Source organism: Oryzias latipes, chromosome 8 (genome assembly GCF_002234675.1).
Source record: "Oryzias latipes chromosome 8, ASM223467v1".
NCBI classification, from domain to species: domain Eukaryota; kingdom Metazoa; phylum Chordata; class Actinopteri; order Beloniformes; family Adrianichthyidae; genus Oryzias; species Oryzias latipes.
In genome coordinates, this window is record NC_019866.2 from 20,478,284 (window position 1) to 20,618,234 (window position 139,951).

The 139,951-nt window shown below is 42.4% G+C and overlaps 8 protein-coding genes across 16 annotated transcripts in view; 5 read left to right on the plus strand and 3 right to left on the minus strand.

Annotated features, from left to right (window-relative positions):
• The first annotated feature begins 1,234 nt into the window (after positions 1 to 1,234).
• Positions 1,235 to 5,507, plus strand: wbp11 (WW domain binding protein 11). The gene is made up of 12 exons (XM_004071957.4): positions 1,235 to 1,401; positions 1,788 to 1,874; positions 1,955 to 1,986; positions 2,095 to 2,188; positions 2,421 to 2,617; positions 2,840 to 2,970; positions 3,051 to 3,217; positions 3,303 to 3,488; positions 3,588 to 3,707; positions 3,810 to 4,091; positions 4,161 to 4,346; positions 4,490 to 5,507. The coding sequence occupies exons 2-12, from the start codon at positions 1,811 to 1,813 to the stop codon at positions 5,119 to 5,121; spliced, it is 2,091 nt and encodes a 696-aa protein (XP_004072005.1). The 5' UTR covers positions 1,235 to 1,401; positions 1,788 to 1,810; the 3' UTR covers positions 5,122 to 5,507.
• A 2,099-nt stretch (positions 5,508 to 7,606) lies between these two features.
• Positions 7,607 to 15,215, plus strand: ddx47 (DEAD-box helicase 47). The gene is made up of 12 exons (XM_004071816.4): positions 7,607 to 7,777; positions 7,951 to 8,044; positions 8,995 to 9,183; positions 9,268 to 9,339; positions 9,894 to 10,012; positions 10,251 to 10,322; positions 10,432 to 10,548; positions 10,639 to 10,785; positions 12,203 to 12,340; positions 12,430 to 12,500; positions 12,579 to 12,708; positions 14,859 to 15,215. The coding sequence occupies exons 1-12, from the start codon at positions 7,646 to 7,648 to the stop codon at positions 15,042 to 15,044; spliced, it is 1,467 nt and encodes a 488-aa protein (XP_004071864.1). The 5' UTR covers positions 7,607 to 7,645; the 3' UTR covers positions 15,045 to 15,215.
• Positions 15,216 to 15,425: 210 nt separating this feature from the next.
• On the plus strand, positions 15,426 to 86,902 carry LOC101154782 (myosin-10). Of its 5 annotated transcripts, XM_020705467.2 has the most exons (43): positions 15,426 to 15,766; positions 18,464 to 18,841; positions 35,320 to 35,476; positions 57,452 to 57,479; positions 59,133 to 59,235; positions 60,555 to 60,584; positions 65,863 to 65,955; positions 66,882 to 66,945; positions 67,272 to 67,370; positions 68,191 to 68,334; positions 68,450 to 68,545; positions 68,617 to 68,735; positions 69,351 to 69,503; positions 69,601 to 69,774; positions 69,848 to 70,021; positions 71,636 to 71,750; positions 72,024 to 72,086; positions 74,741 to 74,934; positions 75,040 to 75,161; positions 77,921 to 77,990; positions 78,073 to 78,233; positions 78,316 to 78,424; positions 78,511 to 78,642; positions 78,736 to 78,942; positions 79,027 to 79,164; positions 79,247 to 79,370; positions 79,445 to 79,616; positions 81,129 to 81,341; positions 81,411 to 81,555; positions 81,632 to 81,838; positions 81,912 to 82,016; positions 82,098 to 82,250; positions 82,318 to 82,566; positions 82,635 to 82,847; positions 82,919 to 83,131; positions 83,212 to 83,373; positions 83,453 to 83,581; positions 83,660 to 83,748; positions 84,922 to 85,045; positions 85,120 to 85,328; positions 85,405 to 85,513; positions 85,586 to 85,758; positions 85,874 to 86,027. In XM_020705467.2, the coding sequence occupies exons 2-43, from the start codon at positions 18,497 to 18,499 to the stop codon at positions 86,025 to 86,027; spliced, it is 6,033 nt and encodes a 2,010-aa protein (XP_020561126.1). In that variant the 5' UTR covers positions 15,426 to 15,766; positions 18,464 to 18,496. The 5 variants fall into 5 exon arrangements, with proteins under 5 accessions (XP_020561126.1, XP_020561127.1, XP_020561125.1 ...); XM_020705468.2 differs by lacking the exon at positions 60,555 to 60,584; XM_020705466.2 differs by lacking the exon at positions 15,426 to 15,766 and having other exon boundaries at positions 18,497 to 18,841; positions 85,874 to 86,902.
• A 2,423-nt stretch (positions 86,903 to 89,325) lies between these two features.
• aanat1b (arylalkylamine N-acetyltransferase 1b) lies at positions 89,326 to 91,224 on the plus strand. 2 transcript variants are annotated; one of them, XM_011478418.3, is made up of 4 exons: positions 89,326 to 89,434; positions 89,739 to 89,968; positions 90,252 to 90,406; positions 90,483 to 91,224. In XM_011478418.3, the coding sequence occupies exons 2-4, from the start codon at positions 89,812 to 89,814 to the stop codon at positions 90,849 to 90,851; spliced, it is 681 nt and encodes a 226-aa protein (XP_011476720.1). In that variant the 5' UTR covers positions 89,326 to 89,434; positions 89,739 to 89,811; the 3' UTR covers positions 90,852 to 91,224.
• A 4,070-nt stretch (positions 91,225 to 95,294) lies between these two features.
• Positions 95,295 to 97,338, plus strand: LOC111947804 (interaptin-like). The gene has a single exon (XM_023957948.1). It carries the CDS (start codon positions 95,295 to 95,297, stop codon positions 97,299 to 97,301), a length of 2,007 nt encoding a protein of 668 aa, XP_023813716.1. The 3' UTR covers positions 97,302 to 97,338.
• A 5,029-nt stretch (positions 97,339 to 102,367) lies between these two features.
• Positions 102,368 to 113,114, minus strand: LOC101155032 (envoplakin). The gene is made up of 22 exons (XM_011478542.3): positions 112,931 to 113,114; positions 110,555 to 110,654; positions 110,262 to 110,416; positions 110,068 to 110,191; positions 109,867 to 109,995; positions 109,748 to 109,789; positions 109,502 to 109,663; positions 109,304 to 109,411; positions 108,846 to 108,941; positions 108,659 to 108,769; positions 108,276 to 108,422; positions 108,051 to 108,205; positions 107,878 to 107,975; positions 107,637 to 107,809; positions 107,388 to 107,566; positions 107,172 to 107,310; positions 106,899 to 107,092; positions 106,672 to 106,822; positions 106,513 to 106,596; positions 106,316 to 106,441; positions 106,136 to 106,228; positions 102,368 to 106,059 (listed from the first exon to the last, which is right to left on the minus strand). The coding sequence occupies exons 1-22, from the start codon at positions 112,969 to 112,971 to the stop codon at positions 102,565 to 102,567; spliced, it is 6,102 nt and encodes a 2,033-aa protein (XP_011476844.1). The 5' UTR covers positions 112,972 to 113,114; the 3' UTR covers positions 102,368 to 102,564.
• Positions 113,115 to 115,661: 2,547 nt separating this feature from the next.
• Positions 115,662 to 120,985, minus strand: LOC101160075 (probable ATP-dependent RNA helicase DDX5). Of its 3 annotated transcripts, none has more exons than XM_004071818.3 (13): positions 120,813 to 120,985; positions 120,071 to 120,251; positions 119,886 to 119,982; positions 119,671 to 119,804; positions 119,531 to 119,596; positions 119,312 to 119,453; positions 118,566 to 118,726; positions 118,308 to 118,480; positions 118,115 to 118,225; positions 117,980 to 118,041; positions 117,850 to 117,909; positions 116,496 to 116,717; positions 115,662 to 116,369 (listed from the first exon to the last, which is right to left on the minus strand). In XM_004071818.3, exons 1-13 carry the CDS (start codon positions 120,863 to 120,865, stop codon positions 115,957 to 115,959), a joined length of 1,875 nt encoding a protein of 624 aa, XP_004071866.1. In that variant the 5' UTR covers positions 120,866 to 120,985; the 3' UTR covers positions 115,662 to 115,956. The 3 variants fall into 3 exon arrangements, with proteins under 3 accessions (XP_004071866.1, XP_011476846.1, XP_011476845.1); XM_011478544.3 differs by having other exon boundaries at positions 116,483 to 116,717; XM_011478543.3 differs by having other exon boundaries at positions 120,071 to 120,248; positions 120,813 to 120,983.
• A 1,520-nt stretch (positions 120,986 to 122,505) lies between these two features.
• LOC101160323 (E3 ubiquitin-protein ligase SMURF2) overlaps positions 122,506 to 139,951 on the minus strand; it is a 64,675-nt gene continuing 47,229 nt past the window's right edge. For both annotated transcript variants that reach the window (XM_004071819.4, XM_023957969.1), the window contains 11 exons: positions 138,021 to 138,105; positions 136,689 to 136,847; positions 136,544 to 136,591; positions 133,864 to 134,065; positions 130,616 to 130,719; positions 130,377 to 130,491; positions 129,601 to 129,779; positions 126,763 to 127,021; positions 126,472 to 126,673; positions 124,760 to 124,835; positions 122,506 to 124,688 (listed from right to left, as the gene is read on the minus strand). In XM_004071819.4, the coding sequence (XP_004071867.1) occupies positions 124,589 to 124,688; positions 124,760 to 124,835; positions 126,472 to 126,673; positions 126,763 to 127,021; positions 129,601 to 129,779; positions 130,377 to 130,491; positions 130,616 to 130,719; positions 133,864 to 134,065; positions 136,544 to 136,591; positions 136,689 to 136,847; positions 138,021 to 138,105 (1,529 nt within the window). In that variant the 3' untranslated portion in view covers positions 122,506 to 124,588. The remainder of the gene's footprint in view (positions 124,689 to 124,759; positions 124,836 to 126,471; positions 126,674 to 126,762; positions 127,022 to 129,600; positions 129,780 to 130,376; positions 130,492 to 130,615; positions 130,720 to 133,863; positions 134,066 to 136,543; positions 136,592 to 136,688; positions 136,848 to 138,020; positions 138,106 to 139,951) is intronic.

The following is a 139,951-nucleotide window of genomic DNA, read 5'->3' on the forward strand; positions in this document are numbered from 1 at the left end:
GGTGTGGGTCATTTGGCCTTCCAATCCTAATTACTGACATGTTTTAAAACTAAATACACATTTTTTAATTTAAATTTTAAACTAATTACACTTACATTACAATGAAGACACCATAACACTGAGACTTCACTTGCTCTCGTGTTCACATAGTTGTCAACTGTATCATTATTCTGTGGCCAATATTCTGTGGTCTCCAGCTCAGAGGCCTTGTGGTGGAGGGGTTGTGGTGGAGGTTGTGAGTTCAAATCCACCGCTGAGTCAGATCAAAGACTTTGAAAATGGGACCCAATAACTTCCTGCTCAACACCCAGCATGAAGCGGTTGAATTGGAGGGTTAAACTACCAAATTGTCCTTGATAACATTGTTCCGGAGAACGAATTTCCCCCACCTTGGTGCATGGCAGCTAATGGGACTTTAAAGAAACAGCTGATTTACCACAACCCTTACACTCCTCTTACACCTCCCCACCACAAACACACAACAAAACGATGAAGACGTGGGAGCTCAAAGCCTTCTTCTTCAATGATGTTCTGGTGTATGGCAGCATCATTGGGAAGGTTATCCGTTTAGATGAGCAGCTTCCCCATCTGCATCAGTCAGAAAGAGAAAATGAGCTGTCACAGTTAACCTGAATCTTAACTAAACCTAAGAGCAACAGTTCAATTCCATGTAAACAATACTACTAGCTCTCAGCCAGAAAGGCCAAGTGGGCCCCATATGGTTTAAAAGTGAGCAGAAAATGTGGGCAATTGTCTGCAGTTTCTGTGGTGGCCTCACATTGGCTTAAGTGGGCATTCGGTGAACTGGTCCACTTTTTCTGCCCACTTTTAAACATATTTTGCCCACTTGGCCTTTCTGGCTGGAATCGGTGCTTGTTATTGTCATTGCTTGAAAAATATGTCATTCTATTTTTTAAAAATGTTTTAAACATCACATCATCATGCATTTTTTCATATTGTTAATATTAGTACTCGGTAGTTAGCAATGGCAGTATATTGTGTTTCCATTCTCTTAAAATGGCAAAAAACAATCAAACAAACACACATTTTAATAAATAAAATACTTTATAAATATTTTATTTTGTCAGGCAAATACTAAAGGTCGGCATTTGATTACAAAAAAGAAGATGTTTGGCCATAAAATTAGCAAATAACAAAAACTTTCAAACAAACTAAAAATACTCAACAAAAAGTATCTTATTTTGAAATTTTATGACGTCAAAATCGTGTTTCCGCTTTTGCCCGCGCCAGTAAACATGGCGGACGGCTAACGTTGCATTCATACACATTTAGCCCTAAAGTGTTGGGTTTTCTTTCGGTTGTGGCTTTATTTTTTTGCTTTAGGTGTCACGGAGAGCGTGACAAACCCATCGTGGTCCACCAGGTTTTCCTGAAGTAAAGGTAGAGGCGGCGTTGACTAATTTGTTGCAGTTGATGCTAAAACGGGCGTAGCCACAAGTGCAAGCTAACGCGCTAAGCTAGCGAATCTCTGCTGGAGTCCAAGCTTTTTGCTTCGATATGCTTTGCCAGCAGCCTGAATTCCTTCTTTGTTTTACCAAATTATGTAAAAATAAGAGCCAAGAGTTCCGTGTTTACCTGCTAGCTCAACTATTATAAAGAGAAACAGTTAAACTTCCTTCAAATATTAATTTAGCTTTGTGGGATCATAAAACTTACCATCAGTTTGGTATAAAACAGTAACATCAAGGCACTCTAACCACATTTTAGAATATGATTGTAGTTTTTGTTTGTTTACCTCATTACATCGTTTATTCTGCACTGGTTAGGTTAAACGAGACTGACCGCAACAATGGGGCGACGTTCAACCTCCTCCACCAAGAGTGGGAAGTTCATGAATCCCACCGACCAGGCCAGTAAGTACCGACCCGTGCGAGCAGTGATGATCAGATCCAGTCAACATGACTCATTTGTGTTTGTGTTACCTACCTTACAGGGAAAGAGGCGAGGAAAAGGGAGTTAAAAAAGGTACTTGGACTGTTAAGCTGAATATTTGTTGGCTTTTTTTATTCATTCATTTTTTTTTTCTAAACAATTTTATTCTGGATTGCATTTCTTTGCTTTTTCTTTGCACAGAACAAGAAGCAGAGGATGATGGTAAGAGCAGCAGTGTTGAAAATGAAGGATCCCAGACAGATCATCAGAGATATGGAGAAGCTAGATGAGATGGGTAAGCAGCTCCTATTTGCTTTTTTCACTTTATTTTACATCTTTAACCTCCTAGAACCCAAGTTAATCTTTGAGCTGACTCTCTACACACATAGTCATGTAGCCTCAGTTAAGCAGAATTAACTACTGCGGTATTATAACCCATAAATTGATGTCCATGCATGTGGATAAGCTTTTGAGTCACTCTCCATCCTAATTTAAAATAACATTTTGATTCTTTTTCTTGTCTGCAGAGTTTAACCCAGTTCAACAGCCTCTGCTGAATGAGAAAGTACTGAGGGACAAGAGGAAGAAGCTGCGTGAGACATTTGAGCGCATCATCCATTTGTACGAGAGGGAGAACCCGGAAACTTACAAGGAGCTGCGCAAACTGGAACTGGACTACGAGACCAAGCGAGGCCAGCTGGCTCTTTATTTTGATTCAGTGAAGGTAGCTTTAGTTCTTCCTGATCCTTTTTCCTTCCTTTGTTCACTTAAAGATCCTTTATTCTTTTCTTAAAGTATTAATTACCTTTTGAAAAATTTTAAATTAGGTTTTACCTCCAAGTCACACACACAGTTTGGTTTATTTCAAGTCTTTTTGGCTTTTTTTTTTTTTTTTTTTTTTTTTTTTTCTAGTTGCAGGTGTTAATATTTGCATTTTTTCCTCCAGAATGCCGAGTCAGTGGAGGTCGACAGTATTCCTTTACCTGACATGCCCCACGCTCCTTCAAATATTCACATCCAAGACATCCCATTGCCAGGGGCGCAGCCTCCCTCCATTCTGAAGAAGACCCCTTTTGGGTTGGTTTTGTTCAAGTTTCTCTTCCTGCATTCTGTGGGATGTAATATGTTATTTATTGTTCTCATTTTGTTTTTCATAGCAAGCCACTTCTTTCTTCATCCACTGGACCGGTGATGGCATCAGTACCTGGTGTCCCGCGTTTACCTCCAGGAAAGAAGCCACCAGGGCCCCCACCTGGACCCCCACCTCCTCAGGTCCTGGCTCTCTATGGAATTCCTTCTCGGAGAGCTTACAGCACAAAAGCCGGTAACATTCAGACACATCTATGTCAGTGTGTGTGTGTTTTTTTTAAATCTCCTGCTCCTCTTACCTTTTCTTTTTCTCTGCAAAGAATCCTCCATTCCTGGTTTAGATAGAGACGTGGAAATGGAAAGGGATCAGGACAGTGGCAGTGAGAGCGACAGAGATGACCGGGACGATGACAGCGACTCTGAGGAAGACAGCGAGGAAGAGCGAGAAGGAGGGGACAACGAGCGGCAAGATGACGACAAAAAGAGGGAGGAGAACAAAGACAGAGGTAAAAAAAAAGGAAACAAAGATGCTGATCAGCATCCCTGAGTGCATTTTTTTTAATATAATGTCTTGTGTTTTTTTCTCCGGCTCGTATTCCCGGCAGGTCGGAGTGTGCGTTTTGCAGACATGCCAGCGGAAGGAGATGGGAAGAAAAAGAAGAAAAGAGTTGTGAAAAAGAGCAAAGCCATCACTCCTCTGCAGGCCATGATGTTGAGGATGGCAGGTGAGGACGAGGGCCACATCCACATCTCTACAGCATTACAGCTGCCTTTTATTCTCAATATATTTAAATATTTATATCTATTCGCTGCTTTTCTCTTCTCAGGTCAGTCGATTCCTGAGGAGGATGAAGACGAAGAAGAAGAGGAAGAATATACGGATGGATCTGACAGCTCTGACACAGAGGAGAGGGGATCAAAGGGAGAAAAGCAGCCTCATTCTTTGGCTGGTCAGAATCTGCCTCCTACTGCCGGAAATGTGGCACAGCAAGGTCCTCCACCCATGCAAGGTCCTCCAATGACTGGACCTCCACCTCTCGGCCCACCTCCAGCTCCTCCAATGAGGCCCCCTGGTCCTCCTTCTGGTCCCCCACCAGGCCCTCCGCCAGGTTTGTTCAGCTCTGAACCCACGTTTGCATCATTTTTGCCCGATATTAAAACGGAAACTGTTCTTTCAGGCGCTCCTCCCTTCCTGAGGCCTCCTGGGATGCCAGGGGGGATGAGAGGTCCGATGCCTCGTCTTTTGCCTCCCGGTCCTCCACCAGGTCGGCCTCCTGGTCCTCCACCGGGCCCCCCTCCTGGTCTTCCTCCAGGCCCTCCTCCTCGTGGACCTCCTCCAAGACTCCCCCCTCCTGCACCTCCAGGTTTGTACATGTGGAGAAGAGAGAGGAAAATGTCTCCAAAACAAAAAAGAAAAACTGAAAAATTGTTTTCACAATCTACACTTTTCATTAATTCTATTTTTTTTAAATAAATGTATTATTAAAGTGTGTCTTGTTCCCCACAGGCCTCCCACCCCCTCCCCCAAGGGCAGGAGGCCCCCCACGCTCTCTTGCGCCACCTCTCTCCTTATTTCCTCCACCCCTCAACTCCAATGTTCTCAGTGCTCCTCCCAATATTGTCCAGAGGCAGAAAGGAACCAGCCAGGACGCCTCACAGAGCAACATGCCCCCACCGCCCATGCGGATTCCCCCTCCCCCCGGAACAGCAGCCGCCACAAGCGCAAGCCGTCACCACGCAGCCACCATCGAAAAGCGCGCCAACATCACTTCTGTTGCTGCGGCTGGAGGCGGCCTGGCTGCAGGCGCCGGCGGAGCGACCATCTCTGCCAAACCACAAATCATCAACCCCAAAGCAGAGGTCACCCGCTTCGTGCCCACGGCTCTGAGGGTGCGCAGGGACAAGAGCGGAGCTGTGCCGGGGGCCGCGGCCGCTCATCATGAGAAAGCCGGGGCGGGAGCTCTGGGGAGGAGGGTAGATGAGGGGCTGGGAGGGGGCCAGTGGCAGAAACAGCAGGGTGCCACAGTGGTTATGGGAATGGCTCACCCAGCCCAGATGGGCGCCGTATCCCAGCCAAGCATGAAGACTAAAGATCAGGTTTATGAAGCCTTCATGAGAGAGATGGAAGGACTTCTCTGAGACTCGCCAGGATTCGACTCCATGATATTCCACAGGATCTGTGAACAAGTGTGTTTTTTAATATTTTCTGTGCAAAGTTTCAACTGTAAGTACAGCGTTGGTCAAGAACAGTTTAGTTCAGCAGAGAGCCCTGCTTTCAGCAAACTCATGTTTAGATTGGTTTTCTTTTTTTTTAAGTGTAACTGAGCACCAAACTCTGCTCAGAAGCGCATCTCCTTCAAGTTTATTTGAAATGATTAGAAAAACTTTGATCATTAAAGCAGCTGTTTGGTCACATCACTTTTTATTATTATCTTGTGTTTTGTTGAAAGAATCTACATGTAAAACTATTGTTTGACCAGCACTGATAAACCTTCGCCATCTGCTGAATAAACATTTAGAAAACAGCCGTCCTTTCATTATTTTTTTTCTCCATTATGTAAGTAGTGCTTACCATCATATTCTTCTTTTAAAGACATGTATTTTTATTTGGAATTAGGAAAGACTTGGAAACAGTTTGACTCATTCATGTTGTACTTTAGAAGTCTCCAGCTTGTTCAGAATGCAGCAGCTAGGTTGTTGGCAGGAACAGGAACACATCACTCCTGTGTTAGCTTCACTTCACGAAGTTCAACATCCTCCTACTAATCTATAAACATGGTATGACCCCATCCTTTATTAAAGATTTCATTACCACCCTAACAGAACAGTTCGCTCACAAAATGCAGGACTGCTTGTGGTTCCTAGAATTAGTAAAAGCACAGGCAGAGGAGGCAGAGCAGGGGTGTCAAACTCATTTTCACTGAGGGCCACATCAGCATAGTGGCTGTCCTCAAAGGGCCTGATATAATGTAAACATGTAACTAAATGTAATGAAAAGTGAATAACTACTCCTTAATGTTAAATTACTCATTATTTATCTATTCTAACTTTTTAAAGTGCCATAGAAAACATATGTTTGCTTGTTACTCTACCATAAATCCTTTTAAATTTTGACCGCTTATGAAAACCCATATAGCTCCATTAATGAAGGATCAAACTGTCCAAGTGAATAAAGAAAAATAACTTAAAAATGAGCAAGAAAGAACATGTATCACACATGTTAAATTTTACAAAAAAAAGCTGCGCACTGCCTTGGATCCAACTGATGGTTTGATGACAACAGTTTGTCTGCATCCACACATAAGACCTGCAAACATTGAATAATTACAGCAGCTACACATAAATCATATGTAATCAACTAAAAAAAAATGTTATTTTAAGAAATTAAAAACTTTTATGTTCTTGCAGGCCACATAAAATGACATGGCGGGCCACATTTAGCCCCTGGCCTTGATTTTGACACATGTGAGGTAGAAGCTTTATCCACCAAGCCTGTTTCATGGAATGAGCTACCAGCTCATGGAAGAGAGGCTGACACAGTTTCTGGCTTAAAACATTCCTCTTTGGACAGGCTTATTGCCAGACTAGCTAGTAATCAGAGAATATTTAACTTACTGTTAAGATGTTTGAATTAAACTAAATAACAATAAAAAAAAATAGTTGTTAGTAGGCTGTGAGAAGTTTGAAAGTGAGGAAAGTATGGGGCACTGGGGTTATATCCTCTACTCTCATCTACTTCTCCTTTCCTCCATTTTCGATTATTTATATATCATTTAGTTCTCCATGCCTCTGTTTGGTGCAGAGCGATTCATGTATTGTCTCTCCTTCCTGCTTCCCTACAGGGGAGCAGGAATGACTCCAGATTCCAGGTCTGTGCTCCTGCTCCTACTTGGATGTAGACCCTACCTCAGCCTAGTCTGTTTAGTTTAACCATTATCTATTGAATTCTACCACTTCATGTTTATTATGACTTCATGTTTAGTATATAATTACCAGTATGAAGCCCATTGACATGACTATTGTTGTAATATTGGGCTGAATAAATAAAATTGAATTGAATTAAATTGAACATCATACAAAAATAGCATTTTTGTGGCTTTATTGTAAGGAATATATATTACCGTATGATAATTAAAAGATCTTCTTCTTCTTTCTCTTTCGGCTTTTCCCATCAGGGGTCGCCACAGCGAATCATCCTTTTCCACCTCACTCTGTCATGGACATCTTCTACCCTAACATTAGCCAACTTCATGTCCTCTGTTAAGACATCCATATATCTCCTCTTTGGCCGTCCTCTTGCCCTCCTGCCAGGCAGCTCCATCTCCATCATCCTTAATAATATAATTAATAATAATAATTAATAATATAATTAATTAATTAATTAATAATTAAAAGATCAATAATGAAAAAATCTTTAACTAAATTATAAACCTTTGAATGCAAATAAAATGTTTTATTTCATTTTTAAATTGTTTTAAATTTAGCTTCATTTTAGAGACCCAAGAAGGTTGTACACAGCAAAATAGAAAGGCATTGACTGATTTTTCTGGCCCAAAAACCCAAATTCCCATCATCCATTGCGCGCGAGCGTCTCCAGCACGGCTCCCTCCGCACGTTTCGCGGCTGCGCATTGCAGATCTGACGACACGTTGGGACGACAAGCATGGCGGACGCCGACCAGGATGAAGCGAAGCAAAACACAGAAGAAACTCCAGGTGTTTCCAGCTGTGACGAAGATGAAAAGCAGATTATTGATGAAGATGCTGAGGCAGCAGTGAAGACTTTCAAGGATCTGGTAGGTTTTGTGTCAGAGAGAGATTTTAAAACGTTTTAATTCACATTCTGTTTTAGTTAGCTTACCGAACGAAGCTATTGTATTATAACATCTGATGATCAGTAAAAAAAAGGGTATACATTAAAAGCTACCATTTCCCAATGAAAGAAGTATAACCCCCCCGTTTGTGACAGGGGGTAACCGATGTGCTGTGTGAGGCTTGTGATCAGCTGGGATGGAAGAGTCCAACTAAAATCCAGGTGGAGGCGATTCCAGTCGCACTGCAAGGTAAGAAGGACGTCTATGATGCCTGCCAGCTGATGTATTTGTTATTTCGAGTAAAACAGACATTTTTTTAAATGTAACTTATGGATGAAAATGCACGCAGGTTACTTTTCTGTTTTCAGGTTTGCCAGCTGATCAATTATTTCTCATGATTCATAGTCAGGATTATTCAACACTAAAAGAGCCATTCGGGTCAATTTCTTACAGACTACAACCCAGTAGGAGCCACAAAGTCTTATTTCAGCCTTTAGAACAATAAGACGCTGACTGTAATAATGTTACTGTTACTATGATGATAAATGTAATTGAAATGTTGTTTTTGGCATGAATAAAATATTAATATAAGTTAACTTATCTCCATGCAGGAAATGTAGTTGTAGTGAGGTAGTGTGATGTCATTAATAATTAAATTAATACTTAAAAAACAGTTTATTTTACCATCTGGGGTGCATCTCAACCAGAAATTCACAAATCTAATTAAATTGAATCAGAGCTAATTTAGGGACTCTTTCTGTATTTTTAAACCATAGTTTGTTTCAAAATAGTAAATCAGCCTTATAATCCGTTGCGCTTTAATAATATGTTGTAGTTGTCCTTTTTGACTTAAAAAGGATTATCTGTGGTACACAGTGCTCAAAAATCTGTCCCTGTTTTAGTTGGACTTTGGTCAACTAGACAGGATTGAAGGATTGTGGGAGAAATATGGCTGCTATAGTCAGGAACCCCGTGGAGTGATGCGAACTGTTGTTCAACTGTTTGGGACTCGATTACTTTTTACTTTGCAGTTACTCTTAAAAATGAAAACTTTCTCCTTTTCTTGAGCCAGAGAGCCACAGTGGAGGAGTGTGTTTCTGGAGCCTCAGGTTGCAGCCTGCTGTGTTGCTTCATGTTTGTTTGTGTCTAAATGCAGCTCTTAAGTTTCCACTCGTGAGGCTTCGTTGTTTCTCTCACAGGGAAGGACGTGATCGGCCTGGCAGAGACCGGTTCAGGAAAGACGGGGGCCTTCGCTCTGCCGATCCTCCAGTCGCTGCTGGCTTCCCCTCAGAGGCTTCACACCCTGGTCCTCACCCCCACCAGAGAGCTGGCCTTCCAGATCTCTGAGCAGTTCGAAGCTCTGGGCTCCAGCATCGGCGTTAAGTGCGGTAAGGCTGGATATGGGGGCTTGGGGTTGGGGGGCTTCCTTCATCTTTCATTCAGTTTTCTGATTGATCTCATTTCTGCTGCAGCTGTAATCGTTGGTGGGATTGATATGATGTCACAGTCCTTGGTATTAGCCAAAAAGCCTCACATCGTCATTGGTAAGATCATCCAGTACTGGCATGCTTTTGTTCTTTATTCATCAGGAAAGTGTAAGGATCTCATTTTTAATACATTGTTTATTTTTATAGAAAAAAGAGGCACTTTTGTATGCTTTTAATGTTGGAAAAAAGGATGTTTTCTTGGCAATTAAGGCTTAAAAATATTTTTATTTTTAATAACCTTTAAAAAAGGAAACAATAGCAGAAAAAAAGTTGCAAAGATAAACTTAATAAATTTCTATTAAGGTTAGGAGAATTAAATAAAAAAAAACAATAGAAGTAGGATTTTCTTAAAATATGTGTAATTGGTAACACTAATGTTGCCATCGAGGATTATGTTTTAATAAAAAAATTAATAAACTCTTTTTAAAATATTAATAAAAAAATCCTTAAATCAGTTTACATAGATTATTTTTGAAGGTTTAGAGCAAGAACTGCATACAAACTGGCTCTAATTATGTTCCTAAACCTGAAAGTTGTGCAGAAAATAACTGAAGTCCGACGTCATTCTCTGTCAGTTTAACGTCCCTGAATGAAAACTCGTGTGTCTGCAGCCACGCCGGGTCGGCTGATAGATCATATGGAGAACACAAAGGGCTTCTCTCTGCGTGCTCTCAAGTTCCTGGTCATGGATGAAGCAGACAGAATCCTCAACATGGACTTTGAGACCGAGGTAGGGGTTTACTCTGACAGGTGGATGCTTTTTAACTTTTATTTTCTTGTATTTTATTTTGGTAATCAAATGAAAACTGTGATGTGTTGTCAGTCATAATTCATTAGACCTGTTCTGCATAAGCCATCCTGTGATCGTCATAAACCAAAGCCTGCAGTAAGACCAGATGTTGTGAAGATATCTGCATCTTTTTAAACCTGTTTGATTATCTGGGCTCTTTTGTTTTCTTTTTTCACAGGTGGATAAAATCCTGAAGGTGATTCCCAGAGAGAGACGTACCTTCCTCTTTTCTGCCACCATGACCAAAAAGGTACAAAACGCTGTTTTTTACGTTTTCACTGCAGTTTTGATTTTATTTTTTGTTAGGCCGACTTGTGTCAATCTTCTGATTCCACTCTGCTCTTTCGTTTGCATCACAGGTGCAGAAACTTCAGCGAGCTGCTCTGAAAGATCCAGTGAAATGTGCCGTGTCTACAAAGTACTCGACAGTAGACAAGCTGCAGCAGTACTACGTCTTCATACCCGCCAAGTACAAGGTTACTTCACTTAGTATAATCTCGGACCATCTTTAGCTTGTTCTCCAGAGATTGAGTTTATTTGAATCTGAATCTCCTACTTTGGCGCAGGATTGCTACCTGGTGTCCATCCTCAATGAGCTGGCTGGAAACTCCTTCATGATTTTCTGCAGCACGTGTAACAACGCCCAGCGGGTGGCGCTGATGCTGAGGAACTTGGGCATCACAGCTATTCCCCTTCATGGACAGATGAGTCAGGTAGAAGGGGGGCGTCACTCACACACAATAATCCGAAAGTAGTCCAGTGTTCCAATCGGGATTCTACTTGACCTTTAAGGAGCGGAAATGTGTTTGAAAGTCATCTAGAAGCTTCTACCTGCAGCATTTCTCCTGCCAGAAGAGTCAGAGCTGACTCACATTGGTGGGCGTTCTTGATTGCATAAGAAAGATTCCCCTAAGCGGTACAACTGGTGTGAAAAGGATGAACTACCTCTAAGATTTTCTCTAAAGTCCCACTCCAACTAGCTTTTTATCTATTATGAAAGTGTTCCCAGTGGTATTTTAATTATGATTATGCCGTTTAAGCCAAAATCAAAAAACTTGTGTCCTTTCTTAAGACCTAGTTTCTGAAGAGCGGCTGGAATTCATCAAAAATTTCAGTGATTTGAATGGGACTGTTTGCACGGAAGTAACCCTCCACCGATATATCCCATCAACCCTTTGCTCACACTCTCTCCCGCTAGCTTACAGCCCCTCACAACCCCAACCTAACATTAGCGGTGCAGCAAAAATTACTAGCAACATTATTATATCCAGCTGTACAGTTTAGATCCAGGTGCCAGCTCAGATGAGGTAAACAAAGAACTTTTCACGCATCTACCATGGTTGTATAACTTTTTTATTGCGTATACGGCGCACATATCACGTTAAAATTAAGTAATTGACACACAAATCACTAATGAATTGCATATAAGCAGTGCAATAATCATTAATAATAATCTACATGTTCTTTGTGTGGTTTATTTGTACTTCTGTGGTTTTAAGGTTTTATTTGTGATACATTAGTGAAAATTCCACATAAAGAACAGCAACTTTTCTAAATTTTTCCACATAGATTCACGGATGACCAATTTTCACCTGTGCAATATGTGCAAAATGTACATAGTGGTCTGTGGATACAGATCCCAGATTGTGTTTGTCCTGCTGTTCTTTAACTTAAACATTCTATATGTTGAATAAGTTATGATTTCTTTAGTTCATAAATATATGATTTTTATATTAGAAAACATTGTGTTTAAAAATAATAATAATAAACATTTTGTATTTGTATGAAGGATATTTCATATATTGAACAGAAGTGAAATGGTTAAGGGTCTTCTGAGGATCAGTACCGTGTTTCTTTCTGTCCGTGGGTGTGGGCTGATGGTTATGTAAGGACAGTCAGTGTTTGGTGCCAAGAAATGTTCTTTTTAACTTCAAGAAAATGTCTCCGTTCAGCCTGAACACCAACAGCGGGTCAGACGTGTTCTTAGTTTGGCAGAAGTTTCCACATTTCTAACGAGAATAATGAGATTTACGTTTAGTGACAGCTCAGATTCAGACTGCTTCAGACTTTCTTGAGTTTCTCTGAATTTTTCAAGTCAACAGCATGTCTCTGCATATCTTTCATTCTAAGAATAAACGTCTTGGAGCTCTGAACAAGTTCAAGTCCAAGTCTCGGTCGGTGCTGCTGGCGACGGATGTGGCGTCCCGGGGGCTGGACATTCCTCACGTGGACTGCGTCATCAATTACGACATCCCCACTCACTCCAAGGTACGTCAGAGCGGGTTTCTGACTTTCAGGCCATCTCACGCCGGTCTTCACAGGCGTGCTTGAAGAAATCCGCCTCTCTGCCTTTTTAGGACTACATCCACAGGGTGGGGCGAACAGCCAGAGCAGGGCGTTCTGGGAAGTCCATCACGTTTGTCACACAGTAAGATCGACTGGAACTTTTGATCTAATTCGAGTTTATTGATGGGAAGGAATAACGGGTTGCATTCTGTCACCAAAGGTACGATGTGGAGCTTTTCCAGCGAATCGAAAGTTTAATTGGGAAGAAACTTCCTGCTTTTCCCACCCAGGAGGAGGAAGTGATGATGCTGGTGGAGAGAGTGAGCGAAGCGCAGAGATTTGCCAGAGTGGTGAGTCCATCTTCCTACTCCGTTGACAGGATGAAACAATAAAGCTTTTACTTTTTGAGGAATGGTGTCCGTGCCACTCCAAGTCGGTGGATTCTTTTTATAGATCTGGGCTGGACAATCAAAATGAAGCTAAACTTTTTTCGAAATTCTGCAAAGATTCATTGAATTCATGAATCCGATTCAGAGTCAAATTTACTTTATTGTTCCTGGCGGGACGTTAACGGGAACATCAGGAACGGATTTGAATCGATCCTCCTAGAAAAGGTCATTCTTTAAAATAGTTTTTTTAGGCAAAACAATTGCTGTCAGCAACTCCTAAGATTCCATAATTTTTTTAAATTTTAATTATTAACTAATTATTAACTAAAACTGTCGGGTGCAACGGACTACAAATGATCCATATGGATCATGAAGGATCCATACGGATCATGAAGGATCCATACAGATCCTTCATGATCCGCATGGATCATTCCATACGGACTGACAGTTTTTAGTGTCAGAACTTCTCCTAAGATTCCATAATTTTTTTAAATTTTAATTATTAACTAATTATTAACTAAAACTGTCGGGTGCAACGGATTACGAATGATCCATATGGATCATGAAGGATCCATACGGATCATGAAGGATCCATACAGATCCTTCATGATCCGCATGGATCATTCCATACGGACTGACAGTTTTTAGTGTCAGAACTTCTCCTAAGATTCCATAATTTTTTTAAATTTTAATTATTAACTAATTATTAACTAAAACTGTCGGGTGCAACGGATTACGAATGATCCATATGGATCATGAAGGATCCATACGGATCATGAAGGATCCATACAGATCCTTCATGATCCGCATGGATCATTCCATACGGACTGACAGTTTTTAGTGTCAGAACTTCTCCTAAAATTCCATATTTTTTTAAATTTGTAATTATTAGGGGTGCAACAGATCACAAATGATCTGTATGGATCATTCGTTTGTCCAAAAGTGTGTTAGCCTGCAGCTAGAGAACACAGTGAAGGAATGAAAAGTAGTCAGTTTGAATATTCCCTGATTCTCTCTTTTATTTTAGTTTTTTTATTTTAAATGAGCATCTTTCATATAAAAGGATATCTTAAGTTCAAAGATCTCATTAAAGTTTTGTTTTTATAAATAGGCTTCAATGAGAAATATTGAAATGTTATAATACATTTGTGTCTGTGTGTGTAAATGTTTTGAAGCTTTAAAAAATAATAATTGTAGACTTTTATTTTGTTTTTTCCATTTTTACTGATTTGAAAAATCTTAACCGTGAGTTTCATGATCCGTTGCACCCCTAATAATTATTATTTACATAAAAAATGTTGTTTTGGATGTAAAATTGGTAGAAAATAGTGTCAATACATTCATGAAAGTAGAATTTTTTTGGAGTATTTTGGCACTGATACCTTGGACTCTTGTTTCTGTATTTTTCAAAGTGAAGGTAAAAAACCCGACAACATTGACGTTTATTCTTATGTAGAGTGAACCCCAGAAAACAAATAATAATTTGCAACATTTTTATTAAAATGTAAAGAAGGGTTTAGGTTTAACGCAGTCAAATACAATAATAGATTAAAATACAAAATTCGTTTTTATGTTTATGTTGCTAGAAGAAAGCTTCAAACTTGAGAAAAATACATTTTGGGTTTTGTGCAGTTAGCTTTGTGTTTCTTTAAGGCAAAAGAACTTTTCCTCAGTCATTTTTGCAAAAGTCTCACTGCGATTATGTTGTTTTTAAGCCAAATTTTAAAAAAAGTATCATTTTCTGGGACATAGTTTTTGCTGAGCGGCAGTAGTTTATTAGAAATTCATCTATGAGTTGTGAGTGATAGTTTGAAGCAACCCCGCCCCCCTTCCCCTCCCTCTTGTTGAGAGCTAGGAGCCCAGCATGTTTTCTAAATAACAAAAAAAACTGCAATTATTTTTGTCTGCTCCTGATTCACCTTGATTTGATTAAAGAAGTTCTCAGAAATACTGTTTTGGGTTTAATAAATGTCCTCCATCATCTGAAAAATGCTATAAGAACACCAAAAACACAATTTTCATGTAAGTGGGTCTTTATGCGATTCACTGAAAAGGGGCATTAGAAATGCATGTTTGTTTGTTTTTAGTAAACTGTCTACCCTTTTGTTCAGGAAATGAAGGAACAAGGAGAAAAGCGGAAAAGACCAAGAGGAAGAGACGGAGACGAGGATGACACCGAACAAGCCAGTGGAGTGAGGAAGAAAGTTAGAGGTGGCAAAGGAGCTGCAGGAGGAGGAGGAGGTGGAGGAAGAGGAGGAAAGAACAGGGGTGGAGGAGCCTGGAGGGGAGGGCGCTGACGCATTCCCCCTTTACAAGATGTATATTACCACAACACACAGTGTCTTCATGTCAACCTTTAGTACTGTGACTGCTTGTTTCCAGCATTTCTCCCAGAATCAAATAACTATTTAATTACACAATGATTTTTTTCCCCTCATTTGTAATAAAACAGAACTGTAAAACCTAAAGCTGGGCAGTTGAATGTATTTTTTTTAGACATCAGATGGAAAGTTTATAGCAAAAACTATATTCTTTTGAAAGGATCATTTCTAATTTTAAAGTGAGGAGGGGATTGTTTTGTTGAAGGTTATTTTTAAACCGTAGTTTCTGGATGGTCGCTTTGGCTCCCCCTTGTGGCCGTCCTTATATTCGTGCGATCGGTTCAAAGGAGAGTCATCAAAGTTTTCAGACTGATACTCCTTATCTGCGGTTATTCATTCTCAGTCAGGGGGGTATCCGTCAGAGGGGTATCCGTCGGCTGTTAGTGTTGTGTCCCCTCCGGTGGCGCGTGGCGGTGACGCACTTCGCTCAATCGATCCGCGCGATCATTACCCCGTCCATCGTAGGCGGGAGCAGCAGTGGTCAAGTCCGCTCCGGTGAGGAGGGGCCCCGCTTTGGAGGCTGCACACATACATGCCCGCATCTGTCTCCGCGGCGCGCAGCACACGGTTTCATACCGAGAGGACGCCACGGGGCTCGGCGGACAGGATCCGACGGCTGATTCGCTGACGACAACCAGGTACGGGTTCCGTTATCGGACGGGCTCACCGGGGTTTGAGCAAGTTGTTTCGGTCGAGTCTATGGTGTTAACCCCCCCTGACCAGAGAAGAGCGCGTGCGTTTGCGTAAATCATTCCGCAATTGACATGTTTAATCATTGTAACGGGCACTTTTGAGTTAGCTTATTAAGAGCGCCGTCCACTCAGGTGAACGGAAGGTTTCGGGAAGGATTAAATGTCCTAACGGTCCCTCTGCGACTTTAATAACCCTCTACTCACGGCGTGATGCCACATTCCTGCTTCCAATTATTAGCAAATTATGTCATCTGCGCATATTCGTTTTATTCAGTGTCGGCGCTTTTGATGCTGACTTAACCTTAGAAACAAGTTAGCAAGTTGTTTTTTTCAACTAAAATATAATGGAGTAGTTTAGCAGCTGAGGAGCGGGGGTCTCGACATACGGAATGTGCCATTTGCGACGTCACCCGTACCGTTTGATCTGCAGCGAGCGCGCGGAGCCTGCGCAATATGCGCGCGGAGGCTGCGCAGTGTGCGTATCATCACTTGAAACAGAGCAGGACTTTATGCAGTCGCTTTCAAAACCAGCCCCCCTAGGACCGCTCCCCACTGTGATTTAAGCAAACATTATGTTTATTAATTTTTTATCTTTTTAAAAAATAATGATAAAAAAAGTCAATGAAAATTAATTTACTTTTACCTTTTTAAAAACAAGTTTTAACGAAGACAGCAACTAGGTAATTAGCAAAATAGTTTCCTCCTATAGGGGGCAGTAGCGACAAAAATGTTCCGTCCAAACAAAAGAAGAACAAATGCTGTTGTAAACAAGCATCAAAATCACTCAAACTAAATTATAAAGAACTTATATTTAGTAATTATTTTTTGGCTGAATAATTTTTCTGTGGTCTCTCTATTTTTACACTCGGATCATTCACCTTCAAAACTAAAATGACAAGTTTACGTCAACATTTTTTAACAGTATTTTTGTTTATTTGATCAAATCCTTATGATTTTTTTTTCTAATTTAAGAAAAATGTGCAGGGAAAATATGTATTTATACTTATAAGTAAGGTGAACATTTTAATCTGGTTTAGTGCGACAGAGTATAAGGGCCAATAAGAAAAAAATGTCAATAAATAAAAATACGAGAATGAAGTCGTAAGATTATGAGAAAAATTACAACAGAGTTTTAGGGCGACCATGAAAGAAAATAAATATATTATTTATACGAATAAAACTCAACATTTTACCAGAATAAAATTTAAATAACTTTTTGCATAACAGGAGAAAAGTGATCCCTTTTTTTTTTAAATCGAGTTGTCATTTTATAAAATAGTGTTTATTTTTACATAAAGAGTGAAGCTTGTTTAGAGGTATTATTGGGTGATGGATCTAATTTTTTTAGTTGTTTGCAATATAAATTTAACGGATAATGTTAGATTGACGTAGTTGAAACATTTTAAAAGCTTAATTTAACATTTATTCAAAAAAGAGGCCTTTTCATTGTAAAATAATGACTTCTTTTCTCACGATTTCACAACATTAATCTCATATATTTGTTTCAATTATGGTGTTCCCAAATACTCTATCATAATCTAGTGATGACACCGCGGACATATAGGAACTGGATCTTAAAAATCAAGCCATAAGTGTCAAAATTGGGTTTCAAAACAGTAAAGTCAGACGTTGTTGTATCAACCCATGGGGTCAGCTACCTGCCAATCCAAATGCACCCCTGATGATAAAATCCAAACATTAACAACTTGTGAATGTGGAAGTCAGGGGGGCATTGTTCTCCAGCTTCTGGTGGTTTGGTTGGCTTCAAATTCAGAAACAGTTGCTTGAATAAATCAAATTGTGTTTTAAAAAAAAGTGAAATGTGACAATTGCTTTACTCTGATTTTTAGTAAATTTGTTTGATTTCTGAGTTTAGCTAAACTTACAACAAGAAGGACCATTTGGTTTGCTGGTCTAACATTTCCTGAGAATTTCGTCCGCTTTTTGGTTTTGAAACAAGAAATCTTCACCAAATTGTGTCGTTTTGAAGGTTTGATTTATTATTCAACATTATTTCTATAGTCTTTTTGTATTGTTTCTTTTGTGTATTTACCATTTTTCATATTGCATGCATGTAAATTTAGGATTGTTTTCTTTACAGTAGTTAAAATAATTACAGGCTTAAGGCAATAAACTGGAAAAAATGGACAGAAAACAATAACAGATGGGAAATTACAATAATAAGCCCAAAATGTCTAAAAAAATGTCAAACCAAAAAGCAAAAATAATATAGAATTACATAATTATTTTTTTTACAATAACTATGTTATTGTGCACATTTACTAAAATCGTAGTTGACAAGCGCAGGCAGGTTAAAATGAGAGGCAGAACAAACAATAAACATGGTAAGCAACAGCAAGAAAATGTCATTTTTGTCTTAAAAACGTTCTTAAAGTCCAAAAAAAACCCTACTGTGAAATGAATTCCAGGTTAAAATGTGTTTAGGACTCTTTACATTTCTTGGCTCAGATAGACGTGGTTTCAGAATTCCAATCTACAAGCATTTGCCAAAGATGCATTCTTTTAGATGGAGATAAATATTCAACTTTGAGCAAAACTCAAAAGAGCCGCCAACCACAACAAAGTGAAGAAAGGCACCAAGTCTGCTTTACTGAGTGTGTTGAACATTTCTGTGTCTCGCAGGTGGCCACTTTGCTCTGGTAAATCCCAGATACCATGTCTCACCGCAGCGGGCAAGAGGACCCCGAGCGGTACCTGTTTGTGGACCGGGCCGTTGTGTACAACCCAGCCACACAGGCTGACTGGACGGCCAAGAAGCTGGTGTGGGTCCCGTCGGAGCGCCATGGCTTTGAGGCGGCCAGCATCCGGGAAGAGCGCGGCGAGGAGGTGATGGTGGAGCTGGCGGAGAACGGGAAGAAGGTGCTGATCAACAAAGACGACATCCAGAAGATGAACCCGCCCAAGTTTAGCAAAGTGGAGGACATGGCGGAACTGACGTGCCTGAACGAGGCGTCGGTCCTGTACAACCTGAAGGACCGCTACTACTCTGGACTCATATATGTGAGTGGAGCCTTTCTAAAGATGTTTATTTTATAAGGGTTTAGACTTTCCACACAGAAAAGTGATAGGACTTTAACTCTCAGACTTTTTTTCTTTTTCCATCCTTCTGCATGGACAGGGTTTCTCCCTCTCTCATTTGTAGCCGTCTGTGTTTTGCACTCTTCTGTGAAAGTGAGATCTGATATCTCTAAGTGTGTTTGTAGACTCTGGAGAGGACGTTGAACTCAGCTGAATGCCTCCTGACCGCACAGACAAACACACGTTTTGCACATGCAATGACTGACAGATCTCTGCAGTCTTTTAATCATTGCCGGATGTGGCGTTCTGAGCGCCCCGTGGTTCTGTCCTGTTCCCCACCTCCCCTCCGTCGTGGCCTCTGCACCTCCTCCATACATTCTGGGGTTGTCTCAGTCTGTGCTCCTGCGGGTGGGCTTGTTTAACCTCAGAGATGACCTGACCCCCGTGTTCTGTTTCGGCTCCCGCTCTGCAAAAACAGAAGAGTTTGACAGAAAAAGGTGGCAGAAGGAGAATCTTATCTTTTAGCCTAAATACCCTGAAAATAACTGGACATCCGTTTCCAGTGTAGAAGTCTTTTTAGATATAAAGTCCCGCTCCGGTCCTCATTTGATCTGTTTTCAAAGCGTTCTCAGTGGTTTTTTCATCATCATTATGCTGTTTTTTTAGCTAAAATCAAACAATATGTGTCGTTTTCTGGGTCAGTTTCTACAGAGCGGCAGGAGTTCATCAGAAAATCACCTCTGAATTGTGGGCTGTTGGCGTGGATCAACCCTGGCCCCCTTTCCTTCCCCGTTACTAAAAGCTCCCACTAGCTTACAGCCCCTCAGACCCCCAACCCAACATTAATGGTGCAACAAAAATGGTGAGCCATATCAGATCCATCCTGTCGTACGGTTCCGATCCAGATTCCAGCTCAGAGGAGGAAAACAGACGCACAAGGATCTATTTGTCAGCAAGTGGATGCATCAGAATGGAGCAGAGCAGGGAGAATTTGGCCCTAACAGCCTATTTTCTACAATAGCAAGACTGAGAAATTAAGTTTTAATCCTAATTTTCTTTGTGATGTCCTCCATCACCAGAAAAGATGCCACTAGAAGATGTTAAAAACACCAAAACCACGATGATTGGGTCTTTAAGTGTTTAGCAATCTGACACCGAATGCTAAAATCAAATGGAAAACATTTCTATACTCACTTTCATTAGTGTGTTTGTTGGTCCTGGAGGGTGCAACAGCATGGCTTCTGGCCCCATAATCTAATTTGAGGTGACATGAAGCTCCTCTGAAGTTCTTTCTGTGTTCCCGACCCATTTACTGACATGTTTTCCCGGAATAGAATCTGGGTTATCACCTGAGAGACTGCGAATTGTTGAATTTACCAATCTGCTTTCAGCAAGAAATGCTAGAACGTTGGTTGTAGAAGGCAGAAACAGATCTGAAATATTTGACTGGACGCTTGTGCCGTTTTCCATACGGCTCACGTTTAAATAGAATTCGATCAGCTGGAACGCCACCGGATCACAGACTTGGCTTCTTGGGTTCAGACTTGGCTGTGGAGCTTGTTGAAGGTAAATGGGAAACATCTGGCTGAAGTTTCGGTTTTTCTAACAGGAAGACATTTTCCCCCTGCCTCTCAGATGCACTCTGAACTCCCCCACAGAGCTCTGCTGCAGACATAACATCGTGCCCCCCCGGCTGCCCTCTGAGCCCCTGTTGTTGGGAATATTTATCTAAATTGTGCTGTAATGAGCGTGGAAATGCGGTTCTGCCTTAAGGTTTTACCGGAACCTGTCAAATCTTTTTTTATTGTGTTCACATGAGTGCAGTGTGCCGGACTCGATGCATTTAAAAGCAGCACTTAAAACAGTAAAACATAGATGATGGTTTGGTGGATTTGAGCTGAAATATGTTTATCACAGCCAAAAAAGATGACATCTGTTTCCCTCCTATCTTTTTTTGCAGGATTGTTGAGTTTGTCCTTCTTTTTTTCACATCTTTACTTTCCTCATCCATTTGGCGCGTTCACACATTCAGAGCATAAACGGAAGTGCATCCGTTTAAAAACTATACGCAGAGAAGCAAAAACAAGTTAATTCCTTCTTTTTAAATTTCTATTTTTAGTTGGGCTGCAGGTGGGTACAGTGGCTAACACTCTTTTCTCTTAGCGAGAAGGTCCCAGTTCAAATCCCAGGAGGGTCCTCTTCTGTGTGGAGTTTGCATGTTCTCCCCGTGCACATGTGGCTGTTCTCAGCTTTCTTCCCACAGTAAAACCTGCTTCATAGATTCACAGACTCATAGTGGAGGTGGGACTGATGACGTTTTCCGAGTGTACCCTGCCTTCAGGCTCCAGAAACTCCGTGACCCTGAAAGGGATTTAGCGGATTCTGAAAAGACATAGACTTTTATTTTCAAACTTTTTCCCATTCTTACATTTTTTTAACCCTTTAGGAATTGGAAGATACACACAGTAGGAGCACCTCTTGAAGGCAGAACTTCACCTCCTTCCCCTAAAAAAGGAGTTCTGAAATCCTGGATCATTTATGTCTTGTTTTCAGATAAATTATCTCCATTTTTTTATTGTTTAACCAAAAAGAAAATCATTAAAGAAGAGAAATTCTGAGAATGTGCGGGGATTGACCTTTTCATAAATAACGTCTTACCAGCTGGTTAAATGGTGTTAATGATTGGAAATTAGAAAAAAAAAAGAGCAAACTAAGTGAACAAAAGCTTCAAAATATTTATGGTGGCAAACTGGAAAACTTTAGCACTTTCTTGTAATACACTTTTACTACCAAGCATTCAGAACAGCAATGAGAGTTCTTTTTTTAATATTTTTTTTTATCATTTTGCAGTTTTATCCTATTGAGCGTATGTACGTTTGTGCATATATATGAGGGTTCGTTTCCCAGGGCGTGCAAAGAATGGGGCAATAAACATTACAATGGCAAGCTATTGACATAATCCAGTGAGCGTCCTTTGGCAAGACCCTAGATACTACTGCCTACCTCATAACCCATGAGAGACAATAAAACACGTCACGCCAGCTCAGACGTGATCATGTGTGCAGAATATGAACGGGAAACCCTGAAGTCAAAATGGGAAACACAGGAAAGTGGTAGAGAATGAGAGGGCAGAGGTCATGTGGGACTTCCAGATACAGAATGATAGAGTGGTAATGGAGAACCAACCAGACATTGTAGTGGTGGATAAAGAACAGAGGAAAGCCGTTGTGGTGGATGTGGCAGTGCCAAGTGATGGGAGCATCAGGAAAAAGGAACATGAGAAACTGGAGAAATACCAGGGACTCAGAGAAGAACTGGAGAAAGCCTGGAAGGTGAAGGTGACAGTGGTGCCTGTGGTAATTGGAGCACTTGGGGCAGTAACCCCCAAGCTGGAGGAGTGGCTATGACAGATACCTGGAAAGACCTCAGACCTCTCAGTCCAGAAAAGCTGAGTGCTAAGAACAGCTAAGATACTGCAGGTCCTAAAGTCCTAAATCTGACTTCCTTAAATCCATAGACCCCTGGCCTTAATTGGGATGTGCAGTTTAGAGAGCCTCTGCTGGGATGGCTGAGTGTGGGCAAGTTTGAAGCCTCAGTGTGCAAATGACTTAAATCTATTCCTCTCGCGTGTTAGTTAAAGGTGGTTTACCCAAAAACGTGTTCTCTTCCTCCTCATATGTGTGCGGGTTCTAAAGGAGGAGTTCATTAGTTGGAGCAGCTTTCTCTATAGTAGGTAATGAGTCTCAGGCCGGCTGCAGTGCTGCACAGCCGGCAGCAGCAGGGCTACAAGCAAGCCTTTGTGCCGTCAGATAAGCCTCAGCTGTTCCAAAAGCCTCAGCATTCTTCCGTGGCAAAAGACCGTCCGACTGTCCGTCTGTCTGTCCCCCACCGCCCACTTCAACTCTGAGGCGGCTCATCATCGTTCATCACCTCCAGGACTGATCGGACTGAGCCAGCAGAACTCTCTGAGTTTTTTTTCCGCTCTGGTTTCGCGCATCGCCTGCTGTTGCTGTCTTGAATTCTGTGCTGAATGTAGTCAGGGTTCCTTCAGTTCTTGCTCTCTGATGAAAAAACAAACCAGTACTTTCAGTTTTTGAGGTGGGGGTTATGCCTCACAATTCTGACAGGAGAGATCTGCAGCTGATAATATGGCCTTAAGCCACATGTTTCACAATACATTTTAGATGTCTTTTATTTTGAAAAACCCTCTACTATAGTAAAAATTTTCATTTAAAATCCATTTCCTGTTCTTTCTTTAGAAGGTACGCTGCTTGTGGAACTTCCTGTTGTAATAATAGCTTTAAAGACATGATATGGATGAGTAACCATGACATTTTGGATCATTTTGGAGCAGATGTCCAAACCTTGAGTTCCTCCTGAAATAAGATAAGTAAATAAGATTAAAAAAAAACCCAGAAAATTTCCTATTTTCCTTTTGTTGTACTGAAGTTTTCTTTTTTCTCACAGATTCCTGTAGCTTTTCATGTGTTTAAGGTAAATGGAAGAAAAGTTCAGGGTTGAAAGACATAAACCCGCTCAGAATATGAGTTCTGAAATGTGACATGTTGGGTTGGATTCTGCTGACAAGAGGATGTGAGAGCTGGGATGCTCAGCTCTCACCTGTGACTTTACACCTGGGTTACCTGTCAGCATGGAGCGTGTTATTATCAGCTCAGTCGTTTCCAAGCTACTATATGAACAGTGTTTGTTGAAATCCTCTGAGGATTTCTAACTTATTTCCTTGATTCCATAAAGGATTCACATAAATCTAAAAACTGAAAGCCCCGGTCTGCAGCGTTTGTGAGCTCTGCTGTATCACTTCAGCTCTCAGGGACGGTCCGGTCCGCCTTCTTTACTTGGCACAGATGAGCAGCAGCTGCCCCTCAGAGCTCTCTGCTGCCTGGCTGGCTGATCAGAGGCGGCAGATGGGCTTGGCGGCTGCGTCTTCCTGGGTGCCGCTCAGCTGTTGCCGGGTTCCCTGCTATCTTGTTTCACAGTGGACATATCACCTTCTCTTTCCTGGAGAGGCCCAGGCGTTGCAGTTTGACATCCAGTGTTGATTTAGGGGTGTGCTCTCTCTTTGGAACAGGCCTGGTAAATGTGGGCTGCAGTCACTCACAAACGGACAGCTCTGAAGTGAATCTTCTATTTAAAGCATCTGCTGTGTTCAGTGCAGAGAGAGTAAATTTTTCATTAAGGTTAAAAAAAAAGGGGAGTTTTAAGTTTCAGCGTGTCGTCTTTGAGCTGTTTCCAGGTGAAGGGCCATTTAGAAATCAGCTGAAAACCCTCAGGAGTGTTTGTTTCAGCTCCATTTTTCTGAATAATCAGATCAGCACAAACTCTGCCTGTCAGCTCACTTCTCACCTGCTTCATTTCCCCCTCACCTGTAGCAGCAGCTCAGCATCAGTCAGCATGTCTGTTGACTGAGGGCCCTAATGGAGCCGTTACGTAACAGCTACGCTATGCTTGTCTGCTCTCTGGGGCCCCTTTGTGAACAGGCGGCTGCTGACTCACTCTTGTTCCACTGCCTCACTCAGCCTTAAATAAAGCTTTAATTAAGAAGACTGATGTCATGATGTCTGATACTTTAGTGTGAAGAATCGATGATGTGCTTTTAGTTTTCCCTTTTATGATCTTAGTTCTGTTATCTGTGCTATTGTTAGCAGTGTAGGTTAAATAGCTGATCAAACTTAAAGCTTTTTTAAACCAAAGATTGTGTTATTGATAGCTTGAAGAGAATGTGCTTTTACGATGAACTGCTAAATCACCAACTTCAAAATTCATTTAAATGGTCTAAAGCAGTGCTGTCAAACAAACGGCCCCCCAGATGGTTTAATCCGGCCCATTCATGAAGAGAAAAAATTAAAAGGACGTTTTTAAAAAAAGCGCGTTTATAGTCCATTGTTTTGGCGAGCTATGATTTTTTTTTAAAGAAATAACCGAAATGTGCAATTCTGCCACTAGGGGGAGCAAAGGAAAAGCAAAACAGGTAAAACAGCAAATCTCTGCATGTGCCAAAAGCGAATCCTAACAGCTCTGCGTCTGGGTAAGATGCAATTAACTTCCCTGCGAGCCTCACCGCTGTAATGTTGCTATAAGACTGAGTGGAGTGCCAAGCTTTCCAGGAAAAATGTTCAAAAATGTTGTTCACGGAGCTGAATACAAAACCCGCGTGCTTGGTATGTCATCAACAGGATGCAGTGCTCAAAGAATATAACATTCAGCACCACTGTGAGACTCACCGTAAGGAAAAGGTTCACCATTTGCAGGGGCAGTTAAGAAAAGAGAAGATTTAGCAACTATTAGCTGGACTGACAAAACAACCGTCTGCATTTCCTGCAGCCGTGACGTCAGTGATGGAGCAGTGAAAGCTGCCTTGTTGCTAAAAGGTCAGTGCAAACATCTAAACCATTTTCAGATGGTGAACTTATGGAAAATTGCTGAAGGTTGCAGATGAAGACATATGCCCCAAAAAGCAGTCGACCTTTGACAACATAAGTCTGTCAAGGAGTATGATTGCAGATACAACATCTCTGAGGAGACTTGGGTGCCAAATGAAGGAATCCAGTCATTTATTGCATTTTCAGACACTATTGATGAAAGCATCGACATCACAGATATATATATAGCTGTGCATATTTATTAGAGGTGTTGACCATCACAGCGGACTTTCTTGAGTTGATGGACACAACATCAGACATGACATAGTCAGCTCTCTAGTTGCTGTGCTGGACAATGTTGGAGTGAACTGGTCACATGAAGTAATTTTGGTCACTGATGGCGCCCCATCAAAGGTCAGGAAGAAGGCAGGTGTTGCCACAAAATTCAGGCAGCAACCAGGAAAAGATTCTTGGACATTTCATTGTGGTTTGCACACTTGAATGACAGTAAATGTGTTGCTGCACAGGATCTGAATCCTAATAGTGATGGCCGGGTGAAGTTTCAGGAGAGAAAGGGAGTTTAACCCAAAACTCTTGTTATGTTCACAAATATTTCAAGTTTCATTTAGTTCCATTTTTCATTGATTTGGACATTTACATTTTTGACAGGGTGTTTCATTTTTGTTCGTAGCCCCCTCTTGAGTTTACTATCGGGAATGCTTCAGTGTCAGATGTAAAATCTTCAGTCTGTATAAAATTGAACAAACCCATTTTTTGGCAGCCGGCTCCCTGCATGTCTGCATTTACAACTGGAAGAGAACAATTCTCATTAAAAGCCAGAAAAAAACAATAATTTTTCTTTTGAAATGCATTAGTAGTTCCCTCTCTGTGTTAATACAAAATGATTGAGATACTTGCTGTCACATTTGAACATTTATTAGAAGAATTATTCAGGCCAGAAGACCAAATCTGTAAATATCTTTCAAACTTTACCAAACTGATATTTCTCTTATTTTCATAGCAACAATAATAAAAATTAAATTTTATTTTTGTTTTTTATTTCTCCCTCTCGGATTATTGCGGGACAGTGAGGCTTCAAAGTGGGTCACAAAGACTTTACTTCTTCTTCTGCACATTTAGGAAAGAGGATTTTTACTTTGGGTTCTGTTTGCAGTTCCAGGCCGGGACTGATTTGACAGATTTGCCCATTTTTACCTGCAGACTTAAGCCGCATTTACACTGCATGGTTCAAGTGACCCAATTCCGATTTTTTCTTCTCGTGTGGGACAGATCGGATATGACAAGTGAACGTGTAAGCAGGACAAAAGCGTATGGATTCTGATTTTCTCAGATCGGATACAGGCCTCATTCATATGTGGAAATAAATCTGATGCGAATCGGATACGTGCATTTGCGTGTGCCATGTAAGCAGACAAATCGGATATTCCCCAGTAGAGTCGTCCGTCAGTGACGTCAACTCAGGACACAACCAACTGAGATCACATGACATTCTAGGTGCTTTTGTGCGCTGATTTTGCTGTTCGAGGACAGCTGGAGCCCCATCAGCGTGTTACCCTTCAGCCTCAGGCTTCAGACCGTAGTCGGAAACCACTGTTATTTCCTGTCCGGTCCCGGTCGGGACACAAACGATAACTTATGAAGCGCTGAAACCGTGCTCTGGAACAGGCTAGAAGCTGTTTATTTCTTTGCTCGGATCAAACTGTTAGGACAGCACAGCGTCTGCAAACACTTCTCCGTTCAAAACTCAGCGAGAGCACATAAGCCGGTCGAGCAGCCCTCCTTTTCCTCTCCCGCGCATCCCCTCATCCCATCCTGCCGTTGCTGCGTTGCCTCCATGACAACTGCAGTCACACAAAAGTCCTAAGGAGGTCCGCGGAAGGCGGAAATGCTGCTATGTAGTCCTCAGAACGTCTACGTTTGATAGTTTTAGCATTGTATAGTGTAAATGCAAAAATCGGATACGGGTCACTTTTAAAAGATGACGTAAGAGGGTCGTCAAAAAAATCGGATATAGTCAGAAAATCGGATTTGGGCATCAAGACCTGCAGTGTAAATGCAGCCAAAATGTTTCCAACTGTAAGGACAGCTGTGACTGAGGCTCATTGGGGCTTTGTTTTAGAGCAGGGGGGGCAATTCCAGTCCTCCAGGGCCAGTGTCCCTGCAGGTTTTTGGTGTTTCCTTGCTTTAACACAACCATGACAAACACAACTGTGTCATCAACAGAGGTGTGCAGACCTAGTTGATGTGGGGATGATGATTATTTATTAGAATCAGGTGTGTTGAAACAGGGACATTTCTAAAACCTGCGGGACAGCGGCCCTTGAGGACCAAAACTGCCCCCCCTGTTTTAGAGTAAGGCTTTGGTAACTCTTTAGACAGAGTAAACTTCAACCTTGATAATGTCTCACTTCATTTTTCTTTCTTTGAGTGAATTGCTCTTAGTCTGGCCCATCCCTTAGCATCAATAGGCCCAGGCAGGGGCTATCAAATGGGGATTTTCTTGGGCACGCAAACCCCTCCACCGCGATAAGGTGGCAATTCAAGGAGGGGGAATTTTTTTTTTTGTTTGTTTAATTGCTTTCTAATTTTACATTTAAGATAGATAAAACTTATGCTATTTTTTGAATTCATTTTATTATTATTTTTATTCTAAGTATGAGGGGACTAGAGTTTGTGGGGTTTTTTTGGACAGAGGGAGAAACCAGAGCACCTGGAGAAAACCCTGTAGTTAAAACGCTTTTGTGTGCTATTTATTTTATTTCATTTTATTTATTTATTCATTCTAAGTCTGAGGGGACTAGAGTTTGGGGGTTTTTTTGGACTGAGGGAGAAACCAGAGCACCTGGAGAAAACCCTGTTTAGATTGGGGGGGGGGGGGGGGGGGCAGCACAATTGCCTGACGTACGAGAAAAATGTAACTGTGCTTTCACTAAAAAAAATTTTTTTTTCTAATCAAACAAATTAAAAACTCGGATAAGAAGTCAAACAAAACCGAAGTAGTTAAAGAAAACCTAGCTAAGTCGTAAAAGGGGTGACGTGGAAATTTTTATCGTTTAAACAATAAAATAAAAAAAAAGACTAGAAGATACACATTTAGAATAGAAAAAGAGAAAAAGCCGCAGTAGTTTTTACCCACACAATAATAATTAAATGTTTAACTCTTTAACACAGGAGCTTTTCCTACAGTTTGGCCGTTCTTGGACGGTCATAACTCCATCTAAGGTGTTAAAGAGTTAAAGCCTGAACATGTGTGGGTGGTGGTGGGGCTTGGTGTGTGTTAGCGCTGTTGGGGGGGCTTGATGTAAGTGAGCGCTGTGGGGGGGCTTGGTGTGTGTGAGTGCTGTGGGGGGGCTTGGTGTGTGTGAGGTAAATGGCGTACACTTATAAAGCACTTTTCTACCTTTTTGAAGGTCCAAAGCGCTTTACAGTTACAGACCCATTCACACATTCACACACACATTCACACACATTCACACACACACCCACACACATTCACACACACATTCACACACTGGTGGCGGCTCCGCTATGCCAACCTTCCACCAGAGGCAGGGTGTCTTGCCCAAGGACACTTTGACTCTAGGGCATGCAGGGTGGGAATTGAACCTGCAATCTTAGGATAAGGGCTTGACCGCCCTACCGCTAAACCACGTCCGCCCCAGGGTTCTTGTGTTGGGGAGGGGGGGGGGGGGTCGGGGTCCACTTAGTCTTTTTTTCTGGACCTTCTAAACAGGTTCAGGAACCTCCGACCAACACTTTTCTTTGTGGTCTTCTCTTTCAGCTCATCCACCTGTTGCTGTAGTTGATGCATTTGCAGCTGGAAATCCTCTTGAGTTTTTCTGATGATGGTCTTTTTCTTCTTGACAACTTTCTTTAGGTGAGCGATTTGTTGTGAAAGGGTGGACTTTTCTTCTTCCAGCTGTTGTCTTTCTTGTTCCAGCTGCTGGCCTTCCAGTTCTTTCTGGACCAAAGCAGCTCTTAATTTGGTGGACTCCTTTACCTCCAGGTCAAAGCTGAGTTTGGCTTGATTTGTTTTGATCCTCTCTTGTTCAATCCTTTCTTGCAACAGCTGTATTTCCCTGCTGAGGTCCATTTTATTCTTGAGAGCGGCCTGTGTTATCGTCTGAAGCCGTTGGTCTCTTTGCTCCAGCTTTTTGTTCCAAATGACTTCAGACTGGCTTATGATCGCATCCTTATTGGACAGCAATTCTGAACATTTCTTTTCAGTTTGGTAACATGCTGCCTTATGCTTCTCACAATTTCTTTCTAATTCATCTATTTTTTCCAGCAGGGAGTCTTTTTCCTCCTGACGTCTTTTTATTTCGCCTTCCATCTGATCCATTTGTGAATTTAACTTCCTATTGTAGTTTTCTTCAAGATCCTTTCTCTCCTTTTCAAAACTGTTGATCAGGCCCTTAAATTCTTTCTCGTGCTCCTGTTTTAGGTCCTCAATCTGACATTGAAGCTTGAAGATCTCACCACTTGAGGCCGCATTAGAATTTTTCATTGCGGCCTTTTCCTCCTCATGAGCTTTTCTTAATTCAGCCATTTCTTGCTTGAGGGAGGTGTTTTCTTCTCTTTCTTTAGCCAGCTGATTATATGCTTCTGTTAATGTCAGCTCATGGTAAGTTAGAAGACACTCTTTCTGCATTTCCAATTTGCTGGTGAGGTCCAAATGTTCCTGCTCATGCTGCACTTTGAGGTTGTGAATCTGACGGAGTAGTTGGACATTCTTTTTCTTGGAGACTCTTTTAGATTTGGTCACCTCAGTCTCCTTGTCATTCAGAGCTGTCTTCAGCTGAGCCATTTCTTGTAAGACAGAGGACTTTTCTTCCTGACATTGCTGTCTTTCCTGGCTCATCTGTTCTTCTAGGTGTTCAGCTTTCCCAGCAGCTTCCCGCAGCATGTAATCTTTTTTCTGTTGCTCCATTTTTAGGTCGTCAATCTGACCGAGTAGTTTTACGATCCTTGTCCTGGAGACCTTTTCAAATTTGCTCATGATGGTCTCTTTTTGTGTGATGGTTTCTCTTAACTGTTCCATGGCCTTCTCATTATTGGAGAGCGGTTCCAAAAAGTGCTTTTCACCTGCAGCCTTTTCCTCCTCATGAGCTTTTCTTAGTTCCGCCATTTCTTGCTTGAGGGAGGTGTTTTCTTCTCTTTCTTTAGCCAGCTGATTTTGTGCTTCTGTCAGGTGGCTCAAAGAGGTTTCAGACTCCGCCAGCTTCTGATCTTTCTGCTGGAGAAGCTCCTTCAGACGCTCTACTTCACGTTTCAGAGCATTGATCTCTCCTGGAAGTGCTTCAGCGTTCTCCACTGAGGTCGACTCAGAGGTTGAAGTCGGCTCATCCAAAGCAGTTGCACTTTGTTTTCCCTTTCCCAAAGGTTTGATTTCCTCAGGCTGAGTGGATTCAGGGACAGACACCGGCTTCACAGGAAAGAATGCAGGTGGGCGAAAGGAGACGATTGGAGCCAAACTTAAGGGTTTTAACCCTAAGGTTTGGTTTTGCAGGCAGGTTTTAGGCTTGGGGTTTTCCCAATCCTGCTGTCTTTTTGGTTCAGGAGTTTCTAGCATCTCGGGAAACTCTTCATCCTCATCTTTAGAAAAGGGAGAATAATCATAGTGAGGAGTTTCTGGAGTCTCAAAAAATTCCTCATCATCATCAGAAGGGTTAGAGTAATCATTGTCTTCGTCAATCTCATCCCAGTCCATGAAAGTAGAATGAAACCCAAATTCAAAAGTGGACTCGTTCTCCACAGCAGAGTCCAAATTGCTGAATTGTAAATTCTTTAGGTTTTTTCGTCTTGATTGTTCCATGGTACGATTTATTCAGGTCTCTAATCACAGTTTGACAACAAATGTTCTTTGTAACCGAAGGCACTTCTTAAACTTGATACTTTGTTCTTTGCGAAATACAAAACCAGCGTGCAACAATTGATCAGAATCTAAAGGTTTTTGCTCCTATTAGTAAACTTTTAACACTAAATCATGACAGATTATGTTACATCAAATGACATCATTTGACATCAAATGTTTTCATTTGAAGTCATATGACATCATATGACATCACAAGTTTTAATCTGATGCATCGATTACATCATTGGTGGTGTGATGCTTAGTGATGCAATCAGCTCTGAAATCGGGGAGGGTTTTTGTTTTTTTGGAGGGGGGGGGGGTCATTATTGTTTTTACCAAAAATTTATTTTTAGGGTAAAGAAGCACATGCAGACACACAGAAACACACCTTTGCAAAATACACAATCAATCAACCTAAAATGGATCTGAATCTTGATAGTGATGGCCGGGTGAAGTTTCTGGAGAGAACGGGAGGTTAACCCAAAATTCTTGTTATGTTCACAAATATTTCAAGTCATTTTTTCCCGTAGCCTTCTCTTGAGCTTACTGTTAGGATTGCTTCAGTGTCATATATAAAATATTAAGTCTGCATAAAATTGAACAAATTTTTTTTTTTTTAAAAAGGGAAATGAATTTAATTTGAGATCCATTTGCCTCTGTGAATGAATAAATGTGTAATAATAAGTGATTAGGCTACCATGTTGGTTGAGGCATTTTTTTCAAATGAGTAAAAAAAAGAAAACAAAGCTGCTTTATGTGTGTGTTCATGCACCTGCCTCTCATCATCATCATCATCATCAGGTCTGTGCAGAGATGATGAGCTGAATTAGCTGTGTTTAAGACGGGTAACAGAAAACATGCATGTTGAAGGGTTAAAAAGTTTGATCTTTAGAGTCCATTTAAAACTGTTTTATTTAAATACATCAAATCTGTATATCTAAAAAAATAACTATTTGAATTATATATATCTTGTGTTTGGACCCCCCCCCCCCCGTGTATTGCAAGAGCACTTTGGGTGATGCCCCGCCCCTGCTGCAGCCTCGTTTCTTATTGCCTAAGCGTTGTTCCAGCTTGCTGCATTTTGATTGGCTAAGTTATGAGGGGTGGGATCTACTGCAGGATGCACTGAAATTATTGGCTAAAGGTTATAGATATCCAATATTATACCATAAATACTTCTTGACCTGCTTCTGTAAAACATTGCTATGAAATCTTTAGCATTTATCTTTGTTCTAAGGTCATTGAAATGAAGCACATTGAACCCTAAACCATATGGCTTTATTTCAAACTAATTATGACATGGTTGTTTGAAAACAAACATGACATTTATAGTCAGTATAAGTTTGTATTTCAGCAGGCTCCTGGCCAAGTAAAACTCTATTTAAAAAAAAAAAAAAGTTTTCCTGGGGATTCAAATTTACCTCTAAAGTAGTCCTCCCAGTTGTGCAGAAAAAAGGGTACAGTTTAAATATGCTTTGAAAAGGATTCTGTTTTTTTCTATGCAGCCATAAAGCATTCATCTTGAAGTCGTGATGTAACTAATCAAAACAACGGTGACACAAATTTCATAAAATTAATGGTGAGACATCAAACACTGCAGTGTGCTGCTCTGTCAGCCCATCTGTCTGTCGCACAGCACAAAAGTTTCTGACCTCAAGGGTTCAGAGGAACTCTGCCAAATGGAAATGTTATCTCACGGATGGCTGGAAAGACAAAGTGCTGCAAAATCATACTGAAACTAAATGACTTTGATATTTAGTCTAAAACAGACCAGACATTTATTAACAAATACAAAATCCATGAAAGGTCTCAGACTCACAGCTTCCTGAATATTAATCCCTGAATATTTTTGTTTTCAAAAATACATTTAGTCTATTCTTGATCCTATGAGGTAAAGCAAAAGGCCAAAAGGATATGCAGTAAAAGAACACACAGCATAGCCTCACTGTGTTCTCTGACTGTCTTCTTGCTTCAGCTTACAGCATGACTGAGAAGTACTCTAGGCTCATTTCATTGCCATATGCAACACCATAAATTTTCTTTTTCTAGTGCAGTCTATAGTCTTTAGAGTCTCCTTTTTCCTTTGCATGTAGTCATGATTCCCCTTAATCTATGTGACAGTCTGTTCTGCGTCTGCCTGCTGTGATGACATATGCTCCTCAGAAAGAAATGGTTAGTAATGGTTAATCTTGCAGCACTGATACAGAATAAATACGGATGACTTAAAATGACTGGAATTAGTACTTGTAAATCTGTTTTTCACAGAAATTTCCTTTTTATTACTATGCGTACTTTTGTAAAAAACATTATGAAAAACAGGTTAAATCACATAGTACACATAACTTCATGTAAATATTCATAAATGGTGCTACCTTCTCAGTAGTGGAGTGTGACCGTTACCATCAGTTTCTGTTTTGTCTTGCTTCTCTTGTAAAATGAGCAGATTTTGTGATGCTCCACCCCTGCTGAGGGCAGGTTATCTCTGATTGGTTACACTGACTAATACCTCTACAAGGTCATTATTCCATAAATTAGTATATTTAAGTAAAAACATGAATATTTAGAGGTTTTTGAAGGACTCCTGTTCTGTAGACCACAGACAGGCTGATGAAAGCTTTAAAGTAAAAAAAAAAAACTGTAACCAAAAACCAAAGATGTTAACTTGACATATGTAAAAATAAAGCATAGAAAACCAAAAGCGTAAAGACAAGTAAGAGAATTGATTTAGGGAAACCAAGATACTGAATGACAGAGGGGAAGTAATTAGAAACAGGAAGCAGTTGTGGTGATAAACAACACACACCTGCTGTGAATGTGATGATTGAGCTGCAGGACTAAAAGCTATACACCTCATCCGTGTGCTTTTATTTTGTAAGGATACCTGCCTCCACTGTTTGGATGCTTTTACGTGATTCACCTTTTATAGTCTCGCTGTTTCATGGATTTTTGTTTTTGTTATGCGTCCTGATAGGGTGTAGACCCTTGTCATTCAGTCTCTTTTTGCCATTTCTCCTGTACAGAAAAAATTCAGGCTGCAAAATGTACATAAATCTTTGATCGCGAGCAGATCTTTGTTTGCTTTGTTTTCAAGAAAACTGAAAAGGTTTACGTTGGTCTGAGAAAAGGGTATTACGTGTGAAATTAGTGGTTTTACAGCCGTAAAACATCTATAATTGTTAAGTTTAAAGATGAATACTTTCTGGATTTCACCTATTGCAGGTTATTTTTAGAATGTAACTCTGTGATAAATGAGGGACAACAATGACAGACACTTCAGATTCACCACAAATCCTGACTGTGTTGGTGTTTTTATTCAGAAAATCAATATCATTTGAGAATATGAGAAGGTCCTGCTGTTCATACGGAAATGCAAAGACTTTCTGGGAATTTGTCAGTATCGTCAGAACTCTCAAAGTCCTGCTCCGATCATCTTTTGATCTATTTTCAAAGCGTGCCTAGTTATCTTTTTTTAAGGTTAAGCTGTTTTTAGAAATGCATTTTCAATCCTAATTTTTCTTGATATTTGTTCTCCATCAGAAGAATGCCACCAAACATGTTAAAAACACCCCAAAACACAATTTTCAGGACGACAATCACTCACATATGACCATGTCGATACAGAGACACAAATGGTGTGTACTACTGTAATGTTCTGCTCTCCTGTGCTCTGCTGCTTTCTTACAGTCCAACATTTTTCCAGACATTAGGATTCGGAACATCTTCTGGGAGAAACTTTTTATATTCAAGCAAAGGTTCTTTTCGCCCTTGTCTTTGTTTGTCACTGTGTTTTATACCATATGTTCACTTAAACTTGAAAATAAAATATAATAAAAAGAGCACTGTTACGGTCTAGATATATAATAGCAAGAATTTAAATTAGAAATTAAACAAAAAATGCATGAAATCCTTTAGGAGAGCTGTGGATATTTTGAAAAGAAAGTTCTATAAAGAAGATTTCTGAACCTCATTAGAGACTAAATCCTTCTGAAATAGGACCTTTGTCGAAAAAGTTGTAAAATGCAGTCTTAATTAAATGTTTCACTGCATTTACATACATGTAACTTCTTATGTAATGAGTGTAACTTCTATTTAAAGCTGTCCTGAATAATTGCTCATAAAATACTTTTATCAGAAGCACTGCAGTTCTGATTTGAAGCGTTATCCTCCGTTTTTGCACTAACTCTTGCTGGTTGTTGTCATCACAGACATACTCCGGCCTCTTCTGTGTGGTCATCAACCCCTACAAGAACCTGCCCATCTACTCGGAGAACATCATTGAAATGTACCGAGGGAAGAAGAGGCACGAGATGCCCCCACACATTTATGCCATCTCTGAGTCGGCGTACCGCTGCATGCTTCAAGGTAAGGAATGGAGGACTTTGAAAGCTCTTTGAAAGGTGCCTGGGTACAAACACAGGGTTCAGCGTTGGGGTTTTACGAGGCCCCCATATTTTGTTCATACTTGAAGTCAACCTGGAAACATCAGATGTTGCTACCTTTTTTTTTTTTTTTTAGTTAAAAATAGATTTTTGGATTTTAAAGTTGAAATTCATGCAGATTGTGGGCATGTTCTTTTGATGGGCAGATGAGTTGACTCAACACAGATGTCACTTTTTTCCTGCCACTTTTGAGTTGTGGATGATGTGGGCGGAGTAAATTCAGAGATTTTTCAGTCTATATGGGTGTTTTCATCAAAAATACAAGCATTGAAAAGTAATTTGACAATGTGGACACAAGTACTCTAGTTTATTCTCCAATCAGGAAGATTGTGATGTTTGCTCTTCTATTCAGGTGTGTCCATGTTAGGTCTCCCCTGTCATTGATTGTAGTTATCTTGGTATGCAGCCTGACGTTTGGCTGCATGGCCAGGAGATTAGTATGTGAAAAGGCCCTGAGGTCAGAGAGGATGTGACATCACTGTCACCGTCTAAGAAGCCGGCTGTCATCAAGGAGGTCAAGTAGCAGATTGACTGTCTGCTGGCTGGCTTTCCAGCTGCATCGCCGCTGCTGTTAGGGGAACTGCCTGGCATCCTGAGGGAGGTCATTACCAGGGTTAGTGCTGCAAACTCTGTTTGTCCTCAATAGAAGCAATGTTTTTGACGCTTGCGTGATGCCACAGCATCCAGAGTAGACCATCAAAAGACAAAACAACAGTCGAATTAAGAACCACGTGGTGTTTAAGCAGCTAGAAAATAGAAGAGGCAATCCAATGAATGTGATTTTTTTTTTCCTTCAAACAAAGTGGCCTTTTTTTGATGAAATTCTCCACACAAAAAAAAGCAGAAAAGAAAGGAATAAGATTGATTAAAAAAAAAACGATCCATGTAAGATTTACATGTATGTTAATATCTTCAATAATATTTTTGGGCAGTATTGTTTTGTTTTCAGTTGAATGCATGTGAACATGACCCTCCAGCGCCTGTCATCCGAGCACAATGGCCCGTAAAACTCTCTTTCTTTTCAACGTCTCTCATTCATCTTGCAGTGTTTGAACTGTTAAATGACTCCACAAGCTCCACAAGTTCACAGTTCTGATTCAAATCTTTAAAAAAAAAAAAGGATTTGGACGACGTTTTCTGTGCTGGAGCTAGGGATTCTGGGAGCTGCGGTCACAAATTAAATAGCTGAAATGCCTTCGTGCTTTGTTTGTGGGTTTTCTGGGGCATGTCGAAGTGGAACACTGACGTAGGTGCATCCTCTTTTCATTCGGAAGAGCAACTGTTGCTTCGATGCTTTGTTTCCCAGTTTCTCCTACCACAGAGGTATGCTGGCGTGACTGGAGCAGCATGGGGGGGGCTGCTCTGGCAGACTCACTAACAGTCTAAATATTCAGAGGAGGAGGAAGGGGAAAATCAGGGACTCAGAAATCGCCCAATCTTATACTTATGTAACATTTTGGCCGTGCTGTGTGTGAATGCTGATTTGTTTAAACTTTCAAAATAGACCAGTCGGAACAGTTAATTTACTTTTGACACAGATTCAGCTTTTATAGAAATATTCAAACACGTGGATGCGGTTTCATCTTTTCTTTCTGTTGGAGTTGTTTATCCATGTTTACATCCAGACACATGCATTGCTTTGTCATTCCTTCTCTGAGGATTGTGCAGAAAGTCCACATCTGTGCAAAAAAAAAAGAGGGAAGACAACCTCCTAAAATAGGGTGGAGGGTGAAGCTCGATGAGACAGCAAAGCCCTTCGGAGCTGGGCTCAACAGAAAATTAGTCTGAACAGCAGAGAGAGGACACACGCTGAACCAACGTCTGTCCTCGGGATTGATTTCTCCAGTTCAGATGCTGCACATCAGCTTCATAAACAGAGCTGCAGCTGCTGCAGACATAAACTTTCAGCAGTTTATGGAGGAGCTGTTCTGCATCACTCACAATGATGAAATTAAGACTGCTCATAATATTTTACACTGAGTTTAATGGGGAAGGAGCTGTGCAGCCTGTGCTAGTAGACGTGGAGAAGCCACACACCCCTCCGCATGAGAATTCAAATAAATGTCAAGGTGGAAAATGAAAAGGCCTCAATGCTGTTTTAGTATCTGTAATAGAGAAGGTCACTGTATAAATGTTTGTATACCTGACCTGCAGCATTAGGATTTCTAAATGGGATTCTTTAGGTACTAGATCCGTCAGGGTTCATTTTAGTTTTTTTGACTTTTCACTTAAGATTTTGTTGCAGTACTAAACAGAAGTTTATGGCTCATAGTTATTATCAACTCTGCTCTGATTTGTTCTGTGAGCTCTTCCTACAATCAGAAGCTGCAGCTCTGAGCTGAACCGGCTCATAGGACAGACTTCTGATCTGTTGAAGTCTATATTCCTGTGGTTTTAGGTCACACTTGGTTCTAAAGAACGGGAACATTTTACACCTTTACTGACTCCAGTTTGTTTCATACTGAGTTTTTTAATGGAATCAATTTATCTTCTGAACCTTATGAATCCCTTTCGGGGAGGTCTCATGGTTGCTGGAGCCTATCACAGCTACTGTTGGTTGAACACCGTAAACATGGGTTCAGGGTGTACCTGCAGGGTCACACAATCACGCATACACACCCAGGAGCAATTTAAAATCTTCAACAAACCTATGAAGATTACATTTGGACTGTTGGAGGAAACCAAGCGGAGATCCCTGAAAAAACCCACACATGCAGATGGAGAACATGCAAACTCCACACTGAAAGAACTGAGCTGGGATTCAAACCTGTGTCGTCTTGAATACATCAGCGCATAGGTATTGGCACTCAGAAAATACATAACATGGGTTTTATAACTTTATAAAAAGTCAATGCAAAAAATACAATTCATTACTTACATGTAAATGTAAAATCTGTGCTTCAGAGCACACCCATGTGAAGAAATGTGTCGCTATGGCTAACCCTTAAAAAACAAGTCTGGACACCAGAAAATCTTCAAATGGCCCTACAATTGGAGCAATAGTGGCGAGCCAGAGGGGTAGGGAATGAATTAGCATTTGGCCTTACAGTCCCCTTGAAGAAAACCATGAAAAAGACAAGAGCCATGATTTCTGGATCTGTGCTTACAGGGAATCATAAGCAACCAACGTGAAATGAACCAATTGTAAACATGTTTGTTAGCCTGTTTACGATAAGCTTCGATGTTAAGTGGAGCAAAGGACACACTCTGCTGCCATTCCATTATCACTGTGCACAGTGTTTCTCCCAGGCATGTAGGTCATTTCTCTGGTGCCACCATTCTTCTGTCTGACCCCCTTTTTCCCTCCTCACTGTTTCCCCAACCAACCAACCAACAGGCAGGCGTCCAGAGGAATGAGGTCAATGCTGGTCCAGCTGTCCATATTGTGCTAATTTCTAAAAGTTGACTCATTCGGGTTGTCTTAGTGGTCTAAGATGGCCTTTGACCCCCACACGTTCTCTAAGAGAGGTGTCACCCTTCAGTTAGCAACATCTCAGCTGGCTGCAGTGAGGAGCTTACTGTTAGTGTTTTTGAAAGCTTCCACAGCTGCTGCAGACTGTTTAGCGTTCCCCTTTGGTTTTAATGGGTTTCTTTTTTCATTGAGTGAATAAAGTCGGCAGCACGGTGCATTTCAAGATCAAGCCCTTTTTTTTCTTCTTTTTTTTCCATCTTTCAGCCATAATTTTCGTCCCCAAAAGACAGCGAGACAGCACCTGCAAGACTTCTTTTGTCTTTCACTCAACATGAAAAGTGTAAGCCAGAGCTCTGCTGGAAGTTCCACAGCAGTTCAGTGTGCTTTCAGGCTTTTGTCAGAAGACACACGCGGACAAGTGTGAACGACGCCCACCTTCATCACATCTCCAAGTCAGTTTAGGGCCATGAGTTAGAGGAAAAGACAAACTGCTAAAGTTTTTCACTTTACATTTTTGAAGCAGGGTATAGTGTGGGGAAAGAAAGGTTGAGGGGCAAAGAAGCATTTGTGAAAAAAATAAAATAAAAGTGTAAACCCCCTTAGACATTAAATAGACTGGTAGATGCTGAGAGTTATTAATAAAATCTGTTTATATAAAAAGAAAAATGTCATTTACTTCTGACCACCTAAAGGGAAAAAAATGTGTCCAGTCGAAAATCTTTTTAAATCCACAAAAACTACATTTCCCAGAAGCCCACCCCTTGGTATCATTGAAAACTCCCAAATGTCCTCTGTAGATACCAAAATAAGTTAATTTAGTAGTGTGCAGTGGTTGGGAGATATTTAGGTCTAGACATGTTCTCTACAGAGGACATATTTACATATTGGTAGTCAGGAGGATAAAGAAAAAAGCACAGAGTGAACGAGACATGTACAGGCAGGAGGTACAGACGGGAAAGGCTTTATGGGGGAAAGAGAGTAGAGGGTACAGAGGAAAGGCAGAGGGGGCGGCCAGCATTGTGCCTCACAATGGGGGCTTTGTGCATTCTGGAGGGGGCTGGGTCCGCGGGTCTGTGTGCGCAGGCATGGAGGCCCAGAGCTGCACAGTTCTTCCCAGGGAAATGAGGCCGCTGGTTGGGGCATTGAGGGCTGCGGAGTAGGGCCTGTGAGGGGCAAACTCAGGGTTTGAGGGATGGGACGGTGGGGGGGTGGGACGTTCACCTCTTCAGAATCGATCTGTCAGACAAACAGAAGTGTGTTCGTGCCTTTGGGAACGCCCTGCAGAGACTCTCGTGTAGATGCCCGGGAGCAGATACACCTTTATGGACAGGCAGCAGTAGAGATCTGACAAAAAACGGTCATATTTCTTTGGTGTTTTCCTCAGAGGTCATGCTAAAGTTGTCCCTTCTACTTGATGCTTTTGGAAAGTTCACAGAAATCCACCCAATTTATTTTATAACTTTATTCTAAATGCAGAAATTGACAGATATGCCCTGCAACGGAAAGGCGACCTGTTCAAGGTGTACTCCGCCTTGGCCCAACAGTAACTGGGTTGGCTCCAGCAGCCACACGGTCCCCAAAAGGATTCAGCAGGTTCAGAAGATGGATGGATGGATGGATGGATGGATGGATGGATGGATGGATGGATGGATGGATGGATGGATGGATGGACAGATGGATGGATGGATGGACAGATGGATGGATGGATGGATGGATGGATGGATGGATGGATGGATGGATGGATGGATGGATGGATGGATGGATGGATGGATAGATGGATGGATGGACAGATGGATGGATGGATGGACAGATGGATAGATGGATGGATGGATGGATGGATAGATGGATGGATGGATGGATGGATGGATGGATGGATGGATGGATGGATGGATGGATGGATGGATGGATGGATGGACAGATGGATGGATGGATGGATGGATGGATGGACAGATGGATGGACAGATGGATGGATGGATGGATGGATGGATGGATGGATGGACAGATGGATGGATGGATGGATGGATGGATGGATGGATGGATGGATGGATGGATGGATGGATGGATGGATAGATGGATGGATGGATAGATGGATGGATGGATGGATGGATGGACAGATGGATGGATGGATGGATGGATGGATGGACAGATGGATGGATGGATGGATGGATGGACAGATGGATGGATGGATGGATGGATGGATGGATGGATGGACAGATGGATGGATGGATGGATGGATGGATGGATGGATGGATGGATGGATGGATGGATGGACAGATGGATGGATGGATGGACAGATGGATAGATGGAACACAGACACGTGTTGAAGAATTGAAGAATTCTGACCTTTGGGGTGGGGTCAGGGTTTAACAGAGATCAGAGAAGCATTGTCGGAACAGGATTACTTGTGGTTTCCCTGTTGTTCCTGGATAGGGTTTTCATGGGAAAGACAGACGGGGTCACCTGGCTAATACCATCACTGACCTCCGTCTGACACTCATAATCTTATAACCCACTGAAGGCCGGAAGATAAACAGCAAACTGACTGAGTCACTGCTTCCAATGAGAATCTATTACATTACTGGCTGACCAGTTAAAAATAACTGTATGAACAACTGGCTAACAGTTGTTGCCTTTTCACAGAACTAGAGCCTTAAATAGAACAAGAGTGGAACTTCTACAGATATAAATTTGAATTCTTATATTAGAAACTAACTGAAAAACATTTTTCGCCCAAAAAATGTCTTTAAAAGAAAAAATTGTGCAACTGATTTGATGAAGTGAATATTGGTCAAATCAGTTTATTTCATAAACTTCATTTAAAAACTTTGTTTAAATATTGAGGAAAAAAGCCAAACTTGCACCAAAAAACCTGAAAACGAAGCAATAAAGAATGGTTATAGTCTTGTTTAGGATCTGCATCATCATGAAGCTACAAAGTGAATATGTGAGCAACAATAAGAACCACAAATCTCTTCTTTTTTGGAGTTTTTCCTTTGATTTTATTAGTTTCTGGGACTGATTTCACCTCCACATGTTCCTGCTTCTGCAACCTAGTTTGCTTTTTCTGTGCGTAACGCCTTATGGCTACAAGCTTCTCTTCATTTTAAATCACTTTCATGGGATTCTGTCATTTCCTGCCACGTTGTATCAGTTAGACGTCGTTTATGCCCTGTGACCGAGCCCCCGCTGCCCCTCTGTGTCTGGAATTCCTGCAGGCCTTCAGAGCTTAGCACTGCCATGCTGGAGGTGCAGGAATAGACACACATGCGCACAGAGGAAAATCGCCCAGCACTGCTGGACTGCAGCAGGCCTCTACAAAGACCGGCCATGGATCTGCGGCTGCTGCCATCTGCAATCAATTACATTCTTTCCTGCCGTATCTCCAGCAGCAGCTTTCCCTCCTTCCATTGGGGCAAAGGCAACACCCAGCAGCTCTAGGCTAATTATACTCTCTCTGCAGGCACGCCGTTACGCAGCGTTGCATTTGGTTAGGATAAACAAAGCCAAGCACAAATAAAGCTGGTGGCTCAATCTGCAGCACAGCAAGCATCAAGGGGATCGAGCAAGTGGCATCTGAAGGATGCACAGGATGAGGCCGGCCAGCAGGAAGCAGGGAGGGGACGGCCCGTGCTGCCCACAGGAGTTGCTTGCAGTTAAAAGAACCAGGACGATACTGACCCAAGAACAAAAAGAATCACAACAAAGAAAGTTCTGTAAGGACTATCGTTTCACAGAGCACTTGTGTCTGCTTAGCTGTGGAAAGACAGCTTCTGTTATGGCCTTCATTGTTTTTGACAAAGTCCCTGATTAACATATTGATCAGAGAGCTTAGCTGGGTTACTAAAGCCATGGGTGGATAGTGACAGAGGATCAGCAGCAGAAAAAACCTCCACCTTCCTTCCTTACTCTATGACACTGCTGGGACTTTGCAATGCATTAACCACTGTGGTCAGTGAAGCAAAAAAGTGGATTAAGTTTCTGTTTTCATGTCTCTAGTTTCTACATGTTTGTTGTAATCTGTGGAAAATGACCTGTAATTTAAAGTCCCACTCCGATCCTCTTTTGATCTATTGTAGAAGCGTTCCCAATAGTGTTTTGATAATGATAATACTGTTTTTTGCCCAAATCAAAATTGTTTTCTTGGACACAGTTTCTGCAGAGCAGCAGCTGTTCAGTAGAAATTCACCTCTGGGTTGTGGGCGGGACTGTTGGTGTGGAGCAACCCCGTCCCCCCTTCCCCTCTCCATTGCTGAGAGCTCGAAGCACGGAGCTTGTGGCGCACTCAGCAGATTTTTCTTCGTTTTGCGGAGCCGGTTAGGTTGGAATTTCCGACAAACTGTGCATTTTGTTCGAAAAATATCATATTTGTTACTAGTGGAGCCGATTAAAGTAATCATGCATTTTGTAGGACAAGCGCCAAATTTGGCATAGATTAGGATCCCTTCTTTCAGAAAAGCACGTTAACCATAAGTAAAATCCAACATGGCCTTTTGTAAAGATGGCAGCCATACACTCAATTGTTTCAAAAATATTTAATGGAAATTTTACCCAGTCTCAAAAGTATGGGCTGTTCATGCACAAATGCAGTCTTTAAACTTGATTCAGATACTGAATACGATTATTTGTAAAATATCAAAATATCTATTTTATATATTTTAAATTGTGTTTTTTTCTCGTGGCTAATGTGCTTTTCTGAAAAGGGGATCCTAAGTTTCATCTATGCCAAATTTGGTGCGTGTTCTACTAAATGCACCATTTTTTTAACAACCAGCTACAATTTAAATAAGGAAATAGTCAGAAATGAAATTTTAACCTTAATTTTCTTCATATAAAAGATGTTATAAAGCCCATTTTCGTCGTAGTGGGTCTTTATTGGAGTTAAAGCACTCTACAGCTACGCTTTAATAAAACATCACACACCTCGCTGAGGCTGCAGATATGAAGTAGTTATTGCTTAAATTAAGTTGAGAGATTTTGCTCATTCCAAAACCCAGCAGCTTTCTCCTATAAACATGACTCCATGCACCCTGTGCTTTTGTCTGGCCTCTTGTTTTTTTTTTTCTCTTCTTCCAGACTTTTCCCATTTCACCCCTGCATGAGAAGCATCGGAAAAATGTGCTTTGTGGGACTTGAAAAGGGAGAGACTCCAACAGTTTATCTGAGTGTCCTCTATGGAGCGCTGCTCTGTTTTAACACAAGACTTACAAATCAAACACAGCCGGATTGGACTCGGACCCGAGCAAACGATTTACACACACAGAACTCGGTTTTCCAGATGAAGGATGTGTCATTTCCCCTCTTTTATCTTGAGCCTTTTTTATTCTGCTTTTTTTTGAGCCTCTTGAGTTCCTTTATTCTTGTCTCCTGCTATGGAATATACGGTAACTGTTTTTACCCGCCAGTATAATCCAAACCTCTTGGTGTGGATGCCAAGTGAAAAAGATGTGCTCTGCCATTTTCCTGAAAACATACAGTAAATAATCTGACATATTTTTTAACCTAATATAGACTTAAAAGGAACATTGTTTCCAAACAGCTTAAAAGATGTCCCAGACATTTTAAACTATTTATATCAACAAATATTATTTTCTCCGGTTTGAGTTTTTTTACACCAAAATAATAAAACTTAGTAGAAACTGTCCAATAGTATTAGTCCCAACGAGGAGATGCACTGCTTAGCCTATGTCAGTCACTATAATGTCGTCTTTTTTATGAATCTAGTTCAACCCCACTTTAAAACCAACTGATTTAGACTGAAAACGGGGCTAAAAAGCATATTTTTCCTGGCAACCAGTTCCGATTTTCAATTCAAGTACATTCTAAATTTTAGCATATTTTTCTTCTGTGTTTTGTTTGGACTAAAAAGAATACAGTTCCTTCATGGATCCTCAAAAATTGACATTTCTTATTCTGAGGAAACTGTCCAATGAACAGAAAATGTAAATATTGCATTTATATATTTTATGTAATCTCTAAAGTATATTTTACTGTTGTAAAAACAATTATAAAAATAACAATAAAAGGGCAATAACAAGCAATATATAACATTGGCTCATTTTTGCAGAAATCCTGAAGTTAAGAAAAAATATCACAGTTAGCATTTAGCACGGTATTTAAAGCTGAAATAAGAAACTGTTTAAAAAAACAAGGAAGAACCCTAAAAATTGGAATGTGTCATCAAAAGCCCCCAACCCAATACTTCTCTTTTATCAAGGAGAATTTTCAGGGGGTACCAGCTCCAGTCGTGTAGAAAAGAAATTAATTCTTGTGAAGGAGAGAAATAAACCAGAGAGTCGTCTGCATAATAATGTATAAAACTATATTCCTAAAAATGGGCCCTAAATTGAGCCATGAGGAACTCCAACCAAAAAGGAGAATTTTAAATCATCAAAGCTGAAGGAGAAAATTTGGTTCATCATTTCATGTGGTCGAAAAATAAAAAAGGAGAGGGGAGCTGTTGGGTTACGGACAGCAGAAACCTGAAAAACTGATGGTGTAATACATGATAAAACTTGGTGTGTGAAGTGGATTTAATGCCCTCACACAGTCTCCCAGGTGGTCCCTGAAAATGACTGCCGTCATTTCCGAAGGGTTGGGAATTTCAATGCCCCACTATTCCAGTCTATTTGTGTCTGTGATCTCAGCTGTCGACTGTCGTCACCGTCCTAAAGCAGAAGCACAGAAGCATCCATGAGGGCCTCGTCCTCTGCGTCTGTGGCAGAATCTAAAGATGGACATTTTTTATTCCACTCCTGCTTTGGTTCACAACCCCCACCTCTGTCCCGCCTCTGCTTCATTCTGCTATCAGATCACTTCCCACCACACCCTCCTATCGCTGACTGCTCTATTTTCTCTGGAGAAGTATTTACTTGCACATGGGAGCCTCCTGTAATTGTCACTGGGATTTACTGTTGGTTCCCTCCATTTGTTTGTGCTCTTATGTGTAAAAGCGGTACATTGCCCCCTCACTGTTTCCCCCCACATTTTGCTGCAAAAAAGCACTGAGGTCACAGCTGATGATGGAGCACTTAACATAATAACTACAACAACAAGCAGAACCCCTCATTTCCTTTTAATGTCACCATCTCAGCACCACCAGCCTGCCGAAAACAACTCCAGCTCCACACCCAAGAGGCCCCTGTACTGGGAATAAGGGAAGCAATGGCCACCCAAATTCCAGCACAAACTCATACAAAGGCTGGTGCATGGACACATTTGTCCTTCTGTTTGCCTTTGAACATCCAGTAAACAGGTGTTCCCACCACATCACTGCAGTCAAGATATGGAAAATAGGACAGAATATATTTTAATGTTGCTTTTCCTTTCTGCTGCAGTTAAGTCATTATTCTTTAAGGAAAAAAATGTGCAAACCTTAACATTTTTTGTAGTAATATTGTCATTTAAAGCAACTGAAAAGGGCTGTTTTTTTTCTCGTTTTACCGTTTAACCTCTTCAGACCTGGCATCCATGTGTATGGACATCTCATTCTGGATTATATGACCACAGTAGTTAATCCTGCTTAACTGGGGCCCTGCCAAAGAGAAATAAAAAAAACTCAGATCTTAAGATGTTAAAAATATCCCTTATTCTGTTCTTGGACAATCAAGCAAACAGCAATTTGTTACATAGTCATTTTCAAATGCTTAAAATGTGAAGATCTATGAAAAAAAGGGCATTTGCACTCAGGTTGAGGTGTTTGAAATAGCTCCTGGGAATTGCAGTAAGCATATCATAACTGTTGATGAAAAGTGAGGGTTTAATTTGAAGTCCTTTAAGACTGCATGAAGTATTGTTTTTTTTAAAAACAACCAGCTGTAAGGGTTTGAATCCTTTCTTAAGGAATTATTACAAAAGAATTTATTTACAATGCACCTTTCATTCAATGAAACCTCAAAGTGCAACAACAAGATGTGAAAAATAAAAAACTCAATAAGAAATTGTATCCCTGGGACACATTATAATACAGAGCTAACTTAAAACTATAAAACTATAAAAGCAGGACTTAACAAGCACAAAATAAAAATATTACGGTGTGGCACTGTCAGATGGCAAGGGGGCCCACACTGTGTTTTATTTTATGTGCATTTATGTTTTTTGTGTTTAAATATCTTACCTGTGATGGTTCCCTGTCAGCTAATGAAGAGCCACGCCCAATAGGAGGGGCTCACTATTTAAAAGAGAGCATCACAGGTAGTGAAAGATGAGTGATGGAGGTGTCGTGTGTTGATGTGGCCCTGCGTGGAGCTAGTGAAGAGCTCATCTGTTCTTGAATTAAAGAAAGAACCCACTCACCTTGGCTCCTCTGCATCCTTTTCCGGCGGGACCCCGCGACAAAAAACCATCAGCAATCATAGGCTTTTTTTAAAAGAAATGTCTGTAAAAGAGCTTGAAAGAGTCCAGGGTCTGTGATGTTCTAAGATGGACAGGAAGTGCAGCAGAATAAAATGCTCTGCCTCCCAATCGTGCGGAGCCTTATTTTTCTCATTAAGCTTTAAAATCAAACAAAGATTTGCTTCATAAACAGACAAATAAAAGCAGAAACTAGGGTAGCCTGAGCTGTTCAGGTTCAAACTTCAGGTTCCCCCCCCCCATTGACTGTATAGAAAAACCGGACTGAAGGACCCCCCGCCCCCACCCATGTTGTTTTAAACCGAGAGTAGCCGCTGGTTCCAAGAAGCCAAAATCCTCAACTGAGAAATAAACAGTTAATACTCAGTCAATTACATTTGTCAAACTAGTTCCACTACCTTTTTTTTAAAAAACATTTTCTTGATAATTATTCAAGTTATAGGGGTGTGGCCTTCCATCAAGCTCCCCATTGGCAAGAATGGTTGCCATAGAATTGTTGACTCAGACCGCCTCTGACCATGGTTCCATCATGGCGGCATCATTGTGAAAAAATGGCGACTGACTTCATTTGGTTGGGGCTGGAGTTAAACCATTTCCTGTGGGTGATGTGATACTCACTCAGTTCAGTTTCTTATAACGTTCTTTTCTTTTTTCTGTTCACTTGATACGCTGGGTCATCAGTAGCTTGAAAAAGAATGTGGGGTACTGTGCTCAAATAACATAAACTACACTGTCAAGGAGGTTTTTCAACATTTCAACATTTGCTTTAAAATCATCCATCGCTTCGTTTCAGAAAATTATGATCCTCAGTTATTTGTAAATTGAAGTTCACTCACTCCCCGAAATAAACGTGAGGTCAGAGTGTCTGATGGTTTAACTCAACACAACTCCTGTGGGAAGACGCGGTGTGGAACTCCGCCCTGCATCTCTGCTCAACTTAAGCCTTATCACTGTTGTTCAGAAGCTTCCAAATGTGACATTTATAAACTGCAGGTATCCGTGGCCCATAACACATCCCAGAACCCCACTTCCACTGTCTGGGAATGTGAATGAGCTCCATCCCACTCATGCCTGTGTGCAAACACACTCAGAGCTTTGTTTCTTTGCTTTAAGTAGCTCTGGACTCTGTTCGCCCCTTCTGAGCGAGCAGGGTGTCATTTTTAAGTTGGGTCTGCACTCATACGACACTGTCAGCATGTTCTGCAGCCATCAGGGGCTTGAATGAACCTTGGTGTTTGTGTATTCATGTGGGTAATCCTCACAGAGTTTAACAATTAACAAGGGAGCAGCTCACTGGCTTTCCATCCGCGTTTCTATGGTGTAAAGCGGTTGCCATGATGTTAAAGTTTTCACAGTGCTCTGCTGCTTTTTACAACTTAGTTTATAAAGCAAATTATGAGAGTTTGGTGTGGAAATCCTGCATCCAGTCAGACAAACTGAAAATTCATTAAAATCTTAAAAGTATTTTTTTTTCCTTATCAGAATTATTGTTTTTTTTTACCTTTTCTTCGACAGTCCAAGATGTTCCCTGCTTTTACCTGCAAGTGGCTGGGATAGGCTCCAGCAACCCCGTGACCCCAAAAGGGATAAAACAGATTAGAAAATGAATGAATTTATCTTTTTGGTTAATAACAAGAAAGTGACATTTTGTTTTTCATTTCTTCTCAGAGAGCATACATTTTCACGTTAACAGCTGACTTTATATCCAAGAAGCTAAAAAACAACAATGCTTGGGTTCAAATTAGTGTTGCTAAGGATTATTGACAATAAATAGATGTAATTATGATCCATTCACTAAGAATGTTCTGCTCTCTTAAGGTTTAGGGATGTGGGCTTTTTTTTTGGGGCTGTGGTGAGAAACCCGCAGAACTTTCTTGAATCTTGATTGCTCCATTCTGAATCCACGGCTTTTAGCTGCCTGGAATTTCAAGATAGTGTTATTCTATCCACAACATTTAACACCAAACTTATCTGATTTAGATCACCTACAGCCAGATGTTTTAGGTTGTTACAGCTGTTCATGAGCTCTTGTCACATGAGAAGGAAAATCTGGTTTTAAGGCAAACAGAAAATGTTTTATTTGTGTCTAAAAGGGGGCTTTAATATATTTTTTCATAAAGATTTGCTACCCTGACACAAGGTCGAACTAGACTGATAAAACGAAAGGTAGTTGTGGTCATGATTAGGGCTTCTGTGGATAGATGGGAGGAGGGAGGCTGCTCTGGAATTTGAAGAATGAAGGTTTATTTAATCTTGACGGGGGATAAATTATTGGCAGGAAAGAGAATCCTGCTAAGTAAATCTGGCTCATCTTTTACCACGAAAGCCAGAAAAGTTGAATCTGTGCGATTTGCTGCTGTCACAGGTTTTTGAGGTTTGATTAAAGATGAATGACTTCTAAATTCTGAGAGGATTCAAGTTAAAAGTAATCCAGAGAGACTTAAGAAGTTGTCGAGTTTAGATATGAACAATCAATTGTCAAATCAAATCTATTTTTACTTCGAAATATTACTTTTTGGATCGATTTCCCTTGAGTGACGGTCAGCCTTAAATAGCAGATTCTGGCAGACCATTTGGTGCCTCGTGGTGGGAAGCAATTCTTTGTCTACAGTCCAGGTGGCGAGCTGTGAACTTCGACTGATGTTTTCAAGAGATGTAAGGAATACTTTCCTGAATCCTGCTGAAATACTTTTCCCTGATGGACAGTCCCTCACCGAAATTGTAGTCAAGAGGTGGTCATAAAGTTCCTCAGTGGAAAATCACCAAGGGTGGAAAAGGTTCAGCCCAAGCACTTCAGGTCTCTGGATGTGGTAAGGCTGTCTTTGGTTACTCGCCTAGATGAAACAGTGCCTCTAGACTGTCACACTGGGGTGGTGATCCCTCTTTTCAGGAAAGAAACTGGAGGGTTCATAGGAATCACTCTACTCTCCCACCCTGAGAAAGTCTGCTCCAGAATACAGTGACCGGAAGTCAAACATCTGATTCTGGAGCAACGGTGCGGCTTTAGTCACAGTTGTGTAACAGTGAATCAGCCCCACACCTTACTCAGAGTGCCCTGAGGGTTCATCAGCGTTTGCCCATCCAGTTTGCATGTTTTGAGAAAAGTGTTTGATTTTGTTGCACATGTTGTTCTGTTGGAGGTGCTATGGAAAAATGGGGTCCATTGTTAAGTTTCTTTTAAACATGTTAACAGTAAGTTAAATATTCTCTGATTACTAGCTAGTCTGGCAATAAGTCTGTCCAAAGAGGAATGTTTTAAGTCTAACTTTGAATGTAGAAACTGTGTCGGCCTCTCTTCCATGAGTTGGGAGTTTATTCCATAAAACATGCTTGGTGGCTAAAGGCGCTACCTCCAACTGTGCTTTTACAAATTCCAGGAACCACAAGCAGTCCTGCATTTTGTGAGCGAAGTGTTCTGTTTGGGTGGTAATGAAATCTTTAATCTAGGATGGGGTCATACCATCTGTAAGGCCTTATTGGTCAGCAGGAGGGTTTTGGACTTAATTCTAGAATCAACTGAGAGCTGGTGAAGTGAAGCTAACACAGATGTGATGTGATCTCTTCTGCTAGTTCCTGCTAACAATCTAGCTGCTGCGTTCTTCTTCTTTTTCTTTTTCCTGCTGTATTACTAGCAGATGTCTGTCACCTACAGTTGGAAGGGGCTTGGAGCCAAATCTTGTGAATCTTTCTCCAGGCTTTTTCTTTCACAGCTCTATTCTGATATATGAAAGACAGCTGTCATAGACAGTTGCTGGTGTCATATCATTCTGATTTAAAAACCTGCGTAGCAACCACTGAATGCAAGAATTTTGAACGTTGAAGCCCGAAATGCTTAAATATGTGCTTTTACATAGACTGTTCATTGGAAGTGGCCGCTTGAATATGTGTTGAGAGCCGTCTGTGGTTTCTCAAACCAGAGCAGGAGCTTGGTTTGTCGGCATCGTCTCTGCTTTTTGCAGATGATGTTATTGTGTTATAGTGTCATTCAACCAGAGCCTTCAGTGTAGACTGGAGCAGTTCACTGTCAAGTGTGAAACGGCTAAAATGAGAATTACGGTAGTTCCTCCAATTCTGACGACATGATTCTCGATCAGGAAAAGATGGTTTGCTTTCTCGGGGTAGGTGGAGTGGTCCTTATCTAAGTTTAGGAGTTTAAGTATCTCAGATTCTTGATCAACAGCAAAGGAGGGATGGAGTATGATACTGACAAGCTAACTGGTGCAGCGGCTCCATTGATGGAGTTGATGTATCGGTTCATTTTAGAGATAGAGGGGAGTCAAAAATGCAAAGTTCTCAGTTTATTAGTATCAAAATGTTCCTACCCCCACCTGGTCATGAGCAGGTTATAAACTTGAAGATAATCTCAGCAACAAACGATCGGAAGAAGTTTCCTCTGCAGGGTTCCTGGGATAAGATGAGGAGTTCAGTCCTCCAGTCTGGTAGCCATTGCTTTTCTTCATTAAGAGAAGCCAGTTCAGATAGCTCGGGCATCTGTTTCAGATTCTTCTTGGACCCCTCCTTGGAGGGATATTTTGAGCATTACCCGTCAGGAGAAGGCTCTGGGAAAAACCCAGGATGCACCAGAAAGACTGTCTCTTGGCTGGCATGGGAGCGCTTTGGGGTTCTACAGCAGAACTGGAGTCAGCACTTTGGAGTGCGCACAATTCGGTCGCACATGGAATCTAATTTCTCAATGATCTCAGGTCCCACCAGTGCACCCAGCCATTCTAGGTATTAAAAAAACAAAATACCACCATGATTCTGAAAGTGTCCCTGTGATCCAACTCCAGACTCACATTAAGCCCAGATCACAGCCTTAAGAATATGAGATAGTATGTCAGAGATAGTGAAAGCTTCACGCTCACCACTATTTGGTCAGGGTCCAGATTTACCTGTCTGTGTGGATCTGGCCTCTGATGATGAGATGAAAGCAGGTTTAAAGAAAGACTGAACCTGTTTTATTAAGAGTAAAGGCCTGATCTGTACAAATATTATAAAGCCTTGGTCTCACTGAAAACAAGAGGCTGAGATGGAGGTAGCGGAGATGAAGATGTTGAGGTTCTCCTTAGGAGTGACCAGGTTAGACAGGATAAGGAACGAGTACATCAGAGGGACGGCTCATGTTGCCTGTGTTAGCGACAAAGTCAGAGAAGCCAGACTGAGATGGTTTGGACATGTTCAGAGGAGGGATAGTGGATATATTGGTAGAAGGATGTTGGAGATGGAGCTGCCTGGCAGGAGGGCAAGAGGACGGCCAAAGAGGAGATACATGGATGTCTTAACAGAGGACATGAAGTTGGCTAACGTTAGGGTAGAAGATGTTCATGATAGAGTGAGGTGGAAAAGGATGATTCGCTGTGGCGACCCCTGATGGGAAAAGCCGAAAGAGAAAGAAGAGGAGGTCTCACTGAAAACTCGCATACTGCGTTTGCTTAGCAACATGGACTAATAGTGGTGGCGCTTTGATTAGAGACCATCATAATCAGTCAGAGCAGGTCTTATGAAGAGTCTTTACTGCTGAGGTGCAGTGTAGCCCATAATAGAAAAAATGTACTGTGATTATTGGAGTGTGTGTGAAGATGATGGCTGCAGCCGTGTATTTGTAACAGATTCTAATTTAGAGTTCAAACACTGAAAAAGCTCAATTTATCAATAAAAAAAACATTTCATGCTGAGATAAGATAAATGATGAGATAAATGCACTCCAGAGTGTCCCCTCTCCCTTTCAGCAGCAAATGAACAGCAGGACAAAAGGTGACCCTGGAACTCTGTGGTGTTAAAAGCAATCCAGTTGACATTTTGGGTTCACTTAACACTGTGCTGGTGCACCTAAGAACCAGTTCAATGTGTTAGTTTGGAGCTCTGTGTAGGATGTTTCTGTAGAGAGGGACTTTATTCCCACTGCTGCCCTGAGAACCTGGCTCTGGATAGGCAGAAGAAAGATGGATGGACTTTCTGTTAGATCAACTTCTTGCCTTTTTTAGGCAAAAACAGATTTTCTGTTTATTTTTTGGGGGAAAATACATAATTGTAATAATGAAAGTTCCACCTTTGTTTACTTTAAATCAATAGTTAAAATACTGGGTTTGAAATTGAGATTTTAACATTAATTTAGGATTAAATTAGTTTGCATAAAATTATAAATTGAATTAAACCATAAACTAAATCAAATCGATTCCACATTTTGACAGTGATACTGAGAAAACAAAGAACTCTTCAAATGGAAACATTTCATTGCCTCAAAACAGACTCGTAGATATGGAAGCAATCAGGCGTTGCACAATCCATGGAGGGAAGGTGAAAGGAAAATTCAGAATCATAGAAGGAAAGAGGGAAACCCAAAAGGAGGGGAAACCAAGGAGAGGTGATTTAGTGAAGCCATAAGGAGCCACAGCAAAGACAGCCCTTTTACAGTTCCTCCTTTGCTTTCCCAGCCAGCATGGCATGCTGGGTAAATTGACCCAGCAGTTAGTTGCTGTGGTGATAGAAGGAACCAGCTGCTGCCAAAAGGCCTGGACAGATACACCTTTCTCCATATCCACGTCCTGTTAAAATGTTTTCTAAAACAGATCCGAGTAAAGCACATAGAATAATTAGATAGAATCAAATTTTTAATTTTTCACACTAAAACCATAACTTAAGTTCCAAAAGGTTAATTTAAACCCAATTTCCATCATCACTAGCTGAATTTGAGGCAATGCTGAAGTGAACATGACTGTTTTGATGCAGATGCAGGAACAACATTGATAGAATGGTTTCTGATTGGACGTCCTGATGGACTCTGAACATGACACTTTTGCTCAATCAGCTACTGTTATTAAATGAAAACATAAAAAAAAGATCATTTATCTTCTACAGAAGTGAAAGTACTCATTGCACCGTCTAAAGTAGGGGTTCCCAAATCCAGGCCTCAAGGGCTGGTGTCCTGCTAGTTTTTCCAGAAATCCTCTTTGACCTGCTGTTGATTACCTGGATCAGGTGTGTTTAGCTAATAAGGAGCTTTAATGGCAGGATGGTGGGAAAACATGTAGCATACCCACCTTGAGGCCTGGATTTGGGCACCCCTGAAATGACTCAGTAAGTTGATTTTTTTTCTAGTTTATGATTGGTGTTAATTAAAGCTGATGCTTGGTGATTTCTATCAGTGTTTGTTGAGTTATTTCAACTTGAATCCTGAAGTCATTAAAGAGAATTGAATTTTCTGGAGGTTCCCTAGGAATATTCATGTTAAACCCTCTTTCGATGTTGTTCAGCTCCTCGTTTGTCAAACACTCTGATTTCAAAGAAGAAGAACATGAACATGAAGTTGTGGCCCAAAAATTGACTTCTATTTTTCTCCTTTGCTCTGGTTTTACTTTATTTATCCAGACAGACTGTTTCCTGCTTTACAAATCACCTTTTTCAGGCCAACATTGTAAATAAGAAATTGTTCTTAATGTTTTGCCTGGTGAAATAAAGTATATATTTTCTTTACCCACTAGACCACTAAATTGTGTTTTTAGTAAGACAGTGTAGTTGTGTTCCATTTTTTGGGCACTGCGATTTCTTTTTGTTAAGGAATTCAGCATTTCTTTGTCACACAGACCTTTTTCCTGACTTTTAAGTAGCTAATACCAGAGAGCTGAGGTCACTAACTCTGCAATACAGCATAACTGCTTGTGCTTCTAGGCAGTATAGTGTGTCTTTAATATTTATGGTGGGTTCCAGAACATTGTTTGCATTTGTCCAGAGGGACTTTTGGTGTTCTGCAAATGCTCTAAGGTTACATCTGACAGGCATCAGGTCTGCGCGGAACCGACTTAAAGCACGAACAGGAAGAATAATCAATCCACCACAGCTGAAGTTTGAACATGTGTCTCAGTATCTGGGCAGAACACATAGTTGGAACTGAGGAACTCATTTATCATCCACACTGTTTTTTAATGGTTTCACTTTGACCAAACCTCACTGTCTTTTGTTCACATTTTTTTAATCTAGTGAAATGAGATTTCCACTTGAAAGAAAAGGCAGATCAGCAGCTAAAGGCAGCAACGTTTCCTGATCTGGATAATTGTATGTGTTAGCACACAAAAACAAGGTAATTCCTGAGGTGAAAGATAACACCCAAAAGCGGGTCTGAGTCATTTGGTGAAAACTGAGCCCCTTTTATTGGGGAGGAGTGAACCTGTTTTCTGTTCTCTACTGAAAAGGAGTTTACCTTTCAAACTGATCCTTTCTGGTCAAGTGTTGGAGACAAACTCCACGTTTTTAGCTTCTGGCCTGTGTTCATGCCATTTCCATTATCTACAAAAGAAAAGACAATGACATCAGCTTTATCAGCTGTGTTTTCCTACTTTAACTCATGATGTCAGGCTTCAGTCATGTTTTATATCAGATTGTACTTGTTGTTTTAACTGATGACATGTAAATTAAACCAACTGAAACCAAAGGCAGAAGCAATTCAGAGGCTGACTGAGATTCTTTAACAAGACCTACTTTTGAGATATATGCAACCAGCTTCATTGTTACATATTCTGCATTAGATTTATGTCTCAAAAAGTCTGAACCATTCCTATGATTATCATGTTTCAGCACTAGTATAAAGTCCATACAGTTGGCTCTTCTAAGGTTGTATTGGTGCGGGAGGTCAGTCAAAACGCAGCTTTGGTTACTAGTCCTGATCTGGGCTGATGGGCCTAAAAAATCTTAAGTTACCTGTTTGAATGTTGAAGAATGGGTAAAATATGTCCTGTTGTGCACATGTACAGTCTGATAATACCATTAGAAATGGAGAACATTGAATATTTGTAGAGAGTTTTATTGACTTACAATCCTTCAGATGGACAACCTTTGGCTCTTTCTCATTGCAGGTGTGTAACAGCAGTTGACTGTATACCAGACACTGACAGTAAATGAGAAGTGGACTGAAAAACCCCTCCCGTTCCAAACAGGAAGTTACTGCTGGTCCCACGAAGCCAAAATCCCATAGTCTTCTTCTGAGAAATAAACAGCTATCATTCAGTCACTGTGTTCATCAGAATAACTATTCTTTCTCTAATACCTTTTATGTTCTTGCTAATCCAATTTTTGTTTTCATGATGTTTTTGCTGTAGCACAAGTTATTCAAATAATAAACTGACAAATCAGATGCTTCAATTACAGTAGGTGGCTCTGACTCCAACATTTGAAGCGTTGGATTGACAGATTCTCCCAAGCCCACTCTCGGTGGAAGGGGTGTGGCCTTCTAACATGCTCACTTCTGATTGGAAAGAGAGGTTGCCATTGAAATGTAGACAGACCAAACACGGCTTACTGAGGACAACTGGTACCAAAATGGCGAAGTCCATATCACGGAAAAATGGCGACTGAATTGACTTCATTTGGTTGAAACCGAAAGCAAGGCAATTTTTGTGGGTGACGTCACATGCAATCCGTCCAGTTTTATATTATAGAGTCAATTATACCAACACTGAACTGAGTGAACCCCTCCCATTTTGTGTTCCAAACAGGAAGTGCCCACTTGCTCAAATAAGCCAAAATCCTATGGACTTCTGAAGAGAAATAAACAATCATTCTGTTCATCGTTTTTTTTTTCTATGCACAAATTATATAATTTATAAACTGACCAATTAGACGTGTAAAAGTATGTGGTCTCGTGTTGAACATTTGGCAGATTCTCCCACGCCTCGATTTGACAAAAGAGGTCACCATAGAAATGTTTACCCAGAACAATCCCTACTTGCTTCAAGACATCGTCTGGTTCCAACATGGCGGTGTCCGTATCAAGAAAAAATAGCAATGAATTGACTTCATTTCATCAGAGCCAAAAATAACTATGGGTGATATCACACTCACTCAGTCCAGTTCTCTTATACAGCCAATGGTGACAGCACATCTGTTTCCTGATTTCCTGCAGACACAGGGATGGATCTAATTTGAGAAGAAAGTAATGTGTTTTTTTACAACATTGTCCCAAGTCTTTATGTCTTAAAATAAACATAAATAAAAAATCATGCTAGCACTTCAGATGTATGTAAAAAAATGGTTATTTCTTTTTCCAGCTACAAACAACAGGTGCACCAATAATACAACATCATCAGTGGCTGTACATCCTCAAAAGTTTAAAGGAAACACTAATTTTATTTTTCTTCTGAACAGATCGGGAGGACCAATCCATCCTTTGCACGTGAGTGATGCAACCTTTTTCTCCCTTCTTCACTCTTTGCTTCTGTGTTGAATCTGTGAGTCTAAGCTTGAACAGGTTTACCAAAGGGTCCCATTTGTCATTAACAAATGAGTCACACATAGACCTACAACAGCAAACAAGAGCACAAAACAAAAGCCGCTGGATTTCTTGGTGTTCCAGTTTCTTTTATTTCTACAAAGTGAGTCGTTTTCCAAATCCTTCAGGGTTTCTCTCTCTTGCTGAGTCGACCAGCCTGCTTCTGTGTTTTATTTTAAGTGCAGTTTCAAATAACTTTTTGCGGTTCTTGGCCTGTCTAGTGGCTCTGCCCAAAGCTGAGGGAGTTATGAGTGTGGTTTTCAGGCCAGCCCCATCTTCTGAGGCAGAAAGTCATTAAGTGTCATTCTCTGTCAGCCTGGCACGGGTCCGATGCTCTGAGCAAACAGACAAGCAATGATCTTTGTCCAAAACACACAAAATACACTCCTGTTAGGTGAGACAAACAACCAATGCAACCAAAATAAATTTGAATGACAGTTTTTCTTCTTTTTTTTTTGGTTTGATACAGACTTTAAAAAAAGTTCAATGCTGTTGCAACGTTAGAAAACACTGGGCTGCACTCATTAAACGCCATCAGCTTACAAGATTAAAAAAAATGATGGACAGTCAAAATATAATTCATTATGTTTCCATTTCAGATGTTATATGTCTGAAAGTTTTAAAGTAATATTTCTTCTCATTTTCAGTGTGACCTTAACTGAAACAAACACAATAAAGGTTTAGAGAAGTCCTTTTGATTAGAATTGTTATGTATTTCAGACCTTTCACTAGCCGAGAAAGCCCTCTCATTCAGCAAACACGTCAAAACACGATAGGATTCTGTCTTAAAGTGAAAGTCGCATCAGTTAAAACACACCTGGATGAGCCAGATTTGTTCTCCCTCCCTTGGGACAGTGGTAAGCCCACCATGTGGTGGTTTTGGTGATTCCTTGAGATCCTTACACAGTTTAGTGAAGGAAATAGAACAATTGGTCAACACCTAACTGACCCATTTTCCTTGGTGTTCAAGGAAAATGAACTGCTCTCGAGAAACAACTTGGAAGCGTCTGTAGAAGTGCAGTGTTCTGTGTGCTGTTGTACTAATAGGCAGCTAGACTAAAGCCACCGGCATGTCTTCATGCACTTTGACTGGTTCTTGCTGTTGGTTGGTGCTTTCTGAGCTGGGGGACCTAGCTGTGGGAAATGTGGAAAGTCCGCCTGAAGACAGCTATCATTAGAGACGGCCCTGAAATGCTGGCCTGAACACTGGCTTACCAGACCGCAGCATTCTTCAGAGAAACTACCAACAAACAAACAGGAATAAACAACAGATAGTCAGAAGGACGCTTGCTCCTTCTGCCTCCCGTCTCTGCGACTGATGCCTTTGGTGTGAGCCGTAACCACAAACATGCCATATGAGTTATTTTGGTTTGCCCCTGATCTTTCTGCACCTCGCTAAACTGTAGACAAATGACCCAGATTACGTCTTGTAATATGGTTTTGCCAAACAACCTGTAAATTTGATTCATTTTCAGGAACAAAAACATTTGATTTCCTTTCACTCAAGCCCTGTTCTTTGCTCCCCGCTCATGCTGCTGTCTAAACTCTCCTTTTCAGAGGTGAATCAGGAGCTGGCAAGACCGAGAACACCAAGAAGGTCATTCAGTACTTGGCCCACGTCGCCTCCTCCCACAAAGGACGTAAAGACCACAACATTCCTGTGAGCCACACCGCCTGCAGACACTCTGCTTTGTCCCTGCCCAATTATGGACCACTCATTTATTATTCTAACACCTCTCCTCTGCCCTCTGAGGGGCAGATTTATTGTCCAAGGCAAACTAGGGAATGGTCATACATCGTAAATACAGCTGGGGGGGCGGTCCGGTTTGGTCCAGCAAACGCATCTAGAGTTTCAGTAACAAGTAAAGCAGTCTTTCAGGAGCAATGTTAATGAGCCTTATACTCACTAAAGCCTTCGTCACATCCACCTTTATGGGGGGTTGAACCATATGGGTGCTGCTGGTCTTTGGGTTTTCCGGTCCCAAAGAGCGGCCGCAACCTAAAGAGAAAGAAGTAGGTGTGTCTTGCAGTTCCCTTGAGACTCGTGTCGCCACCTTAAAGGACGTCAATTGAACATATCATTGCCGTGCGTGTGTTAAATGTATCGTGAAGTGTTCGTAAGAATAATGTAAGTCACACGCACTTATGACGTACAAGTGACTCTGTCGTACGATGTCCCTGTCCTATCGTCAGTAAGGTGCAAGTACTGGCTCTTTGCTGATGCTTCACACGCAGGGTGGGCACATAATATGTAGGACGGCCACACAAACTACGCTCTGATTGTGTAATTTTCTCATTTCTAACAGTGCATGCATGGAGCGCCCACCCGCACACATGTATCACTTGAACAGCACTAATGAGCTCCTTCATCAGTGGGCAGGATTTTGAGGAGGTTGAAATTCTGAAAAATCCGTAAACGTCGCTGTGTCTCATCTACTTCACCTTTACTCACCCTTACCGTTATTGAGGTTTTCACTACAACCTATCGCCCACACCATGCCCGTAGAAAAATAGGCAAGAACTTTTTCGCCCTATGGACTCATGAGCGGTCTACAACTCTCATTTTTGTGCGGACCACCTGTGTGCCCATCTTTTTGGCCTATCCACCCCACCTGTAGGGGGAGTTGTGACTAAGGCTTTAATGAGCTTCAAACTGACTAATGAGATTTTGCACAGGTCCTTATGTCCTATGCTAGTTTAGTTTCATATTTGCTGATTATTTCTTTGCTTTTAGCTAAAAAAGTGTGGGATTTGTTTAGTCTAGAGAGATTTTCTAAAATCTCAAACCTGTACTGTAATGTTCTTCTGTTGTACTGAAGCCCAGCAGTAGAGTAGAAAAAGCTGCCTGACACTCGGTCATCTCTAACCTTTGCACCCCTCCCTGCAGAAGTGCAGATGGGGGTTCTGATTCCTGTGGCTTGTGTCTGACACACGCGCTTCAGGTTTTAACACTTGCATTTGTCTATCCATAACAAACAGCCCGAATCTCCCAAAGCATTCAAGCTACAGGCAAGTGCCCCCCCCCCCCCCCCCCCAACCCCAACCCCCGTGTGGTCTGTTGTCATGTTTGTGTGCATCGGCATGCTGCTCGGCTCCTTCCACAATGATGCTGACAGACCAATCTCAGCTTCTTGCTTCATGAGGTATTTGTTTGTGTTGGCTCACATTTCTGCTGTTTTTTAGCCCAAGCTGCCATAAACCCAGCGGGCTGGTGATAACAAAGCTGTTTTATCAGCTGATGGAGGTTCATTAGATCCGCTGGAAATTGGGATGCTATGTTAATAGCTAATGGGTTTCAGAGACCCGCTATGAAGTTCTAATGGAGCCTGACCGGGTAATTTTGTGCAGATCAAGTCGAAGCCACACTAAACATCTCCTCCTGCTTTTTTTTTTTCATTTTAGTTGAGCTTTCAAACATGCATGCTTTAATTTGGTAAAACCCTTTGATGAAACTTTGTTACTTAAAGAGCATTTTTTTTCATCTTATTAGTGCATTTTTTTGTCAATTTATTTCACAGATTAGCAAATATTTCACCGTTTTGCATGATTTTTTCTTTTATAGACTTGAGGTTTTCCTGCTTGTATCTGATGTTTTTCTTTCTCACAAATTGACTCCTGATGTTTATTTTCATGTAATTTTAAAAGCAAAATAGGCACACTATGTTTCAGGAGGTGAATCCCTTCATGCTTTGCCGAAACGCCTGTTTTAACAGCAGTTTAGTGCTGTGTTTTAGCAGCAGAGAGTTAGAAGTTGCAAACATAGAGACTCCGGGTCAGTTTGCACGGCTGGCTGTGAGAAGGCCAGAGGAATGCAGAAGCAGGGGATGAAGGGCAGACACGCCACAGAGGAAGGGCTTTAAATGAGGTGAAAGTGGCAACAGAAAAGTAGTCGATTCAAAAGGATTAGGACCTTTTCCAAAAAAAGTAGATTTATTTCACCCGATTTCCTGATGGTTTAATAAAGTTCTAGTTCTAATACCACAAGGGTAGAGTATAATAGCTCTCCCTGAAGTCTCCTCTTCATTCTTCCATTCAAAACAGCTGGTTTTAGTGATAAAATGCGAAAATCTGAAGCCAGAATCATCTGCTTTTGCTCAGCTCTGCTGAGATATGAGCCTCGGATTTCTGCTACAACCTTAACTTTGACATCAATTTTGCAAATAAAAGTCAAATCCCCTTTGAAGGAGATTTTACCTGTTAGTTTATATCACAACATAAAATTTCTTTCAGCACATCTTTTTGTCAAATTAAGTCAGTTGTTTTGAACACAAACAGAAAATTGCTGCTTCAAAATAAAGCATTAATGCAGTTTTTTGTGAATTTGTTATAAATAAATATGTATTTGCTAATAAACATGTGGAGGTGAGATCAGTTTACGCCAAAGCCTGAAGGGAGCCCTGTCTTTGTCTGCATGCAGGGGGATATTCCAGAAAGTAAGTTTAAACTAGCCTGACTTTAAGCCTGAACTCTGGCTGAAATCCGCCTGAACTTGCTTACTCAGGGTATGTCGGTTCCAAAAGACCGGACATGAGTTAGGGTAATTATGCTGGACTTGGTAACCCTGGGTGCACAGCAGTTCATAAAGACATTCTCAATGGACCGCCGATATCCCGAGTCACCATGGAAACGCGTGGAGAACAAAAGAAAGCGCTATACTTCAGTGAGACGGAGTCGGAGATTTTAATGACGGCGTATGAAGATTATACGCCCATCAAAAAAGTAATACAGCTGCATCCGCAAAAGAAGAGTTTCTGCTTGGAGAAAAAGAACAAAGTAAACGCACAAGTTTCAGATCTTATTTCCAATTACATTGTGATGTATATATACAGTGAGGTCAATAAGTATTTGATCACCCTGTGATTTAGCAAGTTCTCCCATTTAGAAAACATGGAGGGGTCTAAAATTTTCATCATAGGTGCATTTCCACAGTGAGAGACAGAATCTGAAGAAACATTCAGATTTTTGACTGATTGTGGGGTGCACAGGTGCCTTTATGCAAGCTAACGACCTCAAACAGGTGCCACTAATTTAGAATCATGAGCAGAGTGGAGTTGGACTATTTAAAAGCAGAACAGCAGGTCTTTGCTGGTCAGAAATCTATCTGATAATCAAGTGATCAAATACTTATTTTTCACAGTAATATACAAATAAATTGTTTTAAAAAATCGTACAACGTGATTTCTGAATGTTTCTTCAGATTCTGTCTCTCACTGTGGAAATTCACCTATGATGAAAATTTTAGACCCCTCCATGTTTTCTAAGTGGGAGAACTTGCTAAATCACAGGGTGATCAAATACTTATTGACCTCACTGTATATATATACAACTTATAAAACTTAAATGAATTGATTGAATTGGTAATAAGTAATTGAGTTAAATTTATTCAACCTAATTTCTTATGTTTATCCAATTCAATTTTTTTTTACAACTCAAATTTACACATTTATCTAACTAAATGTCATATTACTCCTATTCAATTGAATGTTTTTCCATCTTAATTTATTGTACTTCTTGAACTTTCATATGTCTAAGTTTGAGCCTGCAGATATTTTCATTTTTATCAAATTAAAAAAATATGATACAGTGTTGAGTTACAGTATAACCCAGGAATTATATACGGTAATCATGACTGTATCTTCAGATCATATATCTCATAGTTGCAGTAGGGCTAATCCTCTTCCTCCCTCTCACTCATGGTGCAGAAAGAATTAAACATAACTGGACAAAATAACTCTGCAAAACACAGTAAAATAGCTACAACTAAATATATTTAGACAAAAACCTACACTTGTACCCAAATCCGCCCAGACAGACAAAGGGAAGGGTATCCCACAATTCCTTGTGCTGCCGATCTAAAAGCAGCACCAAAGTTCCACCTACTTAATTGAATTAATTTGACTGAAAGTAAAGTAACTGTCCGATAACTACGTGTTATTTTTAAGTTGACTGAACTCAAAAAAAGGATTTATCTTAACTGAAGCAAATAAATAAGTTAGATCAAAGTAAAAAATATTTTTTTTCCAACACCCATTCGTGGTCTTATCACCCTCTCACGGTGGAAAAAGTATTATCTGAGCTTCTTCATCCACTAAATCATCTTCAAATGGACACGCCATGCTGCTTCACCTCTCTGTAAACAAACTAACCTTCAACTAAACCTGCTCCAGACCGGGGGGGTATTCCAGGAAGTATGTTTAAACTAGCCTGACTTTGACCCTGAACTCTGGCTGAAATCCGCCTGAACTTGCTTACTCTGGGTATGTCGGTTCCAAAAGATCGGATATGAGTTGGCGTAATTACGCTCGACTTAGTAACCCTGGGTTAATGCACGTGCACGGAAGGTACATAAAGACATTCTCAATAGATTGCCGATTTCCGGAGTCACCATGGAAACGCGTGGAGAACCAAAGAGAGCGCAATACTTTAGTGATACAGAGTCAGATTTTAATGACGGCGTATGAAGATTATACGTCCATCAATAAAGTAACACGGCTGCATCATCAAAAGAAACAGTTTCTGCTTGTAGTAAGAACAGACAAAGTAAACGCACAAGTTTCTGATCTTATTTCCATTTTCCTTGTGACACATATATATATAACTTATCCAATTTTGCCACCTTAAATGAATTACTTCTATTGGTAACAAATAATTGAGTTAAATTTGATCAACCTAATTTCTTACGTCTATAAAACTCAATAATTGTTTATACAACTCAAATTTATGTATTTATCTAACTAAATGTCATATTACTCCAATTCAATTAATATTTTTTCCATCTTAATTAATTATATTTCTTGATCTTTCATATGTCTAAGTATGAGCCAGCAGATATACTCATTTTTATAACAATAAAAAGGACGGGAAAGAAATACACGTTGCGCACAAATTCATTAAAGAATTATCCGTCATTGTCATTATAGAAGTATTTGGTAGGGGTGCTATATAAACTCACCATCCTCTCCTTTACTCTTACTCATGGTGCAGAGACATAAGCACAGTAGGACAAAATAACTCAGCAAAACATGGCAAAACACAGTAAAACAGCTAAACAACTAAACACATTTGGTCAAAAACCCACACTTAAACCCAAATTCGTCCAGACAGGCAAAGGAAATGGTATCCCACAATCCCTTGCGGTGCCGATCTAACAGCAGCACCAAAGTTACACCTACGTAATTGAATTAATTTGAATGAAAGTAAAATAACTGTCTGATAAATACGTGTTATTTTTAAACTGACTTAACAAACAAATGATTTATCTTAACTGAAGCAAATAACTAAGTTAGATCAAAGTAAAAAAGTTTAATTTTCCAACATCCATACGTGGTCTTACTATCCTCTCATGGTGGAAAAAGTATTATCTGAGCTTCTTCATCCACTAAATCCTCTTCAAATGGACACGCCATGCTGCTTCATCTCTCTGTAAACAAACTAACCTTCAACTAAACCTGCTCCCGACCAGGTTATGTTCAGAGCATGAGTTGCTATGGCAACTTGACATACCCTGAAACATACCTCCATTTCTGGAACCGAAAACTGAGGTTATCAACTTCCTTAGCCTCAGACTTACCGTGGGAGCTAGCATAACCTGCTTCCTGGAATACCCCCCAGGTTATGTTCAGAGCATGAGTTGCTACGGGAACCAAGGATTCCCTAAAACATACCTCTGTTTTTGGAACCAAAAGCTGAGGTTATCCGCTTTCTTAGCCTCAAACACACCGTGGTAACTCACATAACGTGCTTTTTGGAATACCCCCCAGGTTTGTTTCTGTCATTGACACTATAAACAGCCGAAACCACATCAAGCCAGAAGACATCTCCTCTGCTCAAACGGAGCAGCACATTCAGAGGAAAGCCCAAAAAGACGGAAACCTTTCATAAAAAGATTCCTTCTGTTTCAAATGTGCCTTGTAGTTTGTCTGGTTGAAATTTTAGTTATCAGAATTCCTTAAAACTTTTTAACCTTATTTATTATTTTAAATGTTTTAAAGATGAATAAACTTATAGAAGGATGTCTTCCAATTTTTCTTTCGGTTTTCCCATCTTGTTAGTCTTACTCTAATTTTCTGATCAGTGGATTGTCATTTGTTTGTCCTCCAAAAAGTTCAAATTTCTCATCAAAAAGCAGATTTTACTGACTCATTTTGCTTTTTTTCTGTCCTGTTTTTTAACGTAAACTTGACTCACTTGTGCATGTTGAAGAGGAAAAAGCAGGAATGACAGTAACAGATCATTTTTGCAGAACCTGCCATGTTTGACCAGCTCTCGCCTCCGTCTTTCTTCACAGGGTGAGCTGGAGCGGCAGCTCCTGCAAGCCAACCCCATCCTGGAATCATTCGGTAACGCTAAGACAGTGAAAAACGACAACTCATCCCGCTTTGTGAGTCCACATTCTCTGTTTAAATCCTCGTTTTTGAACTCAATAGAATTCAGGCGAGAAAGGATGTAGGTGTCTTTAGATTTGCATAACAACTGGAAATGTTTGGAATTTAAAACCTGCAGTGGAATTTCATTTCTCTACAATCATTTTTTGGCATGACATTTTATTAGCAGAAGCTTAACTCATTTGGCTTTGGAGATGAGCTAATAACAGCCTCCAGCAGAACTTCATACACTCTGTGTAAAGTTTAGCCTCCGTGTTTTGCTTTTTACCCGGCAGGATGCTACCTGCCAGCAAACAGTCAGGCACATAACTCCTGCAAAACCACAGCTTCTCCTTTAAGGTGTTGACTGTCATATTATTTATTCATTTACAGCTTCTGAGGCTTTGATGGCTGTTTCAACTGATCTGTGAAGATAATGTCACTCCCCACGTTTAACTATAACGGCAAAGGAAATAAATATACACTTTTTTTTTATATCCAGCTTGGGTCAATTTGAGGAATACTTCATGTGTTTGTTTCTTCAACTTCTATGAAGAATGAGATGTGATGTTCTGAAACACTTCTTGTTCCTTTCAACGTTTGTCTTTGTCTGATTTAAACATGTGGTCACTATTAAGCAGCGATGCTGCTCAGGTCCTCATAACTCACTGCTGGGTCAGACTCGGGGGGGCACACGCGTTCCCACATACTCAAACGCCGTTCCCTGCCAGGAAGCCACAGACATGCCTGGAATTCCTTCTGACCTGTGAACCTGGCACTTCCTTATAAAGGCATTTTGTTCCTCCCTGCATTTCTGTCATCTCCTGGAATCCATGCGGTGGTGTTTAACATGCAGCTGTGCCCTGAAAAGGGACACAAAAAGCACACAGACACTGATAGATTCTTGCTTTTTCTAACAGGACCATGCTTTTTTTTTCTGCAGGGGAAGTTCATCAGAGTCAACTTTGACGTCACAGGATACATTGTTGGGGCCAATATTGAAACCTGTATCCTAAGATAACAAAGAGCTTAAAGATGATGACATTAGAAAGCAGTGGGACACTCAAACATCAGTTTCCCACAAGAATCCACACTGCTCTCCATTCTCACCACAAGACTGTGGACGGCTCAAAACTCATTTTGGTTTTTCTCGTTTTTAGTTTTTCTGATGTGACATATTAAAGAAAACCTTGATGTTATGGAAATACTTTCTCTCAGCATCTTTTGACATATCTTCTTCTAGATTTTATAATTCTAACAAATGTATTTTTTATGGTTATTTTTTGTTATCTAAGTAATTAAGTGCTGCAAACCCTTAACCTTTCGATGTCAGATCTTTTGGAGAAGTCCAGGGCCATTAGACAGGCAAAAGATGAGAGGACTTTCCACATTTTCTACCGCCTGCTGGCAGGAGCAGGAGAGCACCTTCGAAGTGAGTCCAGTCCTGTGAATGTTAACCAATGCAGCACATTTTACCGACAAACAGTCCCCAAACGCATGAAAAACAGTTAACATTTTCACCCCACTGGCAGATTTTCTTTAAATATGAAAAAAGAAATCTACCAATGGGGTCAGAAAAAAGACTTCTTGTTTTAAGAAAAACAAAATTCTAGTCTCTAAGAAGTCTTTTCTCAAACTAAAATTATTTTCCACTGTCAAACTTTCTTGATACGATTATTTTAAGAAAGTTTTTCTTGACACATGGATCTTTTTACTTTATCAAAACCCTGTTTTTATAGTGAACCAAAATAAAACTATAGAGTGATATAAAAAGGTACTGAACAACATTAAAATATAATGATAAAAAAAGATACATTTTTAATAAAAAGAATTGTCTGTAAAAATGCATACAGGACCATCAGAGGAGCTCAACGACTTCACACTGGGTTGAAAGTCATTGAGTGGTAGCGTCTGTTAGAATCCCAGCAGGGATCAGTCCAAATGCAAAGAACCTGAGAGGAAAAACCGCAAAATGTCATTTATGTTCTAGTTACAGTCAAACAAAGCAGAACCAACAAGATGATTTTTTAAGTTATCCATTTTTGTCTTTTCATGAACTTGTTGGTAGATTAAAGGATTTTCAGATTCTCAACTTCAAACTGCAAATATTGTTTCATTTTTTTCACAAACATTTACATTTCTGGAGCTTTTAACCACCAGCTACTGCAAATAGGATCAGACAAGCAGGACAATTGTTAAATCTTTTTTTTAACTAAAGAACCGCTAATTTTCCTCTTCATATCTTCCTTCAGCGGACCTGCTCCTCGAGGGCTTCAACAACTACCGTTTCCTATCAAACGGTAACATTCCCATTCCGGGACAGCAGGACAAGGAGAACTTCCAGGAGACCATGGACGCCATGCACATCATGGGCTTTTCCCACGATGAGATAGTCTGTGAGTATGGCTTCTGCACTGACTGCATGCTCCTTCTCCAGTTGTTCCTGTTTTTCCTCCACTTGCACTGGCGGTGTCCCAAAGGATGAATAAAGTTGTGTTCTGTCTGCTGCAGGCATGCTGAGGGTGGTGTCTGCAGTGCTGCAGTTTGGTAATGTTGTCTTTAAGAAGGAGAGGAACACAGATCAGGCCTCCATGCCTGAGAACACAGGTAAACCTTCTCACCGTGTCCGTTTGTCGTCCCTCAGTGCGCTGAGATCTAAAGTTTCTGCTTTTCCCCAGCGGCACAGAAGCTCTGCCATCTGCTGGGAATGAACATCATGGAGTTCACCCGAGCCATCCTTACCCCTCGCATCAAAGTGGGGCGAGACTATGTGCAGAAAGCACAGACCAAAGAACAGGTTAGGCCCATTTTCAGCTGAACATTTGATGGATTGTTTCCCCAAATGTTAGAATACTGTAAATATGACCTGATAAAACGTTAAGAAATGACTCTAAATTCCTTGATTTGGACCCATTTTGAGTAAAAAGTGTCCAAGTTAGATTCAGTTTAAAAAACCCTAGGTGTTTGACCAGATTTAATCAGCATTTCATTTGTCAGCTTTTCAAACACGGAAATGCACCACTTGAACTCGCTCTTTCTCCGTAAAGGAAAGTTCATGTTGTAAACTCATAACATATGTTTGGACATCTGGAAAAAGAGGGATCCCTCACAAATCCAACAGTCCCTGCAGACAAAAACAGCTTCACTTCTGCTCTCTGCTCATACGATTCAGCTATTATTGACGCCAATGTTCCCGCCTGATTGGAACATTCCTTTAGCGTTCAGAAAGCACGCCCACGTTACCGTGCTGGTTATGTTTGTTTCGGTTAAGATTTACTCACAGATGTTAACAGAAACCATTCTGTATCATACAAACATTTTTATTTTTGAAAATCTTACCCTGAAAACGCTCTTTATTTGGGATAAGGCTGGGAGTAAATGTTGGTGTTTTTGGCTCTTTGCTCTTCCTCAGGCTGACTTTGCTGCTGAAGCTCTGGCCAAGGCTACATATGAGCGTCTGTTCCGCTGGCTGGTCCACCGCATCAACAAGGCTCTGGACAGGACCAAACGGCAGGGAGCCTCGTTCATCGGCATCCTGGACATCGCTGGATTTGAGATTTTTGAGGTTTTCTTTGAATGCTATCGTTTATGAGGTCTCAGCTTTTTCAAAGAAATGCATGGAGAAGTACACGATAAAGATCTGCTTTCTTCTCTCTCCTCAGCTGAACTCGTTCGAGCAGCTGTGCATCAACTACACCAACGAGAAGCTACAGCAGCTCTTCAACCACACCATGTTCATCCTGGAGCAGGAGGAGTACCAGAGGGAGGGCATCGAGTGGAGCTTCATTGACTTCGGCCTGGACCTGCAGCCCTGCATCGATCTCATCGAGAGGCCGGTGAGTGAGCACACCAACATCCCAATGGGTTTGTGTTCTTTATGAACGTCCGTCTTTATGTTCGCCTCCTCAGAACAACCCCCCTGGAATCCTGGCTCTGCTGGACGAGGAGTGCTGGTTCCCCAAAGCCACAGATAAGACATTTGTTGACAAAGTGCTGCAGGAGCAGGGAACTCACGCCAAGTTTCAGAAGCCACGCCAACTCAAGGACAAAGCGGATTTCTGCATCATCCACTACGCCGGGCGGGTAGGTGCTGCTGAGTAGACGGTTGGAAACACGCTTTTCTGGTCTTTTAGGAGCAGACAGAAGCTTTGCTCTGCTGCAGGAAGATTTGGTTTGCATTTCTCCAAGATGGGAGTCTTTGGTACCTGCTGGTTACACAACTGAGAGGTTTCATGCAGCATCTATGAACAGAAACGGCTTCCTCCACATCTCAGAGCCGCCGCCTGTGGGTCACAGCACCTCCACGCCGACTGAGTCAGTCTAGGCTGCCGCTCTTTTTCCTCTGGGCCTCATCATGACAAAACACTGAGCAGCTTTAGCGTCTACGCCACAGAAAAGCACCAAAACTGGAATCTATTTAGCCCTATCAAGTTTCTTTAAATCTTTCTTCTGCATTACATTAAATCGTCTTCATAAAATATATAAAACATATTTTATAGACAAATGCTGAGCCTCAGAATTATTAATGCAAAGATAAGATCGAAATTAGTTGGTTTTATGAATGAATAGTATTGCTTTGTTGTTTACCTTTGACTTTTTCCTTTCCTCATCTAAAATGTCCTTTTTAGAGTAAATGGAGGGTTAAATTATGAAACTACCTCCCATAAGAAGAAGCTTTAAGAGACTAAACATCCATCAAACAGCAGCAGACAGTCGACTTCCATGAGATTCTCACAGTCTGACCAGGCAAACTCACTAACTCCATCTTTCTAACTGAGATTCTCTTCAGTAAATCACTTCTCTGTAAGCTTTTGACACCTCAGATCAGGGAGGCTTGAGGCATCTTAGCGTTATTAAAACTCGTGTTTTGATGTTTAAACACAATAATAAATATTGAGGAAGGAAATAGGAGGCTTTGAAAACCAAAAGGGAGGTGATCTTCCTTCTTCTGTTTGTACACACAATCAGTCATTTTTTTTAATATCCACCTTTACTAACTTGATCTAAAAAAAAAAAAGATAACGCTACACACTTTATGTGTGTGATTCCATTTGCTTAAAGGTGTTGCTCCTTTTTTATAGGCTTTTTACCTCCAAGCTGCTGCCTTTTTATTGTTGTTTTTTCAATAGATCAGATTATAAAGTAATGAGTAATAATCTGGAATCGTGTTATTTTTCACTGTCTCATGTGCAGGTTGTTGGTTATTGTAATGTTTTCAAAAATAGCATTCAAAAGCACAAAAAAACTTTATTAGCTCCTTAACAATGACACAAACTGTTGAAACTAAACACACAAAACCAAAGAGGATGTCAAACCAGATCCTTCTGACCTTCCCAGCACTGATCTTCAGTGTCTCCTTGTCTTTAAATCTTGTTATTTCCACGTGAGAAAAACAAATTTCCTGAACTTAAAAAAATAAAATAAATTGCTCTAAATGATCGGAGAAGTTTAGTATCCTTTTTTTGACAGCAAAGCTTTTCATAAATCCCATTTGACATGCAGTTCTTCCACTTCAGTTATGGACGAGCTCCTCATTTTTTCTCTGTGTGCCTGAAAGCATATTTCTGTTTTGGAGTCGTAGATTTGTCTAACAGCTAATTTACACTCAGTGCCCCGATTCAGATTAGGTTTTAGTCTCTGTTTTTTAAAAAGTGGGATTTCTTTGCCGTTGAAACCTCTCACCGATGTCTTCCTCAGGTGGATTACAAAGCTGATGAGTGGCTGATGAAGAACATGGATCCTTTGAACGATAACGTCGCCACGCTGCTTCACCAGTCTACTGATAAATTCGTGGCGGAGCTGTGGAAGGACGGTGAGCCTCCCACGTTCATCTAAAATCTAATTCAATTCACAGAATCCAACAGAGACACACAAAAAAAAAACGCTTTTTCGGGTTAGACGGATGAGCTTTGAGGTGGATCAACAAAATACTGACCAGTTTGTGACTGTGTGCAGAAGGTTGACTCTCAGGCTTTGGTGCTGGTGAACTAACTTCTTTCTTCTGTCCTCTCTCTGGTTCCTGCGACGCCTGTGTCTCTGGTTTTCTTTCCTGTCTCACTCTGCTGTCTTCTCTCTGTTGCTGTAGACATTCAGACGTTTCAGAGAGCCTCTTTCTATGACAATGTGTCTGGGCTCCATGAAGCTCCAGGTGAATGACAGTCATGTTCCTCCATGCTGCTGCTCTCACAGCTTCTCCGTGTCCTCTGTGGCTCTGGCTTTGCATGGCTCTGCTTCTGATTGATTTAAACCTTTTACTGAAGCAGGTGTTTGATTCGATAACCTGCCACGTATGGTAAGAACTAAAAACCTTTTCTGGTTCAAAATTATACCAGTGGTTCTTGTACTTTAGACTTTAATCACTGCTTAGACCTTGAGGTTACAGATCTCATTATTTTATTATTTACTGATTTCATCTTTGAAGCTTAAACGAAAGTGAAAGTTGGTGGAAGAATGTCAGGAGGAAGAGCAACAGTGAAAACCTGGGAGAAGCTTCTCCGCCTCACAGAGGTTCAAAATGCAGAGAATTCATTCTGAGATGACAAAGAGGAGATCTGGAGGAAGCAGGAGAACGTCTGAAGCTCTCAAACCGAAGAACAGGTCTCCAGCTTTAATGTAGAAAGAGCAACCTGGCATAGATTCAGGTCTCAAATGGATAAAAACTGGACATTTTGCAGCGTAATGTTTCAGCTCTGTCCAGGATTAACCCCGCCTTTGCCCATCAGTAGCAGGGATAGGCTCCAGCAACCCTTTCATCCCTGAAAGGTTTTCAGCAGGTTCAAATGATGGATGGATGTTTCTGCTTTATGTAGAGTGAGGGGCTGGCTTTCAGGTCTCCATGTGATTTGATTTGATTTGAAATGGGTTTTTTTAAGCAATCAAATAAGAAAAATAAACAAAACATTACAGTCATCAGTTATACATTCGTACAATAACTAATCAAACTTGGAATAATTAGACATAAAATGAAATATTGCTTGAAAGGAAGTGGAAGGAAGCGAACTTATTTAATCCCACCCCTGTTCTACCGTAACCACTTTATTACATGATTTATCACATCCAATTTATCCATCAAATTTTCTTTTCGTGTTTGTCCAAAATTTAAAGAAAAACAACAACAAAAAATCACAGCTTTCAGCTGCTTTTCAACTGATTTGTAAATGTGCGTGATGGTTGTGTTGCATTTTAAGACATTTTAAGAGTTTTTCTTGTGCACTTTCCTTCCTGTGCGCTGCCCTTCAATGCTTTATCATTTTCCATCTCTGTCATTGTAGAGTCTGACTTAGATTCAAGCCACCTGATGCTAAACATCTTTATTATTTCAACTGTATGATGGTGATAAACAATACCTCTTAAAAAAAAGGATAAAATAGTAAAGAACACATGCAAGTACTATAGTACATAGTAACAGGAAAATACATGTTTTTTGTGGTAAATACATATGTATTTATTTTATTTGTACATGTTTTTCTTACCAAAATAACAAATGTCATCAAACTATTTTGTCGGATATACAAAGGAAATCCAAGTAAAAAAAGAAAGTCTAAAAGCTTCTAATGCTTTTGAACCAACACTAAGAAACGAACCTGAACGAAAATAAAACTATAGAAAAAAGAATGTTTAAGTTAAAGGAAATTGTTGAGCAAGAAATCAGCAAAGTTCCTAAAATGTTAAGGCAAAAATTCTACGGACTGATGAGACAAAAGATGAACGTTCTGAAGGATGTGGCTTGTTGCATTCTGTGTGGATCAGAATCCAAAACAACAGTTTTAGTGATCTAGTTAAAGACCCGCTCAAATGAAAATGATGTTTTTGGTGTTTTTAACACGATCCTGTGGCATTTTTCTAATGGCAAAGGACATATTTGAAGAAAACTAAACTTAAAATTACATATACTCCATGTTTATTTCTTTATTGACGTCGCTGTGAATCAGGAGTAGATGAAACAAAATCCATTTCAAAAAGAAAATACGCTGGGCGGGCTATGAGCTCTCTAATCCAAGCTCTTAGCATAGGGAGGAGAAGGGGTTTGGGTTCCTTCGAATGGTCCGGCCCACAACTCAGAGAGGAGTTTCCTATAAACTTTTGCCACTTTTCAGAAACTATATCCTAGAAAACGACACAGATTTTTTGATTTTGACTAAAAACTGCATAATAGGAATTAAAAAGACCACTGGGAAGAATTTTACAATAGATCAAAAAATGATTGGAGGGGGATTTTCATGCAGTTTGATGACGTTAAGCAAACCATCCATGGAGGAAAACTCCTGAGTGAGGCTGCATACAACAATTCTGCATAGAAGACAGAAACAACCCATCATGCAGTTAGGAGGAGTTAGTTGAACCTATTGATCAAAAGAGGCAGAAGCAGTTATTAGAATGAAGGAGCAATCCACCAAAGACGCTTTTATCCAGACTGATTCCCATTTTAGGCACAAAAACCTAAACCAGAGTCAACACGCTCACCAAAAAGTTCTTCAGACCTGCAGAAAATGTAAGCGTTTAGTGCACTTTTGTTAACATTGTGAGACTTAATGAATTGGACGTGGTAGTAGATGGATATGGATGGAGATGGATTTTTCACAGGAAAAAAGTAACTGAACAAATACTTTGTTTTAATTCCATTTTAGTTTTCTGAATCGCTGATGTGTCCTCATAATCACTGATTTTTAAATCAGTTTGAACACAGTATATTCTCTTTCCTCATGATTTTATCACACTGAGTCATCCTGATGCTCCTTTCAAACCATCTTCACCATCACTGCTCTAGTGTGGAATATTCATCCGCTTCTTTTCAACCCTCAGTGGACCGGATTGTGGGTCTGGATCAGGTCGCTGGGATGAACGAAACAGCCTTCGGTGCTGCCTATAAGACCAAGAAGGGTATGTTCCGCACAGTGGGTCAGCTCTACAAGGAGCAGCTGTCCAAGCTGATGGCCACGCTGAGGAACACCAACCCCAACTTTGTCCGCTGCATCATCCCCAACCACGAAAAGAGAGTGAGTGTCAGGAGACATCCGAGCCCTGGACTCTGGCTGTTGTTTGTGGGGTTCAGAAGGTTCCACAGAGCAGAATTACATTAATTCTCCTTGATTCTTTCCAAGGCAGGGAAACTGGATCCTCATCTGGTTCTGGACCAGCTGAGGTGTAACGGAGTTCTGGAGGGCATCCGTATCTGCAGACAGGGATTCCCCAACCGCATTGTCTTTCAGGAGTTTAGACAGAGGTGCTGAGCCGTTCCTTTGTTTTGTTTCCTCCAGAGCACCAGACGTACAGTGGGGCATTAAAGTATTTAGTCAGCAACCGGTTGTTCAAGTTCTTCCACTTAAAAAGATGAGAGAGGCCCGTAATTTACATCATAGGTGAAATTCACAAGAAAATCAGTATTTGGTCACCTACAAACAAGCAGTATTTCTGGCTATTACAGACCTGTAACTTTTCCTCTGTCCTCCACTTGTTACCTGCATTAATGGCTCCTGTTTAAACTGGTTATCTATATAAAAGACACCTTTCCCCAACCTCAAACAGTCACTCCAAACTCCACTATGGCCAAGACCAAAGAGCTGTTTAAGGACAACAGAAACCAAATTGTTGACCAGCACCAGGCTGGGAGGACTGAATGTTAATAAGTAAGCAGCCTGGTGTGAGGAAATTAACTGTGGGAGCAATCATTAGGAAATGGAAGACATATAAGACCACTGATCATCCATCTGGGGCTCCCCACAAGATCTCACCCGGTGGGGTCAAAATGATTACAAGAGCGGTGAGCAAAAATCCCAGAACCACACGAGGGGACCTAGTGAATGACCCGCAGAGAGCTGGGGCCAAAGTAACAAAGGCAGGTCAGTAACACACTACAACGCCAGGGACTCAGACCCTGCAGTGCCAGATGTGTCCCCCTGCTAAAGCCAGTACATGTGCAGGCCCATCCAAAGTTTGCTAGAGAGCATTTGGATGATCCAGAAGAGGATTGGGAGAATGTCCTATGTTCAGATGAAACCAAAATAGAACTTTTTGATAGAACTCTACTCGTCGGTTTAGAGGAGAAAGAATGCTGAGTTGCATCCAAAGAACACCATACCTACTCTAAAGCGTGGGGGTGGAAACATGATGTTTGGGGCTGCTTTTCAGCAAAGGTACCAGGACGACAGATTTGTGTAAAGGAAAGAATGAATGGGACCATGTATGGTCCGATTTAGAAGGAAAAACTCCTTTCATCAGCAAAGGGATTAAAGATAAAATGTGGCTGGGTCTTTCAGCATGACAACGATCCCAAACACACTGCCCGGGTAACGAAGGAACAGCTTTGTAAGAAGCATTACAAAGTCCTGGAGTGGTCTAGACCAGTGTTTTTCAACCAGTGTGCCGCGGCACACTAGTGTGCCGTGGGAGATGGTCAAGTGTGCCGTGGAAAATTGCCCTCATTAATTGATCTAAAAACATTTCCCATCTCCAGGAAATCAGCTCTTTGTTCATCCAAACAGGTCCTGATAAAACACTGAGTAGTTAGGAATATGAAAGATCATAAAATACTTTTTTCTTTGTGTTTATTTGATTCTATTAAATAAATTTTTATAAGAATGACGGTAACGCGATTTAGCTGCAGCTATAACTGTTATCTGAAAAGTCCCGCAGCTTTCACCGTCTCCACGACTCCACCAATCATTCTTGAAGGCTTAATCACATGTCATCAGTCTGACCAATCAGAAGTGTTTAAAGTATTCACTTCCTTGTTCCAATTTAGCTCATAACTCACTCAGTTCCAACAAAAACACCAGCTAAAGCTCGTCTTTAGCGGTGTAGCTTTCCACAGAATCCGGTATCAGACCGTGGAACAAGTGAACAAAACCATGAAGCTCAGAGACGCGAGTCTTTCTGCCGTTTTGTGGCAGTTTTCACACTACATCTCCCATGATGCATTGGCTTAAAGGGACAGCGCCTCAGCGTACAATGAGTCGTCCTTGTTACATGTCTTGAAACCACAACGAACATACAGTTTGTATGTAACTTAAGTTTTATTACATCTTTTAGAAAAAACATCTGCAACTTCCTGCTTTTTCTGCCACAATTATCACAAATTGTGGCGGGGGGGGGGGGTGTAGATCAACACAGACTATGAGTTTCTGCTTTTTTTTTTTTTTTTTGGGATGCTGGTGTGCCGCGGGATTTTTGTCAAGGTTAAAGTGTGCCGTGGCTCAAAAAAGGTTGAAAAACACTGGTCTAGACATTCTCCAGGTCCCAACCCCATAAAAGGTTTTTGGAGAGAGTTGAAAGTCTGTGATACCCAGCGACAGCCCCAAACCATCACTGCTCCAGAGGAGATCTACATGGAGGAATGGGCCAAAAAAACAGCAAAAGATTGTGAAAACCTTGTGAAGACTTACAGAAAATATTTGACTGCTGTCATTGCCAACAAAAGGTATACAATAAAGTACAGAGTTGAACTTTTGTCATTGACCAAATACTTATTTTCCACCATGATTTGCTAATAAATTCTATAAAAATCAGACAATGTGTGCAAGTCAGCAGTTTGGTTTTCTGGTGTCCTTAGACAGGACAGCTCTTTGGACTTGGCCATAGTGGAGTTTGGAGTGTGACTGTTTGAGGTTGTGGACAGGTGTCTTTTATGTAAATAACTAGTTTAAACAGGTGCCATAAGGTAACAAGTGGAGGACAGATGAGAAGTTGCAGGTCTGTGAGAGCCAGGAATACTGCTTGTTTGTAGATGACCAAATATTTATTTTCCACCGTGATTTACAAATAAATTCTTTAAAAATCAGACGATGGGATTTTCTGAACTTTTTTTCTTATTTTGTCTCCCAAAGTTGATGTACACCTATGATGAAAATTACAGGCGTCTCTCATCTTTTTAAGTTGGAGAATTTGTGAAATTGGTGGCTGACTAAATATTTTTTTGCCACACTGTACAGTAGTCAACTACTGCAGTCTCTATTTATTGATATAAAAACTCCTTTCTGTGTCCAGATATGAAATCCTCACTCCAAACGCCATTCCCAAAGGCTTCATGGATGGCAAACAGGCCTGTGAAAGAATGGTGAGGATAACTTTAGATTCCCAATGTTTGTGCCAACAGCAGCCTGTCTCAGCTAAACATAATCCAAACCATTTTCTTGTAGATTCAAGCCTTAGAGCTGGATGGCAACCTCTTCCGCATCGGCCAGAGTAAGATCTTCTTCAGGGCTGGAGTCCTGGCCCACCTAGAGGAGGAGCGAGACCTGAAGATCACCGACATAATCATCTACTTCCAGGCTGTTTGTCGAGGATATCTCGCACGCAAGTAAGAGTCCAACAAGGAGTTCCTGCCGCCCTTGTCCATCACGTCTGACCACAAATGTCCTTCTCCTGCTTCATGATTTTAGGGCGTTTGCTAAAAAGCAGCAGCAGCTCAGCGCTCTGAAGGTCCTGCAGAGAAACTGTGCGGCCTACCTGAAGCTACGTCACTGGCAATGGTGGAGGCTCTTCACTAAAGTGCGGACAGACGCTACACCATTTGTACAGCAGCTGTAGTGGGGTTTTTTTTCTGGTTTGGAAAATGTTGAAACTCCTTCCTGTAGGTGAAGCCGCTGCTGCAGGTCACCAGGCAGGAGGAAGAGATGCAGGCTAAAGACGAAGAGCTGGTCAAAGTGAAGGAGAAGCAGATGAAGGTGGAGGGGGAGCTGGTGGAGATGGAGAGGAAACACCAGCAGGTCCGCCACAAAAGTTCGCTTTAATCTGCTTAAATCTAACTCTGCTGGGATGTTTCTGGTTGTTTGAGGCCTTCGACTTTTTTTTTCCTGTAGTTACTTGAAGAGAAGAACATCCTGGCAGAGCAGCTGCAGGCGGAGACAGAACTGTTTGCAGAGGCGGAGGAGATGAGAGCTCGCCTGGCGTCCAAAAAGCAGGAGCTCGAGGAGATCCTTCACGACCTGGAGTCTCGGCTGGAGGAGGAAGAGGAGAGGACACAAGGCCTGCAGAATGAGAAGAAGAAGATGCAGTCCCACGTCCAGGTGTGGCTTCGTTCCAAACCAGCCAGAGGTAGCTGACGGTGTAGCTTTGTGCTATTCTATTTCTTCTCTGGTCTGTGCTTGAAGGACCTGGAGGAGCAGCTGGATGAGGAGGAGGCTGCCCGGCAGAAGCTGCAGCTGGAGAAAGTTACAGCTGAGGCCAAGATCAAGAAGTATGAAGAGGACATTTTACTACTGGAGGACCAGAACTCCAAGTTCCAGAAAGTAAGTCCGACTTTTACATTATAAGTTCTCTACATTATACATTTTCAAAGCCTGAAACTGAAAAACATGTCTCTTTTTTTAGGAAAAAAAGCTGATGGAAGACAGAATCAATGAGATGACTGTCATGCTGGCGGAGGAAGAGGAGAAGGCCAAAAATCTGGGGAAGGTCAAGAACAAGCAGGAGATGATGATGGTCGACCTGGAGGGTAAAGAAGAAAACCTCAAGACGGAGCGTGAAAAACAAACGGGTGAAGGTAATAAATCATCTGTTCTAATGTAGAGAGACTGAAGAAAGAGGAGAAGACCCGGCAGGAGCTGGAAAAGGCGAAGAGGAAACTGGATGGAGAAACTTCAGACTTCCAGGACCAAATCTCTGAGCTGCAGTCACAGATAGAGGAGCTGAAGGTGCAGCTGGCCAAGAAGGAGGAGGAGCAGCAGATGATGCAGTCGAGGTAGGAGACAGTGGACCTCACAGAAAAGATCACTGCAGAGCGAAGCCACTTACATAACTGCACAGGCTAAATATGGAAGATCTGCCTTCACACTGTGAGTCAGTGTGAAGGCGTCAGAACAGGTGTAGTTGGTGTAATTTAGGTGTTTAAAAACTCTCCAGATAAAGAGAACACGAATGTTTTAGTGTTACAGGAAAGAGTTGTTATATTTCAATAGCAGTTATGTTACTCTTTGGAATCCATGATAAAAACCACGGCATTAGAAATGTGCACTGCTGCCACCCAGTGGTGGTTTAAAGAATGACACAAGTTCCCTAAACACATTTTTTTAATTCTGGTGATTAAAAACAATTTTTTTAAACTTTTCGTAAAACTAAAAGTAAAATTGCATCTTTAATTTGACCAAAAAATATTATTAAGTCTATATTTCTTAAAGATTTAAAACATGTAGAATGGAAAAAAACTGTTACTTACTGTGTAACCATGGCTCTATCAAAAACAGTAGATAGGTAACAAATAACACTAAAAATGCACTTATAGACCGAATACCAACGATATTTATTGTCCAACGTCTATAGTCTAGCTGACAGGAAGAAAGATCTGTGAAAGCGCTCCTTCCTGCAGCGAGGTGTTAAAGTCTCCGACTGAAGGAGCTCCTCAGTGCAGCCATGATGCAGAGGATGGTGATGATGCAGAGAAGTGTCCATGATGGATTCCAGTTTCAGCAGCATCCTCTTCTGACCCACCACAGCCTCAGACTTTAGGGGACATCCCAGAACGGAGCCGGACCTCTGCACCAGTTTGTCGAAGTCGAAAGTGGTGGAAAATAGTCCAAAAAGGGAGTAGCAGGCACGCCAGTGCACTTATTACATGAAAAAGTCCATGTCTGTCAAAAACAGACATGGACTCGAGAGGATAACGAAACAAAAACAGAAAAACAAGTAAGCTAACACAGCGATATGGTAACAGCCTACCTGGTTGTAAAAATATATATATTTTTATTCTTTTAATATTGGTTGATGAATAAACCTGAATAAGAAACTAAATCTCAACATCTCAGCTGAACCTAAAAAAGGACAAATTCACTCAGCCGCTGAGTAGAAGTAGAACAGTTTCACCTCATATAAAAGTTTTAGTTCTCTGTTCTCAGTTCTGTTCTATGGTCTGTATGTATAGGATCCGTCCATCCTGTGTATCGAAAAATTGATCAAGCACTGGTAGAAACGGCAGTAACAACTGAAAACCACAGATTTGCACAAGTTTTGTCAGTAAAAAATAACAAAATCAATCAGGATGTAAATAATTGGTTTATGGTAAACATTTTCAGTTTCTCTTCCTGTTGTGTTCAATGTGATACAAAAAAAAAAATCCTGTGAGACGGACAGATACACACCTCCAGTCTGTCTTATAGTTTCATCTAACTAACACAATCTTCTCATGTTCCTGAAGTAACACTTTGAAGGACGTCGATGGGGTTTGCTGCGTCTTTATGGTCGTTTCACTGTATAACAGGTGTGAGGAAGAGGCCAACCAGAAGAACAACGTGCTGAAGCAGGTCAGAGAGCTGCAGGCTCAGCTGTCTGAACTGCAGGAGGACCTGGAGTCAGAGAGACAGGCCCGCAACAAGGCAGAGAAACTCAAGAGGGACCTGAGTGAGGAGCTGGAGGCCCTAAAGACGGAGCTGGAGGACACTCTGGACACCACCGCAGCCCAGCAGGAGCTCAGGTTTCATACCTCACATTTCACTGTGGTCTCAGACGGCGGGCCTGTCGCTCAACCCGCCACTCTTCGCAGGACCAAGCGTGAGCAGGAGGTGGCGGAGCTGAAGAAAGCCATCGAGGAGGAGAGCAAAAACCACGAGGCTCAGATCCAGGAGATGCGGCAGAGGCACGGGACAGCTTTGGAGGAGCTCTCCGAGCAGCTGGAGCAGGCCAAGAGGGTGTGAGACCTTTCCATCACCGTGACTAAAGAACGACGGATCACTCTGTGACCCTCAAGGTGTGATGTACTTTCAGTTCAAGGCCAACCTGGAGAAGGCCAAGCAGAGTCAGGACAGCGCCAACAAGGAGCTGTCCAACGAGGTGAAGACTCTGCAGCAGGCAAAGACCGAGTCGGAGCACAAGAGAAAGAAGCTGGAGGCTCAGCTGCAGGAGTTCATGGCCAGGGTCACCGAGGGGGAGCGGGCCAAAGGGGAGCTGGGGGAGCGCTCCAACAAGCTGCAGGTGAGCTGCTGGTTCAAAGCTGAAACAGTGTTGGTTGGTTAGAACCGTCAACCTAAGTGTGAACCTCCAACAGACGGAGCTGGACAATGTCTCCTCCCTGTTGGAGGATGCGGAGAGGAAAGGGATCAAGCTGGCCAAAGACGTCTCTGGACTGGAGAGTCAGCTCCAGGACGCTCAGGTATGGTGCCGCTCCTCTCCTTTATGCTTCAGGTGGGTCTAGCTTTGTGGAAATAACTGGATCGACTCTGGCGTCTTGCAGGAGCTGCTTCAGGAGGAGACACGGCAGAAACTAAATCTGAGCAGTCGCATTCGCCAGCTGGAGGAGGAGAAGAACGCCCTGCAGGAGCAGCAGGAGGAGGATGAGGAGGCGCGCAAGAATCTGGAGAAGCAGCTGCTGAGCCTCCAGGCTCAGGTAGAGGCGCATTTCTCCATCACTTCTCCTTCATGTTGTCGCAGCTCTGATCTTTGTGTGTGTGCAGCTTTCAGAAAGCAAGAAGAAGCTGGAAGATGATGTTGGGACAATAGAAGGTCTGGAGGAGACGAAGAAAAAACTTCAGAAGGATCTGGAGCTGGCCAACCAGCGTCTGGAGGAGAAGACCATCGCCTTTGAGAAGATGGAGAAGACCAAGACCCGTCTGCAGCAGGAGCTGGACGATCTGACCGTTGACCTGGACCACCAGAGACAAATAGTCTCCAACTTGGAGAAAAAACAAAAGAAGTTTGATCAGGTTTGTTCTTCTTGGTTTTAAAGTTCAGGGGAATCCCAGCTAATAAGGAAGATCGTCTTCATCTGCAGATGCTGGCTGAGGAGAAGAGCATCTCAGCTCGTTACGCTGAGGAGCGTGACCGCGCTGAGGCTGAAGCCAGAGAGAAGGAGACCAAAGCTCTGTCCATGACCCGAGCTCTGGATGAGGCTCTGGAGGCCAAAGAGGAGCTGGAGAGGATCAACAAGCAGCTCCGGGCCGAGATGGAAGATCTGATGAGCTCCAAGGACGACGTGGGCAAAAACGTGAGCTTGGCCGTCAACTGCCTCCAGCTTTTTGTTTCTCCCCGCTCCTCAAAGTCCAGCTCGCCCCACAGGTGCACGAGCTGGAGAAGTCCAAGCGCACCCTGGAGCAGCAGCTGGAGGAGATGAAGACTCAGCTGGAGGAGCTGGAGGACGAGCTGCAGGCCACAGAGGACGCCAAGCTGCGCCTGGAGGTCAACATGCAGGCCATGAAGGCTCAGTACGAGAGGGACCTGCAGGGCCGCGACGACCAGAACGACGAGAAGAAAAGAGCTCTGGTCAAGCAGGTGCTGAAAAGTCCATCCGTTTATTTCAAAGATGACATCTGATGAAGCAGTAGATCAGATCTGTGATGCTCTCCTGGTAGGTGCGAGAGATGGAGGCGGAGCTTGAGGATGAGAGGAAGCAAAAAGCTCTGGCTGTGGCTGCTAAGAAGAAGCTGGAGATGGACTTGAAGGACATAGAGGGACACATCGAAGGGGCCAACAAGGCCCGAGATGAAGCCATCAAGCAGCTGCGCAAGTTACAGGTGCAGATTCTGTTTGTCTGTTTTTGACACACAGTCACAGTTCAGCCTTTTAATGCTGGTGCCACGCTGCCCCCTTCAGGCCCAAATGAAGGACTACCAGAGGGAGCTGGAGGACACCCGAGCCTCCAGAGATGACATCTTTGCCCTGTCGAAGGAGACAGAGAAGAAGCTGAAGAGCCTGGAGGCTGAGATTGTTCAGCTGCAGGAGGTCAGGGAAGCCTGAGCTGAGAAGGTGTGAAGGGTTTGATGGTGGTTCAGGTTTAAAGGATCTCCGGTTGTTCCACAGGACCTGGCTGCTTCTGAGCGAGGGCGACGGCACGCCGAGCAGGAGAGGGATGAGCTGCAGGACGAGATCTCCAACAGCACCTCTGGAAAGTAAGACCAGCACATTCCTCATCCACACTGTTGCCGTTTGTTTGGACTGTAGCTCAACACACAGTGAATGACACCCGCATGAAAATGACATCACAGCAGGAATAAACCCCTTTAAAAATATGAAGGGGGCCAAAATCTCTCAGGGGGCTCAAAGAAAATTATCAAAACCAACTAACGAAACCAAAGCACACATGTCGGGGATATTCAAAGGAAGTTTTGAAGTTATTATGGGATGGCTATAGGCTGCCATTTTGTGGTAAAGTATCAAATTTGGAGATTTTTACATTTTTCCAAAAAATGGAAAAAGAAAACTTTTGTTCAAGGGATATTCAAAAGATTTTAATCATACACCACCAGGTTAAGTCTACAACCACCACTTTTATTAACCTTTGACCTTGGGAAGAGGGCGCCAACTTGAAGTCTCAAAAAATATCACCAGCTACAAATTTTAACTTCACAGAGAGATTGTCATCTATCGCCTCATAACTCCTCGAGCATCCTTTGGAAGCTACTTGGGAACTAATGTTGGGGGAAAAAAAGTAGATTTTGAAAGGCTTTAGCATAGCATGAATCGTTGGCTCACGCTGAATCAAACCATAGAACATACGATTTGCTGATTTTAGGATGTGGGTAATTAAAACCTCTGTTGTCAAGTAAACCTAAAAGTTTTGCCAATTCGTCTATTAATTACATAGACCTGCACCCCCCAGGTGAGCAACACATAAAATGGTTGCTATGGAGATAAAACCTAAAGAAGATCCGCCATTTAAAAAAACGTGGGGTTTTGTTATGAATTTGTTACGTGCAGGTCTGACTGGGGAAAGAGAGGAGAGGGAATTTGGAACTGAAAGTCGCAAAAGAAGAAGAGTTCAAACGCAAATAAAGACTTATTTCTAAAACATACTCATCTGTCCTGGAAAAAAGGCTGAAAAGAAAAAAAATGTAAAGTAACACCTGGAGCTTTTGGCTATAAAACACAGCTCTGGACAAAGTTTTTGTCATTCCTGTCCTCCATCTTACTAAGGCTACTGAGCCGTTGTACCTCAGCAAGATGGCGGACACTTTCCCCTTTTGTGAGTTCACTGGATGTCCACTTACTCCAACCCATTCCTTCTGGGGTGCTCCTGGATGTTCACATCCCCTTTCATTCATTCTTTTTCATCCTTTCTCCAGAGCTGCTCTGATGGACGAGAAGAGGAGGCTGGAGGCTCGAATCGCCCAGCTGGAGGAGGAGCTGGAGGAGGAGCAGGGCAACATGGAGCTACTGAACGACCGCCTCAGAAAGACGACCATGCAGGTGAGCCGGATGGGCATAGCGCTTCGTCTCGCCTCCTCGGTCTTCCCTCACCCCTCCCTCGCCTCCGCCTGCAGGTGGACGCCCTGTCCGCGGAGCTGAGCGCCGAGCGCAGCGCGGCTCAGAAAAGCGAAAACGCTCGCCAGCAGGCGGAGCGTCAAAACAAGGAGCTGCGGGCCAAACTGGGCGAGCTGGAGGGCTCTGTAAAGAACAGGTTCAAGGCCTCCATCACCGCTCTGGAGGCCAAGATAGCACAGCTGGAGGAACAGCTGGAGCAGGAGGCGCGGTGAGAAGAAGCTTTTTCTTTGTTGGACTAAGGCGTTCTGAAAGTTCACCATCTCATTACTTGTTCTTCACTGAAGGGAGCGAGCAGCAGCCAACAAGATTGTAAGAAGAACAGAGAAGAAGCTGAAAGAAGTCTGCATGCAGGTGGAGGATGAGCGTCGCCATGCCGACCAGTTTAAGGAGCAGGTAGGGTTGTGGCCCCTGGCTTTGTAACCACGTGAGAGGGAGCTTTTTTCAGATGTTTGCTTGTGTCTGAAGCTGGAGAAGGCCAATTCCCGCATGAAGCAGCTGAAGCGCCAGCTGGAGGAGGCAGAGGAGGAGGCCACCAGGGCCAACGCCTCCCGCAGGAAGCTGCAGAGGGAGCTGGATGACGCCACCGAGGCCAGCGAGGGTCTGAGCAGGGAGGTGCACACGCTCAAGAACCGCCTCAGGTCAGTGGGATGCAGCCTGAGAGCTTTTGTTCCAACAATAACAAATGTTCTGTCATCTTCATTTGTTTTTGCTTCTAAAAGTACGGTCAGATAAAAGCTCCCCCCTCACCCACAGGCGGGGCGGCCCCATCAGCTTCTCCTCCAGTCGCTCCGGCAGACGTGCATTGCAGGTGGAGGGAACGTCTCTGGACCTGCTGTCCGACGACGAGCTGGAAAACAAGATCACAGATAACAACGCCAATGAGACGCCGGCCCCCCAGGCAGAGTAGAGCACCCCACCCCTGCGCCATGACTCTTCCTCCTTTGGCCCACTTCAGCACACAAACTCAGTAGCCCGCTCTCTCAGCGTGATTTCAGCCTTCCTCAGCGGACACCAGCAGCTGGACCCTCATAATCTGAAGAAATAATCTGGTTCCCCCCTCCGTGCTGAAGGGCTGAATGTACCTCCCCTCAGAAAAGCCCCCACACGTCCGTTACAAATAAAAAACCCGGTGAAGGCGGAAGCGGGCCGATGAAACTCCTGGTGTTTGTGCAGCGTTCCTTGTGTTTCTGCATCTCTATAATCCCGTCTGCTTGCCTTTGAATCTGTGAGCTGCTGCGAAGCGTTGCACCCCCGACCCGCTTTGGTTGCTCAAAAGTTCAACAGTAGGTCGATGTTGTGATTCTTCGGTGCTGAAAGCAGCTCCTCTTCCTCCCTCTTCTGTGCCTTTCTTGCTCACTCGAACCCAATTATGCCGCATTTATAGTTCAAGTATTGAACCATGCATTATTACAGAAATGCTATTTTAATAAAAAGCCTCCTATGTTTTCATGAATTATTAGTGGAAGCCTTGATGTTCTCTGAAATGTACGTCTTCCTCCAGCTTTCATGGCACAGCGAGAACGCCAGCAGTGAGTGTGTCTTTGTAGACGGGTGCTATGACTTTTCTTATTGAAATAACTTTTGTACTTTTTGAGTTCTGAAGCTTCAGAAGCAGTGCAGCAGACGTGGCCTGCACGGATGTCTCTGTTCTTGTGGACGAGCTCAGCTCCATTTGTTTTTCCAACTGCTCGGTGTTGCACAGCGGTCCTCTGTACTGATGCTCGCCATCACAGCACGTGCAGCACGGGGGCCTTGATGATGCAATAAAGTCTTTGGAGTCCACCTGAGTGATTTCTGTCATGATGCAGCGAAAGCTAACAGATTTTTGCAAAAATCAAACTAAAACTGCTTTAGTTGTGAAGATTTGAATAAAACTATCATTTGTTTGTAGTTTTCAAATTTAAACTAGAACTTAATTTTGAACGTATACAAACAGCTATATGGAATATTAAGCTAATAATGTGATGAAACAAGAATTATTCCACACCAGAAATGTAAAGGTTTTCTGGCCCCAAAAGATCTGCAATGAAGATCTATTGTCCCGCAGCAATCAAGAAGACATGTCAACAATTATCCTCAAAAGATGCTGGATATGTACTCAGGAGGGATCATGAAGACAGCACCACACTGGACACCAGATGGAAAAAGAGAAAGAGGAAGGCCGAAGATCACATGCCGCCGAACAGCTGACAGAATTTGGACACACCTGGGGAACCATCTACACCTTGGCCTGCAATGGAAAGATTTTTTTTCACTAGGATAGCACAAGGGTTAAGCCTTGTGCTATCTTAGATGACCCCACCCTTGCATTAGAGTGTTCTTCCTACCAGGACAAAGGTGGATAAAGGTGGAAAGATTTCATGTAATCCATGGACACCAGTGAAGATCACAAATCATTGAAGAAAAAAGGTTCAGCGCACTGTAGTGGGTCTAGATGACCCAACTCCCAATGTTAAAGTGCCTAGGATATCACAAGGGTTAAATGTCTCAAGGCGTAAAAAGCAGTAAGAAGAAGAAGACAAATTTACCGTCAAAGAAGTTTCTGGGGGGAAAAACGACGAGACATTTGCCAAAAGACGTTCAAAAAAACAGTTTTCAGTCTGAGGTGAAATCTGGAGCTCCGGCTGAAGAGTTAACGGTCTTCTCATACCACCAACGCATTCCTTAGGGTGTTTACAAGCAGGCATCAATATGTATGGACAGCTGTTTCATCTTTTCACTGCAGACAGGGGGAAGTCAGTGTAGTTAGATAGTGATGATTCTAATCTCCACTTCCTTGTTCATCTCCTTTTCTACAGAAGGAGAAACCCCTCAGCAATGCAGATTTCAGTGTTAGAAAAGCAGTTAGAATGATAGTGAAAATAAAGAACATACGCTCCTTTAACGCGCACCACTTCCTATTTTAAAGAAATAATGGACATTATAACGACTGCTCCTGAAATACAGAGTATGCGCGCGTTTGCGCTGTTTTTGTGCGTGTGTGTGTGCGTATGCACAGACACAGTCTGTATAAGTCTGCAGAGGTCACGGTGATGATGTCTCGGAGATGCGGCGTGCGTGTTTCCAATCCCGCAACGGAGGAACCGTAAAAAGGATCCACTCCAACTACAGTTGTCAGAGCAGCGATTGGAGAAAACTCTGAACTTAACGTTTTAATAACTCCCATCAAAGTTTTCACAAGATGCCGGTTGAATTTTGATATCAAATTTACATCAAACTCATACATGTTTTATCAAATTCATATACAACTGATTGGGGCTGGGTTGACAGGGGCGGGGCACCTTGTTGGAAAGTGCATCCCTATACTCTTTACCATTTTACTGTTAGTTTTTTCCATTTCATTATTCTAGGTTAGGCAATTTGATATGTTATAAATACATTTTGATTACAATTTTCCCATCAGCAAAACAAATGTAACCCTTGTGCTATCCTAGGTACTTTAACATTGGGAGTTGGGTCATCTGGACCCCACTAGACAGTGCGCTGAACCTTTTTTCTTCAATGATTTGTGATCTTCACTGGTGTCCATGGATTACATGAAATCTTTCCACCTTTATCCACCTTTGTCATGGTAGGGAGAACACGTCAATGTAAGGGTTGGGTCATAGGATAGCACAAGGGTTAATACATTCACAACAAAATTCTTCCTCATGGATTAGTTTGTGTGGTTTTTTATTTAAATAAAATGCAAAAGTAATAAAACACAAAGAGCTAATGGGCTCTGTATTCATAAATTAAATCTTTTAAACATCAGTTTCGGTAAATAATTGCTCATAAATGGGGTTTTTTGCACCATAGAGTAAAAGTTAAAGTCAGTTAGTCTCCCAACAAAGTTCAGCTTTAACTCCAGGGCCTCATATCAGTGTGTCTGCATTACAAACGATAGATTTGGTGTCTGCAGTTAATTTATTCATATTAGCAGTGATCACAAAGCCAGCATAAATGGATATTTTATTTATAAATCATAATTATTTTAGTTTTGAGTTTTCAGATTTCTGATACTTTTCCATTTAAGCACAATGTCAACAACTTAAATAACGAAAACATGTAACACAGAACAACGTTTCCATTTTAGAAGGAGTCACAGAATTACAGCAAAAATTACTCTTTCCTCCGAAACGTTGCGCGTCGCGCGTGCGCTCTCTCAGAGGGAACATAAGGTATGTAATGCGCCGAGTTGTGGAAACAACTTCTCTAATCCTTTATCATGTGACTCATAGTAATAATCAGTTCATAATGAAGAGAAGCACAGAGGGAGACAGAGCTGTTCTGCGCCTGGAAGTCTTCCCATCACATTTATCTGCGCTCTTTTTGGTAAGCTGTTGTGTTTATTTTTATCATTCAAATGGAGACCGTAAACGTGTGCGCATTCCACAGAGGCAGCTTTGTTAAACATTTTGTTTTAAGCATACAGGAGGTGGTGAATCATTGGGAATTATTACTAATTATTGTCATTTGGTCGCCTGTTGGGGCTAAAACAATGCACGACGCGGTTAATTGCGGGGTTCCGGACGGTTGCGACTTTCTGTTATTCAGACATTCAAATGGAAATGAGCCGGTGACTCAGAGGCAGGAGAGCTGTGCCATAAAAGCTGTGACCAGCTTGTTCTTCTCGCAGGGCCCCACGGAGGCGATCCTGCTGAGCGGGACGCGCGGACTGCTTGCTGGCAGAAGAGTTTTTCGTGTAGCGGATGATGTCAGTGGTGGGCGCACAGCCTTTCATCAAGCCGATGCAGTCTTCACCTTCAGTGTCACCGGGTATCCAGCGGAGACACACGCTTCCCGCCAGTGAAGTCCGGCCTCTCAACACGCAGGATGCCATCAGCGTCTTTGAAATCGAGCGAGAGGGTAAGTGAGCAGCGCCGTGCGTAAATGTTGCGCCCTGAGGCTGGAGACGTGTCGCGTGAAACCGCCTGCGACATCCCAATTCCACAACTGGATGTCATTCATTTAACTCCTGCGAAAATCCTCTCAGAAAAACATGATTATATAGAAGTAATTTGTCACTTTTAGCGTGCGTAAAAGCTGCGCCAAATCATCTTTACGCACCCGATTCTCTCTGTCTCCATTGGCGTGCGTAAAATCTGCGCCTAATCATCTTTACGCATCCGATTCTTTCTGTCTCCACTAGCGTTTATCTCGGTGTCAGGTGAGTGTCCCCTCCACCTGGATGAAGTGCGTCACTTTCTCACTCTGTGCCCTGAGCTCTCTATGGGCTGGTTCGAGGAGGGCCGCCTGGTGGCGTTCATCATCGGCTCTCTTTGGGATCAAGATCGACTCGCCACGGTAACAGATGCTCCACGACTCTTTCAAACATGTAAAAACACTTTTTTATTATTTAAACTGTGTTTTCTGAAACCAGGAAGCGCTGACCCTTCATAAGCCCTGCGGCTCCACCGTCCACATCCACGTCCTCGCCGTGCACCGCACCTTCCGACAGCAAGGCAAAGGCCCCATCCTGATGTGGCGCTACCTGCAGTACCTCCGCTGCCTTCCCAACGTGCGCCGCGCCGTACTGATGTGTGAGGATTTTCTCATCCCCTTCTACCGCAAGTCAGGCTTCAAGGTGCTGGGCCGCTGCGCCGTCACCGTGGCCAACCTGACCTTTACCGAAATGTGGTACCCCATCAGCGGCCACGCCTACATGCGCCGTAACAGCGAGGCCATCCGCTTCCCGCAGCATCCTCTGACTGTTCCTCTGACAAAGACCGATGAGCAAGTCGATGTTTAACCGAGCAGGTCACGTGCTCTCAGTGGGACCGCAGGACGTTTTCCTCCCGTCTGTTTCTGTGTTAATAAAGAAGAATCTAGAGCCCTCCGTTTGAAGTGTAATGTGTAGTCATGTCAGAGGGTTGGCTCTGCCGTCAGCGGTTTCCTGCTTAACACCTGTCGGAGCTTCCCGCGCTGCGTGCTGACGTCAGTGAGCGGCTCCTGCAGCTTCATTAGCGGGTTTATCTCTGATAAACGTTGAGGGGGATTTAAAGGCTGTCATCGGTGAGCCTGCAGGCGTCTCCATCCCGGTCAGCACCTTTCTAAGGACACGTTCTCTCACTTTGTTCCTGTTGCAGCAACAAAATGTCAATAAAGTGTTTTATACTGTTTTATTTAGTTGGGGGTTTGTGCTGATGAGGTGCTCATGGCTCTGGACCTTCAGGTCAGCCTTCAGGAACCCTGTGCTCTGCAGCACAGCTTTAATCCACCACAGTCACCGTCTAATCCACTGGAAGGTGAGCAGCTCGGCTCCTGTGAAGGGCGAACTGGGCCCTCCTGGTCACCTCCACCGCCAGCATATGCTGCATGCTGACCCAAACGCAAGGGAAGCCCACAAAACAAACGTGTCTAGCTTCATTTTTTTTACTTCGATTTATCCCAGATCTGCTGGTTTCTTTAAACAATAAACAAAAATACAAACAATCAACTGTGATTTCTTATTCACAAACTCCCTTTTGCTTGTTTTTTTCTGTTGTTGAATTGTCTTTTTTCACTTTTAAGTCTAACAACACAGTGGAAGGGAAATTCTCCAGCATAATAGCTAATACTATATAATTACACCCAAAAGGATCTTTCAAATTTGATATTTTTGCACATTTTAAGAAGGAAAATCAGATGAAGAAATCCACAAACCGCTATATGTGCAAAATAATTTAAAATATACTTCTCACAGCTTTAAATTAACTTTGTTTTTATAATTTTTTAATCACATCTCACCTTTTAGAAATTTTCTCTGCTGTTTTAAAGTTCAATAATATTGTTAGTTTTGCAGAAGGCTCAGCCAAGGATCTTTTTTTTAAATTAGGCTTGCTATCCTTAAAAAGTTAAGGAATGAGCCCAGAAGTTTTCTTCTCATACCCTTGCTGACAGAAAAAGTTTTGCAGTAACTTTTTACACCGCCTTTGGTGGTTTTCATAAGTAACTCTCTAGAAAAAGTCTTAAATGTTGTGGTCAAAGGAACAAACTGATTTTTTTATTGACGTCTTAAAAAGATTTCTTTAAAATCATCAACTTAAATGTTGATGACTTCTTTAATTAGTATTTGTCACAAGTTTTCTTTTGGTCATTTTGTTCAGTTCTTACTCTACTTTATTTTAATTGTTGCACCCTTGTGCTATCCTTGGCACTTTAACATTGGGAGTTGGGTTACATGGGCAAAATATCCTGATATGATCAATGGTCGGGTTAAAATTCACCCGTGCACATGGGCACAGAAAATCTTTTTCCGATCAGAGCAAACGTTTACATGGCTCACACTTTTGGTCGGATTGAATAATTTGGGCATGCGCAGTAGTGTAAAAAATCCCGGATGAGGAAATAGATCCCGTTGTAAACAAACCGCTGCCACAGACATTTATTTTATGCAGCAGCGCCGTAATATACGAGACGATCTTCCAAACGTGCTTTTATTAATGTCATGAATATTATGAAGCGCCTGTTCGCTCATTGTTTTATTTAATCCGTGTGGTCAGTGCTTTTTTGTGGAAGAACGGAGCTGGAAGAAGCCAGGGTTAGGAGAGGCTAACACGGGCTAACAACATTAGCCTTGATGGACACAAAATCCAGGACCATGCGGGAAACGCTGCAATCTGCTCTTGGTTGCACGTAAATGTGTGGGAATGACATCAGCCTTTATTTAGTCGGGACACAACTGGAAACACAAATCCACGTGATTGTTTGAACAGTTTCTAAGGACTGAGCGACATTTATTTCTGCTCTGAAAAGTTCACACACACCGCCCCAAAGCCGCCGTGTGTGCTGGCAGTTCCTCCCGGGTCCTGCAGCCGCTAACCCAGAGCGGCGGGACGGTTCGCAGTCTGAAGTCTCCCACACATAACAAAACGTACACGTAACAAAGCATCCTCCTCCCCTCAAACACAAAGTTATTAATCCGGCTGCTCTGCTCACTCGGTCCACTCGCACCCGAGTGAGCGGCAGGGGGCACGAAGCGCTCCTCACCCGCATCTCCCTCGTGAGGGGTGTAAGAGAGGGGAGAGGTGAAAAGCCAGCGGGGCGAGAGCGGAGCGGCGCTTTTCACGTGGCGTCCGTCTCTCAGCGAAACACCATCTATGCATGACGTAAACCAGAGCAGTAGTGACACACAATCGGAATGACCGTTTACATGCTCCACGATCGGATAAACGATCGGTATAACCCACCTATCTCGATCGGGAAGAAATTTTGATCCGAACGAGTCTGATCGGGGCAGACTATTCCGAACGGCGTGTTTGCATGACGCATTTTCTTTCCGATCAGGCATTCTTTCCGATTACTTTTGCCCATGTAAACGCAGCTAGTAATTTGTGAACCTCCCTGGTGTCCATGGATTACATGAAATCTTTCCACCTTTATCCACCTTTGTCATGGTAGGGAGAACACGTCAATGTAAGGGTGGGGTCATCTAAGATAGCACAAGGGTTAAAGTGATGTTTGCATTTAAGGTAATTCGTTTCTACACTTTTTCTGACATATTGGATAGTTTCAGATCATTACAGCTCCATGGTAGCTCTGGCTTTTGTTGCTTAACTGACCTCACAACAAAAAAAATAAGACTTCAAATGAATAAAAAGCAAAAACAAAGTTATTCACCCTTTTTTAACGTTTTTTAAAGATTGTAAAACAGGTTAAAAATCTGAAATTAGTGAAGTTTGAAAGACAAATTCAAGTGGTTTATTTTCGAGGAAACATCAATTGTGGGACAACGGAGGGACAAAAATGCAGATGCTTGTTTTTTTTTTCTTCTATTTGAGCCATTAGCACTGCGCTCTATAATTACAGTAATGATCTGGGAAAACAAAGAGCTGCAGTCTGTCGTCATACGCATCATCTGTTTGTGACGTTGGAGCAGCTGTTGCTCTGAACTCGTGTCATTTCAGTCCATCGATTTGACTAGATCCACACTGCTGGATTTAGAATAATCTTTTTCAGTTTAAGATGGTAAAGTTTGACATGGTACTGAAGCAACTTGTAGCTTAAAACAGTAAGATTACGTAAAACTGAAAAGTTGTGTACTTTTCAGAATTACATGAAATGCTCTCACCAGGGTAAATATAGAATAGATTAACAGGTGATGCCCGTTCAGGCACAAGAGAGATTGATCCATACTTAAAGTCAATCTTTAGACCAGGGGTGTCAAACTCATTTTGGTTCGGGGGGCCACATTCAACCCGTGTGAACTCAAGTGGGCCGGACCTGTAACATAAAAGCAAAATAAAGCAGCTTTGTTTTTTGTTTTTTTACTCATTTGAAAAAAATGCCTCAACCAACACGGTAGTTTATCACTTATTATTACACATTCATTCATTCACAGAGGCCAATGGATCTGAAATAAAATGCATTTCCCTTTTTAAAAAAATGGGTTTGTTCAATTTTATACAGACTGAATGTTTTACATCTGACACTGAAGCAATCCTAATAGTAAGCTCAAGAGGGGGCCATGGAAAAAATGAAACACCCTGCCTAAAATGTAAATGTGTAAATCAATGAAAAATGGAACTAAATTAAACTTGAAATATTTGTGAACATAACTAGAATTTTGGGTTAACCTCCCTTTCTGTCCAGAAACTTAACCCGGCCATCACTATCAAGATTCAGATCCATTTTAGGTTGATTGATTGTGTATTTTACAAAGGTGTGTTTTTATGTGTCTGCGTGTGCTTCTTTATCCTGAAAATAAATTTTAGGAAAAAACAATAATGACCCCCCCCCCCCCCCCCCCCCAAAAAAAAAAAAAAAAAAACTTCCCCCATTTCAGAGCTGATTGCATCACTAAGCATCACACCACCAATGACGTAATCGATACATCAGATTGAAACGTGTGATGTCATATGATGTCATATGACTTCAAATGAAAACATTTGAACATTTGATGTCAAATGATGTCATTTGATGTAACATAATCTGTCATGATTTAGTGTTAAAAGTTTACTAATAGGAGCAAAAACCTTTAGATTCTGATCAATTGTTGCACGCTGGTTTTGTATTTCGCAAAGAACAAAGTATCAAGTTTAAGAAGTGCCTTCGGTTACAAAGAACATTTGTTGTCAAACTGTGATTAGAGACCTGAATAAATCGTACCATGGAACAATCAAGACGAAAAAACCTAAAGAATTTACAATTCAGCAATTTGGACTCTGCTGTGGAGAACGAGTCCACTTTTGAATTTGGGTTTCATTCTACTTTCATGGACTGGGATGAGATTGACGAAGACAATGATTACTCTAACCCTTCTGATGATGAGGAGGAATTTTTTGAGACTCCAGAAACTCCTCACTATGATTATTCTCCCTTTTCTAAAGATGAGGATGAAGAGTTTCCCGAGATGCCAGAAACTCCTGAACCAAAAAGACAGCAGGATTGGGAAAACCCCATGCCTAAAACCTGCCTGCAAAACCAAACCTTAGGGTTAAAACCCTTAAGTTTGGCTCCAATCGTCTCCTTTCGCCCACCTGCATTCTTTCCTGTGAAGCCGGTGTCTGTCCCTGAATCCACTCAGCCTGAGGAAATCAAACCTTTGGGAAAGGGAAAACAAAGTGCAACTGCTTTGGATGAGCCGACTTCAACCTCTGAGTCGACCTCAGTGGAGAACGCTGAAGCACTTCCAGGAGAGATCAATGCTCTGAAAGGTGAAGTAGAGCGTCTGAAGGAGCTTCTCCAGCAGAAAGATCAGAAGCTGGCGGAGGCTGAAACTTCTCTGAGCCACCTGACAGAAGCACAAAATCAGCTGGCTAAAGAAAGAGAAGAAAACACCTCCCTCAAGCAAGAAATGGCGGAACTAAGAAAAGCTCATGAGGAGGAAAAGGCTGCAGGTGAAAAGCACTTTTTGGAACCACTCTCCAATAATGAGAAGGCCATGGAACAGTTAAGAGAAACCATCACACAAAAAGAGACCATCATGAGCAAATTTGAAAAGGTCTCCAGGACAAGGATCGTAAAACTACTCGGTCAGATTGACGACCTAAAAATGGAGCAACGGAAAAAAGATTACATGCTGCGGGAAGCTGCTGGGAAAGCTGAACACCTAGAAGAACAGATGAGCCAGGAAAGACAGCAATGTCAGGAAGAAAAGTCCTCTGTCTTACAAGAAATGGCTCAGCTGAAGACAGCTCTGAATGACAAGGAGACTGAGGTGACCAAATCTAAAAGAGTCTCCAAGAAAAAGAATGTCCAACTACTCCGTCAGATTCACAACCTCAAAGTGCAGCATGAGCAGGAACATTTGGACCTCACCAGCAAATTGGAAATGCAGAAAGAGTGTCTTCTAACTTACCATGAGCTGACATTAACAGAAGCATATAATCAGCTGGCTAAAGAAAGAGAAGAAAACACCTCCCTCAAGCAAGAAATGGCTGAATTAAGAAAAGCTCATGAGGAGGAAAAGGCCGCAATGAAAAATTCTAATGCGGCCTCAAGTGGTGAGATCTTCAAGCTTCAATGTCAGATTGAGGACCTAAAACAGGAGCACGAGAAAGAATTTAAGGGCCTGATCAACAGTTTTGAAAAGGAGAGAAAGGATCTTGAAGAAAACTACAATAGGAAGTTAAATTCACAAATGGATCAGATGGAAGGCGAAATAAAAAGACGTCAGGAGGAAAAAGACTCCCTGCTGGAAAAAATAGATGAATTAGAAAGAAATTGTGAGAAGCATAAGGCAGCATGTTACCAAACTGAAAAGAAATGTTCAGAATTGCTGTCCAATAAGGATGCGATCATAAGCCAGTCTGAAGTCATTTGGAACAAAAAGCTGGAGCAAAGAGACCAACGGCTTCAGACGATAACACAGGCCGCTCTCAAGAATAAAATGGACCTCAGCAGGGAAATACAGCTGTTGCAAGAAAGGATTGAACAAGAGAGGATCAAAACAAATCAAGCTGAACTCAGCTTTGACCTGGAGGTAAAGGAGTCCACCAAATTAAGAGCTGCTTTGGTCCAGAAAGAACTGGAAGGCCAGCAGCTGGAACAAGAAAGACAACAGCTGGAAGAAGAAAAGTCCACCCTTTCACAACAAATCGCTCACCTAAAGAAAGTTGTCAAGAAGAAAAAGACCATCATCAGAAAAACTCAAGAGGATTTCCAGCTGCAAATGCATCAACTACAGCAACAGGTGGATGAGCTGAAAGAGAAGACCACAAAGAAAAGTGTTGGTCGGAGGTTCCTGAACCTGTTTAGAAGGTCCAGAAGAAAAGACTAAGTGGACCCCGACCACAGCCCCCCCCCCCAACACAAGAACCCTGGGGCGGACGTGGTTTAGCGGTAGGGCGGTCAAGCCCTTATCGTAAGATTGCAGGTTCAATTCCCACCCTGCATGCCCTATTGTCAAAGTGTCCTTGGGCAAGACACCCTGCCTCTGGTGGAAGGTTGGCACAGCGGAGCCGCCACCAGTGTGTGAATGTGTGTGTGAATGTGTGTGTGAATGTGTGTGTGAATGGGTCTGTAACTGTAAAGCGCTTTGGACCTTCAAAAAGGTAGAAAAGTGCTTTATAAGTGTACGCCATTTACCTCACACACACCAAGCCCCCCCACAGCACTCACACACACCAAGCCCCCCCACAGCGCTCACTTACATCAAGCCCCCCCCACAGCGCTAACACACACCAAGCCCCACCACCACCCACACATGTTCAGGCTTTAACTCTTTAACACCTTAGATGGAGTTATGACCGTCCAAGAACGGCCAAACTGTAGGAAAAGCTCCTGTGTTAAAGAGTTAAACATTTAATTATTATTGTGTGGGTAAAAACTACTGCGGCTTTTTCTCTTTTTCTATTCTAAATGTGTATCTTCTAGTCTATTTTTTTATTTTATTGTTTAAACGGTAAATTTCCACGTCACCCCTTTTACGACTTAGCTAGGTTTTCTTTAACTACTTCGGTTTTGTTTGACTTCTTATCTGAGTTTTTAATTTGTTTGATTAGAAAAAAAATTTTTTTTGAGTGAAAGCACAGTTACAGTCTTGTACGTCAGGCAATTGTGCTGCCCCCCCCCCCCCCCCCCCCCCAATCTAAACAGGGTTTTCTCCAGGTGCTCTGGTTTCTCCCTCAGTCCAAAAAAAACCCCCCCAAACTCTAGTCCCCTCAGACTTAGAATGAATAAATAAATAAAATGAAATAAAATAAATAGCACTCAAAAGTGTTTTAACTACAGGGTTTTCTCCAGGTGCTCTGGTTTCTCCCTTTGTCCAAAAAAACCCCCCAATCTCTAGTCCCCTCACCCTTACAATAAATAAATAAATAAAATAAAATAAATAGCACACAAAAGTGTTTTAACTACAGGGTTTTCTCCAGGTGCTCTGGTTTCTCCCTCTGTCCAAAAAAACCCCACAAACTCTAGTCCCCTCATACTTAGAATAAAAATAATAATAAAATGAATTCAAAAAATAGCATAAGTTTTATCTATCTTAAATGTAAAATTAGAAAGCAATTAAACAAACAAAAAAAAAATTCCCCCTCCTTGAATTGCCACCTTATCGCGGTGGAGGGGTTTGCGTGCCCAAGAAAATCCCCATTTGATAGCCCCTGCCTGGGCCTATTGATGCTAAGGGATGGGCCAGACTAAGAGCAATTCACTCAAAGAAAGAACAATGAAGTGAGACATTATCAAGGTTGAAGTTTACTCTGTCTAAAGAGTTACCAAAGCCTTACTCTAAAACAGGGGGGGCAGTTTTGGTCCTCAAGGGCCGCTGTCCCGCAGGTTTTAGAAATGTCCCTGTTTCAACACACCTGGTTCTAATAAATAATCATCATCCCCCACATCAACTAGGTCTGCACACCTCTGTTGATGACACAGTTGTGTTTGTCATGGTTGTGTTAAAGCAAGGAAACACCAAAAACCTGCAGGGACACTGGCCCTGGAGGACTGGAATTGCCCCCCCAAAGCCCCAATGAGCCTCAGTCACAGCTGTTCTTACAGGTGGAAACATTCTGTCTGCAGGTAAACAGAACCCAAAGTAAAAACCCTTCCAAAGCAAACGGTCAGGTCTGAGATTTGTCACCTGTGTGGATGGTTGCTTCACTCTGAGATTTGCTAAAGAAATGAGTCACAGTTAGAACAGTTTCATCACTAAATGTGCAGAAGAAGAAGTAAAGTCTTTGTGACCCACTTTGAAGCCTCACTGTCCCGCAATAATCCGAGAGCGAGAAATAAAAAACAAAAATAAAATTAGGGAACATTTTTATTATTATTATTGTCGCTATGAAAATAAAAGAAATATCAGTTTGGTAAAGTTTGAAAGATATTTACAGATTTGGTCTTCTGGCCTGAATAATTCTTCTGATAAACGTTCAAATGTGACAGCAAGTATCTCAATCTTTTTGTATTAACACAGAGAGTGAACTACTAAAGCATTTCAAAAGAAAAAAGATTGTTTTTTTCTGCCTTTTAACCCTTGTGCAATCTTAAATGACCCCACCCTTACATTGACATGTTCTCCCTACCATGACAAAGGTGGATAAAGGTGGAAAGATTTCATGTAATCCATGGACACCAGTGAAGATCACAAATCATTAAAGAAAAAAGGTTCAGCGCACTGTCTAGTGGGTCTAGATGACCCAACTCCCAACGTTAAAGTGCCTAGGATAGCACAAGGGTTAATGAGAATTGTTCTCATCCAATTGTAAATGCAGACATGGAGTGAGCCGGCTGCCAAAAAATGGGTTTGTTCAATTTTATACAGACTGAATATTTTACATCTAACACTGAAGCAATCCTGATAGTAAATTCAAGAGGGGGCTACGGAAAAAAATGAAACACCCTCCCAAAAATGTGCAAATCAATGAAAAATGGAAGTCAATGAAAAATGGAACTAAATGAAACTTGAAATATTAGTGAACATAACAAGACTTTTTGGTTAACCACCCTTTCCCTCCTGAAACTTCACCCGGCCATCACTATTTTAAAAAACGTTTTTGAAAGCAAAAAAATAAAATTTTGAGCAAAAACTTAGAAAGTTTTGTGTTCAACTTAGAAAGTTTTGTGTGCAACATGGTGGCAGAAATATCACTCCATAACTATTAGGATTCAGATCCTGTGCAGCAACACATTTACTGTCATTCAAGTGTGCAAACCACAATGAAATGTCCAAGAATCTTTTCCTGGTTGCTGCCTGAATTTTGTGGCAACACCTGCCTTCTTCCTGACCTTTGATGGGGCGCCATCAGTGACCAAAATTACTTCATGTGACCAGTTCACTCCAACATTGTCCAGCACAGCAACTAGAGAGCTGACTATGTCATGTCTGATGTTGTGTCCATCAACTCAAGAAAGTCCGCTGTGATGGTCAACACCTCTAATAAATATGCACAGCTATATATATCTGTGATGTCGATGCTTTCATCAATAGTGTCTGAAAATGCAATAAATGACTGGACTCATTTGTCGCCCAAGTCTCCTCAGAGATGTTGTATCTGCAATCATACTCCTTGACAGACTTATGTTGGCATAGGTCGACTGCTTTTTGGGGCATATGTCTTCATCTGCAACCTTCAGCAATTTTCCATAAGTTCACCATCTGAAAATGGTTTAGATGTTTGCACTGACCTTTTAGCAACAAGGCAGCTTTCACTGCTCCATCACTGACGTCACGGCTGCAGGAAATGCAGACGGTTGTTTTGTCAGTCCAGCTAATAGTTGCTAAATCTTCTCTTTTCTTAACTGCCCCTGCAAATGGTAAACCTTTTTCTTATGAGGAGTCTCATACTGGTGCTGAATGTTATATTCTTTGAGCGCTGTGTCCTAGTGGTCATTTGAGCAACTACAACAGTGTGTTCCTCCCAATTGACTTTGGTGGCAGAATTTGACACAGACCACATTCACCAATTTTAAGTGTGTCTACTTGAGATGCTGCCTTTTGACTATTGTAGGCCAGCCACACAACGCAGACAGGCTCAAGTCTTATAATCCGGCAAAGTCCTTTTAGTCAAGGGGTAATCTGCCAGGCAGACATCCCAGCATGGAGGGGTTTTTTTCTTTTTACTATGATGTTTGTATTGGCAAGAGTCTAGCGATACGATACGTATCCTGACATGCCTCTCATGATATGATATGATATGATATGATATGATATACGATGCATCATAAGTGTCACTTGTTCTCATCTGGAGCCCACTACAAAGATCCACAATCCACATTTTTTTATTTGCTACTAGCAGCAATGTGGCACAGAGTTTCAGTTTGGTACCCAACCCAAGAAAAAACTAAGTAGTATATGTCTTGTAACAGCAAAAAACACTTAGTAAATAAAATAAGCGGATTGTCGAGAGATTTTGTTGTTTTGGTGCGGTGTAACCCTTGTGCTATCCTAGGCACTTTAACATTGGGAGTTGGGTCATCTAGACCCACTAGAAAGTGCGCTGAACCTTTTTTCTTCAATGATTTGTGATCTTCACTGGTGTCCATGGATCACATGAAATCCTCTTCACCTTTATCCACCTTTGTCATGGTAGAGATAACATGTCAGTGTAAGGGTGGGGTCATTGGATAGCACAAGGGTTAAAGCTGCTCCAAGAGGCTCAGGGTCCAGTGCTGCCACCTAGCGGTCAGAGGTGTAAGTGGAAAACAAGAGGGAGACGCTAAGTGACGCTCATCACTAATTACATACATATCATCTTCACAGCATTTTCAATCACTAAAAACATCACCAAATGAATCGTGATGTATCACAGAATAGATTTTTCTCTAAACGTCTACTGTTCACTATAATACTTGCTATCCAAGGCATGTTAACATTGGGAGTGAGGTCATCTGGAACCCACAAGAGAGCACAAGGGCTGTTTGGTCAAATATGACCCAACAGTAACTCTGTCAAAATCAAATAGATTTTTCAACCTCCTTTTTTACTTTTTTGATCTTTAAAGAAACAACTGTGACTTTCTAATACTTGTCCTAAACCTCATTGCTATTTTGCCCTCATTGGCCTTAAAAACCCAAAACGCTCATGAGTCATATTTAATCTTTAGTTTCCGAGCTCAGGGTTCAGTTTGAGAGTATTTCTCCTAAAGACCGTGACTCATGGTCACACGGAGCAACTTTTTCCAGGAAAATTCAGTCAAACTGATAATGACAACCCAAAGCTACCATTATACCAGCATCCGTGACAGACCAAGTGTGCTCTGTGTGCAGCAAAAACGTTTGTTTTGTGTGCTGGAATGCAAATGTTAAGTGTCAACTTGCTAAAAGACAAGAGTGATGGACAAAGTGTCTTCCTACTTCTGATTAAGCTCACAAGCTGTGAATGTGCTGAATAAGAAGACACAAAGTAAATTTTGTTGATTTTGATAAGTACTTTTTAATTGCAGAAATAAGTGTTTACAAAAACAACCCTCATTTTTACAGAAGACCCAAAGCAAAACAGAGAAAAACAACCCAAGAGTACCAAAATATATCCTTCTTTGCCTTTCTTTTCACTCACTGGTGTAGTAGCACCGTTGGCTGGAGGAGACACCTTGCTGTATCTTCTTCTAGACTTTGCTGTGCGGGGAGTGGAAGCGATAGTTGGAGTACGATGGAGTATTTTCAGCGTCAGTGGAGACTACAGGAAGCAGCAGTAGCCCGGTGCTGGGGTCCTTCTTGCACCGGTCCATAGCCTGCTTGTAAGAGATATTCTGTTTGGTGATGGGGTCCACCAGCTCCTTTGTGTGGAAGGCTTCATCTTGCAGCTCCTCTGCTGCTTTGCTGTCAATCATTCTGGTAGCGAGGGCCTCTTGGATGGTCAGGCGGCCCGGCTTAGAGGGATTGACTAGTCCACCGGTCAGGTACTGCGCCTCCAGGTACCTCTTGGCATTTTCAGGGGGGATATACCCTTTCTGCGCTGCCTGTGATGTTGAGAGACGTACTTTAGAAACTGGATCCTCAACCCCAGTGAAGGCCTTCTGGGCGTTCAGGAGCTTGTGCATGTGGCTAGAGTCAATGAGGTGGTTTTGGACCGCCTTGTGCACGGACAGTTTGTCCTTTTTTGTGAGGTCGACAATGCCGCCGGAGGCTGCCTGCGCCTCCAGCAGCTTCAGGCCGGTCTCTGCGTCTATGAGCTTGCGTGTCATGGCGCTTCTCACAGACATGCGGCTTTCCGTGGTCATGTCAAATATTCCAGAGATTGGGAAGTGCTCCTCCACGGCTGCTGCACTGAGGTCGTTCAAGCTGCCATTGAGATGAGAGTTCAGGTTGGTTTGGGAAGACCTCAGGGAAGGTATCATGGAGTTCAATGGAGAGGTTTGAGTAGCAGGGATAGATTTGTTGAGTCTCTCCTGTGGGGGAGGGATGTAAGGCTTTTGTGGCTCCCCAGCCACGATGAGTGCAAACTCAGAAATGGGCATCTTTCTGTCCTTGAAGCGTTTAAAGTCAGTCTCAGTTAAGCGGCCATCTTTCAGGGCATCATTGATGGAGTACTGCTTACCACTTTTTCGATCCTGCAGAATTGAGATGTCCCCATCTGGACCAGAGGAGGTGATCTCCTCCCAGTCGCACTCCAGCTCTGTCAGCTTAAGGTATTGGTCTCGATCAATTAGACCCAGCAGGTACGCGTTGTAGGGAGACATGTCTTTGCCGGTTTCTGGGTCCAGGATGGTGATCTTGGTTGAGAGGTTGGTCTCCCTGGTGTGAATTTCTGAATGTTCTTCTTTCTTGATGCTTTTCAGCAGCTCAGCGATAAGGGTCTCTTTCTGGTGAATTTTGTCCTTCTCATTCAGGATCTGTTTCTCCAGGCGTTCGACTTCAGAGGAGGTTTTGAGGCTTCTCTGGTGAGCAAGCTGGTTCTTCTCACTCAACAGCTTGGACTGCTGCTGGAAGGTGATGTTAATGCTGCTTCTCTGAGACTCCAGCGCTTTCAGCTGTTTGAGGAGATCCTCCTTCTCCTTTTGCAGCGCCTCCTTCTGAGAAGCGATAGCTGCCTCCTCCTGGGACTTCATGGACTTTGATGTGCTCAGCTGGTTTATTTGGATGGTTATCCTCTGAACGTTGTCTTCCAGGTCTCGCCTGTGGTTTCTTTCCTTGGACACTAAATCTCTGAGGCGATCCCTCTCAGCTTCCACTGTCGGGTCTTTCTCCACACGTACAACTTCTCTGTAAACGACTTTTTCTATTGATTTTTCTTTTTGCAGCAGTTCCAGCCTCAGCTGCAGGTTCCTGAGTTCTCTCTCCAGGTCAGAGACCTTGGTGCTCTCAGTCTCCAAGTTGGCGCGTACGTCGTCCGTGAGCTTTTCCAGCTTGGGGTCTCTCTCCACTTTCAGGACCTCCTCGATGATGATTTTCTCCTCCACAGGTGGGGGAGTGTTCTCCAGTTCAAGAATGCGAGCTTTTATTTTCCTTAGCTCTGCTTCCGCCTGGATCTTCCTTTGACGATCGTCTGACTCAGCCAGGTTAGTCTCTTTGTCCTGAACCAGGCCTCGCAGCTTCCTGACCTCCAGTTCCAGTTTCCTGCGCCCTTTCACTTCCTCGTCCAGGTTCCTGTTTAACTTTTCGTGCTGCTGGATCTGCATGGGGTCGTTTTGATAGCGAACCACGGGAATGCAGGTGGTCTTCTCTTCAGGCTTCTCTCTTTCCAGTGATATGTACTTGTTCTGGAGATCAAACAGACATTCCTCCAGGATGCGCCGCTGGTGGATCTCCTCTCTTACATCCCTGCGAAATCGATCAGCCTCTTTCAGCAGAAGAGGATCGTCTTCATATTTGATGAGCTCTTTCGTGACAAGCTTCGTCTCCACTTTGGATTTTTCTGCCTTCAGCTCATCTCTTTCCTTGCGTAGATGGGCTAGCAGCTCCAAGGTGGTGTCACAGTTGACTCTCAAACGGGTGGCTTGGTTGTTCAGACGTTGGAGCTCCCTAACCACTTCTGGGCTCTTCTCTTCCTTGATCACCTCTTGGGTGACCTCCTTGTACTCCACTTTGGGTTTCTGCTTACGTAAGATGGCCAGAGTTGCTAACACCTCTTCCATCTTTGTCTCTTTGTCGGCGCGGCCTCTGCCCAAATCCTGCAGCTCTTTCTTCAAGCGACGGAGCTCCACCTCAGTTTCAGGATCGACTCTGTAAATCTGGTGGATGAGCTCCTTTAGCTCCACCTTTGGCTTGAGCTTCTCCAGCTCTGTGTGCTGCAGCTGCAAAGTGGTCAGATCCTTCTTGAGGATTACGATCTCATCCTTCTCCTCCTCCAAGAGCATCTTTAGCTTCCTGGACTCCTCCAGCATTTCTGGATCTTGCTGCACTTCTTTGACCACCTTGGTGACGATCTTGGGTTGGATGGTGGGGATGACCCTCTCCAGCGTGTTCACCTGGCCCCTGATGCTAAAGATGTTGTCATTCAGAGACTTGAACATTAACTCTTCTTCCTCGATGAGGTTCTTGAGCACCAACACAGCTTTCATCATATCTGGGTCTTTCTCTAGTCTTACCACCTCCTTCTGTACAATCTTCTCTCGGATATTGGGTTTTTTCTGGGCCAGAACCGTGAGCTCGGTTTTCACATGGACCGTCTCTGACTCCCTGGTTTGGAGCTCCTGCTTTATTTTCTGCATCTCGTCTCTGATCTTTGCAGCCTCTTTGTCCAGCTTGGGGTCTCTCTCATACTCGGTGAGCACTTTGGTCACCAGTTTGGGTTCGACCTTTGTCAGCTGGACCTCTGTCTGGATCATCTTCTCGTTAATCTCCTTGATCTCAGTCTGGATTTTGGATCTCTTCAGATCTTCATCTTGGATTCTGGTTTTAAGAGACCTGAGTTCCGACTCTAGTTTGGGGTCGCGGTAGTACTGGACCACCTCCTTCTCCTCCAACCTCTCCACCCCTCTCCTGCTCTTCAGAGACACAAACCTCTTTTGGTATGTCTCTAGGTCTCTCTGTGCACACAAGCGCCTGTTCATCTCCTCGCTTAACTCCTTTTTCAGACTTTCAGATTCTTGATGGTCCACCATCTGGTTCTGAAGCTGCAGCTGTTGACTGACAGCAACCTGACTGATGTTCTCTTCCTTCTGCAAAAAAAAAGAAAAAGGAGGATTAGAGAGCCGCAAATGCAACCATGGAAACAAAAAGAAAACAACTTTGTACCCTCGCCATGATGTTCTTCGCTGTCTCCAGCTGACAGAGGCGCTCCTTGTTTTCAGCGGAAACTTCAGAGAAAAGGTTCAGCAGCTCTTGCTCCTTTAGCAGAACAAACAAATAATCATATTTATGTTAAAAAATCCACATTAGCTTGTGTGGTTTGGGGAGAGCAGCCTAAAGCCGTACCGTTCTCTGAACTCTCTGAGCCAAAGTTCGAGACTTTGTTATGACCTGTTCTTCCTCTTGGTCCTCCTCAGAGTCATCTTCATTGTTCAGACTCCTGCGGTAAGTCACTGACTTCATGTCATATTCCTGAAAGAACATTTTCAGAATAAAAGTGCTGAGCTTTGTTTGGGAACAAAAGAGTGAGCTTTCAGACTTACGTTCAGGCGTCTCTGCAGATCTTTGGAAAGGGCCTTTATTTGGGCTAAATCTTTCGTCTTCTTCTCGATGTCCTCCACCACTTTCTAGAAAAACCAAAGCAACCAGAACTCAGAACAAAACTCAGTAAAAAAAAACACGGGCTTATGGCTTCTTTTAACCTTCTGGGACTTCTCCTTGGTGATGATCTGAGCAACACCATCGGTACTATTCGCAGAGTTGTTCGGCAAATTTAACAGTGCGTAATCCAGTGAAGAAACAGCATTCTGGAAGTCTCGACTTCTGTTGATTGCTCGCTGTAGGAGAGCTAACCTGGAACAAAGCATAAAGTGTCAGAAAATCAAGCAGAACCTAGCTTGAATGATGCCTGTTTCCTTGGTTTACTCACCTGTCCTGCAGCTGATTTTTGATGTTTGCGTAGCGGTTCTTCAGCTGATTGACCTGGTTCTCCTGGCGCTGGATGTCGGGGCAGTACTCCCCTAAAGTCTGCTGCACGGAGCTGCATGGTTTCTTTGTCAGGTCCAGATCTTTGCCCAGCTTCACCAGCTCGTCCTTTGCTGAGAAAACCTCCTTTTGTACGTCCTTTTTGACAAAGTAAGAAAGAAATAAGAGACCGTAGTGATCAAAAAAAGGAAATGTTTGTGCCATTTTGTTGCACCACCTGAATTTCCTGTTTACGGTTTTCCAGAGCAGAAGGTTTATTAAGAATGGTTCCATCTTCAACAAGCTTCTTCTCAAACCCAGAAACCAGGTCCTCCACATGTTGGATTTGCCTTTCCAGGAACATGGAGGCTGTCGCTCTGTTGCGAGCAGAGAAAACAGAGGTAAGCATCACAAAGAAGAAGCTGAAACCCAGATGCCGCCGTGGACATCGTACTTTTTATTGTAGAGATCGATGAGAGTTTCGATGTTGTCGATCTTGTTGTTGGCAGAGTTTAGTTTGGCCGGAAGGATGGAGGCTTTGGGCCCCAGAGGTTTCTTGGCCAGGGCGGGATCCAGCTTTCTTTGGATGGTGGACTTCTCAGACTCCAGCGCTCGGACTGTTGCAGCAGATTTCTGTTTGAAAAAGAAAATAAGTTCCTCTGGCTTGTCACCTCCTCTATAAAAGGCAGCAGCCCACGGTCACCTCATGCTCCTGATGTCTCCTTGCTAGATCTTGAGTGGGGTTGCGGTTATCCAGAGGGGTCCTCAGTCTCTTCAGAATGTCCTCCTGGCTCTCCTCCAGGGCTCTGTTGATCCGCTCCAGATCCTTGAGGAGCTCTGCAGCTTGGATTTCTTCTGGAGAACTTTGCAGAACAGCTGGGAGCAGATTTCAGTTTCAGAACGAGCTTCCTTCAGACTGAAGTCTGAGAACGTTTTGTTCTAACCTGCTTTTTGAGGATGGTCCACCTCAACCACGGGAGTCCTCAAAGAGGCCATCAGGGCAGCTCTTTGGCTCTTCAGGTCTGCCAACTTCCTGTCCAGCCTGAACACACAGGGGTTAAAGGCAGCTGTATAGGGTCGAAGTTAAAACTTATTATCTATTTTCAAGCAGCCAGACCTGTCGACAGTCTCCAAAGCCTCAGCATCAGGGGGTGGGATCAAAAAACACACCCCAGGGAGGGTTTTGATCTTTCCACTTCTGTTCTGAAGCTCCCAGTTGTTTCCATCAAAGTTGGACTTGAGGATCAGCTGATCGTCACGTGTCACAACATCCTGAAACGGACACAACCATGAAGGAAGCTTTTCCAGAGTTGGGACAGGTGAGCGGGAGGCGCTCTCTTACCTCTTCATTGGTCCAGTCACACAAGGAGATCACAGGGGTGGGCTTCCTGGGCTGGACTCTGCGTAACTTCAGAGGAGGGATGCTGCTGCTGCGCTCCTTCAGAGAAGCCAGGCGCTGCTCATTCCTCCTCAAAGACGGTTCGTCTCCCTGTCGGGTCAAAAGCAGCATCAGCTCCTGTTACTGCTGAGATCCTCCTGATTCCAGTCTTTGATGACATCTGGAGGCAGATTCACTGCACAGGCATGACTGTGGACCAAAGCTCTGACAAATAAACTAGTTTTCTCTGAAACAAGCCAAACTTGCTGCTGAAAACATGCGGCAAAACTGAAACCCGCCAAACCAGCGTCTCCCTGAATGCTCACATCCTCCCCCCTGAAGCGTACCTCCAGGGCCAGCAGGATCTCAGGGTTGCTCTTGTTGCTCAGAGACTGAGGGTCCAGAGTGGAGCTGAGTCTCTCCAGAGAATGGGACAGCGTCTCTGCATCCAGCTGGAACTGCATGAAACAACCAGCAAGGCTCAGTGAGCGTTGACTTCTTCACAGTGAATCACGTCTACAAGAAGGCCTCTACCTTTTTGTAGATGTCGATGTTGTCCAGGTGGGTTTCTTGGGCCAAGCAGAGGTTGAGGAAGGCCTGCCACTCAAACTGCACCATATCCTTATGTACCTGCACAGAACCAAGACCTTCAGGTCATTGGTGCATCTTATACCTGGAGATCTGCTTCAGTTTAAAGGAGGAAGACAGATGATCTCTTCACAATAAAACCTCACAGCACGTAAAAAACTTCCTTTGGTAAAGAAGGGGAAGTGTAACCTTTCAAAATAAGATGTTTCACAAAGAAAACAATCCTAGTTTGGTTTTGTTTAACCAAAACAAATTGAATTTATTTCCAGCTATGAAAAAAGTCACCTTTTTCACTTTTTTTTAGTATGAAAAAAAATTATGACTTTTCTCAACATGAAGTTGATTTAAACTTCACAAATATTTTTTTCTTCTATATTTTGCAGGGCCGCTGCGCCTGAATTCACCTGTACAGCCACGGCTCCGGGGTGTCCTGCTTCCATCAGGTCGTCTCCATCCTTCAGCAGCTGCTGGACTTCTTCCTCATGCGCGAGCAGACTGTGAGATTTGAATTTCTGTGAATAGAAACAGTTTGAATGTTTCCCTTATTTTGGCTGAATTTGCCTCTTTTTTCACCTTTCTTTAATCTGTCTTTGACCTCCCACCTCGTATTCTGTGCGAACGCCTGCGGGGTCCACCATCCGGTCGCTCCAATCCCTGTGCATGATCTTCTCCTGCTGGCCGGACAGGTAGACCAGCTCCTTGGTGCATTTCTGCAAGTATTCGTACAGAGAGGCCAGGTGTTTCTGCCGGAGCTTCGAGCTTTCCTGCAGAAAATTGGCATCATTTTCAGACTCTATGAGCATCAAAATGAGAATTCTTTAAAAAAGAAAAAAACTCCAGATGCTCACAAGTAGTTCAAAGTGTTTCTCTTTGAGGGCGGAGTACTGCTCCTGTGAAGAGAGAAGGAACAGGTAAAAAGCTGCAGGGCCCCCCTCTGCTCGCTCACATAGGAATGTTGGTTCTTCACCTTGGAGGGGGTGCTGCTGGGCTGTAGCTGGTCACCGTAGGCCTCCACCTCCTGGTGAAGAATGTTGTGTTCTGCTATCTGCTTCTCCACATCAGACACTTTGGGGCCGTAGTCTGACCGTAACTGGCCCTGCAAGTCAACAGCAAACATCAGCTCTCACCCTCAAGGAGCTGAAAGCATCGGCTCAGAGTCGCAGCTCACCTGTTTCTCATCAAGCAAAGCCCTCCAGTCGGTCTTCGGCGGCAGCTGCAGGTTGGGAACTGGGTCGTACAGATCCCTGTAGGCAGCGAAGCCCCTCACCCAGCGCTCGTGGAGATTCTTCACGCTGGAACAGAGACAGATCAGCTTGTTTCCATGCTGCTTCGTGTTTACTTCTGACTGCAGAGTACACTCACTCTCTTTCTATCTCATTAGACTGAGGGTGCTTCAGCTTCTTGGCTTTGTCCACATCAAGGAAGAGGTTCTTCAGCAGCTCTTCGGCCTGCGCCAGGTTGTCTGCGTTCTCCTTTTGATGGAGGTGCTCCTGGTTCTTCTGCTCTCGCTCCTTGTCCTGCACAACAGTTTGACCCTGAATTTCAGCTTCTGTGACCTCTTTGAGACATTTTTGAGCTCATGGTTTCCAAACAGACCAACGCGTTCAGGATTGATTCTACTCTCAATGCTGATGTGGAGGATTTGAGGTTCTCACCACAGACAGAAGGTGTTCTACTCGCAGGACGTTCTTCTCCACCTGGTCTGCATTCTTCTGCATGCGAGCGATCACAATGGCCAGATCGCTGGCCTGACTCCTGAAGGGAAACACAGATGAAGAGCCGCTAATGATGAACTGATGGGAGTCAGGATGTTCTTAAAGAAGATTTCAGCAAGAAGAAGAACTGAAGGTTTGAATTCAATTGTATTAGTATAGCATTACATAAAAAAACAGAGCTTGTCCTATAAATTGTTTAAGTTTCAAAGCAGAAAAATTTATTTTTTTGGACTTAGATAAAAAAAACGTATAATTAATACGTAATATTATGCATAAAGAAAAGCTAAATGAATAAAACAGCCACTTTTTTTAGAGAAGCCTCAGATTTCAGTTTCTGTAACCCTTGTGCTATCCAAGGCACTTTAACGTTGGGAGTGGGGTCATCTGGACCCCACAAGACGGTTAAAAAAGGTTAAAAAATCCCAAAACACAAAATAATTCTCAGGCACGGCTGTGGTAGGTTCATGACTTGCAGCAGGTGACTTGTTGGGGAAATTATTTTTAAATCAAATGATAAGAGATAAATATATATCAATGTATAAAAATGTGAAATAAAGATTTGCACCAATGAAAAGCTTTTAAACTCAGATGTGTGGTGACGCTCTGGACTGTCCCTCCTGCACCCAGACAGGAAACTAGTATTTTAAAAAGATACATTATATTAAATATAAATAACAGATAAGCAATAAAAAAAAAACAGCATTGTGAATTTTTTTTTAGAAGAGTAGAGATCCCAAAGCTCAGATATGACTTTTTTATTTAAATCAACAACTTCTCAAAATAATTGTTAAGCACGGCTGTGGTAGGTTAATGATTTGGAACAACTAAGTTGTGTGCCAAACTATTTTTTAAATGAGAGCAGCTTGGCTGCTGTTAAATAAACTTCGAGGTATGCAAATGTCAAATAAAGGTTTGCATCAAAGAAAAGCTTTGAAACACATCTCTTTGTGCCCCACGCGTTTGCTGGCGCTCCGGACGGTCCCTCCTGCACCCAAGACATGAATCTATTTTCACCAGACACACCTGAGCTCAGTCTCAGAGGACAAAGGAAGCCCCCTCCCCTTATATCTGTCCCCTCCTGTAAGCAGTAAAGAATGTGGACGGTGTGCAGGAATGTAACCCAGACTCCTCTGCTGAGATGGAGGTCCGGTTTATCATTACACATTATGGCTCACTGTGGGTGGATCCTGGAGACAACTGAGGCCTGTTAAGTGTTTTTACTACTCAAAGTGCAGGAAAGTACTGCAACTAAGCAATGAAATGACTAAATAACCTGTTACTATAGCTTCATGAAGCAGAGTTTACAAAATAGAAGAATACGTTTTGGCAGAAATTTTTTTAAAAACTTTTTTTCCACTTTTGCTGTAATAAATTGAGCAAAAACATCATACAGTTCGATGCATTTAATGCCCTCATATGTCTCTCCTCTTATTTCCACACAGAGTTGTTTGTTTTTGCCTCCACAGCGTCTCTGTTTTTCTGATGAATGTGTCAGAAACCGGAGAATCCAGACGAGCTGAAGTCGTCGGAAGCTCCAGAGTCGATTGAGACAAACACGAGTGGCATTGAGGAGTCACTGCCCTGCCACTCCCTTCAGTTTCATCCTCCACTCCCCACGGTGAAAGACGGCTGATGTGCTGTACCATGTGACCCCCGCCCGCCCGCTGACAGGTGGAAGAAACACCTGCACGCATCTATGAGCATGCAGAGTTCATGGAAGGGGAGTCAAACAACCTGTTGAGCAGCAGCGAAACAATAGGAGACGAGCTGCAGAGGCGAACGCATGCTGGGAGGCATGACGTACTGCAATGGCATGCAGCTCAGCTCCAGAAACATATCAAACTCTGTGTTATTTAAAATCAAACAACTTTCACTCAAACTTTATATGCACTCCTAATGTATTTTTTAAAAAAAGCCTCAAATCGGCTCCAATAAAGCTAAATTCCTGAAAGCTGAATTCAGCTCTCAGTAAAGTGAAGCATCAAGAGATCAGGCAGAGACTTTCTGAGTCCAAACTCTGCAGGCGGCTCAGCAAATGCTGAAGAGAGCAGGTTCCAGGTGAGGATGACTAAAATGATCAACATGGGGGCAGAAGTTTTCAGATGAAACAGGAAAAAGGGGGCAGATGTGTCCTGCTGAAGGAAGTTTCACGCATGTCTCCGCTCTTTTTGTCTTTCAGGAACACCAAACCAACTTGAATCCTTTGAATTGTTTGTATAAATAGAAGAGTCATGTGCAAACATGGAGAGCAGAGACAGAACTCTGTAGAAACCCGCAGAGAAAGACACACAGACAGAGAAGGAGACTCCAACGCACCTGCTTATCTTGACAGAACTTAACTCCTTTTTCTTGGACATCCTGGGAATCTGTTTGTGTAACCTGAGTCCAGATGTGTGTCGTCCTCGTCTTCCAACGTCGTCCCGTCGTGAGGAAGCGTCCACCTGTCTACTTTTAGAGCAGGAGGTGTGTCTGGATTTAAAGCAAGGCGGACCTGTTCCTCCCTCCTCCTGCTGCTGCCCTGCTGCTCTTATTCTGAAAATCCCACACAAACTTTGACTTTTTAGGAGTTTGATTTTCGTTTTTTTTTCTGAAAATGTAATCGAAATAGTTTTCTGGCAGGGTAGTTCATTTGGAAATTATTATTATTATTATTATTAGGATTTTTTTTCAGTTTCCCAGGTGGAACGTGGTCATCAGTGGGTATCGGCACTTATCTGACACACACCCTGTGAAATTACACAAGAGTCAAGGTCTGATGGGAGGAATCCAAAGTTCACCCTCAGCACAGACGTGTTCTGATAAAACACTCAGAACGCAGACGGAGAGTTTGGAGAGGAAAGCCTCTGCTTGTGGTTTCAAGGAACCATGTCAGCGGGAAGGCCAAGCATGCCGCCCCGGCTCATGCCTGCTGTGGGTGTGGGAGACCCACACCCAGCGACTCCAAAGGCCAACACCTTCATGCCTGCGGTGAGTGGGCGGGATTAAGGAGAGGAAACAAAGAGGAACTGAAATCACACAGCGGTGGGGCAGGAAAAGTGACACAAAGCTTTGGGTAGTCACACCTGACTTCTACTCAAGTCCGCGACGACAAAAGCTGCTGGAGTCACAAATGTGATCCGGGTTTAGTTTAATGCAACAAACAATGGAAAGAATGTTGCTTCAAACGGTGGTGTTATGGTAGCTGTGAAAAGAATGCAAAGACTTGAAGTTTGAAGTTTGAACTGACATGGTGGTTTGTTTAGCAAATTCTGAACAAGATCAGGGCTGATGCTAGAATCAAAAGAGGGGCCCGTCCATCATGATGTAAATAAGATTCTCAACAAAACCAAAATAAACAAAAAAACAACATCTCACTGAAATCAGTCAAGTATTTAAAACAATGAAATACTTCAATTTAAAAATATAGAATCCCAAAAAAGTATCAAAAGAATATGTAATAGTATACTGTATCTTCAAAATAAAAGCATTAAATAGAATAAGAAATTCAAAGTCACGGTTGCATTTTTTAAAGATTAATTTTTTTAAGATGAAAAAAAATAAATGAATTGACAAGAAAATTGTACCAACTTGTTTTTAAGATGACCTTTATTGATGAGTTAGGTAGAAGAGGAAGAACCTTTTTTGGTCAGAGAGGTAACCATTACAAGCATTTAGCTCACACGAGGCCATAAAGATTAGCTTTAATCAGAGCCAACGCAGCAAATGCACAATCTACAGCAAAGCATGGAAGTAGGGGAGCAATAATATGGGCTTCTTAATGCACCTCTGCTTTGTTTAGAACTTTTTGTAAATCAAACCAACCAATTTGTTGTTAGTAGAATAAAAAAAAGTCTTCTCTGAATCTATTGCAAGTTAGCGGTGAGAAATGGATCCACTCTGAGATCCTTTACACGTTTATCTTCATGATAGAGTTGCTGGTTCAATACTGGAACAGAACAATAAAAACTATTTTCAGGGCTCCAGAGTCATTATATGCAAAGAGGAAACAAAAAAGGATTGAAGTGAATATTAGAAATGTGAGAGGAAATAGAAAAATATTTTTTTTTCACTTTTCTTGCATAACTTCAGAACTTTTCGTTCCCTTTGTTACCCCGTAGGTGTAAAAAAATAAATGCTTTCTTTTTTTGTTTTGAAAAGGAGTTGTCAGCGGTGAGGTGGGGCCCTCATTCCAGCATGAAACCCATTACCTGGCGGTTGTAATGATTACTCAGTGAGCATTCTTGACATGCCTTCATTCCACATTCCTGTACGTGTCTGAAGCAGTCACACCTTCAGAACCGGAGTGACGGGGCGTTCTTTATCACGGGTCCCTGACCCGTTTATCTTCATGACAGCTCAGAAGGTTGCTAGTTCACTAAAAACCTCCCATTCTTGATGATTTCTCTGTCCAATCTTTGCTTCACATTTATCATTTTTATGATTGAAGACTGAGATTTTTAAAATTAATCTCTAAATCAATTTCTTACGGAATACGTTTTTTTTCCCCCCACAGCGACTTCCTTTCTGGATTTTGAGCAACACTAATGACATTTCCTAAATGACTAAACTGCATTAAGTATTTAAGAATTATTCATAAAAAAGCCATTTAACAAGGCAACTGATTAAGATTTCCGTTTTAAAATATTTTTCCTGGATGTCTGAGACACATTGAGTTTTATTAAAGAGCAAATTTAGGAGAATTTTTCATGTTTGTGTTTTTTTTTCCTATTAAGATCAGTGTTGACAAAATATAACATCTGCCTGGATGTAGGCCAGAAAACAGTTCCTACATTAAATTACATGAAGTTTTAAGAATGTTGATTGTTTTAGATGTTTTATGAAAAGGCCTCTTGTTATTTTAATAGAGATTATTCAAAATATTTTAGAAAATCTGATTTAAAGAGAAATGGGAAAACAAACAAAAAAAGTTTCCAGATGTTCACGACAAACCTTTTGTGTCATGTGCTGCCTAAGTTCAGAATAGTTTGTGAAGGGCGACACCTGCTGGAAGCTGAGGGACACAGCAGCTCAGAGTCACTTCAGTAAAAAAATAAAACAGCAAATCAAATTATTTTTAACTGTTTTATTTGAAAGATCATGCAGTGCACTTCCAAGATGGGAGCTTCTTACTTGATAAACATGAAAAGCAATACACTTGTAATCACCTAATACAAAACTAAACATCACTTAGGAATGTGACAAATTAAATACCTGAAAGAAAAAAAAAAATTGCTACACTGCAGATGTTCGAAAAGTCCTGATAAATTTGAAGTTGTAACCCCGTCGAGTAAATACAAAAAAAGATAACTGGATTGAGTACTTAAGACAAAAAGAGGAATAAGTTATTCTGTTGAAGGATGAGATTACTGAGAAAACTGAGGAGGGGGCATGGCGTACGGCACCATTTGGGGTGGAGGAATCTGCTGGGGGGCAGCCTGTCCCTGGGCGTAGGTGAACGAGGGGTGACTCGCGCCGTTCTGGGCGACAGCATTAGCCGCGGCGTACTGCTGAGGCTGGAAGCCGTTCTGCACAAAGGCTCCTGCCTGGTTGGAGTTGAAACTTGCCTGTCCGTTGGCGGCGTAGCCAGCGGCGGCGGCGCCGTAGCCATTGGTGCTGCTGGTGTTCATGCCTCCGTAAGCTCCGTTCTGGGAGCTGGCACTGAAAGCTTTACTCTGTCCGTTGTCAAATCCTCGGTTTTCCCGGTCCCTACCAAAATCCCGCCTACCAGATGAAAACCTATCCCGCCGATCGTCCCTATAGCCACCTCTTGAACGACCTGAAGACAAAGATTTGAAAAGGTTGATTAAAATCTGAACCAAGACCGAAGAAGCAAAATTCCCCACCAGGAAGGAAGCAGCTGCTGCTCACAGCACACTTTCTGTATCTCACCAATTGGATTTACCTCCTCTATCCTCAGCCATTTGGAGGAGCTTGGGGTTGATGGCCTGGTTGGCCTCGCGCAGCACAGCGATGAGGTCGCTGGCTTGCCTCATGTTGTTGGCGGTGAAGAAGGTATAGGCTGTGCCCGTCTTTGAGCTACGAGCAGTTCTGCCAATGCGGTGGATATAGTCCTCAGAGTTGTTGGGGTAGTCATAGTTGATGACAAATTTCACATCTTCAACATCTGTAAAGTTGCGTTGCCGTGTGGCAGAAAAGGACAGGGCAGCACAGAAGTGTGCCAGAGCCACCACAACAACCAGGCCAAACAAAGAAAAGTCAAGTTAGTCCCAGTGCACGGCGCAGATAACCAGCAAGGCTGAAAGAGACTGGCATTAAAACGACAGGAGAGTCTGATCCACGGACACTACGGTGGGAAAAGAGAAACGATGCACACTCCACGAGCTTCCAACTCATGCTGCCGAGGAAGAAGCCTTACCCCCATGTGTGGAGTATGCAATCACTAGTCCATTCCCACTGCAGCATCCCCTCCAACTGTCAGCTGACCATCACTGTGCCCCAACAGACGGGGGCAACATTGAGCCTGAACTACTCTGACTTGCTTTAAACTTCTGCACACATAAACCTAAGTCCTACAGTGAACCACCTTCTCAGCTTTATCCAGACCCAGTGTTCACGTGACCTTCAAGTCTCTCGTTGGCAGGTCTCGACATGACTTTGAAACGCAGGCGAGGGAGGAGTGTGAGCTTGGATTCTGTCCGACTGTCCAACTAGCATGTCCCACTGTCACCAAAAGCGCCAGTAGCCATGACGTTACAGAGGTGAAGGTATGACCGATATCTGGGACTGCTCTTCGGGCTGAAGGATCATTAATTCCACCCATGCTTTATAGGTCTAACAGAAACACCAGACAAAGTGACTTGCAATGACCATAGACACATGCAAGACTTCAGGAGAGATGGGCTTTGAGCTGGGACAGTCAAGAGCCTGGGTGTGTGAAGCAGTCCAAACCATTGCCAGAGAACACACCAGCATTTGGGGGGAGGAACTGTGGCCAGCCCTCAACTCTCCCTCCCCCAGAGTTTTTGGCAGGCCAGCGCGTTTATGCTGCACTTGGGCCTGGTCACCTCTGTACATCTGCTCAACTGTGAGACCCGTGCCTCGCCAGTCAGGACACCTCCAAGAATCCTCCTTCCCCCTCTGGGTACCTGGGCTTGTCATGCCAAGGCCCTGCCACACAGACTGCTCCTTCAGGTCAGGGAAGAAACTCAGAAAGAAGCAGAAGAGTTACAGAAAGCAATATACTTTCTTTCTGATATACAAAAAGATACAAGAGGAAGTGAGGGGTTTGTACTGACCTAAACCTCTGGAGGCAACATCTGTGGCGATGAGAATTGGAGCCTTCCCAAATTTGAACTCTGGAAAAAGAAACTGCAGTGAGATGACCTGCAGCTCCATGCAGGTTCCAAATAATCAATGGGAGCTTACCATTGAGAACCCAGTCCCTTTCCTGTTGGCTTTTATCTCCATGGATTCCCATTGCAGGCCACCTGCAGAAACAGAGTCAACACTTAAGCATTACATTTTTTTGTTTTTTTAATGCTACAAATCAGGCTGACTCACCCGTCCCTCCTCATCCTCCTGGTGAGGTCATCGCAGCGCCTCTTCGTCTCTACAAATATGATTGTCTTGTTCTCCTTCTCGCTCATGATTTCTTCCAGTAGACGGACCAGCCTGAGGAGAAACATTCAGTGGGTGAGGAAACCTTCACCTCATGCTGTTGAGAGATTTTTTTCCCCCCAGCTGAGAAACACACTTGTTTTCCTTCTCTCCGTCTGTACAAACGTCCACGATCTGCAGGATGTTGTGATTGGCGCTCAGCTGCAGTGCCCCTACGTTGATCTGCACGTACTCCTTCAGGAAGTCCTCTGCCAGTTGGCGCACTTCTTTAGGCCAGGTGGCGCTCCACATCAGAGTCTGCCGGTCAGGCTAAAAACAACGAGAAGCGACATTTTTTCACACAACATTCACAAAACACGCCACTGCAGGCGAAGTTCTCAACCACCAAACCTACCCGGATTTGGTCAACAATTTTGCGAATCTGAGGTTCGAAGCCCATGTCCAGCATTCTGTCGGCTTCATCCAGCACCAGGTAGGTGCAGCGGCGCAGATTCGTCTTTCCCGACTCAAGAAAGTCGATAAGTCTGCCTGGAGTGGCAATGCAGATCTCCACACCTGTGAGGCGAAATACAGTCAACAATCTGCAACTTTTCATGCATCAGATGCCCTATAAATAGAGATTTTTGTGCCATTATTCCAAGCACAACACTCACTTGTGCTCAAAACTATGTTGCACTTGAAACAGAAAAATCCCCTTTTAAATTTAGTGTTGCGCTTTGAATAATGCCACCAAAAATCTCCATATTTAAAGACACTCCAATGTAAAAATTTTGTTTTTTTTACATATATTTGTGGCATTTTTCTGATTATGTAGTATACGTATTAAGAAAATTAAACTTTATATTGCATTTCTGAATATTTATTCAAGTCAGTTGATAAAAACAAAAAAATGCCGTAAACAGAGCTCTCAGTTATGGGTGACGGGAAGGGGAGTGGGTTTGCTCCACGCCAATAGCTCCTTCCACAACTCAAAGGTCAATTTCTATTTAACTACTTCTGCTCTGCAGATTCTACGTCCTCAAGAGAAAGAAAGAAAAAAACAACTAAAAACTATTTCGGATAAAAATGGCATTCTCAATTAAAAGACCACCACGCTCCTAAACTAGATCATAAGACGAGTGGGACTTTTAATCCCCGTACCCCTCTCCAGGTCACGGATCTGGGGTCCCTTTGGAGCTCCTCCATAGATACAGGTGGATTTAAGGCGAGAAGCTCTGCCGTACTCTGCAGCCACCTGTTGCACCTGCTGGGCCAGCTCTCGGGTTGGGGCCAGAACCAAGCACTGGAAGAGCAAAACGGCACATTTAGAGCCCAGACATGTTCAAACTGTTACCACTGAGGACACCGTGCGGGACTTACAATAGGGCCATCTCCACGCTCCAAGAAAGGCTGGTGGTTGATGTGAACAATTGCTGGCAGCAGATACTGAAGAGCGAAGAGAAACACATTTACATACCAACTCTCTATAAAGAAGCTAAATGTCAAACAGGACTACTTACAGAAAGCGTCTTGCCTGACCCCGTCTGTGCAATGCCAACCATGTCTTTGCCACTGAGAGCCAAAGGCCAGCCTTGAGCCTGGATGGGAGTGGGTTCAGTCCAGTTCTGTTTGTTGATGACTTCCATCACATAAGCTGGAGAAAACGGAAACAGATATTAGAGCAGAACTACAGATAATAACAGACATGCACGGATGTAAATGATTTAAAACTTACATGGGAAGCTTGCTTCGTGGAAATGGGTGATGGGATTGGGACACTCTCTCCCCTTCACTGTAATCACCTTGGTTCTTCTGTACTGCTCTACTTCTTGCTACAAAACAAAAACAATTAAAAGTTTAGACCGGATGCATCACTCCACACGTGGGCAGAAGAGCACATGTTCAGGTCGGGATAAATACCGGAGATCTTCGGGCCACGTCGGCGTGCTGCTGGTAAAAGTTCTTCTCGAACTTGGGAAGTTCGTCCAGGTTCCAGTGTTTCTTCCGGAGCCGCTCTCCGGGGTTCCCAAACTTTCCTCCGCCACCTCCACCGCCGCCGCCGCCGCGACTTCCACCAAAACGAGGACCTCCACCATAACTGCTGCAGGAGAGACAAAAGGGGCACGAGAGTCAACCAATGGCCGCCGACACAAAGTGGAGGAGCAGCGGAAAAATGCCGGCATTTTGTGTCCGCCGCCACATGGCGAAAAGCCGACTAAGCTAGGTTAGCATTAGCGCTTCACTTTTGGCTCGTGCCCTACATAACAAAGGCCGGGAACCAAAACACCTCCAAACCAACATATTTGTAAGAAGGGACAAAAGATATAAGACTTCAGTATAAACGAAAGGAGAAGAGTATTGACTCAGACTGAATTTATGTAAACCGTTAACTTATCGGCACGAGGCCGACCACGAACAGACAAGGCCTCAACCAGTCAGAAACGCCTATTTTCGACTCGCTCTCAGAAATATTTCATATACCGACCTAATTATTCAAATATTAGATGTAAAACTACCCAGACCTTCAATTTCAATGATTTGAACAACATTTTTTCCATTTTTCTTCTGATTTTTAATCGCGGTTTTAAGCCGTGTCAGCCATTTCATAAGAGCAGCAGGCAGAAAACTGACCCAACAAACAAAAATCTTAAGGTAGACTCACCCTCTGTCTCTATCCCTGTCTCTGCCACGATCTCTGTCGGAATATCCAGGCATGATGTAAACAACAAAGATAACTTTAAAAACAATAAATACAACGTGGATTTTCTGCCGATAGAGGTAAAAAGAGCTGGCAGCGCTGTTGAAATGCCGGTAGTGTAAAACGAGACCTGGCTTATATTGAAAGAGGAAGTCTCTTCTTCGAGGTATTCATCCGCCACAACAGTTTTAACGGGACTTTGAAACATCAGGAACACACGAAAAAACAGCAAATTTGTCCTTTTTTTTTACTTAACCCCCCCGAGGAAACTATGTTAATTATAGTCAATATACATAATAATCTCTATTGTCAAAAGAGATCACCACCCGAAAAGAATAACCTCGGTGATGCCATTCTTTAGTTATATATCTATTTTGTAACTTTTTTTTTTTAGTCCAATAATTAAAATTGATGCAAAAAGCAACCAAAATGTTATTTTCTTTAAAATTGACAACTCGGGGGGGTTGTTCTATTTTTGTTGGCGGATGAATATGTACAAAATAGAAAACGCAGTGCTTCGGCTCGGTTGGGATCAAGTTTTTCCCCGTTTTAACAGTAAATGACGTCAGCGGAAGTACATAGCATATAAAATTTAACTCCTCTGTCTGCATGTGTTTATAAATTAACTTGCTGCTTGCATGTATTATTTAAATACCAACAGAATTAAAATTAGGAAACTTTTTCTTTGAGGTTTAACCATTTTCTTGTACAGAGCGGACCTATTGCGAGTAAAGAAGACTTTCTGTCTTGAAGTGTAGGTGTTGTGGCTGAACCTGAGAGATACTAATAAAAAAAAAATTCATTCTGCAGCTTTCGAATCTCTGGTAGATTCATACCAAAACATAGTAGTAGTAGTAATTAATTAGACTTTTGTTTTTACTAAATAAAAAGTTTACTTTCCTAGAAATGTTCAATATTATGTATATTTGTGCTGGCACGTTGCTTATTTTGACCTTGTGTCTCATATCTACAAGTCCACACAAGCTGCAGTGATGACCTTTTAGCCTAACCCACGGGTCTGCAACCTTCAACACTTAAAGAAGCACTTGGGTTGATTTCTCACTGATGACAACCCTGTAGGAGCCAAAAAGTCTCACCTCACACTTTAGAAAGCTTAGACACTGATCTGTATTTGTGTTATTTTAACTATTCCAATAAATATAAGGGATATATTTATAATACAAGGGATGCATATATATATTGCATAAATAAAATGCAGCAAATAGCAGTGATGAAAAAAGTTTATTTGACCATTTGTGGTGCATCTCTGTCAGAAATGGGTACATCTACTCAGAGCGAATAACGTGACACTCTATTTTTAGACCATAACTTAATATCCCTGCTTTTTTTTTCTTCCAAAAATGGAAAATCCATGTTAAAATTTAGTACACCTTATGTTTGAATTCTGTATTCAGGAGCCCCTTAGAGTGATACATACTGTCCTGCAACAGTTTGTATTCTAGTAGTTCAATAAAGTTTGAGTTACTTTAATTTTACGTTATTTATTTTTTACTTCACAGCTAGTTTTTAAAATTAAAAATGTTATTTTTCTTCAACTATAGAGCCACATGCGGCTCCGGAGCCTCAGGTTGCAGACTCCTGCCTAAACTTGTTTAATTATCTGGACACAAAATTAATCAAAAGACTGGACATGTACTTACAAGGCCTTACATTGTTAGACAAAGGCAAGTTTAATAAGAACTAGTAACACACAAAAATAAAATACTCTTACAAAATAATAGTGTTAACATACATAAAAATTGCATCGGTCAGCTAAACTGCTCTGCGAGTGGATCATGCCATTTAATAAAAAACAGAACAAACAATGACAGCGTTATCCTTCAACTTGTTTAAGAAAAAGCTGAGTTGTTCAGATGGCAGCTACCGGCCCCCGCTGCGTGGGGTCGTGTGGGGTCACAGCAGAACCGCCGGCTTGTGCACTGGACTTAAAACTTGAACATCTGGTACAGAGAGTCACCATACACACAGTGTGACCGTGTTCCGTTTGTGTGCAATACCTCTTTGCAGGTCAAGAAAACTCTTCCACTTAAGTTAAAGATAAATTACAGTTTGTTTGATCCACATATATGAACAATATCTTCTTACTGTACAAAGCACCATCTAAGGACAGTTTTCACTTTGCATACGCGTATGAAAAAGTTGTTGTTTTCCTCAGCTGTTAAAGAGTTTGCTGAGAACAGTCCACAAGTCTTAAGAGTTTGCATGATGGGCAGCATCTTTTCAAAACATTCAAACATTTTCGCTGTAGAAAACCCTCCATCTCCTTTAATAAACCCCCCCCCAGCACTGACAGGACTGTAAGCAGGCTAAAAGCAGGAGCTCGTCTCACTCTGATCACTTTCAAGCAAAGTACATATACAGACATGCAACATCCAATGGTTTGCTGTGGGCAAATGGATGCAAATTCATTTAATTCCCTTAAAAAGAGGACAGGTGGGCGGCGTTCGTTCTAAATCTTTGAACAATGACGTGTCCTGAGGAGGAGGCGGCTTGGTGGACCTCTTGCAACCATGAGTGACGCACTTCAGGCAGTAAGTAGTATGTCGGTCTGAAAGGCTGCTAACACCCAATTCTAGATAGCACCACGCGGCTGAAAGGTTGTCAAGGTCTTCGTATCCCAAAATGACACAAAGGCAGCATAAATTCGTGGACTTTTGGCTTCAGGAGAAAACGACGCAACAGGAAAAAATGCTCCTCGGTGATGCCAATAAAGCCCAGCTGTGAGTGAAGCGCATCAGAGGTGCATGATGAACCTGCCACCACTGTATGCAGCTCCAGGATAACATCTTTGTCATTTAAAGGGTCAATATTCGCTGATATTCTTTCAAGAGTTGCTATGGCACTGAGAGGACATGAAGATTTTTTGCCCTTAAGACAAATTTCTCCCCAAAAGAAGATGAGATTCAGTCAAAAAGGAACCACAACTTTTTTTAGTGAAACTCAATTAAGCTTAACTTTTCTTTCAAAGCATTTCTAGAAACTGTAAAACTCATCATGAAAAAGATTCGACTTTCCCTTCAACACTGGAAAGGGCTTTCAGAAATAGCACTGCAATATATTAAATATATTATATAGAATTTTATTGTTTTTTTTCCTGTTATACAAAAATATCACATTCTTAAGATATTCCTTTATTTATTCCTTTTCAAACACAGCTAGAGTGTGAAGGTGGGCGACGTCTGGAAGCAGAGGTCCCTGCTGCCGTCTTTGGAGAAGATTGTAAACAGTCGGCTGCAGCCTGACATCCCAGTCTGTCCACAACAGCCTGAGTCGTGCTCACTCTGCGTCCACATTTAGGGTTTCCACCGAGCTGCAGGGACCGATAATAACCGTGTCCTCTCACAAGGAGCGCTCTTATAACTGCGGTTATTGTTTCAGCACGGATCGACCTCGTGATGAAGCTCTGCTACATGGAAAAAGGTCTTTTTTAAAAATGCTAAAATGAGTTAAAAAAAAAGGAAGAGCCAGAAAAGCTTTGCAGGTTCCACAAGTTAGTAAATAGTCTGAGTTATTAGCAGCTGAAGAGATCCTTTCAATGAGTAAAAAAACGTCCCCAAGGAAGACGTGAAGGTTTTACCATGAACCACAGTCACATGACTTCAGGTCCGCTCTTGTTTGAACTTCACTTGTTGCAGCGATTGTCCATGAACCCCCCCCCAGGCCCCGTCGTCTGCATGGACTCCTGCGGACGGCGAGCCGCCTTCGCAGACGCCACAGATTCACTCCACGGCGAAGCCACACGTCTCCTCGATGGCAGTGAGCAGCTTGTCGTACAGTTTGTCGTAGGTCTCATAAGGTGGAATGTCAATCCGGTTGAAACTGAAAGGAGACAAACGTTAGGATCAGAATGCCAAAGGAGTCATTTGTCTCGTTACTCTGGACTCTCTCACCAGGTGTGGGCTTTGGGCAGGTTGTTGGTGCTGGCGTCGATCTGGTGGATCGTGAAGAGTCGTGGGCCAGCAGCACCTGAATGAAGAACAATCAGAACATGAAACCAGTGTGGAAATCCATTTAGAGCCCGTCTTGTTCCACAGTGGAGAAAAAAGCAAACATTCAACAAACTAAACAAGAAAAGAAGAAACAAACTTGGACTTATTCATTCATTCATTCATTCATCTTCTTGACCGTTTTTCCCTTTCGGGGTCACGGGGTTGCCGGAGCCTATCCTGGCCACTTGGGCGCAGGCAAGGGATACCCTGGACTGGTCGCCAGTCTGTCGCAGGGTAGAATATCCTCAATCACACGTCCATTCATTCTCACACCTATGGACAATTTAGAGTTGCCAATCAACCTATGAAGCATGTTTTTGGACGGTGGGAGGAAACCGGAGATCCCGGAGAAAACCCACGCATGCACGGGGAGAACATGCAAACTCCACACAGAAAGGTCCCCCATTGATGTTGTGTTTTTCATGTCCCCCAGCCGGGACTTGAACCGGGGGCCTTCTTGCTGTGAGGCAAGAGCGCTAACCACTGCGCCACCGTGCAGCCCTTGGACTTGGACTTAGTTATCCAAAAATGTAAATACTTGAAAACATCTCCAAATATCTAACAAATGAAAAATCCAAAAAAATAGAAAGGCACACATTTAAAAAAATGTGACCAAAAATATCATGAAATAGTCTTTAAATCAATAAAAATACTCCCAAACACATTACATCAGTAAACATTAAGCAATTTAAACTAGAATTCTAAATGAGATTGATTCATTTTTGTGACGTTGGCATGTCAAGGTTCAGGAGGATCGCTGTCCTGCTTCTTTTCCTGCAGCTTCTCCAGAGAGGAAGATGCTTCATCCAGATGAAGAGCAGCAGGAAAGAAGCAGCAGATCACTGTGACACCACCCAAAAACCGACACACTGAAGCCACTTTCACTGAAATGATTACAGTTTCAAAAGAGACTTAGATTTCTTTCAATATTTTAAACTTTATGAAATGAGTCAAATGTAGTATAAATCAATCTAATATACAGAAAAAACATAAGTACTCCTATAATCATGGCATTTCTAACATTGTTCTGAAAGACGGGAAGCAGCAGAGGAACCACACATACGTGGATTTTACATTTCCATCATTCACTGAAGTCAAATCCTTTTTAGATTCATCTTTTCAAAGTTTTCTGCATTTTTACGAAAAATTTACAGAAAGATGATTCAAATGGACAAGCAGGTCCATAAAATGACTGAATGCTGGACGTTCTAAAAGCTATAAGTGAAGATAAAGCAGTTTTTTAATAGAAATTTCCTTTGTTTAGTAGAACATTAGAATTTCTAAGCCGCTGCAAAGTTCTGCTGTTTCAGGCCTGTTTGAGAGAATTCTCAGCTTTGTTGGTTTGGAGGGAGTGGGAGTGCGTGCAGCCTGCAGTGCATCACCTTGTGCTCATCGTGTGAGCATGCCTCACGTCTGGACGGCGCTCTCTGCCAGGACGAACCCTCTGAACCACAGTTACGCAGGCCGAGGGTTCATCTCAGGTCAGAGAGAGCCAGACACGTAGAGACACAGCAGAGACTAACCCGGCAGCATTAAACGGAATCTGAGGAGCAACATCCACACTGCCGCTCCTTTGTTCATCCATCTTAGCAATGATTGGTTGGACTGATTACCTTGAAGAGCCTTGAACCCTTGCAGGGGAACTCTGGAAGAACCTGTGACGAACTGCAGCAGCCGCGCTCTGCGCTCTTCATCGAAAAACTCCACAGCTTTCCAGAACCATTTGACGATGTTGCTGTCGGGCGTGCAGTGTTTCAGGCGCGTGTTGCCTTTCCAGTCGTGGATGTCGATCTTCCCCAGGCCGCACACGATCAGCTGCAGGCAGAGAAGAATCAACAAGGCCACAGGTAAGCGGACCGCTGGGACACGCAGACGTAAGCGTGGACAGACAGACAGACAGGTACCTCCAGCTCTTTCTCGTCAAAGGCCTTGAGCAGGTGCTGGGGGATGACCTCATTGAAGCCCTTCTGCAGAGCCAGAAACTGGGCCTCGATGCCTCGCAGAAAACGCCAGTTGACGTAGAGGCGGACATACTCTTTCTTGGTTTCCTGTGTGACGGGGATGCTTTTACCGTTGGGCTTGAGCTCGTGCTGAATGATCTCTCCGTAAGCATTGTGTTCCACGCAGAAGGTGTGGTCCAGCACACCTGTGATGTCATTGTCCCTGAAGACGGGATCATAATCAACGCACCGTTAGATTGAAAAATTGAATCTTCATCCTCTGTAAAATGTTAGCGGCTGTTTTAAACGTAGACTTTGTGATGAAGATGAAGACGGCAAAGTGGATGCTAACAACTGGATGCTAACTGTAGCGGAGACCTACTTCTAAGGTGTGACGGATTAATAAAGCAAAATAAAATGACAACGGTCGTAAAACTGGTAATTTCTAAATATAATAGTAAACATGAACCCACCGTGTCTGCAGATTTATTATCTGTGTGTGTGAAACATTTGAGTATCAGTCGCCGCTCATTAGTCAGAGCTGCTTCTGGTCCGTGAGAACAACTGTCTCCATAAATGCATTTGTTGAGGAAAACACCTGGTTTTGTCTGTAAATAACGTCTTTATTTTTCTTTGCAGTCGAGGAGTCTTATTCGGTTTCCTCACTGGCTCTTTTTTCCCCAAAGAAACTTTCCAAATGTGTTTTTTTGTTTGGTCTTCATTAGCTTTTTACAGTCAGGACCTGAAATACTTGGACAGAGATGCAATCTCTCATTTAGTTTCTGTACACAGTGAATTTTAAATAAAACAACTCAGATTCCATTGAAGTGCAGACTTTCAGCTTTTATTCCATGGGTTGTACAAAAAGATTGCATAAAAATGTGAAAAACTAAAGCATTTTTTAAACACAATCCCTTCATTTCATGGGCTCATAAGTAATTGGACAAATGAAATAAGTGAAAACAAAATTGTTATTACTAATATTTGGTTGAAAACCCTTTGTTGGTTATGACAGCCTGAAGTCTTGAACGCATGGACATCACCAGATGCTGGGTTTTCTCCTTCTGAATGCTCCGTCAGGCCTGTAATGCAGCGGCTTTCAGTTGCTGTTTGTTTGTGGGCCTTTCTGTCTGAAGTTTAGTCTTCAACAAGTGAAATGCTGCTCAACTGGGTAAAGATCAGGTGACTGACTGGCCATTCAAAAATATTCCACTTCTTTGCTTTAATAAACTCCTGAGTTGCTTTGGCGGTATGTATTGGGTTGTTGTCCATCTGTATTATGAAACGCCGCCCAATCAGTTTGGCTGCATTCACCTGGATCTGCGCAGACAGAATGTCTCTGAACACCTCAGAATTCATTGGGCTGCATCTGTCCTGTGTCACGTCACCAATAAACACTAGTGTCCCAGTGCCACTAGCAGCCATGCACACCCAGACCATCACACTGCCTCCACCGTGTTTTACTGAGGATGTAGTGTGCTTTGGATCAGGAGCTTCTCCACGCCTTCTCCATACTTTTCTCTTGCCATCATTCTGGTAGAGGTTGATTTTGGTTTCATCTGTCCAAAGAATGTTTTTCCAGAACTTTTTTAGATGCTTTTTAGCAAAGTCCAATCTAGTCTTCCTATTCTTGAGGCTTATGAGTGGTTTGCATCTTGCAGTCTACCCTCTGTATCTACTTTCATGCAGTCTTCTTTTTATGGTAGACTTGGATATTGATACGCCTTTCTCCTGGAGAGTGTTGTTCACTTGGTTGGCTGTTGTGAACGGGTTCCTCTTCACCATGGAAATGATTCTGTGATCATCCACCACTGTTGTCTTCCGTGGACGTCCAGGTCTTTTAGCTTTGCTGAGTTCACCAGTGCTTTCTTTCTTTCTCAGGATGTACAACACTGTTGATTTTGCCACTCCTAATACTGTAGCGATTTCTGGCATAGTTTTTTTCTGTTTTCTCAACTTAATGATGGCTCCTTTTACCTGCATGGAGAGCTCTTTTGACAGCATGTTGTCTGTTGACAGCAAAATCTTCAAAATGCAAGCACGAGTCCTCTAATCAACTCCAGGCCTTTTATCTGCTTCACTCCTAATGACATAAGGGAATTGCCCACACCTGCCCATGCAATAGCATTGAGGTCAATTGTCCAATAAATTATGAGCCCATGAAATGAAGGGATTGTGTTTAAAACTGATTTAGTTTTTCATATTTTTATGCAATCTTTTTGTACAACCCATGGCATAAAAGCTGAAAGTCTGCACTTCAATGGAATCTGAGTTGTTTTATTTAAAATTCACTGTGGTAATGCACAGAAACTAAATGAGAAAGAATGCGTCTCTGTCCAAATATTTATGGTCCTGACTGTAGCTTTGGGCTACTAACTTGGCGATCAAAGCAGCTGCTTAAAGTCACGTGACGCGACAAGACAGACGGATGTGGTGAACGGAATCCGGTAGTTTTCCAATTAAAAATTTCTTTAGTGTCAGAAAATAAACATAAAAGAAATAATCAAAGTTAGTGTATGCATTATTTTCTGTCTGCGGCCCGGTACCACGTGGTCCGTGGGCCGGGGGTTGGGGACCAATGCTTTAGTGAGTCCTCCATGACTTGTTCAGGATGTCTGGCTACATTTTCACAGGTGTATAATTACACACTGTGGGGCGACACCACAAAGATCAAGAGAAAAGAGGTCTAGGTGTTCTTTACTGAAGCAGATAAAGACTGTTTTTTCCCCTCTGGGAATAAAGGGACACAGAGAAAAGCACTGAGACTGCTTTCACAGTGAGAGTGGGACGTTTCGTACGTACAGGATCCAAACAAGGCTGTTGTGCAGGTCGGGGTCAACAGACTCCATGTCATCCAGGGTGATGGGTTTACCGAGCAGCTGTTTGTAGAAGGGTAAAGTGAAACCTCCGTCTATGTAGTGGCCGTGGAACACCGCCATTCCCATGATGCGGCCCACGAAGTGAAAGTAAGACAAGTGCTCCTGCAGGGGGCAAAAGCATTTTCAGTTTCCTAATGAGATGCACCAGCAGAACTTTGGCTTCAAAGCAGGATGTCACTCCAGACTCACTCGGACTCACAAAACAGCGCAGGAATTTACAAAAAAAGACTCCACATTAGGAAACCACTTTAAAACGTTTGAAGCTGAAAATAACCAAACATTTGGCAGCATTTATTAACAGCTTCACTCATGCAGGAATCTTTCCACAACACTGTCTGGACAGCTGTAGTTCAATGGACGGACGCCAAGCTACACAGAGCAATGAAGCAGTACGAGAGACTGAATCCTGCGGGGCCTCTGAAGCTGTGGGACATCAAAGATGGAGCTATTTTAACGCACACATTTCCAGCACGGTGTACAGTATCGGGGAGCGTGCAGGAAGAAAAAGTTATGAAAAGAAAATCTTCAGCAGACAGATCCAACACGTCTAGGAAAAAACTGAAAACCTCCCTCCTATAAGAAAATCTTGACTCCATTCCCTACATGCGCAACAGTAACATCCTTATACAAGAATTCCACTTTGAAGCATAGAGAATGGACTAAAACCAAGACCTCTTTTTGCAATGTATTCAGACTCACGGGATTGACAGCAGAGTCTGGATTGATTTGCAGTGTGTAGATGTCGTCTCGTGAGTACTGGAACAGGCCGTAGTACGGGTTCAGCATCTCATGCGACAGCAGGTAGAGCCATTCCCTGCGACCAAGAACACGGAACCATGAAGGCGGGACGAGCGAACCAGAGCAGGCTTGTTCCATGATTCTGCTCACGTAGGAAGTGAACATTTTTTATTCTGTGGTTAACGGCTGCAGCTCCTCACCTGGCCACTCCTCCGTAGTCCAGGCCTTCTTCACCTCTAAACTTTACCATAAGCCTTTTCCACAGGTCCTTCGGCCTCATCTTCATCACTTGTCGATACGATTCCTGCCAAATAAACACAAAGTCAAAAATAATCAGTTGCAGACGAATGAGAATGAGGGTCCTGGGTGTGAAGCAACACAAGTGAAGCAGTTATTTTCAAACAGGAGCATGGACCCACTCAGATTCAAATAAATTTGACAAAGAAGAAATCCTACAATCTTGTATTAATCATGCTTCTCTGAAAAATAAAGATTCTTCATTTGAATTTAGTATCCAGTGGCTGATATTTTTTATCCCAAAAGCACAGAGTTCAGTTTTGTTGAATTTTGTCTGACTTTTTTGCATTCTTGTACACATCTCTGAATTTCCTGTGAGTGTGTGAAAGGTCAGACATAAACAAAGCTGCCCTGAGCTGCTCAGGAGGTTCCTGCCTGAACAAACCTTATGCTGGGAGGTGGGTGGTCTCACTAAAAAGCTGTTCAGAAGCTCCCCCAGTATGAATGGAGACCCTGGTCACCCTGTTAACCTGGAACCATCAAACGGTACGTCTGACCTCAAAGTTAAATGATGTCTTTGTCAGCAATTCTTTTCATTAAGTACGCTTGCAGCGGATTTTGAGCCTGATGGAGAGTTGGCAGCAGAAGAGAAGTGAGGGTCGGTAAATGAGGGACGGTTACCATCCCAGAAGACTTCTTCAGCTAACGATGAGCTTCAAAAAGATCAAACACTTCATCAACTTGTTATCTAACGGTGTGATGCGCCCCAGTGTGGAGTTTCTGCACAGCTGTTGATGACTCCAGCAGCATCAAACTGTAATACATTCACTGCATTTTTTAGGTGTGAAAGAACTTTGTTGGGTTAAAAAAAACTGCAAATGTTTCAGATTATTGTTTTTTTGATCAATTTCTAGGTTGTCCTGTGTTTATATGACAATCATCCCCGTTTTTAAGAGTCAACACTTTTATTTGACAGGATAATTATCTGCAATAAATGAAATCCGATGTTTTAGGGCTGTAAAATCTCTCACTTCACACTTTGTGCACTTTTCAAACTTTTCTCCCTTTTTCTAAACTCTCAAAGTTCAAATATGGCATAGGAGAGTTTGATTGACAAAGTCTGCAGCCAATCAGGATGAAGAACACTGTGCTGTAAGAAAAAAGAAAAGCGAAATTACATTGGAAAAAATTTGTGAAACAATAGCTGCATTTCATTCAACTAGAAATGGCGAGAGAAAAAAACAAATTCGCAAGTAAACTGTTTCCATTAAATCCTAATTATGCAACTAAACACAAACCAACTCACGCGACAAGTCATTCAAAAACACGGTGACAGATGTGAACAATGATTTACAGCAGTTACATTCAAATTCCTGCCACGGCACTAGCGCTCATCATCATCTGTCAAAGGAGACGTCGGCGTCTCATTCAGGCCGTGGAGCGGCGAGCTCCTTACACGTGGGAGCGGCTATGGATAAAGCGGTTTTTATGAAATGGTGGTTGGTGATTTTAAAAAGAAGTTGTGGATCCAACAATTCCACATGACATGCAGCTTTTCATGAGCTGTATGATTCTGTAAGACCTCTTGTGGCGGCCAGTTCCAATCAAGAAGCGCATCGCCATCGTCACACGACTTCATTTAATTCGAAAAGTGTTTTCATTGCAGTTTTGTGAAAAATGTCACGTTTAGATACGCCTCAAAAACCATCTCCTCCAAGCGGAAAAAAACGGGTTTTTTTTTTCGATAAAGGCGAGTTTTTTCCTGAATTGTCATGTTTCGGTTAGGCGAATTTATTATCACAAATCCAATTTGCGCAGTTTCATAGTCAGTGGAAACGAAGCAAGTGAGACTGCGGAAGGTGAACAGCGATATAGCGAGGGACCCCGTGGTCTTGTCGGATCTAAAGCTAAAAACGATCCCTGAAGTGAGACTGGGAGGTTGACTGCAGTTTGCTCCGCCTACCTCCACAACACGCCAAAACAGGGCGAGTCGGCGAGAGAGTAAAGTGAGAGTTTTGTCACAAATTTGCACTTAAAGCATAATGATTTCAAATCAAAGAGAGTAACTGTTGAGAAGAAAATGTATCCATTTTTTGAAACTATTAAAGAGCAAAAGCTATAAGTTGAAATATAAGTTTTCAAACACGAAATAAGAGGCCAATAAGGAGTTAAATGATTATTTTGATGCTTTGAAACAACAAAGAATTCATGCAGTGCTGCTAGAGTGGTAGAGTTTCACGTGTTGTGGAGCCGGGATCCTTCCGCCTCAGTCAGCATTCATCCCACGTGCAACCAGCTCACAGCATCAGGGAGGTTCATTTCAAGTGGATTAGGGGCACTTATAATAAACACATCCATAAGACTCTAATAACACGGCCTCCTCCGCCGCTACCATGCCCTCAAGACGGATCATGGCTGCTGCGGCGGAGACGGGAATGTCTTATCTAAACCAAAAATACACAGAGATGGCTCTGTCAGCACACCAGCTAACACACTCCTATTCAGGCATAATTTAATGCTTCAGTCGGTCTGGAGAAGCTATGCGGTTCTGTCTCGCTCAACCTCAAGACGTCCCGTGGCCCCACACCCGCCCGCTCGCTCGCTCGCTCGTCCTCCCACCCCTCTTCCACGCTGAGATCAGCCAACAAAAATCTCTTCGTTCAGATTAACAGACGTTCCAGCACATTCCAGCGCAGATTTTATGAGGGTCAGGCAGTCGGTTGCAGGTGGTGTTGTTCCGATAAAAGCCCCACACCTACAGGGGAGAAACCTGCCCCCTCCTCGATAAACTTCTTATCTGGAACAAGTGAGCTGTTTCAGTGTTTAAGCAGAGAACTTTGTCACAATAGTGGGTGAGAAGAATGACATCCAGACTGCAGCACAAAGCGGGAAAAAATGGAGACAAACATCTTTAGAAGATAGTAAAAATATCCCAGTTGGTCTATTTATAACTGGCATACTTACAAGCAGCACAATAAGTGAATATTGGGCCATTTCATCACTTATGAGGAATAGATTATAAAAGCAATAGTTGGAGAAAAAGGACCATAGAAGCAGAAGCTTTTTGTTGTTGTTTTTAAATTTGAGAAAGGGAATCAGGCAGTTTTCACACCATCTCTGAGAGCCAACTGTAAAAGAGTTTTATAAGAGAAGCCATTGTGTGGTTTAAACTGATGAGGCCATGATTGACTCGGTTCCTGTTGGGTCTCACCTCAAAGATCTCCTCACGGGACACCTCGATGCGACAGTGGCCCGCCTGAGGCTGCTGCTGGGACAGCTCCTGCCGGAGGATCTTCAGCTTCTGGACAAGATCCCTCTTGTATTTGGGGACTGTTAGACACTCCGCCTCCTCTGGGAGCTGACTGGGGGACACCAGAGCCTGCTGGGCCTGATCCTTCATCTGGTTCTGACGACTGAAGGAGCAAAATGGAAGGGCGAGTGTCAAGAGTAGTGAGCAGAAACGGCTGCTTTTTGCAGAGTAAACACATGCAGGTCATTCAGAATGAAGCCAGCAGCTGTCTCCGCTCCACGCAGACAGAAAACTAGACACTGAAGATGGGTGTGGGATTAGTGGAGGTAAGACATCTCCTTCATCCATGTGCTGACGCAGCCTCACATCCTCCCCTCTGGCTGCTCTGACAGAGAACGTGTTGTCTGACATACATGGATGAACAAAAACAGCATTTTTAACGCTGCTCAGTTGCTTGTGACCCGTGTCTTTGCGCAATGTAAAAACATTTAAGGCTTCTTTCACAGACATGTTGGTGCCCTCTGACAAGGCCTAGAAGCAAACATGACAAAAAGATATTGCTAAAAGATGAATTAACGTTTATCTTTATAAAAACTATTCCCCAACAAATAAAAACAGCTGCACATAACCATAGAAGGTCAGTCGTGATCAAATGAATAAATAAACTGATTTATTGCAGAATCTCCTGATTATTTTATAGGAAATATCAAAATCTAAAAAAAAGGATCCTGACCGAGTGCCTTCCAGCTGCAGTGCTTCAGACAACCTGCAGGGGGCAAATCCTTCAGAATCAAGATGAAGGAAATTCAATTGTGGTTCCTCATCACCTTAGATTTGTGAATCTGGAAAAAACATGAATCTGAAACAGATCCGTCGTCCACAAATGTGGGGGGTCATCATCAGCTTGCAATCTTTGATTTAAACTTCATTTTTAAAAGGGTTTCCAGTTCATGAATATACTCTGAGCTGATTTGTGAGCAGTGAGGTTGTTTGCTCGTGTGAATAAAGAACTGGGTTGAGGTAGTTGGTAAAGAGGTCACAACATTGCCTTTATGAGGCTGGCGCCAAAGAATTATTTTTCACAGTGGCCTCCAGCCCTCAGCAGAGCAATAAACACTAAACTCTAGACAACAATATAAATGAACACATTAGGACTCGACGAGTCAAATCAAAGCTTTTAGCAGCAAGTTAGCTCAAGACTAGCTTAGAAGCATCCATCCAACATTCTCTGTCACCACAACGACCACTTCTTTTAGGAAAAACCACTGGCTCTGGTCTCGGCGCTATAGAATCCAATTTGGCCTTTCAGTCACTTCCTGCTATCCCAGAAAGCCACAGGGCCCCACAGGAAGCCAAAACCTCCTCATGAATCCTTTTATTTCCTTTTTCATGGAGGGAAGACAAGAGCGGGAGAGGGGAGGCAGGGGGGGGGGGGGGGCACACTCTGCTGACAGCACCCAAACAGAGCAGACGACTCACAAGGTGGGAGGGAAGGAAGAGGAGGAGACCTGGAGCATCTCCCCCTCCACCTTCAACCATAAATCAAATGCTGCCACACAGTCTGGCTCAAAGTTAAATCTGTTTTCTCCTTCCATCTGCTTACTTAGCGTTCTGGTACTGCAGGGAGGAGATATCGCAGCTTTTCAAAGGAATGGCTTTGTGACAAATAGATAAATCTCTGCAATCGTTCGGCTTCACAGACAAACGACAATTCTGGACGTTAACCCCGGTTGGTAATCGAGTCTGGACTTAAACCATTGCAGCAACACAAAATGCAACTAAAGCCACGCTCTGTGCAGTCCAGCCGGGCCTCAGAAACATGACTGTGACGGACATAAGCACACGGATCAAAACATTTTTGTGGGATGACGGAACAGAAGGTTAAAAATGTCTGAAATCCCTGACCTAATCAAAGGCAGATGGCCGGACAGATATCCACAAGCGCACATATATTTTCCAGATTTTGTCACAAGCTGCAGCCATGCCAACATTACAACACTATCTAAACTGAAACAGATCTCCAACTGCTCATGTTTAAAGATCGCCCCCCCCCCAGATCACACAAAATCAAATCATCTGATCCAACGACAAAAATGTCTGATCCTTGACAGAGTGCGTCCTCTTCAGGATCCCATGGAAAGGCAAACTTCTGGCTTCACAGACCCTTGCATTGCTCGGCTGTTGCTGTACGGTGTGTGTTTGAACAGCTGCACAGGGGAAGAAATCCTGAGCATGTGAATCTCAGCATGCAGGCATGTGCCATGCACATACGCACATATATGGACACACGTGCGGTTCCATTCATTGACTTGGGCACAGAGTTTATGCTCCGTTTCCTGGACATAAGACGCTCCTAAGCCACAGACACAGCAGCTTTGGTTTCCACTCTGCTATCTGATGTCTGGCCAAGGACAGCTTTGTGACAGATTGCGTGCTGAACCGCCTTCATGATTGAAACTTCTGCAGGGTTTAGGAATTTCTGAATTGTGCAGAGAGAAAGAGTGGGAGAGCTCCATGCATGCATTCGTGTGTTCCTGTGGACAAAGGAGCCAAAGTGTAGAACCTCGACAGGTGGTGAACACACTACATCTACCCACTGAGTGCCAGTGACTGAGTGTAGCTCTGTGAACACAAGCCTTACCTGACATTTTGACTTTCATTGTTTCCTCGAGAGCCATTGGAACTTGGACTGTAGACAAAAAAAAGAAAAAGATTATTTCTGCTTTTGGCAGTTTGCAACAATAAATGTTTGTGAATCTTTAGGTTTTTAGTCCTCTGGGTCTTACTTTAAGACAAGGTGTAGGTTAGCGGAAAGGCGTGGGTCTGTGAACTGTGTGGTTCGGTTGTTGTGGTCGACGAAGTAAACCCTCCCTGTGGCGGTGTTCCTTATCTCCCATCCTGGTGGCAAAGGACCTAGTTCCTCACAGTTTACGTTACTCAGGTCTCTAAAACAGCACAAAGGAAGACGAGAAATGAGGTTGAACAAGGAAAGAATTCACCAGCTGAGCTCCATTCTTTAGTTCTAACAGCAGAGTCAGCTTTTTGTCAGATATTCTATAATGAACAACACAATATTCCTCCAACAGTACAGTTTTAATATTTTATATTTGGAGTAGGAAGTCCATTTTTTGCAGCAATTCTCCTCAGGTTTAAGTGAAGACTTACAAACTAAAATCTGAGCCCATAATATATTGTTATTTAATTCATTTTCCTTTTTCTACAACCTATCCAATTTGTGGGTGAAGCATTAAAATAGACACGAGGTTAACATCATCAAACTGAAGTTCTACAAAATGCAACAGCTCTGATGAACTGGACGTCAGACTCCGAAATGTCTGAGAAATGACTTTCCGTCCATTTTTTCCTTCTTCCTTTCACCTCAATTATTCACTGCCGCCCTGCAGCATCTTTTATCTGAAGTCCACAGGGAGCAAATGTTAGGAAATTGCTCTGGAACTGGAACAGCGGTGCCAACTTTTCTGTTCCAGAGGTTCAAATCAAAAATCTTAAACCACAAAGGTCGCAGGTAAAAGCTGCAGATCCACACACAGAGAGGACAAAGTTTATGGACTGAATCAGCTCAAAGGGTTTTTTCATGTGAAATCCTTTGAGCTCAGCAAACTGGACTGAACTCAGATCTGTGAGGAAAACAACACAAAGAAGAAAAACTTGTGATACTGTAACAGTGAATGGTTTGTCTTTCATAGCTCCTTTTGCATCAGTCTGTTCTCAGCACCTTTTTTTCTGTTTATGGTGTAAGGATTTTAAGAATGAGGACAAAAAATGCATTTCCAGCACAAAAAAATAATATTTTTAGCAGGCTGATAAAAAAAAACATTTAAGGTTTTGAGATGCTAGGAGTGATTTCATTACTCAGACTTCTAAGATGGCTTTTTGTCAGCCTTGTTTTCATTACCTTTGCAGACAGAAATGGTTCCATAAAAATCATGAATTTCACAAACAAACCAAACATGTTCAGCCTTCCTTTGAAGCTCATAGAATCTAAGATTCATCTTCCGAGCTTCTCGTTTGTCCCCTGACCCGGTGAATTCCTTTAGAAACTCAGAAACAAGCATGTTTTTTGATAGTTTTAAAGAAGATCCTTCAGACTGACATACCTGGGTACCCTGGGGTCGTGCCACGTGCTGACCCCGGTCTGAGTGTGAAGAAAGTAAACTTGGCCTTGCTGTGTCGTCCTTTGCTCTGGAAAAAAAGAAGAGCAAGAAAAAACGGCTCAGCTGAGCCATTAAAATATTTTTTAAATGAAGGACTTTAATTCATACTCTGCATGTAGACAAGATGTACTCAATCTGTCTATGCAGGAGAGTGATCAGACAGATGGAGATGAAAGGACTGCTCGAGTCTGTAGTGATCCCAGAAGGCAGCCGGGAAGAGGCAGGAGAGGGAGGTGAGAGACGGGGTGAGAAACATTGGAGGGGGGGGGGCGTCTGCCTTTTCAGTTAGTGAGCTCATTTATCAGAGCCTGGCAGATATTTATTTCCACATAACTGTCTGCCAGACAGCTCTTCTATAGAATGTCTTCGGCTTGCATGAATGAAAACATGAACTCAGCTGACGGCGTTCCACCTGCAGGCTGACATCAGCTGCAGGAAGCCGCCAAGAATCCAAAGTGGGAATCTTTTCTCGCTCACAGCCACCCAACATTTCTGGCTCCATCAAGCTGATGAAATGACTTACGAGTTCCAGTCACACACAGGTGCCTTCAACATTAATGCACTGCACCACTTCGCTCAGGCACGCCAAGACAAAAAGGCAAGATGTGCAGGTGATCGATGACAACATGAGAGCTGACCATGGTCATTCCTCTTGTGGTGTTTTACAGGATCTACAAAGCTCAGAGAACTGAACTGAAGCCCAGCGAGGACAGAAACACAAGACAGACTGCTGATTGAGCAGAGAAACACGTGAGGACCTAACTGCACCTTCACATAAGACTCAAAACGCCCTGCAGTGGCAAACAACCACATCCCAACAACCAGGTACACCTTTACTTCAGGAACCTCCACTGCTGTGTTACTTAAGCCAGATTCATATGAAGAACAGCCAAGATGAAGAACCGAAGGATAAAGACGAAGCCAGACGGCGGTGTAAGCATTATTTGACAATGTCTTCAAAGACCCACCCTGATGAAAATCTTGTTTTTGGTGTTTTTAATATGTGCTTCTGGTATTTTTCTGATAATAGAGAACATGTACGAAGAAATTTAAGCCTAAAATTGCATTTCTGAATGTTTCTTTATCCAAATCCGTGTGAATCAGGAGCAGAAAGATGCTTTAGAACTAAACAAGGGGAATCAGCGTTTCAATATTCTGCAGCTAAAATCTGGAACAGTCTCTCTGAAGTCGTAAGACAGGCCTCGTCTGTGTTCATGTTCAAATCTAGACTTAAAACATTTCTGTTCAGCCGTGTATATGACTGAAAGGTCCTATCTGCACTTTTCTTTCCTTTCCTTCCTTTATTTTTAAATCAATTTTTAAATTTTTTTTTCTTTTTTTTTAAAGTAAATTTTACGTTGATTATTTCTATGATGTATTGTGATTTTAATGCATTTTTCTGTTTTGTGAAGCACCTTGAATTACTTTGTGTACGAATTGTGCTATACAAATAAACTTGCCTTGCCTTGCCTTTTGGAGAAAAAAATCATATTTGAGACGTAGAAAATATGCTGGATGGGCCAAAGTCTCCGTGCTCCACGCAAATCTGATGCATCCACTTGCAGACGACTAGATCCATGTACGTCTTTGTTTTCCTCATACAAGCTGGCATCTGGCTCTTAACTATGCGGCTCAGCCAAGCTCAAAGGACCTTTGCAGAGGTGCACACGTACTGGTGGAGAACAGGAGTTTACTCCCATGAAATTTGCAATTTATCTTCATTCTGGAAAAAAATGTTTATCAAACAAGTAAACAAAACAGAGAGGTTTACTTGTTTGCATAATTTCACACTAAATTTGTGTCCCTCTCAGTCAGTATGACGGTATTACAATTGTAATATAAAGTCATAGCTCTAAAAGCGTCATTTTAATTTG

What these genes read in the sequence shown, in the direction of transcription:
- LOC101160075 (XM_004071818.3), bottom strand. Translation starts at nt 120,865, where the DNA reads ATGCCTGGATATTCCGACAGAGATCGTGGCAGAGACAGGGATAGAGAC. An exon ending in GGTCAGGCAAGACGCTTTCT is followed by an intron (nt 119,597 to 119,670) that starts GTAAGTAGTCCT and finishes TTCGCTCTTCAG; the next exon opens with TATCTGCTGCCAGCAATTGT. An exon ending in AGGAGGATGAGGAGGGACGG is followed by an intron (nt 118,042 to 118,114) that starts GTGAGTCAGCCT and finishes CTGTTTCTGCAG; the next exon opens with GTGGCCTGCAATGGGAATCC.
- LOC101155032 (XM_011478542.3), bottom strand. Translation starts at nt 112,971, where the DNA reads ATGTCCAAGAAAAAGGAGTTAAGTTCTGTCAAGATAAGCAG. An exon ending in TCTAATGAGATAGAAAGAGA is followed by an intron (nt 110,192 to 110,261) that starts GTGAGTGTACTC and finishes TCTCTGTTCCAG; the next exon opens with CGTGAAGAATCTCCACGAGC. An exon ending in ACATCGACATCTACAAAAAG is followed by an intron (nt 108,770 to 108,845) that starts GTAGAGGCCTTC and finishes TGTTTCATGCAG; the next exon opens with TTCCAGCTGGATGCAGAGAC.
- wbp11 (XM_004071957.4), top strand. Translation starts at nt 1,811, where the DNA reads ATGGGGCGACGTTCAACCTCCTCCACCAAGAGTGGGAAGTTCATGAAT. An exon ending in TTTATTTTGATTCAGTGAAG is followed by an intron (nt 2,618 to 2,839) that starts GTAGCTTTAGTT and finishes TTTTTCCTCCAG; the next exon opens with AATGCCGAGTCAGTGGAGGT. An exon ending in GGAGGAGAACAAAGACAGAG is followed by an intron (nt 3,489 to 3,587) that starts GTAAAAAAAAAG and finishes TATTCCCGGCAG; the next exon opens with GTCGGAGTGTGCGTTTTGCA.
- aanat1b (XM_011478418.3), top strand. Translation starts at nt 89,812, where the DNA reads ATGATGTCAGTGGTGGGCGCACAGCCTTTCATCAAGCCGATGCAGTCT. An exon ending in CTTTGAAATCGAGCGAGAGG is followed by an intron (nt 89,969 to 90,251) that starts GTAAGTGAGCAG and finishes TGTCTCCACTAG; the next exon opens with CGTTTATCTCGGTGTCAGGT. An exon ending in ATCAAGATCGACTCGCCACG is followed by an intron (nt 90,407 to 90,482) that starts GTAACAGATGCT and finishes TTCTGAAACCAG; the next exon opens with GAAGCGCTGACCCTTCATAA.
- LOC111947804 (XM_023957948.1), top strand. Translation starts at nt 95,295, where the DNA reads ATGGACTGGGATGAGATTGACGAAGACAATGATTACTCTAACCCTTCT.
- LOC101154782 (XM_020705467.2), top strand. Translation starts at nt 18,497, where the DNA reads ATGTCTCACCGCAGCGGGCAAGAGGACCCCGAGCGGTACCTGTTTGTG. An exon ending in AAGCACAGACCAAAGAACAG is followed by an intron (nt 68,736 to 69,350) that starts GTTAGGCCCATT and finishes GCTCTTCCTCAG; the next exon opens with GCTGACTTTGCTGCTGAAGC. An exon ending in AACAAAAGAAGTTTGATCAG is followed by an intron (nt 82,567 to 82,634) that starts GTTTGTTCTTCT and finishes CTTCATCTGCAG; the next exon opens with ATGCTGGCTGAGGAGAAGAG.
- ddx47 (XM_004071816.4), top strand. Translation starts at nt 7,646, where the DNA reads ATGGCGGACGCCGACCAGGATGAAGCGAAGCAAAACACAGAAGAAACT. An exon ending in TTCATGGACAGATGAGTCAG is followed by an intron (nt 10,786 to 12,202) that starts GTAGAAGGGGGG and finishes TTTCATTCTAAG; the next exon opens with AATAAACGTCTTGGAGCTCT. An exon ending in CGCAGAGATTTGCCAGAGTG is followed by an intron (nt 12,709 to 14,858) that starts GTGAGTCCATCT and finishes CCTTTTGTTCAG; the next exon opens with GAAATGAAGGAACAAGGAGA.